At 59.6% G+C, this 119,071-nt stretch overlaps 1 protein-coding gene and 1 long non-coding RNA gene across 6 annotated transcripts; one reads left to right on the top strand and one right to left on the bottom strand.

Annotated features, from left to right (window-relative positions):
- Nucleotides 1-18,590: 18,590 nt before the first annotated feature.
- On the top strand, nt 18,591-116,777 carry CTBP2 (C-terminal binding protein 2). 5 transcript variants are annotated; one of them, XM_079793207.1, is made up of 12 exons: nt 18,591-18,923; nt 19,196-19,394; nt 53,865-53,968; nt 92,896-93,052; nt 110,721-110,875; nt 111,014-111,158; nt 111,884-112,090; nt 112,992-113,206; nt 113,404-113,534; nt 114,256-114,383; nt 114,730-114,847; nt 115,948-116,777. In XM_079793207.1, exons 4-12 carry the CDS (start codon nt 92,995-92,997, stop codon nt 116,126-116,128), a joined length of 1,338 nt encoding a protein of 445 aa, XP_079649333.1. In that variant the 5' UTR covers nt 18,591-18,923; nt 19,196-19,394; nt 53,865-53,968; nt 92,896-92,994; the 3' UTR covers nt 116,129-116,777. The 5 variants fall into 5 exon arrangements, with proteins under 5 accessions (XP_079649333.1, XP_079649334.1, XP_079649336.1 ...); XM_079793208.1 differs by lacking the exon at nt 18,591-18,923 and having other exon boundaries at nt 19,146-19,394; XM_079793210.1 differs by lacking the exons at nt 18,591-18,923; nt 19,196-19,394 and adding an exon at nt 19,819-19,843.
- On the bottom strand, nt 104,856-108,310 carry LOC307112466. Its single transcript, XR_013814719.1, has 4 exons — nt 108,176-108,310; nt 105,451-108,121; nt 105,065-105,395; nt 104,856-104,900 (listed from the first exon to the last, which is right to left on the bottom strand). It is a non-coding gene; the product is annotated as an uncharacterized lncRNA (long non-coding RNA).
- Nucleotides 116,778-119,071: the final 2,294 nt, after the last annotated feature.

Here is a 119,071-nt window from a genome sequence, read left to right on the forward strand (position 1 = left end):
ATGCCAGCCGCCATAGCAGCGCTTTAAATGAAGTTTCGAGCTCGCCAAGATTAATTGCGGAATGAAAGATATCGGAACTTTATTATTCATATAATTCATTTGCGGGGAAGGTCCCAGGAAAATGTGGTGTGTGTCTGAAGTTCATCATTTGACAGTAATCGCAGGGAAGGGAGGTGGAGGGAGGCGCGGGGCGGTCTGTCTCAGCCTGACCTCCTGGGGTGCCGGGTCCCCGGGAGCCAGAGGAACTGGGTCCCGGTGCTCAAGAAGCTGCTTGTCCAGCCCGGCGAGTCCTCTGCTGGCCCGTCGGCTGCCCTGGTTACGTTAGTATCTCTTCTTTCATTTATGTCTGAGGACGTGCAAACAATTTGGGATTTTTTTGCCAACCGGGCATCTATTTCCCCTTATTTGGGTAAGACTGCCAATTTCCCTTTGGAAGCTGTGGCTCTGACCTTCAGGTAGGACTCCCTGGGGAGAGCATGTGACCAGGTGTTAGCCAATGAGACTCCTGCATTCCCCTGGCCACGGCAACTAGTTCAGAATGGACACGTGACTTCACCAGGGCCAATGCCACGCGGTCAGTGTTTCCTGGGGAGGCGGGGCGGACGTTGGCGCGTGGCACTCGCTGTGAAAGCTGCGAGTGTGGAAGGCTGGGGCTGAAGCAGTCCCCGGGCCGTACAAACCAAGGGGACAGCAAGCAAAAGCAGTGGGGATGCCCGAGGGGGAGATGGGGGAGAGCAAGGCCCGTAATGTCATCTGGGCCCTGAGCAAGCCAGACCTGAATCTGGCTCTAGTTTTGGACATTGAACATTTTAGTTACGTGAGCCAGGTAGTCTGTCTTTGCTTATGCCAGTTTGAGTGAAGTTTTCTCCCAGGGACTTTGCAGCTTAAGTAAAATAGCAAAAGAAGACGCAATGTCAGTCAGAGACACGCATTCCAGTGGCTCATGGCAGGCTACGAGTGGAGTCCTGCCCCCCAGATCCCAGAACTGCCCCACTACTGCCTGTTCCTGTCTCTTACCCCTGGTTCTCTCCCCTCCCTTCAGTAATGCGTGCTACCTGATAGCCTGTCCATACGTTCATTTCGCGCTTATATGAGCCAGTGCCGGCCTCTGTTGCTCAGAACTACAGCCGCCTGATCTAACACGGACGTGGTCAGTGGGGACGGGTTTCTGCCGTCTCAGGCTGCAGGGCCTGGGGCCTGAGTCGCCTGGCCCGTCTCAGACCGATCCTCCGCCTCACTGTGGACAGAGCGCAAAGACAGACAGCTGGGTGAGAGCGTCCTGTTGCAGCCGATTTCATTGATGTACATTTAAAAACACACAGCGCCCCATGTTTACAGATGCCGGTGTAGGAAAATCACTAACATGGGCCAGGACGGCGCTCAGCAAATGCGTGTCAGTGGCTACCTGTGGGGAGGGCAGGAGGGTGAGGGGCAGCCAAAGGTAAATGAACCCCCACCCCAGCTCTCAGGCCCCGGGTGCTTGGCTGAGATCCCGGCTGGGCCCCTAGTGGGGGCCTGGGGGGATGCGGACGGGAACCCCGGGATCCGGCAGGTCACAGAATCGCAGCCGACTGCCGGTCAGGCCACCACAAACCAGAGGCAGAGTCTCATCCCGGAGGACGGAGCCTGGGGCGGCCGGGGAGGAGATGACCGCGGGAGGGTGGGCCTGGCGAGGGGCAGGAGCTGGAACAGGGCTCTGGCGCATGACCGTGGTCTGAAGGTCACCACAGTCTGCAGATGGGTTTGCGGAAGCGTACACGCACGGGCGTGGAGCTTACGGGTTATTCTCTGTCTTGGTTTTAACATTTCAAAAACAAAAACCAAGGAAAATAAAACAATGTGAAACAGACCTAAAAAGACAAAGGAGAAAATGACCCCCCAGAATCTCATCACGCAGCCGTAAAGGACCGCTCCAGCGTCCTAGGCAGCTCCTGCCTGGGCTACAGAGAGGGGTGTCCTCCTCTCGGAGGGAGCAGCGGGGACGGAGGTCGCGTGAGCAGCGCTGGTGGGTCACCATTTGTGCAGTGGGCTCTTTCTTTGGAAACAGGTCTGTGTGACCTTGGAGGGAACAAAAATAAAGACAGCGAACACGAAGGCATGTTCACTGTGTTCTGAATGCTCCCCGTCCGCCAGCTCATTCAGTCCTCACAGCTCCAGGAAGTCGGGGGCTGTTACGAATTCCCATTTTACAGATGAGACAACTGAGGCCCAGGGAGATGAACGGCTTGCCCAGGGTTACATGGCAGAGGTTTCTATTCAGGTTTCCAAACTGGAGAGTCCGGCTCCAGAGGATTTCCTGAGGTCACCGCACAGGACTGCCTCTGGGACAGCTCACCGCTGCTGTAGCCGCCACGTGTGGCCCCGGCTCCTCCGTCCGCACAGCGCACAGCGGGGGAGGTGGTCAGCAGTGACCCTGTGGGGCAGGTGACGCAGAGAGGAGCTGTGTCGCCCAGGTCACGCTGCCGAAGGGACAGGCGTGGACGACTCAGACCCCCCTTCCTCTGCCTGACCAGGAGGGCCCGGGGCCAGGGCTCTCGGGGCTGGCCCTCGCTGTCCGCGCCATTCAGCCAGCCTGTTCCTGTCGCTTGAGGAATTTCCCACGCTGAGCGCTGAGCCAGGCAGCCAGGAAGCCCTTTATTCCCTTCCACAGGCTCCTCGCTCAGAGGGTGGCACAGCCCACTCCTGCCAGCCACCCCCGTGCCAGCCAGTTCATCTGAGTCCAACTTGGGGCGTCCAACCAATGAATCGCAAATTTAATAATTAAAGAATAATTAATTACACCTGAAACTTCTCACTGGGGGGCACAATTAGCCTCTGGCACCTTTAGAACGAGTTGCCAGTGACTAATTGTGCCCTCAAGGAAGCATTTGTAAGTACAATTAATTGTGTGCAAAATTGAACCCATGAATACTTGGGAACATAAAATTTATTCCCACAAAAAGAGTTTGTTCAAAATCCAGGCCCTTATTTTAAAAAAGCCCTGGGGTGGGCTCTCCCGCGCTCTCCAGATGTGCCAGGCCTCGGCGGGAGGCCACCGTCCCCCTGCGTGGGAGTCACCCCAGCCTAGAGGGAGCCCCAGGCAGCCACACACCAGCCACTGGGCCAGTTGCCTCCTAACACAGACGTGGGAATGCGAGAGCTCGAAGGACTGACCAAGAGCCCACGGGCCACTTCTCAGTCAGAGTCAGAGTCGCCCGAACTGGAGGACAGGCCGGGTCTTCTTGGTCTCGCCCTCACCTTCTGAAAGCACCTGCCATGGGCCGGGCTGGTTGGCTCTGCAGGGCAGCCCGTGGGGGAGGGTGCGGAGGGTGGGGGCGGACTGGACTGCTCTGGCCACACGACTCCCTTACTCAGAGCTTCGGTGACCCCCCCCCGCCCCCCCAGGGCCCAGAGAGGCAGTCTGGCTCCTCGGGGATTCTCCAAGGAACACAGGAACTGCTTGACTTCGTCCTTTTTAAAAAAATATTTTTTATTGATTTCAGAGAGGAAGGGAGAAGGAGGGAAACATCAGTGATGAGAGAGAATCATCAATTGGCTGCCTCCTGCACGCCCCACACTAAGGATCATGCCTGCAACCTGGGCATGTGCCCTGACCAGGAATTGAACTGTGACCTCCTGGTTCATAGGTCGACGCTCAACCACTGAGCCACGCTGGCTGGGCCATCCTTTTTTTATTATAAAAGTAATGTGTACATTTTTCATGTAAAAATTACATAAACTCAACAATGAGAGTCACTTGGTAACTCCCCCCATGTCACCTCCCAGTGTGTGCCATAATCCCTTGGGGAATTCCTCCTCCTCCTCCTCCTCCTCCTCCTCCTCCTCCTCCTCCTCCTCCTCCTCCTCCTTCTCCTCCTCCTCCTCCTCCTCCTTCTTCCTCTTCTTCCTCTTCTTCTTCCTCCTTCTTCTTCCTCCTTCTTCTTCTCCTTCTCCTCCTTCTCGTTCTCCTTCTCCTTTTCTCCTCCTCCTCCTTCTTCTTCTTCCTTACCTCTCGTCACCTGGTGTGTGCATCTCAGGGAATGGAGACAAACACACAGAAATGCACAAGTCGGCCCGATGCAGTGCCCAGCGATGACCTGTTCACATCTTGGTACAGAGCTTCCCTTCTCTGTTCTACGCACACATGCCTGATTTATTGCAAAATTGGGATCACGCTATAGTAATTCTAAATTCTAATTTGCCTTTTTAACTTAATACGTCATGATCATTGTCAGTGCCACTAGACATTCCTACCTGAGGAGATTCTTACTGGCTGCACAGGGCTCACTGGGCAGTGAGGGTCATCCACTTGCCCTGCGGCTGCGCTGGGCACGGGCGGCGGCTGGCTGGCTGCTGACGGCGCTGTGACAGCCACGTGTGCCGCGTCCCCGAGAGCGGCTGGGGAAACCTCTCCAGAAGCGGATTCCTCGCCAAAGGACACAAACATGTTTCAGACTTTTAAAAGCGTTTATTTTGCCTTTACTTGTGCTTACGAACATACAACATTTCGTTTAAATGGTTTAAATTTACCATCGCAGCCATTTGACGTGCAGAGTTCGGCGGTGGGAGTAGGTGCACGTTGTGAAACAGATCGCTAGGTTTTCATCTGGCAAAACTGGAAACGCCACGCCCATTAAACACTAGTTCTCCCCCTCCAGCCCTTGGCAACCCCTTTGTGCTTGGTGTTTGGGTGATTTGGCTGTTGGGGGCCTGGTGTGAGGGGAGGCCTACAGTGTTTGCGCTTGTGTGACTGACTGCACTCAGCAGAACGACCGCGAGGCCCGTGTGCGGTCTCACGCCCCGGGAGGCAGCTACCTCCCAGCCCGGCCCAGGCCCGCTCTCCCTGTGGGCACCCCAGAGATGGCGGGTGGAGGGCGCCAGGCCCCCCGAGTTCTTCAGGTCACTCAGGGACGCGGTACCAGGCAGGGCCCTGAGGAAGAGCCACCGCCGAGTTTGCTGTGGCCACAAACCCGCTGTGTGTTTATTTCGGTGCCAGCCCATCGCGGGGAAGCGTGGCGCTGCGGGGAAACGCATGCAGAGTGTAACCTGCGCACGCAGGGCCTGGGTCTCAGCTGGTCCCAGGGGGAGACAGCGCATTCCGAGGAGGGTCAGTCGAGGAGGGTTTAGTGATAGAAATGGGAGCGCATGGAAACCCAGGGGTAGTGTGGACCCTGGACTGGCCGGCAGCAGGAAGGACAGAAGTTACTAGAAGCCAGGAAGAGACCTGGCGTGTCCGAAGGAAGGCTGAGAGCGGTGGCACTGGCGTGCGCTCCCGCACGGACAGACCTTGAGGACGTCACACCGGGGGAAAGGGCCAGACGGAGCCGCCTGCTGTGGAGTCCGTGTCTCGGGAACGTCCAGGGCAGGCAAATCCTAGACTCGGGGAGCAGATCAGTGGCCGCCCACGCAGGGGGAACGAGGAAGGGGCAGTGACTGCTAATGGGGTCCAGGTGTCTTTTTGGGGTGATTAAAAACGTTCTGGAATTAGTGTTGATCATTGTACAACTCTAATTCATATAGTCAATACTATAAACTGCGGAAATGGTGAACTTGAGAGTGGTGACATTTACGGTACGTGAACCATATTCTGACAGATTTACAAAGGGGGTGGGGGGTGGCCTTTGGTGAAAGGCAGCCCAAGGCGCCCCGTGGTGACGGTGGGAGGCAGTGGAGGAAGGTGGGGAAACCAGGGGGAGGTACCCTGACCTCGTCCTCGCCTCCCTCCCTGTAGCTGACTATGGCTCCCCATTGACCCAACCCACTGGCAGCGAACAGGCAGTGCATGCCGGTGCAGTCTACACGGCCTGCCTCCCGGAGCGGGTGGGGAGGGTGCGGAGTGGGCCCGAGGGGGAGGAAGGCGTCTGAACACCGAAGGAGAGGGAAATGAGCGTATGTGTGCAAGATGGCCCCGGAGTAGAGTTTATCAGGTACGTCCCGTAAGGAACTCAGGCCGCCCCCGTTAGCTCAGCTTTGGGTGTGAGCTTCCCAGGCTCACGCACAGAGAGGAAGCTCCACCAGAAAGGTGTGTGGTTCCCACGGGGTGAAAACAGCTCAAGAGGAAGGCGGTCAGCAAAGGACGGACAGTGGGACGCGCTGTTCACTCTGTTGCTGTTGTGCTGGGAAGGATGCAAGGGGCAAAGAATTTGCTGCTCTCCTCTGCCGTCAGGAGACTCACAAAGACGGCCCTCCCGCCTCCCCTGGTGGCTGCTCTGTCCCCAGAAGTCCTCTCCATACCACAAAGCGCAGATCGCCACACGGGCAGGAAGGCGGCCTAACACACTTGTCCATGGCTCCATCCTGGGCTCAGACCGCTTGCATTTGAACCCCTATGGTATGGACTTAGTCACTCTGTGCCTCAGTTTCTCAGTCTGTGGAATGGGAACAATTAAAGTCCACCCCTCATCAGGTGGTTGGGAAGCTGAAATGAAATGATGCCCGGCCACGACTCCGTGCTGTTCCTGCCCCTGAGAAAGGCTTTGTGAATGTCTAGGTTGACCACGATGATGACACAGGAGTTGCACAACCTGCTCAGTTTTACGGGGGAGGGGGAGGGGGAGGGGGAGGAGGCCCAGAGAAGTGTGAGATTTCTCCAAAACCACGTGGTCGGAAGAGAGAACCCACCTCCAGTCCAAGGCGTTACGTGATGCTCTGTGGTGTCTCCTGGTGGCCCATGTGCTCTGTGGACAATGAGACAGCAAGGCCTCATCCAGACCCCAGTCTGTGCTGTGCCTGCGGCGGGCACTCAGTAAGCTCGTGGCGTGAACGCGCGGGGTTTTGTTACCACGGAGGGAACACCAGGAGCTTTGTGAGGACAGGGCCTGTGCCCAATTCTTCTTTGTTTATGGCTGGCACAGGAGCCTGGCATAAATTAAGTGCTTAATAAATACTTTATGTGCATTAATTATTAACATCTGAGGCTGTGTGTAAACAAGGACGTGGGAAAAGCCCAGCTGGGATTAGGACCTGTATCAGAAGTTCAAGTCTCGGCCCACTTACCGAAGGGCCGCGTGAAAACATGGCCGCAACCCACCCCTGTAATGACAAAGACGTGAAAATGCCATGTAAGGTGACACGTGAACCGGTCCCAGAGGTGCCAGTGGCCTTCGGCCTGAGCTTGCTTCTGCCAGTTTATCCAAGGACAGTCAAGCCCTGAGCCCAACAGTTAGGCATGAGTTTTGAATAAATTCCCCTTTCTGTCCGCAGGGGGTAGGATCGTGTCCCCTCCCACCCACACCTCATTGATGTCAAGGCTCAACTCCTGGCACCTGTAACTGCGCCTCACTTGAGAATAGGGTCTCAGCGGATGTCATCGAGATGAGGTCGTACTGGATTGGGGTGGCCCTGACCCAATGTCTGGGTGCTTATGAGAACGAAAAACAGAGACCCAGTCACAGACACAGGGAGACGAGGCAGAGATGGAGTGGCGCGCCTACGAGCCGGGTGCTGCCAGCGAGGGCCGATGCCACCAGGAGAGGCGAGGAGGGACCCTCCCTGGGCCTTCGGGGGGAGCTGGCCTGCCACGCGGGCTGTCAGAACCCTGTGGTTGTGAAGAATGGAGAGTGGACGTAGTGCATCCTTCCACACATCCCTCCCAGCGCCTGCCGCTTTCTGCCCAGGGGCGTGTCTGCAGGGGTGAGGCAGCCAGGCTCAGCGAGCTCCCCGGGGCCAGGCGCTGGCCCAGGTGCGTGGGTCATTTAGCTCAGCGACTCCTGCCACTCATCCTTTGGGCTCAGAGCTCACCTAGGCATTCAGTGCGTTTATGGAGCACCCACCCTGAGACCGTCCTAGCTCAGCTTCCCTGTGAGGCAGCCTCGGACGAGGTCTTGGGTGCCGAGGGCTTATTTGGGGGGTGACCGGGAAGCAGCGGGGAGGGTGTGAGGAGGGGGATGGGGACTCTGAGGAGGGTACAGAACACATTCAGGACTGCATGTCCAGGAGCCGGAGCCCAGACATTCCCCAGCACTCCTGTCCCCAGTGAGGACCATGGCTATGGGAATGCCCCTCCCCCCCCAAATGTTGGGCTGCACCTGAGTGCAGGTGAATGGGATGCCGTAGTGGGGGGGAAGCTGGGGACGAATCCAGGAAGTCGTGCATCAGTGCGTGAGGTGTGCTGCACCCCATCATCCACCTCCTCTGCTACTGAAGTCAGAGGGGGGCCAAATAGATTTGGGGAGATGGGACCAGCTACATAATGTTCGGGGCCCAGTGCAAAATGAAAATGGAGGCGCCTGATTTAAAAATTACTAGGAAATTCAAGATGACAACCATAGAGCATTAAACCAAGCAGAGGACCCTTCTTTATTTTTAAAAAAAAGTTTTACTGATTGATTGGGGGGAGGAGAAAGAGCGAGAGGGAGTAAGGGAGGGAGGGGGGGGGGAGAGAGAGAGAGAGAGAGAGAGATTTGTTGTTCCACTTATTTATGCATTCATTGGTTGACTTTTGTATGTGCCCTGACCGGAGATCGAACGCACAACCTTGGTGTGTGGGAATAATGCTCTAACCAGCCAGCCCCTGGCCAGGGCCCAGAGAGCCCCCTGAGCACAGGCCTGCGCAGCTGCTCAGACTGCAGCCTGAGGCCAGCGTGGTGGGGAGCCCCGTGGCATCTGCTCACAGGCTACTGTGTGCCAGGGACGGTGTGAGTGCTTTCCTCGGCACTGATGGGTAGTGGTTTGTGCCATGCCTTACATCAGGCACATGAAATCCTGCTCCTCCGTGGGAAGGAGCTTAGACAAATGCACCTGACGTCCTAGCCCAGGAGCCCCTAAAGCCACCCTGGTCTGACACCTGCGAGCTGAAGGCCATCTTGAGCGCGAACCTTACAACCTGCAGTTGTGTGCAGAGGCCTCCAGGCCACCCCCAGCGCTGCAGAAGCGGCGTCGTGGCTTTTCCGACGGCCCTCTGCAACACCAGGACGCCATGCCCCTCTCCTTTGGCCGAGACTGAACCGAAGCAACACGGGTTTCTCCGCCTTGCCGATCTCACTCTGCCACACTGCCACCAGCCGTTATCATCATCTCCTGTCATTGAGAAACGGTTCACATGCAACCGAATAGTCTCTGCAGGCCCCCGAGAGCCACAGGCCCTGGTCCAGGCCCCGGACACTGAAGTCCTGGCTCTCAGCTGGACACACCCTCGAGTTCAAAGGGAAGCAGGAAGATGGCCCAGTGCCGACTCGGAGAGGCCAGCAGACCAAGTGGAGCGTGTGAACCCCAACTGGGACCTGGGTCAAAGGCAATCTACAAAAGATGTTTTGAGACAATTGGGAAAATTTGAAAATGGTCTGGGAATTGGACCGCGCTTCTCGAACCATCTGTGGTGAGGGCCCAGTGTTGGCTCTTGTTTTTCAGTGTTCCTAAGACTGAGGCTTGTGTAAACTGTAGTCAAATAGAATTGCTTGCGAAGTATATAAAATGCAAGCCCAGAATCTTTATTATTTTGAATTTATCTTTATTGTTGAAAGTATTACAGATGTCCCCCCTTTTCCCCCATTAACCCCCTTCACCACATTCCTGTCCCCCCTCCCCCCACCCAGGCCTTCACCACACTATTGTCTGAGTCCATGGGTTATGCATATATGCATAAAAGTTCTCTGCCCCCGCACACCCCCCGCGGAAATACGCCAGTGTTGCGTGCTTCAGTGTCTCTGATTCTCTTCTGTTCATCTGTTTGTTTTGCTCATTGGATTCCACACAGGAGTGAGATCATGTGATACTTGTCTTTCTCTGACTGGCTTATTTCGCTTAGCATGATGCTCTCCTGGTCCCTCCATGCTGTCTCACAGGGTAAGAGATCCTGCTTTCTTACTGCTGCCTAGTACTCCCTGGTGTCAATGCCCCACAGTTTGTTTGTTTTAATCCACTCATCTATTGCTGGGCACTTGGGCTGTTTCCAGATCTCGGCTATTGTAAATCATGCTGCTATGAACATAGGGGTGCATCCATCCTTTCTGATGGGTGTTTCAGGCTTCTTAGGATGTATTCCTCGAAGTGGGATCACTGGGTCAGATGACAGATCCATTTTTAATTTTTTGAGGAAACTCCACACTGTTTTCCACAGCGGTTGTACCGGTCTGCATTCCCACCAGCGGTGTGCTAGGGTTCCCTTTTCCCCACATCCTCGCCGGCACTTGTTCATAACACTTACTGTTAAACGTCAGGGTCGGAAATGAGTCTGCGGGTCGCAATGGAGGCGCCTCAGAGCTGGCTCCCGCTCTCAGCGCTCGCTGGGTCGGCCGCACGTGGGCTAGCACTGCGCCGGCGGCCCCTGCTTGGCGAGGTCCTGTGGGTTTTCACAGTGAGGCGAGCTGTTAGGTTTTCGTGGTGGGAGACCTTTCTTCCCAGGGCGTGCTTACGTCTTTCGGGGTCAAACATCAGGATGTCTGCAACCTGCTCTTAAATGGTTCAAAAAAAGCGTCTGAGTAGAAAGAAAAAAAGAGCTAAAGCAAGGTGATAAAATGTGAATAAAGGGTCCCAGGAGGGAGCAGGCCTGTGAGGGCTCATTGTGCATTAAAGCAGCGTTCCTACAGAGCTGAGCAATCTTGAAGTGAAGCGTTGGGACAGGGGGAAAACTAGCGGCCACCACCTCATTTCTTCCCGGCACAAATGCAACGGGAGGCCACGTCTCCGGAGAGGCAGGGCCGGGGCAGGCGCACTCACCGGCCACCCCCAGGGAGCAGGCAGGACGCGGAGCCGGGAGGGCCCAGCAGGCCCTGCACCTGTGTCCACCTGGGCTCCGTGCCTCCGGCAGGTGACCCAGCCTTGCAGCCTCAGCATCTTCATGGGAAACGCGAGGGCATCCCGCTGACGTGACATGGTGATGCTCTCCTGGATGGGAAGTGCGTCATGGGGGGGCCGGGGGGGGGGGAGAGGCAGGCCTGGGCTCCCTGGCCAGCCGCCCTGAGGAACACGGGCCTTATTTGTGTATTTTCAGGGACAAGATGGAGGAGAGGTTGTTTTCAAGTAGAGAGTCCCCTGCGGGGCCAGGCTTACTGCAGTCAGCTCTGTGCGCCGGTGACTGAGCACCCGAAGCCGGTTCTAGCTGGAGCTGAGTCATGTCCTGTGATGGTGAAACTCTGTCCAGTGCAGCGGTCCCGGTGTCCGGTGTCCGTTTCCAGCGGTGTCTCCTGTGGCCATCCCCACCGGGGCCCTGCAGTGGCCCTGCCGTGGCCGGCGGTGGGCTGTCACTCCAGGGCCCTCTGTGACTCGGTGATAGTCACAATTGCTAACGCATCTGAAGGCCTGCGTGTCACAGGCCTGCCCGGCTGTAGGAAAAGGAACATTCCAGGGGCAGGCCCAACGCTGGGCCTGTGAGGAGATGGCCTCCCAGGAGGCCAGGGGACATTTCCGGTCCATGTTGGCTCCGGACTGACCCGATGAGCCGCTCCTGGAGAATTCTGGGCTTTCCCTTCTGTGTTCTGTGCGCAGACCAAGCATGTTCTATCTAATATTTAAGTTTGTCTCCCAGGGCGTGAAGCACCGTGAGCTGGGAGGTTTGAAGAGCCATCCTGCACACTGGGCCTGCCCCTGGCTGGCTGAGGCCTGAGGCGGGATGTGTGATCAGGACTGGCTGCCTCCTTGCGGGCCAGTGCGAGATGGAGACGCAAGGCCCGCTCAGAACGGTCAGGGTTTGAGACAGCGGAGCACACGCCCAGCGAGGGCCTTCTGAGAGCAGGGCTCAGGGGCTGCGGCATCCTTTGCTGGCCCTGCCCCTCACCTGCAGAGCGTCCCCTCTCACAGCTGGGCCCTCCCCCGATGGTGGCGAGGACTGAGTGAGGCAGTACCTGGGCCGGTGCCGTTTCCCTGCGGTCCTCGTTCCCGGAGGAGAACGCAGCCGAGGCCCTGTCTGTCCCAGGCCCCGCCTGGCCGGGAGCGGAGCAGGCCTCCCGGTGCTGGTGGCGTGGTTGCAGATCAGCATGTTTGTTTATTTCCCCCATATGTTACGCTGCAGACCAGCATGCTTGTTTTGGTTTTCTTAGGCCTCGAGTCACTGTTTTTCAAAGGATTTAGGCAGAGTGTGAGTGAGTGTGTGTGTGTGTGTGTGTGTGTGTGTGTGTGTGAGTGTGTGTGTGTGAGTGTGTGTGTGTGTGTGTGTGTGTGTGTGTGTGTGTGTGTTTAACTGAAAACTGAAACGGATGGGCTTAAACCCAGTGCCAATTAAATCCCGAGGCGGCATCAACCACTCGCATCTGCACCCTCCCGGCTCGGGCGTGAGCGAGCCCAGGGCGTTTGAGCGCAGAGTTGGAAAGGGCCACAGCCTCTGTGAAGGCCACACGGAGCCACTGATGAGAAGTCATCCTGAATCACGTTGTGGTGACATCATGGCCCCGCGAGCACAGCTGTTCCACGAGGAGTGCGGCAGGTTCCCTCTCCGCCCCACGCAGCCAGCCGCAGGCAGGGCCGGTTCTGAGGTGAGCTGAGCTGAAGGACAGAGAAAGGTGGGCGACAAGGCAGTCAAGTCCCACTCCCGCAACCCTCAAGTGCACACAACTAGTCCACTTTACTGCTCAGAACACGCTCCCCTGTTACCTAGGGCCACTATCATTTTTGCCAGCCGTTGGTTCCTGGAAAGGAAACAGGAGAGAGAGGGAACAGGGGACCGGGGCCTCAGTCAGAGGCCTGATTACGGCCCGGGAGGCTAGCTGTGGGTCCCCGGGTGGTCACAGCCCCAGGTCTGAGAGGCACAGAGCGGGGAGAACCATGCCCTCCTGCTACACCGGAGCAAAGCAGGGCCTTACAAACGCAGCACTTCACTGGGGCTCTGGGTGTTTTTAAAACCATGTTTGTTTTTAAATAATTTTTAAATTTATAGCTAAGTTGTTAGAACTCGCATATAGCCATCTCCCCAGTTCACCAGTTTTTAATGTTTTGCCACATTTGCTTTTTGTACATGTTATTTTTTTTCTAAACTCTTTGTTGCATACATCATTTCCTGTGCCCCTTTATTTTTATAAATTATACAAATAATATAACAAAGTATAGGTTTAAAAAATCTTTTAAAGATAACCCCAAATCCTACCTCCCTAATACTAATATGTTCAATTAAAATGACATTACTCTTTGTAAACAGTTTGCATATACAGCTTTTATGCAGCTTGAACCTCTCGAAATACAGTAACTGGGTGATCCATCCATCCATCCATCCTTCCATCCACCTAGCCTTCATCGTCCATCCACCCATGCATCCAAGAAATACTTAACCAAGCACCTCCTACAATCCAAGGTCCTACAAAACAGCTCAAACGGTCACACGTTTTCATGGTTACAAAATGTGATAACTGCCATCGAGGGCAACTCTTGTCCCATCAAAAAAGTCCCTTGCCCTAAGTCAGAGATGTTGATATGACTGGGATTTTTATGATTTATTAATAAGTTTTCACTCCCCAAAAAAGTATTTTAGGTGGTTATAGTAAAAACATATGTACAAGCCTACAGTTAACCAAAAAAGTCGAAATGGGAACCAAACACGCCTTCCAGTGGTTTCTCAGGCCAGTTTCCTCCAGTCCAGGAAGTGACCTTCTGTCACCTGAGTATCCTCACCAAGCCAGAAGAGTTCACGGAGCTTATTTTCAGTAATTTGTATTATCAGGACAATTGGTATTTCGTTTTCCAGGTGTAAACTACATGAAAACATTTAATATGCCTTTTCCAATAACACAAACCACTCCTCTCCCACAGTCCCTTTGCATGGAGGAAGTACATGTTGCTTCCTGGACTGTGACGATAGGCTGTCCACATACATGTGACTTTGAGCTTCCTAGCAGCCAAGGCAACAAGGAATCATGGTTTACCCAGTTTAAATGATCTGTTCAAAGCAAGCCATTAGCTCTTCAAGAGATGCACCTTATTGTCTTGTGAAGGAGTGTAGAGCAGAGGGCTGAGGGAGCATCTAGACCAACTCTTATGCCGTGTGTGTGTGTGTGTGTGTGTGTGTGTGTGTGTGTTGGGGGGGGGGGGGGCTGGCCGAGATAAGTGACTGGACCGGTGTCCTGTGGTAGGAGTGCTCCCCTATGTTGTGGCCTGGATGGAACCCATGGCTTCTTGGGGGACGTAGACAGCACCTGAAAGGAGAAGTACTGTGCATCCATGAGGGAGGTGGCCCTGGGGAGGAACTTGGGGGGGGCGGGGTTCTTTGCAGGATAAGGCAGCATCTTAGAGAGGCAGCTGTGCCAGGTCCGCAGAGAAATGGCTGGGCCCCCCGGAACAAGCCCTGGCCCTCTCTGTGCTGAGTGTTACACCTGTGCCAGTTACCCTGCCCTCCACGGCAGTACTGGGGCTCCCTGGGCCAGACCCCACAACTGGAGAGCTAGGGCCTCACCCCCAGAGCCTTGGGGTAGGAAAACATCCCGTCTGAATCCCAAATTCTAGAACCCAGAAGGAGACAAACTCCTTGAAAAGGGGAAGCTATCACTTTGATAAGGAGTTTGAACTGGATGCGCCGGGACCCGTGAACAGAGGCTGGTGACGCCAGGCCGTCCTCACTGGCAGCATCGCGTGGAAATGGAGACTCCCGGGCAGAGAGCTGAGCTCCCCAGAAGAAAGAGGAACCTCTGTCCCAGTGCGGCCCCTTCAGACGCCCCCACTGAGGAAGCCCGGGTCACCAGCGGCCCCCAGCAGGTGGGAATGCGGTGGCCAGACTGGTCTGCGTAACTCAGACCATCGGGAGAAAGTGATGGGCATCTTCTACAGGAAGTCAAGGGCAGCCTTTCTGAACTCTGAATTATTTCTTCTTCCTCAGGATGAAAGTAACATGCGGAAGGATGTTACTTCTCAGGAACCAGTCATTTGTTTTCTGCTTTCTCATTATCACAGCTTTTTGTTGGTGTTCTGAATCCATCCTCAGGAGCTTAAAATCCACCATGTCATACCCATCTGTGTCTTTAAAAATTCGTTTAATGTTTAATTCTCTCCTTTAAAGATTAGATTGAAGGCTTGTTATTAAAGAACAAACTTTCAATAAGAAGATGCTAAAAATTTATTCCAGAAGTAACTAACTTTACCTTTTCTGAACTAATAATGCAGATATGTAAATGCAAACAGAAGCCCTTCTTGAAATGGGGGAGGGGGCATGTCGGAATCAGACAGGAAGGAGTCCAGCCCCAGCTACTCACTGGCCAGCAGGGTGACCCTGGGGAAGTCGCATTAAGTGGCCTCACGTTCCCTCATCTGTAACATGGGGATAATGCCAGCATCTCTCTTCAGGGACTGCTGGGAGGATAAAGATGGTGTCAGGGGCTTAGCCCAGCACCAGGACCTCGTGAGCTGGGGACAGTCATTGGTTGCTACTGTTACTTTTATGACTCTTTTTTGTGTCTGTCACAGTTGGGACAGGCCAGATGGGAGGTCACGGAGAAGACTGAAAACGGGCATTTCAGCACAGAGGTAAGAATCAGTGAAAGGCATTTATTCTGTAAACCAACTGACAGGTATTTTAAAACAAAGTATGTTGTCTTTATCTTAATTTCCCTCATTACAAGTTACCTTTATTTTTTTAATGTTTGTTATCTATTACTTGTATTTTAAAAAATACATTTTTATTGATTTCAGAGAGGAAGGGAAAGGGTGAGAGCGAGAAACATCAATGATGAGAATCATTGATCGGCTGCCTCCTGCACGACCCACACTGGGGATCGAACCCACAACCCAGGCCTATGCCCTGACCGGGAATCGAACCCTGATCTTCTGGTTCTTAGGTCGATGCTCAACCACTGAGCCACGCCGGCTGGGCCAAATTACCTTTATATATAGTAATAAATGTGAACTGAAAAGTGTGTAAGACAAAACCTACTTTGCAGCACGTGGTAGTGCTGTGGTAAAACATACGTACCACTGACCGTTTCCTCCGGTTTTAAGTGTGCAGTCCTGTGGCATCGAGCACATTCACAGCAGGTGCAGCCTCCACCACGCCCCGTTTCCAGAGCTGCTTCGCCACCCGAACGGAATCTCTGCGCCCATTGAACAGCCTCCTCCCTCTCCCTCCCTCCCCCAGCGCCCCGTCACCTCTGTTCCACTGTGCCTGTCTGCATGTCCCATTTGTCCTTCTGTGTCTGGTTATTTCACCTCCTGCAATGTCCTCAAGGTGCATCCGCGTTCTCACAGGTGTCGGCATTCCCTTCCTTTTCAAGGCTGGATCGTGCTCCACTGTCTACACCACCTGTGTTTCCACCTCTTGGCCACTGTGAACAATGCCATGAACACTGTATGTACGTGCACATATTGGAGAGCCTGGGCTCCATTCTTTTACGTATACACCTGGATTGGAATTCCTGGGTCACATAGTACTTCTGTGTGCCTTTCTGAGGAACCTCCATACGGCTTTCCACAGCAGCTGCACCAATTTACATTCTCACCAGCAAGCCACAAGTTTTCAGATTTCTCCACATCCCTCCCAACGCTTGTTATTTTGGGTTTTTTTTTCTTGATTTCTTAAATTTAATAACAGCCATCCCAATGGACATGAAGTAGGTATCTACCATGGTTTTGATTTGCATTTGCCTAAGGATTGGTGATGCTGATTGTTGGTCATTTTTGTGCATCTTTCTTTGAGAAATGTCTATTCCACTCTTTGCCCACTTTGGAATTGGGCTGTTGTTTTGGAGCATCTTTTTTAAAACACACAATTGTAGTTTAAAGTAATTCACATATTGGGGCCAAATGGGCTTAATATTTTAAAATACAGGGTGCCGCCCTGGCTGCGTGACTCCGTTGGTGAGAGCGTCGTCCGGTACACCGAAAGGTTTGGGTCCCATTCCTGGTCAGGGCACATACCTAGGTCTCGGGTTCTATCCCGTCGGGCGTGTATGGGAGGCAACCAATGGATGCTTCTCTCTCATTGATGCTTCTCTCTCTCTCTAAAAATCAATAAAACATATCCTCAGGTGAGGATTAAAAAAAATACAGGGTGTCAAGTTGAAAAAATAAATAATTTTTGGCTCTGAGGACGCTTCCTTTATAATATTCTCAACACAGAGAACATAGTATTTTCTAAGTTAGGTCGAGTTCATAGTAGACATTCAAGTTGAATAAGTTATAGAAGAAAATCAGCTGACTTTTTGTGGTTTCTGGGTGAGAATAAAGGGCCACTCAGAACCAAAGGTTATCTGTGAAGTAAGGAAGCAGAAAATCTTTATTTATAGTTATTATGGTTATAGTTTATGCCAAGATCTATCTTAGGCGCCACGACCTTGCGGCAAAACTGCTGGAGATGATGTTTTGGGGATACAAGTCGCCAGAAGATGCGGGAAACAGGCACGTAGCTGGCCTGGCCCGGGCCTGTTAGGGTCACGCAGAAAACGTGCTGGTCAACATCTCAGTAGCTTCATTACGTGCGCTCGGGGGGTGTAAGTTGCCGAGTCCAGCGCTGACGTCACATCTGGGAGGTCTTCGATAGTTTTGAAACCTCACTGTTTTATGGGGACACAACCGTCAGGAGCCACAGCCCCACGAGGCCGGTGGCGCAGGCCACTCCGAGAGCACTCCGGGCCGGGGGCACCTACGCCCCGCTGGGCCGGATCCCGAGGTCTCACACTGTGAACAGACGCCGGAGGGGTCCAGCGGCTAGGCGGCCTTGCCCTGGGCCCAGGCCCCAGCGGAGTTTCCTCCGCCCCGCAGGGTGTGGCGCGCGCCCAGGCCGCCAGGCTCCGGGCACCGCTGCGGGCCCGCAGGCCGGACCTCCCGCCCGCCCCCCGCCTTTCCTGCGGAACGTCTCCATCCACTTCCCAGCGTCTCAATATGGTTTCCGAATAGTTCGAGACCAAAGGCCCAGTTCAGCCCATGCAGGGCGCTTGGAGGACGCGCGGCCGACCGCAGGGAAGTGAGATGAGCTGGGGGGCTCCGGGCGCACACAGAAAAGCCCCCCGACCCCAGCCGCCGACTCCCTCCCGCAAACGCAGGCGTGGAACCCGGCCCAGCCTGCATCCCCAGCTTTGGGGTCCACTCGAACCTCGAGGCGCGCGGAGGCACGGCTCCCGGCGCGGAAGGGCGCCGCGCGAGCCCCGGACCCCGACGCTCGGCCCCCCGGCCTCAGCGCCGAGCTCTCCCTCCCGAGGCTCTAAGAACAGCCGGCGACCCGGGCGGCGGGAGGAGCGCGGTGTCCGTGTGTAAATGTGTGCCGCTCGCCGGGAGCACGGCCGCTTCGAGTTCCAGCACACGGGCCCCCTCCCCGAGCGCCCACAGCCATCCCGCCTCTCGGGCAAGGCGCGGGCCCCTTCTCCGGGTCCGGATTTGGGGAGCCCAAGTGCCCCCCGGGGCCGGCCCGCGCCTGACCCCGCGGCCTGGGCAGGCGGAGGCGGCGGCCGCGGGGCCCGGGAGGAAGTTGGAGCCGCGGGGCCGGGAAGGGGGCGGTCGGGCCGCGGGCCTGGCGGAGCCTCCCCAGGCGCTGCGCCCAGGCTCGCCCGGGCTCGCGTCCCCCCATGTGGCCGCCGCCTGGGGCCCCACGTGGAAGGGGGCGGAGGGGGGAGGGCGAGGGGAGGGCCGGAGTCCGGGCGCGGCGGCGGGACCCCCGCCTCTGCCGTCAGGCCCCCCGCGCTTCTCCGGGGCCTCCCGGGCGGGGCCTGGCCGGGGAGCCCCGCCGCGCCCGGCCCCCGGGCCCGCCCGCCGCGCCAGCGGGCACTTCGGCGAAGCCACTAATCCCCCGAGAGCGCCGATTTGTAGTGAGGAGCCGCTCCGGGGGGCGAGGCCGGCCCATGTGGGGCTGTGTCATTGGTTTGCAGAGACCCCGCCTTTCAAAAAAAGCGAGTGAGCGAGCCGCGACCCTCACCTCGCCTCCACCCTCGCTCCCGAGCCGCCGGCTGCACGGAGACGCGGCCGGCGAGCGCCTTTCCCTCTCCTCTCCCCGCCGTCCTCCTTCCCGGAGGAGAAAACAAATAAAGAAGAGCAAATAGCCGGAGGCGCTCGCCGGCAGGACGCTCCCTCCCCCGGTCCAAGTTGGGATTAGCATCCTCTTGGCGGTGAGCACGGCGCGGGGCGTGCGCGGGCCAGGGACCCCCAGCGCAGCCCCCTCCGGGCGGCCGGGCGCGGGGCCCGGACCTGGGTGGGGAGGACTGGGAGCCGGGTGGGCGGAGGAAGGGGGTGGGGTGGGTGGGGAAGTAGGAAGAGGCTCGGCGGCGAAGGGAGGAGGAGGAAGGGGAGGGAGGGCGGGGAGGGCGGGAGGGGGAGGGGCGGGGAGCTGGAGAGATTAAGTTTTTGTGTGTGTGTCCCTGTGTGCGTGTGTCATTTTAAGGCGGCCCGGGAGCGGCCCAGGAGAGCCGGCAGTGGCCCGAGGAGCTGAGGACCGAGCCGAGAGCCATGCCGCGCTGAGCGGGGCCCGCACAGCCGCCGCCGCCGCCGCCGCCGCCGGGTGGGGTGGGAGGGGCGGGAGCCGCCGCCTCCGCCTCCCGGGTGGGCGCCCTTCACCGTGGACGCCGGCGGCCCGGGACGAGGTAAGAGGGCCCCGGGGGGGTGGGGAGCCAGGGCCGCCCGCACCCCGCCTCACCTGCGTCGGTGGGCTGGGGCGCCGCGCCCGCGCCTCACTGCGCCACTCGGGGCGGGGAAGGAGGGCGAAGGACACGGAGCCGGCATCCGAGGACATCTTGGGTCTGCGCCCCCGGCCCCGTGCCCCTGCTTGGTCCCGGGGGTGGGCGCCGGCCTGGGGGGTCCCTACTTGCCGCCCCCCGCTGCTGGTGGCGCCTGCGGGCCGCCGTCTGCGCCCGGATTTTGTTGTTGTGATGAGAGTTGATGAATGCGAAGTAGGCGGTCACCTTCCTTCCCAGCAGGATTGGCAAAGAAAACACACTCGGGCCCCCGAACGCGGCGACGTCCGGAGGCCGTGGCAGCGGCGGCGTCTCGGCGACCGTTCCCCGGGGCCCCCGGCGCTGGCTCCCCGCGGCCGGTGGGTGCGCGCACGGGGGCTGCCCGCGACCCAGGCCGAGCGCGCCGCGCGCCGCAGGGACAATATGGCCGGATCCCCCGGGACCGGGAGTCCGAGCGCGCGGGGCCTGGCGCTGGCGGAGCGGGGGCGGGGAGAGCGGGGTTCCGCGGGGAAATGGGGGCGCGCGCGGCCGGGGGCCCCCAGGGGAGCGGCCCCCGCCAGCCGCGGATCCCGCGCGGCGCCCCGGAGCGCCGGCGAAAGCCGGGAAGGCGGAAAAGTGGGACCTTTTGTTGTGCCGGCCCCGCATTGTTGGCTCCGCCGGGCAGCCGGGCCGCATCTGCCGCCGCCGCCGACGCCGCCGCGCCGGGCTCGGCCCGCCAAAGTGGCCGCGGGGCGGGGGCCGGGCGGGCCGGGCGGGCGGGCATTTCCTCTGCCCAGCCGCGCTCCCGCGGGCACCACTTCCTCCTCGCCAGCCGCCGCCGGAGCCCGCCCGCCCGCCGCCCCGCCGCCCCGCCGCCCCGCCGCCCCGCCGCCCCGCCGCCCCGCCGCCCCGCCCGGGCGCACTCCTCGGGTGGGGCGAAGCCACGGAAAAGTTTGCAGGAGGCGGCGGGGGCGCGCCCTGGGCTGCGGGACCCGGCGCGGCGCGGCTACAGCCGGGCCGCCGCGGCCGCTTCCCCTGGAGCTCGGCGGCCGGGCCGGAGCCGCGGGCCGAGGGCAGCGCCTTGCCCTCTCCCTCTGCTCCCCAGGCCCCGGGGCAAGTGGGGCAGCGGGAGCCGGGGCGCCGGGCCTTTCTTCCGCGGGCGGCCCGGTGGCGTGGCGGGTCGCCCGCAGCCCAGGCAGCGCCGTGGTGCCGGGAGGCCTCGTGGGCCCGGAGCCCCGTGCGGTCACAGCCGGTCGCGGCGAGACACAGCAGCGTACACGCTCCCCGCCGCCGCGGACGGGCACGGGCGCCGAGTGCGTGTGCGTGAGCGGTGACCTCACCCCCGGCTCCGGGGCCCCGCGGGTAGTAATTCACATGGAAAAGGAGGCGTTTTTCGGAGAAATCCCGCTTGCTCCGCGTCCTCGCGGGGGAGGCTGCTGGCAGCGGCCTGCGTCGTCATGCCGGCTCCCTCGCCCTGTCCGGGCTGAGCAGATCGTTCTGGATCCCTCCCCACCCCCCGTCCTTCCTTTAAAGAGAGGAGGTCGGGTTAAGTTCTTGGAGAGTCAGATGTGAGTGGCTTGAAGGGTAGACAAGAGAATTCTATTCTATAAATATGCATTGGGAATTTAAAATGCTAAGTGCCTTATTTGCAATTCTGTTGGATATTCTAGAGACTCGTATATTTTTATCTGACATGGATAATTCGGAGGGGACACGTATTTTGGTGAGTTTACACAGCGACTCTGCCTCCTGGCTTTGGTGAAATAGATCAAACTCTCCTACTGGTCTTTCAAAGAATATCTTCCCTCTAGGTCCCTGGGTTCAAAGGCATTTCAAGAATTACCTCGTGTTCAGCACCTAAGACTGCTGTGCCGCCTCTCGGGTTCTCAAAGTACACTTAGTTTCCCAGTACTTGGGAGAATTGCACTGTTTTGGGAATTTTTGGTACAAATCTTTTACGTTTTGAGGTAATAGGACTTTAAAAGATCTTGTTTTTGTAGTCATTTGATTTCAAAGAGTACTTCTTACAGCAATTATAAAGTGATATTCAAAATGCTAATTAAACACTTTCAGTCAGAGCAGCTTTAAGATTGAAACAGGGTTTTTTTCCCTTTATTGTAGGTAACACGGGGGGGGGGGGGGGGGGCGTGCATCCGAGAGGGGAAACACTCAGTATCCTTTTGTCTGGCCTCAGCTCTCTGAGCTGAGCTGACACTCTCCTGTAAAAACCCCGGGGGCCCTTTTTATTGCCCCCCAAAGAAAAGTTAATGAGATGGTAGGTTTCAAGCAAAAAAGCAGGCCCTCCTTGCAAAATATGCTTACAGTTGCCATTGAAGTTGGATGTTAGCTGTGAATGCACCAGCCCTTAATGAAACCAGTTTAATCGTTCACACTTGATCAAGTATAACAGGACCAAACAAAGGAATAAGCCAGCATATTTCTGTCGAGCATTGAGGGGTTTAGTGTAAGTGTTGATGTCGGGTCACCCCCTCCCCCCGCTCTGCCCCAGTACGAGGGAGTGAGGGTTGAAGGCAAAGGGAATTTATGGCTCTGATTGGTTTTCTGTGCCCCAGGGGTAAGGGTCCCCAGTTTGCCCTGTAGAAAGTAGTTATTAGAGGGAATTTAAAATCTGGAGTTTGGAGCTTGCTTTGAACCTGACAAGGTGCTTTTTGGTTTGAATCTTTTTCCTGTTTGCAACGATAAGGCTAAGGGGTCTGTGGTCGCCCTCTTTCTAATTGTGCCTTAATGAGGCGGAGGGGAGGGGGAGGTGGCTCTGCAGATTGCACTCAGGGCCCTGTGTTATTTACGACTTCATTTGGGATCTTTGGAACTGGCCCTTGAATGGGTGTTCTCCTGGGGGAGGGGCGGGTGAATTAACCTTTTCTAACTGTGATTTAAAAAAACGCTTTGTCTCCAACATGTATTTTTTCCGCTCAACACTGTAGGACTTAGTCTTTGACTTAGCGAAGAAACATGTGCAAAGTGTGTCTTTACAAAGTTAAAGTAAAAAAGTTGGGTCACTTAAATCCAAACATTACTAGCATGGCAAAAATACACCAGTGACATAGTTTGGCCTTTTAAGACGGCTGGGGCACACCTGTTCCTGTCCGGCATTGTTCGTCAGGTCGTGTACACAAGATGAAGCAGGAAAACTTGCTCTCTGGGTAATTATTAACTGCCCCTCCATTCCCCTTTCAGGGATAATCAATAGCTTTCCTCTTGACTCTTAAAACTCCAAACAAAAATCCTATTCATAAGCCTGAAAAGTGTTTTAAAGAGAGATGAGGTGAAGAAAAAAGACACAGCCACAACAACAACAAACAAAACTACCAAACCAGTGTGTCCCTGTGTCAGCGAATGAGTAGCTGGCCACGAGGTACCGGGGGCGGGGGGGGGGGGGGTGCCTAGGAAAGACGCGCTGGATTTGAAGAGGCTCTTTTGCTGGGAACTAAACTCCGAAGCCAAGGGAGCTTCTCCCATTAAAAACCGAAAGGACGGCCACCTTGCCGGAGGCCCTGCCAGGCCGGCCCCGGGCGCCGGGCATCATTTCTGAAGGCACAGCTCTCCCCTCCGCACTTAACGCTCCCCCTAAATGGAGAGATGCGAGAGTTTACGGCCACGGTAGAGTGGCCACCCCAGTTGTCATTTTTTACCTCTTGTCACTTCCATGCAGAAGGCTGTCACCATAATGTATGTGAGTGCAGGCTGGGTCCTTCTGTTAATAATCTTTCTATCAGTGAAGAGCAGCAGCCAAGTGTCCCCTGTCCCCGATAACAGCCGCGAGTATACGTCCCCGCAGCACACGATGGGAGAGGACCTTTATCTGGTGGGGAGGGCACACCAGTACTCCTCCCCCCACGCGCTGGCTGATGGCGGAGGGGACCACATTTTTGTAGCAATTAAACAACTGGCGTGCGGGTAGCCTGGCCCTTTGAAGAGAAGTGCTTGTCCTTAAAGAAGCGATCGTAAAGTGAAATATTGGGGGGCTGGGCTCATTTCCCCCCAAACCTCTCGTGAGGCACTAGCTGAGGAGTGCTAGCGTGGACTGACGGAAACGTGCGGTGCACAGGGCGATGCTGGGAGGGCTGTGCCCTTGGCCGGCGGCCGCTGGGCAGGGGGCGTCCCACGGCTGCCTGCGTCCCCCACGAAGGTCACAGCACTTGGGGGAGGAGGGGAAGGCAAGGCTTCTCCCCCAACCTGATCTTTTGAAGTTGGTTTTTATGCAAGTCTGTTTGATGGAATATGTATCAAAGGCTTATGAAAGGGTTTGTGTGTGTGTTTTTAAACCCTATCTCTGGGTTTGGGAAATTATATTTAATAATCGCTAAGAACTTCAGAACCGTTTTTAAGGTGTTCAGTGTTTCTTTTGATCCTGACTTAATGGATGGTACCCAAAAGCCATCCATGTGGCTCTAATGGCACTCGCCAATTAATGTTTGGGCAAGATCTGGAGTTTGCTTTCAGGTTTCATTACAAATGTTTCAAGCCCACATGACGCTGCACTTGGCGTTCAGGACTGAACCCAGTGAAAAGAAGGGCTTTGCACATCGTGCAAGAAGAGGGATTCGCAGATGAATGCCGGGCACAATGGGGAGAGCCGGCCATTGTTTGTGGGGAATGTGGACAATGGGAGCCCAGGGCAGTTTCGCCTTCACTCTGACCGCTGGGGACAGGCACTTCGGGAGCTCAGCCCGCGGCCCGGCCGCAGCTGCTGCCGCCTGGGCCTGAGCCCGGCCGGGCCGCTGCCTCGGAGCCTCTTGGAAGGCGGGCTCTCTGGGCGGCCAGGAACTTGGTGCTGCTTTTCGGAGGAGGGTTCTCAAAGCAGAGGAGGTCCTTCAAAGAAAGTGTAAAAAAGCAAACTTTTCCCCCTTGAAATGCAACTTTAAGGAATCGTACTCAACACTCCCCAGAACGGCGCCCCTGAAGCCACAGGGAGCGGCGTGTTTGTTGTTGTTGCCCCTCGTGTTCCAGTTCCTCAGTCCGTTTACAGTGTTGTGGCGAGTGCAACTAGAGAGGGTTTGCTGGAGTTTTGTGTTTTTGTGACGCTGCTGCCTTTTCTGAAAAATGCTCCTGTGTATGGCAGCTGCCTCCGTGCACAGAGCCCTGAGTCCACGCGGGAGCTGAGGCTGCAGAGTGGAGCTCTGGCCAAAGGGACAGGCCCTCCTGCTCCCTCTCTTCCCAGCCCCCCCCTAACTGGAGTCGGTGTGGACACTAACCACTGTGGGGCCCGTGCCATGGCGCTCTGGCTTCAGGCAGGTCCACGTGGTCAGAACTTGGGGGGCCAGCGACCTCTCCCTCTGCAGCCAGCCCAGCCCCTTCCCGGCGGAGGCCTTGCAGATAGCCTGCTGTAGCTGTTTCAGACTTAGCAGATGGTTGCCTGTTGGTTTAATATTCACAACATGTTGATAAAACAGGTGTGTTCTTGTTCATGGGACAGGTGATGCTTTGGGGTTTGTGGAGAGCTGTGATGTACTTCTTTTCTAGACAATAACAGCCTTCGTTTCCCCACGGCTCAGGTGGGGCTCAGAGCGTGTGACTCCCACGTGGCTCTTGTTGCCTGAACCTGGCTGCCAGCCTCGCCTCGCTTTTGGTTGTTTCCTAGGAATCTAAACTAGTCAGGGACACGGTGGGCCGGGGGAGTGCTTTTCATCTGTGGCTCTTACAAGCTCCCCCGCTTGCAAATGTAGGAAAACTCCCCTTTGGTTACCACGTTGCTTTTACTGCCTTCAGAAGTGCTCTTCGGAGCAGAAGTGTGCTTGTTGCATTAAAGTAAACCTCTGACTCGAAAGACACTGTTGACTGGCTTGAAGGTTGATCGGAAATAATGGCCTAGGTCAGTGGTCGGCCAACTGCGGCTCGCGAACCACATGCGGCTCTTTGGCCCCTTGAGTGTGGCTCTTCCACAAAATACCACGTGCGGGCGCGCACGTACAGTGCGATTGAAACTTCGTGGCCCATGCGCAGAAGTCGGTTTCCGGCTCTCAAATTTCAGTCATTGTACTGTTGATATTTGGCTCTGTTGACTAAGGAGTTTGCCGACCACTGGCCTAGGTTGTGGCAGGACCTGGGAGGGGCCTTCTGAAGGGTGTGGAATGGAGCCGGTGTGCCGGGCTAGCCCAGGGATGTAAGCGCCCTGCTGCACAGCCAGGCCTGAGGTCTGGCCGCCGGCCGCCCAGGGAGAGGTGCTGGCTCACACAGGCCTCATGGCGTCATGAATCCCAGGAAGTTTCTTTGGAAGCAACTGTAGACCGAGATCATAGAGGTCAACTCCTCTGGCCCAATGGGACCTGCCCCCAGTGTGGCATTTAAGTCTCCCTAGTGTGGAGGCCAGCAGAGTGGCCTGAATCAAGCCTGGACGGTTAGTATTGAGCCTGCCCTGTGGGGTGGGGGTGGGAGGGTGGGGTGGGGGTGGGAGGTTGGGGCGGGGGTGGGGTGGAGGTGGGATGGTGGGGCGGGGGTGGGAGGGTGGGGCGGGGGTGGGAGGGTGGGGCGGGGGTGGGAGGGTCGGGTGGGGGTGGGAGGTTGGGGCGGGGGTGGGGTGGAGGTGGGAGGTTGGGGCGGGGGTGGGGTGGAGGTGGGATGGTGGGGCGGGGGTGGGAAGGTGGGGTGGGGGTGGGAGGGTGGGGTGGGGGTGGGAGGTTGGGGCGGGGGGTGGGAGGGTGTGGAGAGGAGGGAGGGCAGCAGGGGGCGTTCCTTGGCTGTGAGGGTTGAGAGGCCAGGAAAGGGTTGTGCCCCTCCCGCCGAGTGAACTCTGGCTGCTGCTTGATTCTGTGCGGGTGGGTGTGTTCAGTGCTGTTGGTCTCGAAGTGCAAACAGTCCAGTTGGTCCTCTGCTTGTTCAGGCCCAGGTGGGTCTGGGGAAGGGCTGGGAGTCCCCTGAGCCCTTTTAGGTGGTGCAGAGCCGGGATGTTGCAGCTCCCGGGCCGCCCACCTGGAATGCAGCCAGTGCCAGCGACGGGGGAGGGCCCTCTGAGCTCTGAGAACCCCCCGGGACTGGCTGAGGGCACTGAACGCTCAGGCGGGGTGGGGCGGCCTCGCCTGGCCACCGGGCTTGTTTTGCTGGAGGGACAGCTAGCATGGAGCTGCCAGGCCAGATGGGCGGCGTGGGCTCCTCGCACTGACTGGGCCTGGCTGACCACGGGGTCAGGGCCGGGGCAGAGCTCTCCAAACACTGGAGACCCCGAGGGTTCCCCGCACTTGGGGGCACCTACCTAATGAACTGGGGTGGTGGTGAGGGGGAATGCTGTGTTTTCTTTCCAGCAGGGGTGACATTTTAAAGTTCTTCCTGTCCCTTCTCCAGAAGTCTACCTCTGGCCCTGGATGCTCACCTGCTCTTCAGGGACCAGATGGAGCAGGAGGCCCAGCGTGGAAGCCAAGCAGGAATGACACTTTCCACCCCGTTCTCAGTGTCCTGGGAGCACAGATGCGCCCCTTCTCGGCGCTCTGGGTTTGGGCTGGAGGTCGCTTCCGGGGGCAAGCTTAGTTAGGAGCCCTTTTCTGTGGGATCTCAGTATGCGCAGCTAAGGGCCTGCAGGTAACATCTCCGAATGGTTCTGATCTTAGAAGCATTTCACAGTTGTTAATCTTCATGACGCTCCTGCGGGCCATGGGGACCTGGGGACGCTCTGTGCATCCAGGCCAAAGCCTGAGCAGTGGCCAGTCCCCTGTGCTGCGGGGAGGACAGGACTGCCCGGAGCACCCACCCCGCTCTGCCTGCTCCCACATCTCGTCCTGACTCCCTCAGGAAGCGCCCCTCCCCTGGTGCGCCCCTTTCATTTGTAATGGGGAGCTGCTTCCCGCCTCTGGAAGTCGCCCAGGTGGTTGAAAAGGCCTCTCGTCGCCCTGTGTCCACTTCCTCCTCCTTCCCTCCCTCAGGACAGTTCCCGCTGCACGCCCTCGGGCTCGCCTGCGCCCCTCCCCCCTCCGGTCCCTGGAGCCCTGATGGGGAAGGGCCCGAACCCATGGCCGAGGATGGGACCAGGACCAGGTACCGGGCTGCACCGAGCCGGAGCCAGCCCAGTGGTCCCAAAGCTGGGAGCCTCGTCCCGCCGTGTCCCACACCGCCCTTTCCTGGTGGACATAGAGCTTCATGGGTTAGCCGCGGGATGGTGGTCAAGAGGCACCAAACAGGAAAGGGCGATGGCTCTGACTTGGGCGACCGGTCCCTTTCGGGTGCCGAGGCCGCAGTGTGTTCGGAATCGTCCTGTAAATGGCGGGCGTCGTTGCGGGCACTGTGAGGGCTGCATCCAGGGCCGGACCCCACCGCATCGCCTCTGCAGCGCGGGGAGCAGGACAGACCGGGATGGAGATCGCTCCCCAGTGCGCGCAGAGCCCGGACCACCGGGGCATCCCCCCGCTCCACCCTCTGCCCGGAGGAGCGCCTGTGTGCGCCAGGCCACGCCGCTCGCTCCCTCCGTTAGGATCACACTTGCTGGGCATTCGCACTTGGGATCCTGGGCACGCGCACTGGACGCTGGGTGCCGGTTGGATTGTCACAAGGGGGTGAAGGAGGCGCTGACTGACTTGTCCATGGACCGTGTCCCCCACGGCGGCAGAGCCGGGGTTCGGCCAGGCGGTGGGCAGTGAGGTGCTGGCAGGGTTTGCTGGTGGAGGAGCTCTGTCCTGGGAACCTCCCTCCTGTCACCCGGAGAGCGGGGGGGTTTTCCGGGGCCCCAGAACCTGCATGTTCTCCCTGGGCTCGCAGTTCTCCAGCCCCGAGCCGCTTCCCATGCGCGTGGGCTGTGCGAAGCCTGGCTTGTTTCACTGCCTCTGATTAACGCTCTTGGTTAGGGTCTCACCTTCTACTGCTGAGGAGGGATTTCCAGATGGTTCCCGGGGCCAGGCCTGCCTTAGATTCGCTACACTTGGCTGGTTCGTGAACCCTGAGTGGGTGGCTCAGTAGACAGGGGCCTGGCTGGCTGCACGGGGTGGGGGCGGCTTTCTGTCCACTGGATCGCAGACTCTCCGGGCGGAGGCCGACACCGGGAAGGACCGGGAGGGCCAGTCACAGGCTGCTGCTCCGGCCACACTCTCCTCTTTACCCTCCGTCCTCCCCGAGGTGGACGGAGCTGCCGTTTTACCGATGGAGAAACGGGGGTCAGGGAGGTTGCCTAGTTCCAACTCCTTGGCCCTGGTTTCTCGGTAATTAACTGAGAAGCCCTGTGGCTTTGGACTGGCACGTGGGTACGTTTGGGAGTGGCTTTGCCGCACTAGGCAAGGTGAGACCCCTCTGTCCCCCCAGTCTTTCTCCCCTGCCCTCTGCTGCCTCTGATGCCCCCTCTCCCCCAGCACCCCGCGTTCTGTGGATAGCTGTCACAGAGCTCAGGGGTTTATGTTAACATCGATTCAGTGGCCGGTGTCTTGTTATGGCAGAGAGACTGCAACTCCCAGGTGTGTGGTCTGGGTTCACAAACTCATCACCGCTGCGGGGTCTTCTCCACGCGGCCCGCCTCCCTGCGGGAGCCCCTCTCCGGGGCGGGGCTGGGTGGAGGGGACGCTCCCCTCCCTCCCTCTCAGGCTGCTTCTCACTTCCCACCTGAGCTGGTGCCTCTGTTCAACATGGCGGGTTTGGGGGAGGAGACGGGAAGGCGGTGAGGGTTCCACCCGGTGGGGGGGGCTGTGAGCACCACCCACGCACAAACCGGCCAGGAACCTGCTTCCGCCGGCACCTCTCCCTGCCGTGCCCTGTGGGCCTTGGCCTCCGGAGGAATTTGAGTGAGCGCCCCTGAACAAAAGGAGCAGCCTTCTGTTCAAAGGGGCCGTGGGGAGCCAAAGGGAAGGGCACCGAGTCGGGTGTGTCCTGGAACCTGGAGCCAGGCCCTGCCGGGCCATCAGCTCCCCAGGGGCGCCCAGAGCAGGTGATGCCGGAGCCCTCCCGCTGACCTTGGCTCCCTTCAAGGTACCGTCCCCACAAGGTGGAGATTTCCTGAAAAACAGGCTCGCCTGTAACCACGGGATTACCTTCCCGCCGACCGGGCACCTCTTCCTCTCGCACACGTGTGTGCTTGCAGGCACAGGGGCGCTTGGGAACCCTTAGCCTTGGCTGGTATCCAAGGCTGGGGGGGGGGGGCAGAGTGCCTGCCGCCTGGGCCTGTGGGTGCCGCCTGCTCTGCTGGGGGGGGAGGGGGGATGGGGTCTCTTGGCCAGTGAGTCAGGTTCGCCCACGGGCTGGCCCAGCTCCGGCCTGGCGGTGTTCTGTTCTGTGTGAAGCCCCTGCAGCTGCCGCGGCCTCCATTGGGCGGGAAGGTTCTGTGGTGGCGGCTCAGCACCAGCCCTGGGCCAGCTCCTCCGGGGCCTCCCACGGGGCCTGCCGGGCTGGGAGGGAGGGGCGGCCCTCCGGGGCCCACGTGTCTGAAAGTGGAGGTGCCGGGGCTGAGGCACTCAGCCCGGGTGGCTCTGATGTCCCTGGCGGGGGTGTCGCCGCCGCGCGCAGGTTCTTTGTGGGAGCCGGGATGCGGTGGTCTCCCATCGGCCTGGCCTGCGGTGTGGGAGGTGGGGACCCCGGCTCTGCAGGAGAAACCCCTGAGCGTGGCGTACAGGCCTCCGCAGGACCCACGCTGGTGCCAGGGGGCCGCTCCCGAGCCCCTGCTCTCCGGGCCCCTGTGTGGCTCCGGCGTCCTCCCTGCTCCTGAGGGTTGTTTTCCACACGCACCACCTTCTCGTTTCTCAGCTAAGCCCGGGATTAAGAATGTGGCTTCGGCTGACAAAAACCAGGAGACTCGGGCATTGAAGTTGGCGTCCCGTCTGTGTTGCTGGCTTCCTGGGGATTTGAGGCGGACTTTGAACCGCGGGTAGGTTTTCCTCCCTAATCTGGCCAGATGTGCTCGCCGCAGAACGGCCCGCGGAAGCGGCTCAGAGCCCGTTCTCCGGGGCCTGGTGAGCCGCCTGACCGAGTCCCCGTGCCCCGGCGGGAGGGCGGGGCTGTGACTGCAGTTGGGATTGTGCCGCCGCCTGCCTCGGCCAGGCCTGCGCGCTCAGCCCCTCGGAGCTCAGCAAAACCACGTGAAACACACTGCAACCCTGAGTCTGCAAACTGTTTCTCTGCAGAGGAGGTTAAAAGGGGGTCCCCCCCCCCTCAATTCCTTTCATCTTCTAAATAGCGGCGGGCAAGCGGGGTCTTAGAGAGAGACTGGGGAGTGGGGTTCTTTGTCATTTGTGGGAAGAGGGCCGGTCAGGCAGGGACACTTGGGGGCCATGCCCGTCACTTCTGTAGCCGGCAGCTTCCCAGCCTGGTGACTGCGTGGCGTGTCTGGGTGCTCGCTCAGACCCCAAAGCTTGGCTCTGGGCCGCCGGCAGCCCTCTGACCGGGGAGAGGCCGGGACATCTCGGCGGCCCAGGGAGACGGCCTGCCCTCAGTGTGCGCCCGGTAACGGCCACGCGGCGGCCAGCAGGGAGTGGCGTCGCTGGGACAGGCTGCGGCCCGTGGGGAAAGGGGACGGGCAGAGACGCTTGGCTGCATTCGGGGTTTCCTGAGCCCTCGCACAGGACTTCATCTCTGAGTATAAGGTGAGGGGGGGAATAGGTGGCTGTGGGATCCAACGAGGTAATAGTGTTTGGAAAGCACTTAGAATAGGCCTGACACGTCAGAGATATTTGTCAAATTTTTAAAATACGCGGGGGGGGGGGGGGGGAGGGTAGAAGGGTAAGGGGGGAAGGACACGTAACACCGTAATCAATAAAGAAATTTAAGAAAATAATAAATAAAATACAAACTAAATAAACAAGTAACTCAGCCACTCTCGCCTGGAGGCGCTGTGTGACCAGTGGGGCGGGTCACCTGCACGTGTGCAGCGGAGGGTCCTGGCACCTGCGGGGCGGGTAGGGGGGGGGTGGGCATGGGCCCGCGAGCAGGGTTGGATAGAGAGTTAGAAACACGGATGAGAGAGAAACATCGATCAGCTGCCTCCTGCACACCTCCCACTAGGGATGTGCCCGCAACCAAGGTACATGCCCCTGACCGGAATCGAACCCGGGACCCTTGAGTTCGCAGGCTGACACTCTATCCTCTGAGCCAAACCGGCTAGGGCAAGGAGGTGGTTTTTAGACTGGAATGTTCCTCCATATTCGGTCACTCGAGAAATGCCTAGTGAAATATTTACTTTCTATTTCGGACCCGCTTTCCCTTCCCAGGGAAAGTGAGCAGCTCGGTGCCCCCGCCTCTGTCCTAGGACGGGCCCGCCCGCCTGCCTCTCCAGGCCGCCCTGGCACTGGGCTCTGCTGGGGGTGGGGGGGGTCAGCACCCTGTTTACAGAGCAGATGAAGGGAGTGCAGGTGGCCTTGAGGCGCCACCTTGCCGGTCCACGGGCAGCAACAGTCTGGGCGTCTGGGTGCTCTGGGCGCTGGCCTGGCCTGGTGGGTCTGTGCTCCCGGCATGTGGTGGGCACTTGGGCCGCAGCAGTCCAGTGAGTGGCCCGGGTCCCGCGGGCCGATTGGCTGTGGGTGTTCGCGAGTGTTCCTGACCCGGCCCTGGAGGTGGGTGGCACTTGGTCTCCTCTGGGCATTCATTCAGTCGCGGGGACCCACCCCAGGGCCAGCCGGCGCCCACAAGGGTCAGCGCAGTCTGGGTGAGGGTGCGGACCCCTGTCGCTGTTCCTGCTGCGCTGCCTGTTGGCTCCGGGTGTGGGGGTGGGCTCCTGCGAGTGTGCATTGGGGAGGTGGGCTGGGGGGCGAGTTTGGGAAGGTGCCCTGCCAAGGTCCATGGAAGAGGCCGGTTGTCCCCTTCAGGGCGGGCTGGTCATTTCATGGACCAGCGGTTTCTTTGGGCTGAATTCCTGCCTTTAAAGGATCGCACTTGGAAAGCCAGATGATCCTTGAAAATGCCCTTGGGCGGCAGCCAGTGCTGGAATAGAGGCGCACCGGGGTCAGGGGTTAGGTTGTCCGAGCTCCACCATTGCAGATGCGGGGGTGGGAGATGCCAGGGAAGTAAGCAGTGGATGCTGGGAAATGGTCAGCCGGTCCTGTTGGTTACCAGGATCCCTAGTGTCACTGCAGAGTGGCAGGCGCTGTGGGTGTTGGGTAATTGACACCAAGTCCCCCCTCCCCTCTGCCCGTTGGAGCCGCCAGTCCCCCCAGCCCGGCCCGTGAGTCCACACGAGTTTAGTGGTTCAGTGAGAGGCTGGCTGCGGGCACCCTGCTTTTCACATGAGTGGCCCCTGCAGGCCCCGGGGGGAGCCCCGGTGGTTGGAGAGGGTGGCTTCTGGAGCAGGGGGGTCTCCAGGGCACCCCTGGCCGGGAGAGTCTCCTCGGGCCCCACCCAGTGCCCCTTCAGAGAAGCTGCAGGCAGGGCCAGAACATCTGTGTTTAGCAAACTCCCGTGGTTCTGGGTGCAGCCGGCCCCGAACCTGCCAGCAGCACGCACACCGTCTTCCCTCCAAACACACCGCTCCCGGCACACCACACACTTGGGCCTGTGGTTTGAACATTTGGCACAGGAACGATTGAAAGGTTTTATGTAACCTTGACCACCCCCCCCCCCCCCCCCCAAATCGGAATGACTGGATTCAAGTGGAGATGGGGATTTCTGCCCAGCCTGCTCTCTCGCCGTCTTTCCGGTTAAGAGGGATGCTCCACCCAGTCGAACGGCACATTCCTCAGGACTTGGGGCCCCTTTCATGCGTGTCCGTTAAAATGGGAGTGGGCCATATTCTGACGCACTTGGCGTTGCACTCCTGACCAGTGGGCAGTGGCCGCCGCGAGGAGGCGGGGCGGGGTGTCCCCGTGTCCCGCCCAGGAGAGAGAGCATCTTTACAAATCGGTGCCAGTGAAAGCGCGCCGCCCCGGGAAGCGCACTTGGAAAACCTGTGGACACCAGCCCGGCGGAAGCAGTGGGGCAGATCCCTCTGAGCCTGACGGGATCAGCACCGGGCGCGCCCACCGGGCCGTGCCGCCAAAGGGCCCACCTCCAGGGGCTCGGGTGCGGACAGCAGCATCCATCGCCGGGCCAGACTCAGGTTTGGGGAGACACCTTGGACTCAGAAACGAAAGGAAACTCGTTTTGCAGCAAATCCTCTTTCTCTTGGCTGGTGGGTTTAATGAGGGGACTTGGGCGAGGCCGTCGGCCTCCATTTCCATGTAGGTGGCAGCTCACCTGAGTTCTGTCGGCAGAAACCCCTGGGGCACAGGTGCTGGTTTGGTTTCTGTAGCCACCGGACGTGGTCACTGCCACTTTGGAATGGACAGACCAGCGCAGCAGCCACGGGCCGCGCCCACAGGTGGCAGATGATGGAGCAGGGTCGGAACTGGGTCCTCCAAACCGCGCTCACACACCCAGTTCTGGGGGGGAGGGTGCATAGGTTTGACGGCAGGGAAGTCCATCCAGTTGAGTCACTCCTGCTCCTTGAAGGTGAACTTGAAAAGACAAAGCGTGATGTCCTCAGAGGAGAATGACTTAAGGGACCTCCTCCTGCCCTTGATGCGAGACCTCAGTCTTGGGCCCCAGGGTTTGCCCTCTCTGGTCGGGCTAACTGCTTCGGGGGTGCTCCTTGAATTGCATGCAGAGCCATTTACTGTGAGAGAAATGGCAGCCTTTCCCGTAACGGTCCGGGCAGAGCAGCACAGGGCTGGGTGTGCAGGACCACGAGTCAGGAGGCCCCCACCTCTGCTCGAGTGTGAGGAGCGGGAGGCTTTGGGGCCCTGGCAGTTTCTTTGGGGGCTGCTTCTGGAATTGGGTTAGAAGTAAGTGACTTTGTGATTTATGGTGTTTGTGAAGACTTGAATACCTTTCTATTTCCAGATAGACATCATAGTAGAGATGAAATACAAAGTAAAACAGGACACCTGCCGGAGAGATTCCCATAAGCAGTATGGCGGTGTTGGTGCACTTATGTGTGCACTTCCCAATTGAGCAGTTGCGCGTTACTGGAAAACCACCTTTGAGAGATTTGGGGAAGCTATGATTTAGTAGATCAAATAAAAATGGTGTATAATATTTTATGCATGGGGTTTTAAATTTTTACATTATGGTAAGGTAATTCAATTTGGATTGATTTGTACAGTGACATTGAGATGGATTTGCTTCTTCTGAGAATTGCCTGTTTAAGGAGAATGTGCTTCTCCAGCAAATAGAGCTACTCCTGCGTGCCAGATGCCAGGGCTCTGAGCAAGAGCCAGGAGGGTTTCTGCTGAAGTTCAGCAAAGCACTGAGTGTACACCAGCTGGGTGGGTGCCAGGGCTCGGGTGCACGGCGGAGGGTGAGTTCCCAGGCTGAGGGGTGGGGAGGGTGACCCACTGAAGAATTGAAGGTTATTGCTCTCCGGAGATTGGAGAAGGACTGGCTGGTGTGTGAGACGTAACGTCCATCCCCATCCTGACTAGCGGAAGGCCTGAGCAAGGAACCCCCACCTCCTTGTACCCTGTGTCCTCACGGCAGGTGCTGGGTGTTGTTTGCATCCACCTCGGGGTATCTGTGTGGGCATTGACTTACGCATGGCGACCCCATCACTCGCCTCGAGTGAATTCTCAAATACGGGCATTACTGTTTCATTGGCGCAAAGAGAATGAGGTGTGGGGCAGTGGGAGGGCTGGGTCTACAGATGCCCAGAGAGGGCCTGAGTTCAGATTTACCGCCAGCAGGCGCGGCATTTTAGGGCTGTGGCCATGGTTCCTGCGGGTGAGGGTGGAGTATGGCGGGGTCTCTCTTTTCCGCGTCCAGCACAGAAAGAGAGATGATCCGGTTCTTCAAGTAGAGGGGCTGGGGATTGAGAAATACAAGAAAGAGACCAGACACAGAGATAGAAGGAAAGAGCTGGGACCGGGTGGACCACTGCCCTCTTCTGAGGTAGAGACAGTGGCCCAGAGCCCATGCAGCGTGTTTATTCTATACCCCAAATACCAGGAAGTTTCACCAAAAGTCAAGACAAAGGAGATTATTTGCATTCTTGAGTAGGCCCTACTCATTCCTGGTGCTTGAGTGGATTTACATATCAAAACCCACTTCCCTACACCTGGGCAAAGATAAGAGTCCATGCGGAGAACACATCTGCCTTTTTGGTAAGATGTGTATCCAAGACGCTGCTTTGCCTGTCGCCTTGGGTTCAGCTGACAATTAAGGAAGAACGCCCGTGTGCCTTCCCAGGCGCTCTACAGTGGAGCACCTGCAGAGGAGTGCTGGGGCCCAGTGACCGTCAGGTGCCCAGCTGGCTGCGGGGCCGAGAGGGAGAAGTCGGGGGGCTGCTCGGGCTTGGGTGCATGGGGGTCCGTCACCATTTCCCCCAGTGTACCTTACGCCGCAGCTTGAGTTCTGTCCCGTGCGCCTGGGCGCGGTCCTGCCATGTCCTTCCGACCCAGCTGATAGGGCGCAGGCTATGTTGTCAGTGTCGCTTTCCTCTGCCTTTCTGTCGGCCGTCTACGGGGGCACAGGGTGGTGGTCCTCTCTAGCAGAAGGGGCGGGGGTGGGGGAGGCTCTGCCCTTAGACCCCCGGTGAACGACACCGAGGCGCCTTCCCCTTCAGCCCTGGTACCTGGATTCTGCATGGAGGCACCCCTGGGGTCTCAGCGCCACCCGCCGGGGACCTATTGGGCTGGGTGTGGCCTCTAGGGGGAGTTCAGAGTAGCTGCTGGCGCAGCCCATGCACCCAAGTCCCAGACTAGCCCAGGATGGCGATGGCAGCCACCAGCAAGATAGACCCAGCCGCATGGCGAAGGGCCGGCAGGAACCTGTCCTGTCCTCGCCTGTAACACGTGGGTTTGGCGTTAGGCTGAAGGGAGTGGGGGGCAGCTGAATGTGATGGATGGACCCCAAGGTAAGAGCAATTAAGGAACATACTTGCGGGGAGTCTCATTTTTCATTTCCTGGCCACAGCTGCTGGAGGTCTGGTCTTTCCCGGCACCGTTTGGGGCACAGCGGATCTCAGGAAGACGGAGCCTGTGTGTACGGCGGTGACTGGGCCGTGCTGAGTGCACTGGGCCATCCCTCGGGACAGCTGGTGGGCAGGGTGTCTGCAGGTGTCCCCGCCTCCGATGGCAAGGTCGCCCGGCTGCAGAGCAATCGGTTCACTGCGCCGGGAGATGCGCTTGTTCTAATTCTAAAACTTGGTTCTGTCGATAGAATTTACACTCGGCGCAGTTTCCCTTCCAGGCGCAGCTCTGCACGCCTTGACGGCGGTGTGCGAACACCACGTGGTCACAGAACAGCCCGCCATCCCGGAGAGCCCCGTCCCCACCATTCACCTAATCCGTCTTCTGAGGAGGAAGGCTGGCCTCGGGTGTTGGGGCAGGTGGGCAGAGGTTGGGGAGGCCGGGAGGTGGTTAGTGCGAAGCCTGGGGGACTAGGGAGCTTCCCTGTGGGGGCACCCCCGGCCGGTGTCCCTCCCTGAGCTCCAGTCCTGGGTGTCGGGTAGGATCGTGGCGTCCCTCGGGAGGCGCTGTTTAAGGAGAAGGCGCCGGCCACGCGTGGTCGGCCCGTGTCCCCGGCTGCACTGTGAACAAAGCCACAACCAACTCGCATCCTCACAGGTTTCTTATTTGTATTCAGTTGGGGGAAATGAGTCTCGGAAGTTTTTAAAATTTTACCTGGGATCGCGGTGTTGATTAATTGTCTGGTTGTTGCTGGAGATGCCTGCCCGGTGCTGGTTATGTGCGACCCCCGCCCCCGTAGCCCTGGCACTGAGGGCAGGTGGCCGCCTTCATTGCGCTCAGTGGCTCTGGGTACGTCTCATGTGCGCAATCGATGTGTTAGGACACCTTCACGCCCGCGCTCAGACTCAACGTGCCCTTGGTCTCTGCTCTGAACCCCGTGTCTCAGCATCCTTAGCCCCGGGTGGCCCTCTGAGCTGCCAGCGGCCGGGGCAGTGAAGACATGGCCACATGCTTACCGGAGTCGGGGTCTTCCAGGTGCGGGAGACGAGTCTGGGGCCAGGAGCTGAAAGGTTGGCACCTGAGCACGTCATAAGGCCGCAGGAGCCGGTGGGCAGGGTGTTGGCACCAGCGTCCTGGACCCTGAACAGAGAGCTTGGCGCCCGCTCCCCAGCAGTTCTTACTGGTGGGAAGACCCAGGTCCTCCGTGCCTAACAGCAGCTCCCTCTGGTCCTCCCCAGGGACAAGTTGCCCAAAGGCTGGGATTCGTTTAAACATACGGGAGACGCGTGTGTTATGTCCAAAAGGGGCAACAAGCATGTTCAGTAGTGCCATCCTCAGCTGTGCCGGGTGGCCCCGAGTTCGCTGGGGTCCTGCCCTCGCCTTGGGCCCCATGACTGGCTCCACAGGGTCACTTCAAGGTGAGAAGCTGCCTCCCTTGAGTGGATCTTAAATTCTCGTGGACTTGAAGGGGGGTGGGTGAGCAGCTTGCTACCCTGTGCCCAGGCCCCGCTGGCCGAGGCTCGGAGAAGGTCCTTGCGCTGTGCACCTGTCGGGCGGCATCTCAGAGGGTGCCTGTTGGAAAGATTTGCTGGGCGAGGCCTGGGTTTGGGCTGGGCGTTTCTTGAATGAGCTTGCATTCAAGAATATTAGAAATGCGTAAGTGTGGTGGGCAAATAGTAATAATAATAATACAGCTCCTTTTATTGAGCACCAGGAATGCGCCAGCAGGATTTGGTGTGGCCACGAGGTAGCAGTGACTGCGCCTCGCGGCCAGCTCGGGCGCTCTAACTTGCAGGGACACAGCTCTTGGGTGACAGGTGCTGGCGCCAGCCTCAGTGGGACGTGCGTCAGAAGCCCACGTCTGCACCGCCAACCAAGCGGCCCGGCCGTGGACGCGCGTGGGCTGCCGGGGCCAAGTGAGCGTGCCTCGCGCTCAGAACCGAGGCCTTGGGGTGAAGCTCCAAGGCTCCGGAGCCCATGGGCCTCTCCAGGGGCTGGGCCTCTGAAAACGTGCCGAGTGCAGGTGTGGGTGGCGGTCGGCGTGGCTGGCTTTTTAGCCTCCGGCCAGAGGAGGGTCCCCTCTGGTGCCCTGGTTATCCTTCCCTGATCGCAAATGGATTGCAGCAGCTCGTGCAAGTCCCCGTGTTTGATTGTCCTCCGGCCTCCGCCTGCCTCTTGTTTGAACTTATTTTTAGCTCAGTCCTTGAAACCTCCGGTGAGCCTGTCCGTCTCCCGGTGTTTCTGAGCTGCCCAAGGTCGTTTCCTCAGCCCCGTCCAGGGTGCGTGGTGAGACGCGTCAGTGTGGCGGGGCAGGGCCTGGTCGGGGCGGCCTGGACGTTCCAGTGAATGAGCTTCACCAGCAGCCACCTGGATGTGGAGGCTCCCTCCACACGGTGGTGAGGTGGCCCAGCCCCCCCAGGTGGGAGGAAGTGGGGGAGCCTGTTCCAGAAGGGGTCTGCCCGGCTTTGCTGGTGGTTCCTGCAGACGAGCTGGTGCTGTGTCCCCAGGCTCTGTTTGTGACTCCCCAGTCTGGTTTTGTAAGTCCGTGAGAGTGGTGTGGCTGGTTGGGGGGGTGGGGGGGGTGCAAGGGTGTCCTGGTCTGGTCCCCTTGGCCTCAACTTTGCATCTGATGTCAGCCCCCTGAAGTCAGCAGCCCTAGCGGACTCCCGGATGTTTTCCGAGTCTTACCTCGAGAAGAATAAAAGCCTTTTGGTGCTTGATTTGATTTGTTTGCTGGGAGATTAGTACAAAGGCAGGAAGGAAAAAGAGTGTTGAGGTGATTGCTAGGCTGGCAGAAGGTTATTTACGGAGCTTTCTGACAGTCCTTGTTTAAAGGAATTCCCTGTGAGATTTATGAAGCCTTTCCAGTTTATTGTCTTCCCAAGTGTAAGGTAAGCAAATAAATAGGTGATTCTCTTTTATTAGGACCCGGCCGGTGTGAGGTGGAAAATGGGAGGAAGCAGGGCCCGCTTTGCAGCCCGGCGAGTGTCTGGAATTTGGAAAGCATCTTGGAAAGGCTGTTTTGTTCTGGCTGGAGCGCATTGTGCGTCCAAAAGATAAAGCCTGACCCTTGCGAGAGTGTGCTGTTCCCGCCCCGCTGGAGGAGAACCGGCTGCTGCGGGGCGGCTGGACCCTGAGGGCCGCCCACCGTGGTCCACAGGGGCCCACCGGCCTCGGCACACCAGGACGCCGGGTTCCCGAGGCCCTGCTCCGGGTTTGGTCACGGCTGCTTTGCCCAGAAGCCACACCAGCTGTGGGCCCATGGCGTAACCCTTGATAAAAACAGCCGTGTCCAGTAGGGGGTGCGGGCATGTGCTGGGGGGCGGGAGCGTGCGGGGAGAGGTCAAGGGGGGGGGAAGGAGACATGTAACACTTTTGACAATAAAGAATTTAAATTTTTTAAAAAACCACATCAATAACAAATAAGAAAACAAAACAGCCCTTTCTGATCAGGTGGTGACCTTGTCCTCCCAGCCCCTCTTCCTGTCCCCTTGATGTCCAGTCCCTTCTCCGAAATTGTCGGTGCCTCCCGTGTCCTGGTGGGTTGTGATTGGGGCGATTTGGGTAAATAAAATAAGCGCAGGAACACTAGCTTGTAATAAGTAAGCAGCTCGGGTCCTGGTAGAGGCAGCGGTGCTGAGATTTGGGGGGAGAGCTGGGTGGTCTGCCCCCTGCTAGCTGCAGGTCCCCCACCCCCCCATTTGGAGTGGCTCCTGGCTCTCTCAGTCACACTGGGGGAGGCGGTGTAGGTCTCTCCCGAGGTGTCAGTGGCCTGGGAAAGAGGCTCTGGGGGACTGATGGTCAGTGTTGAGGACCGTGTTCTGTAACAGACTGTGGGTCCGAGGTCATGGGCCCCTGGCATGTGCCAGGTGCACGCGGAGGTTCCGTGAATGAGTTCCTCCGTGAATGATTCTCTGCTGCGGTGGTCTCCGGAGTGAGTGGATCTGGGCAGGGAAGGCCCTCAGGTGCCCAGGGCAGCATTCCTGCAGCAGTGGGCTGTGGCCTTGCCGCTTTCTCCCAGTGCCTGCAGGGGAGTGGGCGTTTGTCACCTCCAGCCACGGTGGGGCAGGCGGGGACAGGGGAGCAGAGCCGAGCAGCCCATGCTATGCGGCCCTGGGATGGTGGCCTGACCAGGTCCTGCCTGCAAGGAGGGACCACACAGGCAGGCAGCGTGGTGGCCAGGGAAGCCAGGCAGGGAGGGGCGTGGTGGTCCCAGACTGGGAACTGGGGTCCCATCTGTACACACTGACGCCAGGGAAGGCCTCTTCAAGGAGTTGGGGTGTGGGCTGCAGCGGGGCGGAGCCACCTGGGCCCCTCTAGCTCGTCCGTTGGAGGCTGCCCGCCCTCTGCCAGGTCCTCAGCCCCTGCTCGTCCCTCCTGCCTGGGCCTGAGCACCTGGGCACTGAAGACCTGAAAGCCCAGCCCCGCCCTCGGCGCGCTGAGTCCGTGGTCTTGGGTGGGACCTGCCTCGGCTTCTAGTTTTAAAAGCTCCCCGGTGATTCCAATGAGCAGCGAGCCACTGCCCAGCCCCGCAGCCCGCAGCTGTTCCTTCCTGCCCCTGGCCCGCAGGCACAGGCCGGAGAACCGGGCAGGTCCGGTCCTGACTTCCTGCCCCACAGGCTGGGTGGGGGCAAGGCTAGGGAGAGGCTTCCTGGGAGGCCCGGCTCCTCCTTGTGTGCCTGGGGCAGGCACGCCTCGCCTGCAGGGCCGGCTGCCTGCTCCCCAAGAGCGCTGCTCCCCGAGGAGTGCTGCGGGCAGGACTCCAGGGGGACCAGGCTTCCCCGGCAGGTGAGGGTCTTTGGGGCTTGTCAGTAGCTCTGCTCTGCGAGGCTCGCCTGGAGCAAAGGTGGAATCAGTCTTGCGGGACAGGTGCCGGTGGGTGCCTGAGGGTGCCTGAGGGCGGGGCAGCTTGGAGGCGGGAGAGCGGGCCGCCGGTCCACCACCCCAGGGCCCAGCCCAAACCCGGAGAGGGGCTTCCTTACGAAGGAACTCCGGAGCCTCCGGCCTTGGTCAGTGCGCAGCTGGCGGGGGAGAGCGCTGTCGCCTAGGAAACCAAGCAGAGCTGGCTGGGGCCTGCCAGCCTGTCGGGGCTCCGTGCCTGGGTGGGGGTGTGCGCCCCCCAAACTGGCATGAGTTGGGGGTGGGGTGGGGAGGGTCCTGGGTGCGTTTTACAGGGAGAGAAGCCAGCTCTGTGAGTGCCCCCAGGTGTGTGTGTGTGGGGGGGAGGCGGGCTGTGTTCTGTGAATGGACCGGAGAGCGGGAGGCGGGTGCTGGGGGCGCGGGGTGCTGAGGGCGTGGAGGAAACCCTGGGGCTTTCCAGGAATCTTGCTTGTGGGTCAATGGGCTTTTGTGGAGGCTCTGGGGGAGGGGCGGCCAGGGGTGTGGGTGCCCCTGGTAAGAGGAAGTGAGCACGTGGGAACCGTGTGGCCCCTGGACCAGGGAAGACGCCTCCAGCTGGCCCCGCGGGGTGCCCCGCGGCCTCAGTTGCTGTGTAGTTACTAATGGGGAGGAGTTTGAGACTCTAAAACCACAAATGAGATCCTGGGGGACCGGGTGTTGGGATGACCCCACGGAGAGTCAGTGTGTGTGGGGTGCGGGGGGGGGGGGGGGGGCAGGGTCTAACCAGCAGGCTGGCTGAGCGGCCTCAGCTGCTGCTGCTGCGGGAAGGGGGGGGGTGCCAGCTCAGAGGCCGGGTTGGGAGGGAGCGAGGGGGAGAGCACGAGGTTCAGAGTGGAGGTCCGGTTGGCGAATTCCTCCCTTGAACACCTGGAGGGGGGCACCTGGGGGTGCTGGGTGCTTTGCCTTCATTCATCTAAGGTTCTCCTTGCTCTACGGCGGCGGGTGGATCTTGCTTCTCCCCTGGGGGCTCGGCGGGCCCTCCCTCACTGAGGAGCCTCGGCAGTGATGGGACCAGTGGGATCCTGAGCCCAGCAGGTCCCCCAGCCCTGCCTGGAGTTACCTGGTCGGCCCTGAGCTCAGAGCTAGAACCTGCCTGCGCCCCCCCCCCGCCACACACACACACACACACACACACACACCCGGGGTGAAGGGGGTTGGGTGGCCGGAAGCAGAGGGTCCGTCCTGTGAAGCCCCGTCTCCTTCCGCCGAGTCCCCCTGCCCACGGCCCTGCTGAGGGGCTCCCACTGGTGCACTGGCTTGGACTCCGTTGGGGTTTCTGCTTCTGCTGCTGTGGACTCCGGCGTGGGGCTGAGCTCCGTCTCCCCACCCGTGACGTGGGAGGGATAGCGAGTCCCTGCCGAGTGGCTGTTGGGACGGAAACAGGAAATGGTGGGAGAGTTCGGTCACTGGGGCCGCCGTGGTCTTGGCGTGCCCGGCACGGGGAACAGGACGGGCTCCAGGATGGGGCTTCTGAAAGCGTGTCTCTGTCCCTCTGACCTGGGGTCCTTGTTTCTTGCTTAACATGCAGGTGAAGTCAGAAGTGCCTGTGTGGGTCTCGTATCTGGAACCACCGTATTGCCCACGCCACAAAGCTCCGGTCTCGGGGCCACGGCCAGGAGGGGGGGGGGGTGTCTGCAGACGCTCGGGGCAGTCGGTTCCCACGCTGCTCCGCTCAGGCCGCTCCTGCCCGCGGAGCTCGCGGGCTGACGGGTGGGCGCGCTGCGTGTAGGAAGTCCTGAGGCTTTGGGGTCCGAGTAACGGAATCGGTTCATCTGATTCGCACGCCCAGCCCAGCCTTCTGTAATGACTTCCACTTTCCAGCTGTGCTCATAGGCCAGCTGCCGAACAACCACCTGTGTGCAGAGGGCACGAGGGCGCAGACCGCGTGGAAGAGACGTCTGCCTGCGTTTCTCGGCTGTGCCTGGCTTTCTCTGCCTCCTGGGCCTCGCACAGTTGAGCTTAACAAAGTGGGAGTAAGTCTCGGCTGAGGTGTAACTGGGGTGTCACTTTCAGAGAGATGACGGGGTGGGACCCAGTGGAGGGGGGTGGGCAGGTGGGCAGGTCCGGAGGAGTCGGGGCCACCGGGGCTTGAATCCCACCCCGGCCCCAGATGCCTCCAGCAGGCTGCACTTGACGCTTTGTCCGTTCGGAGATGATCAGAGGCAGGAGGCTGCCCTGGGCAAGCATTGGACCAGGGGTTTGTGTGCCATATTCTGTGGGTGCGGACCCACATACTGTGCCCTGTTTGCACACACCAGGCACCTGGGATCGGAGTGTGGGGGGCAGTTTGAGCAAGATCCAGGGCTCCCCTCCTTGCTGTTCATCACGGTCCAGGGAGCTTTATATGGGAGAAGGCTCGGGGCCAAGCTCAGATCCAGGGACCACTGAACCCTTAGAACCCGGTCATCCATTCTGATTTCTCTCTGTGGTGTCTGTCCCTCGCTGAAAAAGCCGGTTTTCTGGGGCTGTCACTCAAAATCCGTTCTGCACCACACCATTAAAATTGTCAGTGTTTGCGGATTTGTGTTTATTGAGACTAAATCCATTAGGGTGATGTGAAAATAGTGCTCCACTGTTTACCAAACCCGATTCTTGTTTTTGATATTTTAGTGCATCATCTGTTCTCACTTGCATGTTGTGGAATTTGTTGGTAAAGTGTTATGCAGATGAAAATCCATATTTCAGTGACGTGGTTTTTTTATTCAAATGAGCGTATAAGAATATGACAGTCATGGTGCTTGACTTGCCATCTGAGGCAGATCCTGTATGAACGGCATTGGAGCGGGGCTCGGTCTTGGAGAGATTTTGGATGGGCCGGGACCTTGACCCAGATCCGGGTGCTGAGTCAGCTTCCCGGAACCCCCTTCCCCCCCCACCCCAATACTGCCCCTCACCAGCTGGGGGGCCCCGGGCTGCAGTTCCCTATCTGTGACATGGCGGCTTCTGTTGCTGTTGGAAAACTTCAACAAAAGCACCATTATTTCACTGGTTTTCATCATTCTAGCATCTCGGGTTGAGTTGTGTCATAACCTTGGTAGCACGCCCCCTGACAGTATTTCTTTTTCTCTGTTTCTTCGTGGCTTACACGGTCATTCTGGACCCGAGCTTTCATGGTGTCTTAGGCTTGATGGACACGGAAGCGTTTTTGCAAACGTGAAAGTTTTCGAGTTGGACGTTCCCCAGGACGAGGGCAGTGGCTCAGCGTTCTCAGTTGACCCGGGAAAGTCCGGGGTGACCAGACTTCCACCTCGGCGCCACGGCTGTGAGGCAGCAAGAGTGGAATCGATGCGTTTCTAGGTGTGGGCATCGGAGTTCAGGTCTGGTTAGTGGTCAGATGACCTTGGATTCTTACGTTCAGAGACCCGGGCGCCTCTACAGCTTCCAAACATAATGAGCCGCTGCGGTCGCTTCAGGCGGAGAGGTCTGGCTTTATGGGACGGCAGCGTTTAACCAGCCCCGGCGTTGGGGGGGGGGGGGGGGTGCCGAGTGCCTGGGGCCCTCTCTGTGCTCTTCGGGGCCTGTTGTGGCCAGACGGCTCCGCTGCCCTGAAGAGCTTGGAGAGGGCGGGGCGGGAACAGGCCGGCAGGGACTGCGGGTTTTGTTCCCACAGTGACCCTCCCACCTCCCCCCCCCCCCCCCCCCCATGCAGGGACCCCGTGCTCTCGGCCTGCGTTCACGCAGACCTGGCCAAGGCCCGGGCCTTCTCGAGTTCCCGGGTCTGTTCACGGAAAGAGGGAGCCCACCTCGGGAGTCAGGGGCGCCTCAGCTCGTGGTGGGGAGGTGACAGCTGCTGGCGGGTGTTGCTCTGGTCCTCGTTCCAGAGACGGGATTCTGGATTGACCTGCGCAGCAGGGTCCCCGAAGGGGCGTGGCTCTACAGTGAGCACACAACACGCAGCCCCAGGTCCTGACACCGGACGCTCTTCTCTGTCCATCTCTGTCCATCCGTCTGTCTCCTTGGCAGGGTTCTCTGCTGCGTGGTAGGCCTCACTCCGCTCCCCTCCAGCCCTTCGGCAAGTATCTCGTTACCCGAAGGTGACCTGTCTCTGGTGCCTTCCTTTTGTTTTTGATCGAGGGTTCGGGGCAGGTGTTCCAGGGGGTGGGAGGGGAACATGAGGTAACGTAATGCAGAGATCCTAAGCATACTGATCGGCCTGTGTTGGCAGATGCGCACACCTGGGTACCCCAAATCCCTATCAAGACGCAGAACAGCCCTGGCACGGATGGGTATCATCTGGGCACCGAAAAGGTCACCAGCTCCATTCCTGGTCAAGGCACATGCCCGGGTTCCAGGCCCGATCCCGGTTGGAGGCGTGCCGAAGGCAGCCGATCGGTGGTCCGCCCTCACATCGATGTTTCTCTCCCTCTGCCTCCCTCCCTCTAACATCAGTTACAATATTTTTAAAAATTACTTTTGGAAGATTTGGAACATACTCCAACTCCAGAAAGTCCCCCCCATGGCCCCTTTACGGCAGCACCCACTCCCACCGCACGATCACGTTGACCAGTGGTCGGCAAACTCCTTAGTCAACAGAGCCAAATACCAACAGTACAACGATTGAAATTTCTTTGGAGAGCCGAAAACCGACTTCTGCGCAGGGGCCACGAAGTTTCAATCGCACTGTACGTGTGCGCCTGCACGTGGTATTTTGTGGAAGAGCCACACTCAAGGGGCCAAAGAGCCGCCTGTGGCTCACGAGCCGCAGTTTGCCGACCACTGCGTTAGACAACCACGTTTTTACCCCAGCATGATGGCTTGTGCCTGTTGCAGAATGTAACATATAAAGTACATATATGCACACATACACTACACATACAGGCCTATGTGTATATGCAGTATTACATTGACATATATTACACCATCCATACCTTTCTGCAAAAGCGCTTTTTTAAAAAATTAATTCAACATGTTTTTGTGGGATTTGAATGTTGTAGCCTGGATCGATTGCTTGTTCCTTTTCGCTCGGTGCGCCGTATTCCGCGGGGATTCTGGTTGCCCGTGTTCACTCACTGTGCGGCCACGGCTGTGCCCTGGACTTTTCTGGATAAACCTGCTGTGGCCCGTTCTGTACATGACTTTTATGGACATGTGTTTTCAGTTCTCTTGGATAAATTCCTCGACGTGGAATTGCTGAGTTGTAGAATTAGGTGTATGTTTAGTTTTATAAAGCAGCTATAAAATTTTACACCACTACCCATCGTGAAAACCGAGCTGTTATTTTAAACCGTTCGGCAGAAGGTTGGCTTTCTGCTGGAGAGGTGGAGGGCGAGGGAGCGGGTCCGGCACCCACAGGGAGACCCCGAGTCTGCGTGTGCCCTGCGGGGGGCGGCACCGGCCCGGAGACAGCAGCCGCGGCCTCCGGGTGTGGACAGGCCTGCTTCTCCGCCTTCCCGGGCAGCCAGCGGGAGAGGTCTCGGGCCATTGAGGGCTGGTGACACATGTCAGGCTGGTTCCTGCAGCTGCTGCTGTGCCACGTCCCCCAGGAAAAGCCAGGACAGACCCCGCGAGGTCGCTGCCTTTTTCTGCCAGCGCTGCGTCTCCAAGGTGATGGGGTGTCCGTCCCGGCTCAGGGTGAGGGAGCGTTAGCAGCCCCCGTGGGCACTTGGTGTGGGCGTGTTTGTTACCCCCTAACTGACCGCAGTCACTGGCCTGGTTTTCTGTTGAGCGCTTGCTGTGGGCCTGGGGCTGGGAGGCAGGACTCCTGTTCCGTGGGGATGCTGCTCATGTTGGCTTTTTACACAAATGATGCTCGTGTCTAGTTACTGAAATCATGGAGACACGGAGCACACTGCTCTCTCCGGGGCTCCCAGGCCGTTGGTGTTGACAAGGCCTGCGTTCCTCGTGCCGAAAGGAAGAGGAGGGCCGGGATATGAGGCTTATCTGTATTTAAGTGTTTCAGAAGGAAGATAGATCTGCTCCGTGTTTAAATATAGCACGTGTTTGCTACCGAGTTGGAGGATAAGCAATCGAGTATGTAGGTCATCGACTGGGGAGGATGAGTTCCGAGTTCTTCCAGCATCTGAGGAGCACAGTCCTGCCGCCGGGCCGCGATGCCGCGCAGAATTGGGTTACACCGAGTTCAGCGGGAGGTCTGGGAGGGGCACAGGCGTCACGGGGGATACCTTCGCCCCTTAAGGCATGAGGGGTGTGACTTGGTGCGGGGCCTGCTGGTCGCAGCCAGCCGCCGCAGTGGACTGGCCAGTCTCGGCCGCATGGAGAGAGGGGCTGGGCCCGCGCCCCCAGGCAGGGCCCCTGGAGAAGGGGCGCGCTGTGCTTAATCAGGATGAATGCCAGCGGCGTATGTTAACGCGCTGGATGCAGGCGCACGGTGTGGAGTCGCATGTTTAAAAGGGAGCTGCCACCGCCTTTGAAGGTAGGTGACATTTACGAGATCTGCAGCCGGAGATAGCTTGACAGCTTCGAATTATGTTTGAGAGAGTTTTTCTTTTAAGAAAGAAAATGATTACTTCTATTTTAAATGTCATTGCGGAGACATAAACATGTTTAATCAAGTTATATATTTAATTCACGTAGAATGTAATTTCCATTCCCAGGGGAGAGCCCCTGGTTATTTCTCGGGCAGCCTGGAAGCTGGGCAGCGTTGGTGATTGGAATGCGGTTCGGCTTTTTGACTCAGCGGCTACTTAAGGGTTTATAGAATCTGGGGGGGGAGTATTATTATTGAAATATGTTTTCGCCTGTACACGCGCTTAACGGCACATTTTGGGAGGGGGCGGCCCATTCGTGATTGTCACTGGGAGACATTCAGGATCAGCTCCTGTCGAGTGAGTTGAAGAGCGTGACCCTGAGGACAAGAAAGGCAGAAACGGCACAGATGCTTCTGTGATTCCCTTCTTTGGGCGCCTTGGACGCAGCGGGGCGTTATGGAGAGGGCTGGGGTGACGGCCAGCAGCTCTCCCTCCGGGAAAGGGAGGCCGCAGGGGCGCTGGGAGGACAGGCGCAGAGCCAGGGGCGAGCTTTGGGTTGATACAGTGTGACCGAGTTTTGCCACAAATGCTGACGTGCGGTTCGAGGGCGCCGGCAAGGTCCCCAGGCAGCTGGACAAGCAGCACTGTCGCTGTGGGTCGCCTGACTCTGGTGGTCTGCCAAGACACTCCAGAATCTTCTCGGAGGGCGCTGGGCGTTGGGAGGTGGCCAGCCCAGCGAGAGCCGTGTGCGTCAGCCCGGGCCAGTCTTGGCCTGCTCCGCCTGCCGCCTGCGGTTTCGGTTTAGCCAGGCAGGGTCAGGGAGCCCCGGAGCCCGCTGCCAGGGTGCCCACCCGCCCAGCGAGGGCCAGCCCGGGCCTGGTGTTCGGTGCCCCAGGGCCGCTGGGAGGGAAGGGGCCCTGTGGGATGTGACCTGGCAGCTGGGAGGAGAAACCAGCCAGTTGTGCCCGCTCCCAGGAAAGAACTTACGCAGCCGGCGTCCTTGCCAAGTGCGGCGAAGGTCAGGGTTCAGGAGCTGGGAACTCCGCCTGTGGCCGCTCTGAGTCAGCAGCGCCCTGAGCTCTAGTCCGGAGAAGGAATCATCCTGTTTATTGGGCATCGCCAGCCAAACAAACCAACCCCCAAAGGCTCCAGCCCACCTGTTACTTTGTAACTAAAGTTGTTACTTTGGAGCGATTGAAGAATCGCATGTGGTTGTAAGGGAAGTGATACCCTTTACCTGGACTCCCCAGGGTAACAATTTGCAAAATGATAGCAACACGACCAGGAAATTGACTGACTCAGTCCACACATACTCAGATTCCAGTGTGACGTGTATTCACGTCCGCGCTGTTTACTTCCGTGCGATTGTAGGGGCGCGGGGGGATCCCGCGAGCACCACTGTGGTCAAGAAGCAGAGGAGCCCCAGCACCCCAGGGCCCCCGTTGTCTGTTTGCAGCCGCACCCACGTCAGGTGGCCGCAACACGTGGTTGTTTACAGAGCTGGCCTCCTTCCAAGACCCAGCTTGTTCAGAGAAAGTTCCAGGGTTAGCGTCCCCGTCCCGAACCCTGACAACCACGGGTCTGTTTCCCGTCTTTGTTAAGACAGTTACGTAAACGGAATGCAGAGGTGTGGGCCTTTGGGGGGGCCTGTTCCACTCCGGACAGTTCCCGGGGAGACGCACTCCATTGCTTCCGTGTCACTCCTTCGTTCCTTCTTACTCTGAGGCCTGAGGGGTGCAGGACAGCCCTTCCTGACCGGGGCCAGGGGTCAGGGGTGGGCATCTCTGGCCGCCACGTCTCCGCGAGCGCCCGTGGGGTGGTTGGCTCAGCTGGTGAGGAGGCCGGCCGAGAGCCTCCTTCTCCCCAGCTGTGTGGGTCTGGGTTGTGTGGGGCCCCTGGACTGAAATATGTGGAGAAGCAGAACTTGGGAGAAAGGGTCCCTCGGTATCCCCACTTTATTAGCAGGAGAGAGAGTTATTCAACCATTTTCTTTTTTTAATACATTTTATTGAATTTTTACAGAGAGGAAGGGAGAGGGACAGAGAGCTAGAAACATCGATGAGAGAGAAACATCGAACAGCTGCCTCCTGCACACCCCCTACTGGGGATGTGCCCTCAACCAAGGTACATGCCCTTGACCGGAATCGAACCTGGGACCCTTCAGTCCACAGGCCGACGCTGTATCCACTGAGCCACACCGGTTACGGCTCAACCATTTCCTTTTTATTTGGCTTCTTAGCTGTTTCTTCTTTTTATGTAAATATGACCACACCTCTCCTTTCTCCCTAGGGGCAGGGTGGGGGCAGGGACAGACTGCTCTGTCAGATTGTCAGCACAGAGGTTTTGTGTCACTGCCGAGCTAACCCTGTGCCCTGTTCAAATGGGGTGTCGATGGGGTACCTGGCAGCCAGGCACTTAGAGAACACCTGGGCAGGGCACTCTTCCCAGACACCCTGTTGGTTGGTGGGGCTGTGTTCCCAGCAGCCTCCTCTCCTTCCACCCCTTCTGGAAGGTTCTGGACCATTTCACAGAGGCACGCATGCCTCGGCTGGTGGTTTTCCTGTTTAATTACCATTTGGAACCCGGAAAGACAGTTGCTGAGACACGGACAGTGTGGCTTGTGATGGGAGCCGACACCCGTCTCTCCACTGCGGGGCCCAGCGGGCAGGCTGTCCTCCGAGCCGGATGGATGTTAGGGGCCCGGTCCCCGGGCGAGGACTCTTCTCACTCCTCGGGTCCCTCAGCGTTAACAAGGCGGCTCCCTGGCCCGGCTGACTTTCCTGCGGACGCGTGGGGACAGCGGGCTTCTGGGAGCCGGGGAGCCTGCTCAGACCAGCTGCCCGCCGCCGCCCGCTGGGCCGCGGGTGTGGGAACAGCTGGAGTTCACGGGGTGACGCTGTTGTGGGGGCTGCTGCTCACCGAGCCTCTTCTTCCTTCTTCCAAAACTTGGCTCGTGTTGGCCCGATCGGCGGCACCACTTATCGATTCCCTCTGTTTACTTTTCCGGTCGTTTCCAAGGCTCCCTCCCCCCAGCCTGGCATCCTCCCGGCTTGTTTATTTCCCCAGCAGCCTGAGGCCCGGTGGATGGCTCACCCTGCCCGTCCCATCCGCTGGCCGCGCGGGGCGCAGAGGTGGATCGGGGGAGGCTGAGAGGCGGAGCCGGACCGGCAGCTGGACGGGCTGCATCTGGGACAGCACGGGAAAGTCTTGTTTGTTGTTTACAAAGTGGCTGCGTACCAAGACGTCCCTTAAGTTTTCCACGCGCTGTCCTTATATTTTAAGACTAGAGTTCTAAAATCTTGGCTGTTGGGTCTCTTCGCATTTTTAAAACGTAAAGCCAGCTGAACATAATTAATATTACAGAATTTCCATCAACATGCTCTCTACAAAGACCGAGCATGCGCAGTGTCTTCCTGGAGGGCACGCTTACTGAAGTCAAAACTGGAGGTGGGGGAGGGGGCAAATAGTGACGTGTGGATTTGACCTCCAGCTCTCGGTGCCAGGGGCTGTTGGGCTGTGGGGAGAATTAGCTTTCGGGGTGGCTGTTTTTCCCCCTGAACGAAGGCTGATTGTTTCAAAGCTAAAGAATATGGTTTGGTTCTTGTTGCGCTGTAGTGAGTGGAGGGGCGTCCCGGGAGGGATGACGTGGCTACAGTGGGTGTAAGAACCTCAGGTCTCACCGTGCTGTCACCGTGCAGGGATGGGTCACTCCTCAGACGCTGTTCCCTCAGTTTGTCACATGACATCCAAACCAGATGTCCATGTGCTTCGTGCCCGCGGGGCTAGGCCTTGCTGGGAGTGAGTCCCTAACCCCAGCTGGGCAGGTGCCTGAATTACCTGAGGGAGTGGAGGCGCCTTCCCTGGCGACGTGGGCTTGTTCGGCCACAGGGCCAGCCGAGGCCCTGGCTGCGGCATGGTGCCGATCCTGGTCAGCTGAGTCACCTCCGTGTCTTGCGCACCTGGGAGTCCTCAGAGAGATCCTGCCGAGAAAATCTCCCCTGGCGAACCCCCGGGGACCACTCCGCTCTGCGCTGCTCGGGCATCTGCACACTCCTGCCTTTCCGTACCTCCTGTCTTTTTAAGGACTCTTTCGACCTTCGGGTAGCAGTGGGCACCCCTTTAACTGGTCTGACCATCTCCCAAGCCCTTTAGTGCTCCCATCCACTCAGTCAGCTGTCTGCGCTCGGCCGTCTGTCTGCAGCTTTCGGATTTCTGTCTTGAAATTCCATGGAATGCCACCTCCTCCGTGAAGCCCTCTACACAGGCAGAGTTCCCTGTTCCTGGTTAATTTTACTGGGAAGCCTCTCAGAGCAAGACTGTTCCCACCGCTAAGATCAGGTGGATGTAACATGTTCATTTGTCTTCAGACCTTTGTCTAAAAATAACAAGTAATGTTACAGACACTACTAAGTTTTACTTCATATATGTATGTATATATGTATATCAGGAAATTCATGTTTACATAATACCCTTACATATTTGAAAATTCATTGATTACTTACTGTATGTATCCATGCACATTTTCCTGTCTACTGTGGAAAGCATGCGAAACAGAGGGAAAAGGAAGCCTATGGCACACTATAAGCCACACCAGCCAGGGAACATAAGTTCCATTATGCAGTTAGTTAAATATTCGGTTTCCTACTATGTTCCAGGTATGGAGAAGCCCAGATATAAATAAAACGGGATCAGGGCGTTTATTTAGCCTGTAGACAGCAGCCTGGCATTCAACAAGGAAGGTATTACAGAAGATACAGGATGGGTTTTGAAGGGTGCATAGGAGTTTTCTGGACAAGCTCTCACCACCTCAAAAATGTGGATCCTTGGCCATAGTAGGTGCTTATTTAACATAAAACTGTTACATCAGAGGCTTGGGACTCCTGAGAGCCTATACTAGTCCCCCACTCCCTGGCACTAAGAGGCTGGGATGTCTCTGCCCCCCTTTCCTTGACTAGAAAATTGAATGTTTAAGGTGGTGGTGGGGGGGAGAGCAGATTCCTTCTTGAACTTGAGCAGGTCTTTAGAAACGCTCCTGCCACCGCTCTCCTACCCTCATGAGGAGGACCTGGCTGCGTCCGCCCGGAGTGTCTGCCTCCTCACGTTAACATGACACGGGACTCTGGCTTTCGTAGATGGGGAGTCGGGGGCCTGGGAAATCCAGGCGTTCCTCTCTGATTTGCTACATAATCCGGCAGGATACGTCACAGGATGGCTCCCAAGACTGTTTAAAAGAGGAGAAACGCTAATAAACTCTAGTTTCCTGAGATTTGAATGGTTTGAAAGGTAGAATGTGGTTGAGAAGGTGGTTACAGTAATGTCAGACATTTTTAATATTAATCAGTCATAGGGATCCTGACCAATTATAAGGTGGGGTTGGCAGTGGCCAGCGCTGGCCACAGCCATTCATTTCCACCATCCACACCAGCCCTCCCTCCCTCACGGGACTTGGGAAAGGCTTCCTCACAACACAGACACTCCAGTTGCGTGGCAACTCAAACGTTGAAATTCAGTGTTCTGTGGGAAAGCCACAGGAAAGATGCGTGGCCGCACCCGCTGCCCAGGTGTTTGCCTTTCCTCTGCCGCAGGACGAGCCCCTTCCCCTCTGGCCCCTGCCGCTCCGTGTGGACAGGAAGTGGTTCAGAGTATGCGGGAGGGCCCCTGTATTTGCTCTTCATTCCATGTATCGGAAAATAAATGTGAGTTCTCTTTAATGCATCACCTCTTTTCATATTGCATTTGCCAAGAAAGTGCAATTTTATTGAACATTAGGATTGAATTCTTAACTGAGTAATCAATTTTAGTAGTAAGTTAAAACGCCTTCTATTAATGGACAACTGCAACCGTTAATCAGAGTTGCAGTGGATTAACAGTTGTCAGCATTTATGCTAATGGCACTGGGCCTGCGAATTGCCGTGTGTAGCTCTACATTACTCCCACAGTGGGTGATACTTCTTGCTCGGCGGTATTGATTGTGTGCAGCCTTTGCTGGCTACTGGGAGACGGAGTGTATTTTCACGGCGATGACACGTCAGCTGCTGGTTTTGCACACGGGGCTTCGTGTCGGGAGAGATGGAAAGGTCCATTTGTTCTGCTGCTCCACTGTTTAATGTGATCTGCGCTGTGACTAAAGCAAGACAAATAGTATTTTTAATGAATCCATTTAATAACCTCTGGAAGCCGGAGTCGAGGGCCCTGGGAAAAGTCAATTAAAGGATGGCTGGATGTAAACAGCACAGACACCGCGGCTTCAGTCCCACTGACCCAGTTCCTTCTGCTTTCAGGGATTCATCGCCGTAAACGGTTGTGAACCAATGAAGCTGGATTCCCTTAAAGAGACGGACAGCCCATCGTGGGAACCGTAGAGTTCGTGGACAGATTTATTTTGGTGAGTTACTGTAAAGTGCCTGCAGGTAAAAGTTCAGGCTTTCTAGAACCCCTTCGGAATGTGTTTTCAATTAGTGGATGACTATGGATCGCCGGCAGAGTTTCATTGGGATGTCCAATGCAGGGCCATATTGATTGCCGTTCAATTAATTGCATTTGGTATTTTCATTTATCAGAAGCAAAATACATGTAATTAACTGAAGCAATATAGTTCCGGGTGAAATGATTGCTGCTGCTGCTGCTGCTATAAAGATAAGTCACCGGGAACGCTGCTGCTAGGAACTCGGGTCAGAATGGGAGTCGTGTTAGGACTTCCTGACACATTAATTACAAAGAATAAAGATGAGTTAGGGAGACGGCCTCGTCCCCCTCGAGTCGCACAGTGGTAGGTGCCTTCCTTAGGGCGCAAGCAGCTTGCTGGCCACGCGTCTTCGGTGAGCTTACACTTCCATGGCCAGCCTCCAGGTGGCTTAAGCAGGCGCTGGCTGAGTCCTGGGGGGCAGTGGGGGTGTGAGTGAGCGGGTGGGGGGGTGATGTGAGTGAGCGGGGGTGTGAGTGAGGGGGGGTGTGAGTGAGCGGGGATGTGAGTGAGCGGGTGGGGGGGTGATGTGAGTGGGGGGGGGGGGTGTGAGTGAGCGGGGAAGGCGATCAGCTCTGTCTGCACTCACGGGGCTGTGGTTGAGAAAGTAGCGATGGAGTTCCGTCCTCCCCCGGGGCGGGCCGGGGCCGGGGCCTGGCTTTAGTTTCAGCACGCCTTTAGCCGTTTTTCACAAAACCTGGATCGGCCCGCAAGTGGCAGCGCTCGGAAGTGGTTGAGTCTATCCTGCTTTACAAAACGTCCCTCCGTGAGCCGACGTCACTGCAAAGCAAGAAGAAAGAGCGTGTGAGCACATTTCCTCAGTGTCTCCTCCGCCAAACCCTTACACTGTTCCCCAAAGTGTACATAGGATGGAGTCTCCATTTTAAGGAAAGGTCAAGGTCACCGCTGTGGCCTTAGTGTCCCTCGGAGCTGGGAGCGCCAGGGGGCAGCCGAGCTGAACCTCAGGCTGAACCAACCAGCGGGGGCTCACTGTGCCCGCGTCGCCCTCCATGCCTCACTGCATGGAGGGGTGTCAGCTGGGAATGCCCATGCACCCGCCTGGTCACCAGCTGTCGCCTCTTCTGCCCTCTGGGGCCCAGCCTGTGGGTTGATAGTTGGACTGGGGCGGTCTCAGGGATCCCCCTGTTCAGGTGGATGGAGACGCCAGGACACCTTTCCTGGGGGTGGCCCAAGAGGACTTGCCCCGCCAGAGGCCACAGCGGAGCATGACACCCCCCGAGGACCCCTTACCGGAGCAGACCAACCTGAGCCACCCCAAGCACCTCCGCGTTAGCGGCGGCGAGAGACTAGACATGCCGGAGCATTTGTTAGTGAGTCACGGCGGTCCCTCTCAACCAGAAAGCGCCCGTTTCCTTCACGTGGGCCCTGCGCGCACGCTGGAATTGGCCCAGGACTCGCAGAAACATTGCTGTGCCAGGTCTTTGTGGGTCTGGGTTTGGGGGGTCTCAGTCCCAGTTTGGGGGTGCTGGGTTTGAAGGTGTTTTCAGGGGGGACGGAAATAAATTCATCGGACTCCTGTGGGCCCACGGAGTCCGAGCACTGGCTGTGCCCCGGGCCCGAGGCTCACCTGCTGCAGGGGGCGGGGGGGTCCTCTTGTCTGGATAGCCCAGCCTTGAGAGCAGTGCTCAGTACATTTCATAGACACCGTGGGTTGGAAAACTACTTCCTCTCAAGATGTGACTGTGGAAGTTGATAGTGCAGGGATGAAATGGGCTTTTAAAATACCAACAGCGGTTGAGTAATAGCGTTTTCATTTGACTCAACCTAATAATTGAGCCGCTGTGGGATCTTGTGTAGTGGGGGTCCCGATCTCAGAATGCTAACTTTGCATAAACGCGTCCGATGTCAGAATGAAGTTGCAACACGCCTCCGGGTCAGGTTCTTGAGCCCCGAGCGCCTGCCAGTGGGCTAACCTGCACCCCTGACCACCCTGGCATGTACTCACGGGGGCGTTCTCTCAGGTCCCCAGAAAGTACGTGTCAACTCTTGGCCCTCTCTATGACGCGTCACTCTGGCCAGGAAGGTGTACCCCACTTTTGGGACGGCCGCACACAAAGCCCTGCCTGTAGTCAGTGCGAAGCCACGCCAGAGGGGCATCTGGGGTCGCAGCCAGGGAGGGCCGTGTTGGCCTGGGGGCTCACTGCTGCGCCCGGGAACGGACAGGCCTTTTCAACGTGGCGAGGGGAAGGGCGGGCGAAGACCACCGCGCTCCTGAAAAGTCGCAGCCTCAAAGGCCGGCCGGGAGTGCTGGAACCTTCTGCTCCACTGTTGTCGTCTCAGTAATGTTGAGTGTGTCCTCATTTAATAGCTTTGTGTAAACCTATTATTCTAGACTCGGTATTTTGGAATGTGGCTTTTTTTTTAATAACTCCAAACCAAACACTTCAGCTTTCTCCCCCAGAGAGGCCCGCTCTGCGCGTACCGATGAGCGGGGACAGACTGCGTTCAGCTCTGCTCCTGCCATCCACTCTCCCCTGGTTACTGTTACGACGCGCCCTGGTTGGCCCACTCCTCCTGGGGCTGAGCTAGGTCTCCGTGGGTTCACACGGGTCGTCGTTTGTCTTGTGCTGTTTTGTTATTGAGCATTAATATTTATAGCGGCTCCCAGTCACCTTGTAATTTTAACAAAAGCGCCAGGGAAAAATAAGTGCTTTTTGTTAAATGCCTACAAACGAGTGGGAATGGAAGTCAGCCTGGCTTTGTTCGGTGAGATGATGGTGGGTAGTGGCGGCTGTGGTTCGGCAGAGACACCGCCGAGCATCCGGCCGCCGGCACCGGAGGAGCTCACGCGCCGTTATTGCCAGATCTCCATCAGGCGCCAGGGAAAGGCCATCTGAAGCCCCCAGGGCGCTGCTGAGGCGCTTGGTGGCGGGAGGGCCTTGCCTAGGTCTGTCATGGGGACCAGGCTGCGGGCCCTCTGAAACGGGGCTCCATCGGGCCAGCAGGCTCGGTGACGTCTCCCCCCCCAGTCATTAGGGCCTCGGCCCTGTGTCTGCCCAGACAGATTTCTTTCTTGAAAAACAGTATTGCCTTCCTTCAGAACGAACCCCACACCTGGGGGCTCCGGCTGTTGGGGGGCAGTGGCCACGCTGGTCCTGCCTGTGGCCTCTCAGCCTGCACTGGGCCCTGCGGCCCTGCTCTGTTCTCAGCCGCAGGCGCATGCCCACACGGAAACCACAGCCAGAGGCCGAGGCCAGGCCCCTCATCTGCGGGGGAAGGTGCGGGAGCCGCAGCCAGCTCAGCTGCAGATCCAAGTTCACTGGGAGCCATTCCCTGGGAGGAGCTGACGCAGCCCTCCTTTCCTCCTGGCGAGGACCAGAGAGTCCCCCATCCTGTCCCCCGGTTCTGTTCGCAGTGTCCTCATCCCGCCACACAGGGCCGCGCCCCACCCGACTCCTCCTGGTGGCTGCTTTCTGCTCTGGTGGCTGTTCGCCTCCTCCGCCCCTCACAACTGCTGGTTCTCATCAGCGGATTTACCAGCCAGGGAGGCTCAGAATCAAACAGCGGGTCTTCGTTTCCACTCTGTCATCCGGGGTCTGAAGTCAGCAAGCCTGCCTGGACTTCCCGGCTTCCTGGCCAGGGCGGGCCCCGCTTGGGGGGAACAGTGGTCTTCTCTCCCCTGGTGGGTGGGAGGGGGGTCGTGACTGAGCCCCCCATCGAGGAGTGATGCAGGGTAGGCGGGAAGTCCACCTCTTTCTGAGATGGTTATGGTGCTGGCTGGGATCCCATTTTTACTGCGATGCTCAGGTCACTGCGCCCAGTTAGGGAACAGCCAGAGGCGGATGCCCGAGGACTGATGGCCATTGTTTCTGAGGCCCGGAGCCCGCGTGTGTTAAAGGGAAGGAGAATGGGTGGGGGGGGGGGGGGGACTGCCAGGTCAGGGCCGCCCTTGTTGCAGGAAATGGTTATTTTCTGTTCACTGTAAGTTTCAGGTTGATGATGTGGAAGTGTGAATGGGTAGGAAATTAGCTTTCTCGTAAAAAAGGTTGGGTCGCCAATCAGGTATGATTAACGAGAGAGGAAAAGGGTGTGTGTGTGTGTGTGTGTGTGAATCTCTTTGTTTAGTATTTATGTGTTACCACCACTGCAGTCAGTGCTCCTAGCGTGCATTAGACCAGTGGCATTTTCGTTAGCATGGTCTTAGTTCTAGGCGGTTTCCGTTTATACTCCCATCTAGGTTCTTACGGAGGGACACACACCACTCCCGGTTCGAGGAGCAGCTTCCCAGCAACAGTTGCTAAAGACCCACTTTGCAGCCCAAGAAACGGTCCGTGTGGCGCTGATGGAATCGGGCTGCTTGGATGTTTTTCATCTCAACTCGGCTGTCCCTGGGGGGAGTGTGTCCCCACGCCTGGTGCCCGTGGCTCCCTCCTCACCTGCCTTCTAACGCCCCCGGAACACATTTGCTTTATTTATTGAGTGACGCATTTATTTTTGGCAAATGGCAACTCCCACCTGGCCTCATGCTGTTAAAAACGCAGCCTTCGTGGTTAGCTGAATGCGTTCTTGCCACGTAGCAATTAAGATAATTCCCCTAGACTTGGACCCGTTCAGGATAAGTAGGAGGTTTTAAAAGAAAGTGCTGCGTAATTCAGCGGGTTTTGTGTGAGCACATGGGTGACACGTGTGAACATGTGCCCCGAGCGGGCTCCTGCGTAAGCAGGTAATAAAAGGGCACGTTTTCCTGTGCTTATCCTGAGAGGCAGCCGAGCGGTGACATTTATCCATATTTCATGATGCGGTTTCCTTAGGCCCGGCAGCAAACAAATCAATTTCTCAGCGGTGTACTATTTAAAAGAACAGCAGCAACCTGCGGGGGGCGCTGCAGACGCTGTTCAAGTTCATTAGTGTGGCAGAAAGCTAGAACAATAGGAAATAATGTGTGTGGGGGGAAAAACAAACCAAGGATGAGCAGCAGTTCTGGGCGTCGGGTTACGGTGTTTAATTTCCACGTCTTCATACATGTGTCCTGAGAACAGCGGCTCCCACTCGGCGCCCCCAGTGCGCTCTCTCTCAGGCCGACGGATCAGCCCCCGTGAGCTTCCATCCCGGGGTCTGTTGGGAGCGGGCCTTGGGGCATTGGACGGGATCGCACTGCCGTTTAATGTCGGAGATCTGCAGGAAACGTGGCAAAGGTATCAGGCTCCCGGGCCCAGGACCTCAGCACCTCCTCTGCGGCGCCTCCTCTCCCGCCCAGCTATACGCTGTTTAACCGACGGGAGCCCTTTGTCGGTCTGGCCCGGTGCAGCCTGCAGCTCCTTGGAAAATTCAGCTGAAGCGGCCAGGGCGGTGGGCTTCCCTGGTCTTAGGAGGAGGCCTGCCCCGCTCAGGAGGGAGCCGGGGCCTGGGCAGGGCAGCTTTACGGATCGCCCCGCGGTCACGGTGACCGTCGTCCCGCCCCTTCTGCGGACCAGATGGATTGCTTCCACACTGCATGGCCGCGGGGGCGAAAATGTGGGGACAGCACTGTGTGAGGGCAGGTGCTGTGTCCGTGGTCGGCAAACCGCGGCTCGCGAGCCACATGCGGCTCTCTGGCCCCTTGAGTGTTCTAACGCCACTTCTTCAAAACAGACTCGCCCAGGCCGAAAACCGACTTCTGCGCATGGGCCACGAAGTTTCAATCGCACTGAACGTGCGCGCCCACACGTGGTATTTTGTGGAAGAGCCACACTCAAGGGGCCAAAGAGCCGCATGTGGCTCGCGAGCCCTGGTTTGCCGACCACTGGTCTAGATCAAGTGCTCTCGGCCTCATCAGCATCTTAATACCGGTAATCCACTGGGATTGGAACCCTGTCCATTGCCCTCGTGGTCTCCATACGTTTATGTCCATGGCCTGCACGTTATGGAAGCCGCGGCTCTGTTTTGAATGAGTGGGACCGGGGTGGTTTGGCACGGCCGGCCCGTCCCAGCATCTGTCTGGAGGGCAGGGCTGGCGGCGTTAGCTGGGAGGGTTTTCTGCAGACAGAAGGCAGCCCAGCGTGCCGCGCTACCTGTTGGGGAGGCGCGTGTCCTGAAAGAACAAAGCATGAATCCTGAGCCTTCCCGGCCCAAGCAAAGGCGTGCCCCTGCCTCCCCGGCCTGCGGGCAGGGCTGGGAGTTGGAATTCCGTGGGCCTTGGGGACCCCTGTACCCTCCTGTCTCCCGGGGCGTGGTGCTGTGCAGCCTCCTGGGCGAGGGTGGCATCAGAGCTGGGATTACGAGCACTGCGAGGAGGCCCAGCTGGCTCCCGCGTCCATCACCCCCGGTCCCTCGGGATGAGGGACAGATGGCCTGTGTATCAGGTTCCTTCGTGGACCCAGCGTGGTGGCCACCTCCCTGCCTGCCCTGCGCTTTGGAAGCTGGTATTTCCTGCGTGTAACTGATGGCCCCAGGCCCACGGCGGTTAAAGACCTTAACTTGGAGAGGACTGTGCTGGCTCTTCGTAATTCAATGGAAACTCGCTGCTGCTCCCTAATTACAGCTGGAATGACCTCTAACCGCGGCAGAGGGCTGCAACTTCCTCCTGGAAGGGGATTCACAGTGATTTGTTCTCTGATCTCCCACGGGCTTAAATGGCAGCACCGCGGAGGCCTGTGGAAGCCGGAAAGCCTTCTGCCTGCGCGTTTCAACAGCAGATTGACACGGCGCGCGCCTTGGCCGGGAAGCAGCCCGGCGCTGTAGTTGGGAACCGCGTCAGCGGCCGCTCCCTCCCTCCAGCAGCCCCACGGCTTTGGCACATCCTCCTCGTGTTTGCGTGGGGAAGGCAAAGACTTGGCCGTCGCCTTGGTGATGGGGGGCGGGGGGGCGCTGACATAGGGCCAGGAATGCTTGCAGCATGACCTTGGCCCCCTCTGATGGCATTGACCTTGGGCGGACGAAACCCCTCTGCGCTTACTGACTTGGGTTCCCCCTGTGAAATGGGGGTGAGCAGTAACGGTCCATCGCCGAGTTGTGGGGTCAGTGAGACGCCTGGCGTCCAGGTTACAGGAACACTCAGGCGAAAGGTGACGAGGACTCCAGACTTCCTTGCTCATAACAGACAGTTCTGTCCTGTTTTCTGCTGGGACTTTGGACGTGGGAAGCAAAAACCCCCTTTTCCATCAACCTGCTAGTGATGTTTCTTCATCAGGGAGGGAGGGTTTGGGGTTCCCTGGAGCCTTTTCCCTCCCAGTTCCACTCATTTTGTGCGAGGGAGGGGATCCGAGCCTCGGCAGGGTGACGGGAAGGACTGCTCCCACATGTGACTGGCTGCCTGCGCACCTGTTTACAGGTGCTTCCTTCTGTGGGAGCAGGTCCCCCCTCTTCTGCCGATGGCTCCCAGTCTCTGCAGTTTGCGCGGACATTCCATGTGACCGGGAGGTGGGGGCGGTGCAGTCCCGTCCCTGGGGCGGTGACCAGGTCAGCATGGAGAGGCCCAGCGCAGGCGGCTTGATCTGAGAGCAGCGCTGGAGTGCCTGCCAGCTCGGCCGCTTCCCATGAAAGCCTGTTAGATCCAGGTCACCGCCCTGGACTCCTGCATTTTATGGCAAATTCTAAAAATGCAGATTTGTAACAAGCAATGGTAATGAATTCAGACTGTTTGAATTTCACACTGAATAATGGCTGGAATTATCAGAGCCTGGGGCTTATGAGATCCTTGGATCGCCGTAATCTTTTCTCAAGATTCAATTGATGGCATGATGTAATATCACATTACTTTTATTAACAGTCCTGGCCATAAAAGAGACACCTATTAGGAAAGGAGAACTTAGTCAAAATAGTAGTAATAACAAGACAACGTGGAATCTGTAGTACGTTCAGTGAAATTCAGAAAAACACATCGCATTTAAAATGTAGTGCTGTGCCCACAGAGATTGAATGCATACCTCTGTGCCCTCGGCTTCCTCTCTTCTGCATTAAACACGTTCTCTTGCAATGCAGGTTCCGATTCGCAGTCTCGGGAGGGGGTTCGGGAAGCATGGGGAGGGGGCCGCTCCTCATCTCTTAAACCCGTCTGGGTTCCGCGTTGCTCTCGCTCTTCTGCCTGGCCGCCCCGCCCCAAAGGGGGATTCTGAACCTACACGGGAGGCCGGGGCACACACTTGCGGGGGAGCAGTGTTGTGTGCCTTGGTCTGTCTGGGCGTCTCTTCCATGTGTCTCCCCCAAACAGCCAGGTGAAACACACAAGCCCCCAGACAGGCGGAGATTTTCTCCTTTTAAGCTGAGCTGCTTGTCACAGGAGGAGTGAGCACATGTCCTAGACTCCGTTAACGTTTGCACACGTTTGTGGTATTTAAACTTCTTTCATTTTAGAATTTATTGCCACCGTTTCGGGTTGTGTGTGTGGGGGGGGGGGGTGCAGGCGACACATGGCCCCCGAGCTCCAGCCTCTGGCTTTCCCACGCACGCCGAGTGCAAAAGCGGGAGAGCAGCCACCTCGTGGGGCTCAAATGTGGGGAGACGCCAGGGCCTCCTTCTCCGCGCAGAAGCGCCTTGTTTGATGTCGAGCTTCAGTTACCAAAGGAATGGATTTATAGCTTTTGACATTTTGCTCTTAGAATTAAGTAGGTGGCTAATCATTATAAATACCGTCTTCTTTGCTGTTGTCTCCGTTTAATAAGGCCTCTCCTCCGCACGCACTTGTCAGTTTCAGACTGCGCCTTGTGTTTGGCTTTTATGATCTGTCAAGGGAAAGTGGAAGTAAATCCGTTATAATATGCTAATTGATCTGTTTGGGAATTTTTAGATATAGACAACATCTGTGCTTGCCAGTAACACAGCTAATGGCTTCGGGTCTCGGGCAGATGAGGTTTTCTGGGTCTACGTGACCTTGCGGACACAGCCCGTGTCCTCCCCACCAGGGTTCGGCAGCGTGGAATTTGGGGGCCTTTTTCTGGGGCCTAGGGGCCCGGCCTGAGGCCACGCAGGATTCCGGTGTGAGGGTGCCTCTGGCCAGCGTGGGCCGGGATTGAGTGGTTCTGGGAGGGACCCAGGATGGCCGGCCCTAGTCTTGTCCTCTCCTCCGCGCCCCCCCACCCCAGCCTAGACCAGACTGGCTGGAGTGATGGGCTCAGAGCCTGTGGCCTTGGTCCTGGGCAGCCCCGGAACCTGCCATTCTTGTGGGTGCTGCGCTTCCTGGGAGCGGGGCGCCTTTGCTTTCCCTCGGGCGGTGGTTTGGGCCCCGCGAGAGCTTATTTTTTCCTGCCAACCTGTGCAGCCCCAACTACCGTCCTCTCCTGTGAAGTGTGAGGGGCTGGGGGGGCTGCGCCCGGCGAGCCTCCTCCTGAGAAGGAGCTTTTCCAGCCGCTGGTGACAGGTGCTTCCGATCGCGTCAGGGACCGAGGGCCCTTCAGTGAGCCTGAGCGCTGGCCTCAGACACCGGCTCTCCCTGGCCACGGAGGGCAAAGGTGAAAGCGGCTTTTTTGGGGTGGATGGGGGGATCCAGACTGGTCCAGCACTTGCCCGGAAGTGGAAGCCCCACGAGCTGAGTGTTGTGAGCGTGCTGGTCAATCAGGCACAGCCCATCCCATTCCCTGTGTGTGGTGGGTCCTGCAGGTGTGGGGAGGACCCTTATTTATCCCAAGTTTAATGGATAATGGCGGCTGATCCACTTCTCCTGGCCCTTGGCAGGAGCAGAATAGGATTGGTACCTGGGCTGGGTGAGACCCGCACACCCAGAATGCTCTGCTCCATTACCAGCTCCCCACACAGTCCGGGTGTTGGTGGGAAAAGGTTTGATGTTGAAGGCACCTGATTGGCTGCTGACTTGCGGGATGCTCTGTCCTCTCTCACGGTAGAGCCCAGGCTGGTTTACAAACAGCCTCTAGGAAGAGGCTTCCTGACGAGCTGAATGCTCTCAGTTGAGATGCATGTGTGGGGCTTGGAGCGCCAGTCCCCACAGACCAAGCCCGGGTGGGCCACACTAGGACATGCATCTTGGACTTCGCAGGAACCAGGCCCCCAGGCTGGACCCGGGGGCGGGGGGGGCAGGCCCACACCTGTTCCCAGGACTGGACACACCCGGCTCACGCCCTGGCAGTGACTGATGGGTGGCCAAGGTGGTCTCCGCCGGTTTCCGGGTGCACTGTCGGAACGCGGTCATTGGCTGCGGCTGCTGCGCTGTCATTACTGTGGCCTCAGATCCCCTCTGCAGACACCTGTAGGCCGGCAGACACCTTGGCAAAGGTCAGCATTGCAGACAGCCTGTCTTCGAGTTACCAGCACCCGGACTACTCATCTCTGACGGAACTTGCACATCAAGCACACTTAGATGCACACACACACACACACACACGTGCAGACACTCACACACACATGGGGGTACACACCTGCTTGTGGCATGTGTGACTGGGGCACCTGCAGCTGGACCAGGTGAGGGGTTTCTCGGACCCCCATCCTCACCTGGCTCCCCAGGGAGAGAATGGAGGTCTTAGACAAACAGTTGCCCGTCGTCACTGTTGGCTGAAATGTGGTAGACGCGGAGTTGGGGTGACGGGGCTGTGCAGCCTTTTCCCCCTTCCTCCCCAGGCTGGTGCGGAGGGGCAGGTGAGCGGGAGACCGGTCAGTTTTGTCACCGGATTTCTAAGGGCCACGAGCGGACCTGGCTTACCCATTCCCTCAACCAGGTCCTCAGCAAGCATGGCTCAGATCGCGCTGTTACGCCAACATTGATGCTAGGGCACACGCAGTCCCTAGTCAGCAGGTTCACACACTACTGTCATTGAAAGTTCCGGCAAAGGCTGCAAAAATTAACTGGAGGCGTGTAATAGTTTAGGATGTGAGTTGGCTTGTGGTAATATGAATTACGGGAAGAGGGGACAGTTTTATATACTGAGCGGCAAAGCTGGTGTGCTTTAATGAGCAGCGATACAAGTGAGGGCTGCTCTCCCATCACGGATGCACTCGGAAGGGCCTGGACCCCGCTGATGAATAGCGTTAATTCGCTCCTACAGTTCCAATAATTCATGGCGCAGTTTAATGACTTCTAGATAAAAACGGGATTGAAATGTTAATTTCTCTGAAGAAATTGGGGCACTCTTGTATATCAGGCATTACCCCCCTATTAACCTGCCAGTTAATTTCGCTAAACAAGCCTCCGGGAGATGTTTCATGCTACGGAGACTTCTGTATTTCTTACCTGAGTTAGAAGTAACTTCCTTTTTTAACCTTAATGCGTGTGAGTCATCTTAGATGAGATTTCTCAGGCAGAGTTCTGTCTAGATAACTTGACCCCGTTGGAGGTCTCCCACTTAGCTTCGCAAACAGCCATGTGACTTAATCTGCGTTCCGGTGACCAGAAACTGTTCTTCCTTTGTTTTCTTTGGCTGTGGGTTTGGGTGGGTTTTGAGCTGGGAAATAAGGACTGTGGATCCGCCGTGTTAGATTCCTGAGGCTCAGGTCTCAAATCATGCAGGAATTTTGTGATCACCCTGTTATTTTGTTTTATTTTGCATTTTTCTTTCCTGCTCTCAGAAAAGAAGATGGAGCAGGAAATACTAACTGCAGTAACAAAAAGTTAACTTACGGTGTTCTGTGTAATTAAGGAATATTCAATTTTTATGTATTCCCAGGTTTTTTATCATGGTAAACGTATTACTATCTGGTTTTGCTTTACACACACACACACACACACACACACACACACACACAAAGGGCACGAAAACCAAACCTACAAATATTTAGGGGGAAGACCCCCTCTCTGTTCTCCATTCTCCTGGTTGGCCTCTGGGTGTGCTGTTCCAAGCGCTTCCTGAGAAAGGACTCTTAGGGCTGAGGAGGGGAAGGCCCGGCCAGACTGGGCTTTAACCTGCAGCGGGAGCAAGGCCTGGTGCCTCCGGTCACACCCCACCCGCAGCCAGTGGTCACCGGGCGCAGGTGGATGCTGACGCCGGGCCTGTCGTCCTTGTGCTCGAGCCACATTGACCAGCCCTGTTGGTGCTGGGCCCAGAGTGGCACGGAGATCCGTCCTCAGGCGGGTCTGCACCTTCTGGGAAGGGGCGACCCCTACCCGTGTGGCTGGTGCTGCTCCCTGCTGTCCGGGGGGCGGGGGGTGGGGTGGGGGTGCTTGGGCCCAGCCTCACCTCCATTAGACTCACATGGGCATTCAAGACCGGGCATCGGACCGACCGATCGGTGTCCCCTGGTCACGGCCGTGTGGTAGGGCGGCTCACTGCTCCTGTGTTGTGGGCACTGGGCTGGCTGTCTGAAATCGGGCAGAGCCACCCCACATTCAGCCGAAGGAGCCTATCAGCACAGGCATAGCTCACGCCTGCTTCTCCCTGTTCCTGTAACTTTTAATTGAAACCATTTAGTTGCCACCCCTGCTGCTAGGAATCTGGGGACAATTAGGGAGGTCCCATCTGTCCTTTGAACCACAGTCTATTGCTTTCTTTGCTCACTCGAGAAGATGGCAGATCCCAGCAGCACTGTCTTCGCTCCCCGCTGGCTGGCTGGATCTCACTTGAACGAATTACGGCAACTCTTTAATTCAATTATTTCCTGCTCGGAGGCTCGGAGAGGGTTCGGGTGGACGCCGGCGCCCGGTTTTCTGGTGAAAAGCGGGGCCTCCGCCGCGGCTGTAGGTGAATTTGGAGATTCACTCCGGGTGTGGGTTGCCTCCACACCGCCCCCCGAGCTTCCTGGCACAGGCCCCGGTTTGCCATTTCAAAACATAGATTGGAAATGGCAGGTGCCGTGGGCTTCGCCAGCCTTCCCCCAAGGGGAGGAATTATCTGTCCAGTAACATTAGGTCAGTGAGTTCCTGCCCAGCTGTGGGAGCGAGGGGCGGGGCCCAGGCCCGGGGAGGCCGGCTGTGACCTCGACGTGCTCAATCTTGGCCTTGGTGTTTGACTCGGAGTTAAACAGAGTGTCAGGAGGAGAGGTGTGCTGTACAGTCATCTTCACCCGTTTGCTTTCTAATGTGGAAAATCTGCCTAAAATAGGACCTGCTGCGCTGCTGTCCCACATACAGGGGCGGGGGGGGGGGGTGCTCTCCGCGGAGTGGCCAGCGGGTCCGGGCGGGCAGGTGGAGGGGGGGCCTCCTTTCGGTGGTGGTGAGACCTGTCCTTGAGCCTGTCCTCTGCCTTCCTGTGGGCCGCAGGGTCCCGTGGCCATGCCCCAAGGCATCCTCAGATCTCGGGACTCGGGGAAGCTCATTTTCCCAAAACATCGGGGCGTCTGTAACGCAGTTAGAGGTGCGCGGGGCAGCGGGCTTTACAGCTGCAGTGAGGGAGCGGAGGAAAGGGCAGGAGGAGGGACGCCGAGGCAGGACAGAGCCCAGCATGCTCTGCCCGGGTGCCAAGTACGGCAGCACCGTCGCGCTCTGAGGGGGGTGCTTTCCGAGTGTCCTGGCTCCGAAGCCTAAGCCCTGCCCACGCCCGGTGCTCGATGTTACTGGAGGGAACTGGTTTGTTCCGGGGCAGCCCTTCCTGTGGCTAGACACCTGCCATCGGTGCTGTCACCGCCTCGGCTTTACTCCAAGGCATCCAGAGGCCCGGCTGGAGAACTAAACCCAGTAGCACAGGCTGTCGTGTGCGTGCATGTGGACATACACACACGTGTGTCCGTGTGTCCTCAAGAAAGGTTAGTGAGATACTGTCAGGGAGTGTGACGATGAAGTAATCAGTTATACTCTTTGGACTTGGAAACCAACCCGCCTTCTGAAATAGCACGCATGCCCTTTGACCTAGTAACCTCCCTCCCGCCCGGTGAGCTCGTGGAGAAGTTTCTACATGGTCTGGATGGCGCCTTTACAGGGGAACAGGCTGAGTGGCAGGCTGTCTTCGCGTGAACGGTCCGACAGCGAGCGCGCATTCCGGCAGGAAAGCATGGAGACCTCCTGGGGCGCGTGACGACTGTGTCACGGGCTGTCGTCAGCTGGGAGGCTTAGGTGGGTTTTCCGTCCTCCGGCCCGATGTCCGGTAACGAAGATGTGCTGCTTTTTCTCAAATAGGAAAAAATTGCTGATCATCTTGATGTTGCCGGGAGTATATGCTTACGGTTGGGAGGCAGCAGGCCAAGCAGCCAAACGCAAGATTTAGAGCTAAAGCTCGCCGTCCTCAGCCACCAGGCTCCTTGCTCTCCTGGGACGGCGGCATCCACGGTGCTCGGTGCTGGCGGGCCAGAGAGCATCCTGCTGTGCCCCCCGCCCCCCCCCCCGCCCCCCCCCCCCACACACACACACACAGTGATCATGCCTAGATGTGCCCGGATCGTGCCTGGACCCCGCGCTTCCTCTCGATTGTCTCCGGGACCTGTGGCGCCGGCGTCTGTGTGCTAGTATCGCTGTGTCCGAGTTTCCGGAGTTGGAGGGTTTTGTTTGTGTTGTTTTGGGGGGTCTTTTTTTGGCAGATGAGTTTGTGTGTCCAGCTGCCATTTGGTAGCTGAGTGACCCTGGGAAAATGGCTGACCCTCTGGGTCCCTCTTGTCTCCTTAACAACAGGGACTGCCGTGGGGACTTGGTGGGTCAGTGCTTATAAATGGGGTGAGCACCCCAGAGAAGTCAAAAACATCTGTGCTGGTAGCACCGTCCTAGATGTGGGATCCCACTCGTGAGTCAGACAGAAAGAATCAAGGGAAAAGGACATACGGAGGGTGGGCTGCAAGGTGTGGGTGGTGGGACTCACCCACCTGTAAGGCTTGAGGTCAGTAGAAGCAAGGAGGCCTCTAGGTGCCCCATGTGGTCGCTCATAGCCGGGCAGTGGCGGGTGTGGGCCGGCGGGAGAGTGCCCTCCGCGTCCTGCTGGAGCTGGTGTGTCCCTGACCCTCCGCAGGTCCTTTGCCCTGGCGTCCGGGGTCTGCGGTGGGAACTGCCTGTGGCTAGCGGGATCTTGCAAACGGCTACATCCTCCACCGAACACCTGTGCCTGCTGTGCGTGTGGCTCTTGCCTCATCATTAGAGAGTCAGGAGCTGACGGGACGGACCCTGCGTCACGGCTTGGTCCTCACCTCTGTCTGCTCTCAGCGGCTGGGGCCGCCCCAACGGGAAGCTGGGAGCGGAGGCGCCTCTGCGCGGCGCGCTGCTGGTGAGACGCTGGCGCTGCCTCTGCTCCCGTCCACCTTCGCCACTAAAACAGCGCCCGGAGCTCGGCAGCTGTTTGCAGGCTGCCTGTCCCCCCCGGCCCGGCGGGGGAAGCTCGGGCGGTGGGTGGGGAAGCTCAGGGGGTTGAGGTGCGTTTTCTGCCCTGGTCTTGGTGGTCATGGTCAAGACCGGGACGCTGGCGCATGTCCATGTTAATATTTTCAGGCTGCCGTTGGCCATGTTCCCTCTGACCTCGGATTGGGGGGCCGGGCGCGGGGCTACTGTACAGGGTGCCAGCCTGCCTTGCCCAGTCACCTCAGTTTGGTCACAGGAGAGGGAGACAAAATTAGCTGCAAATGCTACCTGAGGCAAGAGGTGTATTAAACCATTATAGGACCCATCGAATAATGGAACGCTGAGGTTAGTTACAAAGATTTTGTGAAGCTGCTGTCGTCTCCAGAGGGTGGCCAGTTGGGCTGCATTTAAATGGGGGTGGGGGTGTCAGTTGGCTGTAGGAATTGGGGGCGGGGTTCAAATTGTAAGAGAAAGTTTAGAAAGTGCAGAAGTGAGCCAGCCGGGCTGTGTGGGCTCAGGGCACAGTCACAGCTGCAGAAGAAGGGCCTTGGAGCTCAGGAGAGAGAAAGGCACAGGTGATGGCGTGGGGGGCGGGGGCAGGCGGGGCGTGTCGCTCCGAGCCTGTCCAGGCCTTGTCCTGGGCCACCAGGGCGGACTCTGGGCCTCAGACGTGCTGTTGGGCTGGGTCTTGCTTTCACTGTGGCCTGTGGAATCGGCTGAGCAGAGGGTCAGTGGACTCAGGTCCCTCAGCCTCACACCACCTCCAGCTGACGTCAGAGATGGGGCCAAATGGTGGCTGGTCCAGGGACCTCCTGGAGGCCGTGCTGGACTGGGGTTCAGGTGTTTCGCAGTGTGGGTCGAGGATGGGCACTTGGGAGCCAGTTCCTCGAAGCAGCCCCAGCTCAGGCAGAAGGCGACCAGGGAGATGTCAGAGCCCTGCCTTCCCTTCGAGGCCACTGAGCCCAAGCTGAGGTCCATCGCAGGGGGTGGGGGGGAGCTCTGTTCTCTCTGACCCCACCTGTCTTCCCACCCAGACCTCTGACACACCACGATGAGGGTCCTCCGGCAGAAAGACCCACCCACCCTCCTCCCTTCTCTGTGCGGGGGTTTCAGGCTCCCGGAAGAGTTGAGATTGAACTGGGATGGGACGGGGTTCTGGTTACCTTCACCGGGTCGCCCCCAAACGGCCATTTACCGCATTAGCTTTGCTCTTCGCACACAAGCAGAGCACTGTATTTTTCCTGAACCCCCTGAGAATTGCTTTAAATCTGTAACACAGAAGTGTTTACAGGTAGAGGATGTAGTTTTTCCTCAATGTCGGCACATCTCTGACAGCCGAGTTCAGCATGAGGGTTGGCCCTGATGCTAACACTGGAGTCCGCGGCCCGGCGGGAGGTGTTGCCGGGACCCATGGCATCTCCCTGCGCACAGGGAGCCTCGTTGCCCCTGTGTCCCCGACGGTGATGTGTTCTGAGAACAGACGGGCACGCAGCCGACTGTCCCTCCGAGTGGGTCTGTCGCGGGTGTTCTGTTGAGCCTGTTGAAAGCTTCGGGCAGGAGTATTTGGCAGGCCTGTCGGAGGTCACGTGATGGCAGTTGATCTCCGTGCGGGGAGGCTCACCTGAGCCACGTGGTCACTGAGTCTGCTTCCTCGGCCGGAAGCTGTTGCCTTTCCCACGGCGGCTCCTGAGCGAGGCGAGGCGGGGTCTGAGACGATGGAAAGGAGCTGGGGGCTTCGGGCTTCGCCCTGGTCTGCCCGTGGGCCCTTCCCCGCGTCCCTCACTGAGGGCGGCCGAGTGAGGGCCTTCCCGCCCATCACCCGTGTGCGTTCTGCTTCCATCTGCTTCCCACTGTTCACCAGAAGCGCCCTGTTTCTCCAGCATCCAGTGAGGACCCAGGAGAGTGTGTGTGAGAACCTGGGCTCTTACTTCATTTCACGGCTCACGTCCTGTTACTGTCATTGCTCATTTTGGTGGCGTGTTGGTTCCGTTGGGCCAGCGGCGCCTCTTCAGGCTACTTAACCTCGTCTCTTTATCCAGTCTCCCATCTTGTGTTGAGCATTTCTTTACTTTCTGGTTTAATCCCCCTCCCACCCTCCATCCCCCCAAGTCACCCTCCTGTCCACGACTGTGCGTGCTTTCTGATGGGCCCTGTGTCAGGAAGGGGGGAGGGGGGAGTGGTGGCCGTTTCTAGTTTGGGTGGGATGCACCGATGGGCGCCCTGGGCCCCGGACTCCGGGCCGTGCCTCGTGCATCTCGGGCAGCAGCGCCTCCCCAGTGTTGACCTTTGGGGCGAGCTGGAGGCCCAGGTCTGGCCCTCCCATATGGCCCGCGGTAAAGTTCCCTCAGTTCCATAAATAATTTATGGCTTCAGCTGCTGGGGCCTGGGTTCCTCCTTCCCCCACCTTTTTGTGGTGTGTTTGGAGACCTCTGTGGCATTGGAGCCCGGAGTCCACTTTAGAAAAGGTCCATCGGAGATCGTGTTTCCGGTGATGCCGATCAGGACGGCAGATGACAGCCCTGGTGCCGGGGCGGCTTGGGGGTGGCCCCAGTCCCCAGCGGTCCTCTCCTCGGGTGGGCAGGGAGCAGTGGCCAGAGGCATGGGGAAGGGCGCACACCGAGAACCCAGCGCCACTGACGGACCGTCGCCTGCCCTGGCCCAGGTGCCTGCTGGCTTCTGCCTCCTCGGTCAGGAGCAGGGGCTGGTGGCGGGGCACTTCTGCTGACGGTTGATGGTAAGACCCCTAAGCCCGGGAGCCGGGGCGGGTGTATCTCTCTTTGGAAGTTGGACTGCTGTTCCCTTAAGTAAAGTTACACGGACGCTAGGTTTATCTGCTGTCCCTTCGAGAAGGTTAGCAGAGCAGAAAGCGCCTCGTGGCTGTCACGCTTACGCTCTTACGGTGACCTGTGCACCTGAGCGAGCCGGGCGGCGAGTGCGTGAAGGGACGGCAGAACGGACTCGGCAGCGTCCTACTTGGCAAGAGCGGTCAGACGTGCAGGCGCGGCCCCGGGACCAGGGAGCGGTTCCCGGGGTTTCAGTTCTGCCCACCACGCCCAGCTTCCCGGGAAAGAAGCCCGCGCTTCCCCCGAGCGCCTCGGCTGCCTGGTCTTCGTCCCGGGGCGAGGCCCGCGGTCGGTCGCTTCGTTGGGGTTCCTAGGCCTGGCTCCCAGCCTCACCTGAGAAAGTGCCCCGGAAATAAACGCACCATTGACACAGGCCTAATGGTGGAACCGATTCTATTCAAATTAGCAGCCATGATAGGTATTTTGGTCGTCTTTTGTCACCGAGAGGAAGTGTCCCGGGGAGTGAGTGGCGGGCGGCTCTCCGGAGAATCAGTAAGAGCGCAGGGCAGCGCGGCCCGCCCGCTGTCGGAGCCAGAGCGCGACTTAGCTTCCTGTGTTTCATGGGCTGCTGGAAAACGGTCTTCCGTCATTGCTTTTTCTTTCTTACTGAAACCAGCCACTGTTGGTTCGTCTCAGTCTGAGGGAGGGGGACCCGAGGGTATGGCGTCCATGTGACGCCCGGGTCCTCAAGTGTCCTCGGCACCGTCCCCGGATACTTAGAATCCACCCTGGTTGGCCTGTCGGGACCTGGCCGGGGTGCTTGGGGTTAAAGCAGCCGTGGAAATAGAAAATTCTCAGGGCGGCTATAGAACGTCCCGATACAGAACATCTCTCTGGGTGATGGAGTCTCTGTGCACACATGTTCAGCTGCACACATAACATGTGTAATAATTGATAGTAAGAACCTGCTTCTGACAGGCTCAAGGCAGAAATGATCTTCTCTGGGCCTGGCCTTGCATAGGAAATAGGTCCTCTGTCTCCCTGGGCTGATCTAGCACCATCGGGGCGTCCCCGCCCGAAAGGTTTTGCTTCATTCTTGGGGGACCCTGATGATGCCGTCAGAGGGATCCCCCTGTGTCTGGATTCAGACCCCTTTCTTTAGGCCGAAACCCAAGCTCCTGTTTACCGAGTGTGGAATGACAGAGGAGACTCCAGTGGTGGCCCGTGCGCACTGAAGGCTGTCGAGGCGACCAGAGCGGACTCGGGGCTCAGCGATGGGAAGACTGGCAGACGGTGGGGTTGGGCACTGGCCATGCCCCCCAGGGCTCTTTCCTGGGTGATTTCTGCCACTCACCGGGGTGCTCACCGTTCTGGGGGGGCTCCATTTGTCCCGAAGAGTCCTTTGTGGGAAATCCCACTGCGCAGCGTGGTGCAGTGTGCCACGGGGCAGCCACATGCCTGGGTCCCTGTCAGCGCCGGCGCCAGGCCTGGGCAGGGAGCTTGGAAGATTGTTCTCGGGCCCGGGGAGCTTGGAGCCCAGGGCAGGGTGGTTCTTTCCTTCCTGTCTCCACTCTGTCCCGTCACTCTGAGAGCACAGGCACGGAGCGTGCCCTTGGCCACGTGTGCCCGTGGCACTCACAGGTGCCCGCTTCCCTGCAGAGTCCCTCCGAGCCTTCTGGAGGGCCCCTCAGAACCTGGCCCACTGACCCGCGCCATCCCCATCGGCCTTGTTTCATTTCATTTGAATCTTGCAAGGTTTTACTGCCATCTTTCTGGTCTTACTTCACTTGGGGGCAGGCTCCCCCGCCTCGTTCCAATAATGCAGTCTTCGGCATGTTGGATTAATTTCCTGTTCCGCATTGACTCGAGCTTCCTGCACAAATGACTGATGTTAGCGGGCTTTACCACTTCCTCCAGCCGTGGGGCTCTGCGTGGATGTCCCGGTTTTTCCATTCATTCCCTGAGTCCTGGTTGGTCCTCACCCAGTGCCAAGGACTGCCAGCCTTCAGCAAGCTCCCAGGTTTATGGAACCCCCGTCACCTGGGCTCTGCCAACATGGCTGCCCCCGTCCCAGCACAGCCCACTGAGGCACCTGGATGCCAACGGACCCTGCTTTACACACAGACCGGCTGCTCAAAAGGGCTGGCACAGGTACCGGCTGCGCACGGGGCTTGTTTACAGGAATGCAGTGTTGGGAGGCTGGTAACTTTTTCTCTGGTTTAACATTTATAGTATACTAGAGGCCCGGTGCACGAAATTCATGCATGGGTAGGGACCCTAGGCCTGGCCTGCGATCAGGGCCGATCAGGTTCCCCGCCTCCTCCTTCCCTCGCTCCCTCAGCGCCCCACTGATGCCGCTGGTCACCCGCCATGTTCCACACCACCCCGTAGTGGTCAGCACACCTCATAGTGAGCATTGTCCCCCGAGGGGACAATTTGCATATTAGCCTTTTATTACGTAGGATTTTAGAACAATTTTAGATTCCTAGAACAAGTGAGAAGGTAATACAAAGGTTCCCATGTGCCCATTTTCCCTTTGATGGGTATTTGCATGGGTCTGAGGCATTTGCCATAACTGAAGTCCATAGCTAATTTAGAGAGGTAAGTAACGTGAACCTTCTTTATCATTTAATTTCTGAAGGGTTGTTTCTGTGCATATGCGAGGCAGTAAGGAAATAGTTCCACATCGTTGGTTTCTGTTCAGCTTTCAGGGAGGGGGTGTCAATTTTGTAAACGAAATTCTCTCGGAACCTCTGCTGAAAGGGAGACCCCTCCGCCAGCAGCCGTCTCTTCCTGACTCCACAGCTGAGCAGGTGACGTGTCCTAGGTGGAACTGACTCTGGAAACCAGAATTGTGCGGATGGAAACTTGGAGCAAGCCCGTGCTGCTCGAGGCTCATTGTTGTGGGCGTTTCATAGATGGGACTCACCGGATTCTGGTTTTGGAATTGAAAACCCTGCAAGGCTGGGTGTGGCTGCTCTGCGGTGCTGGGGAGGGCGGGTCCGCAGAGGAGCCCTGGGGGCCGGGGGCTGGTGGAGGGCCGTGGCGGGGGCTGGAGGCATCACGGGGGACAAAGCGGGCCCGGGGAGCCTTGGTCACGGGCATCGGCAGGAAAGGACCAGCTCAGGCTGTCTGCGGGGAGGAGGCGGCACCTGCTGTGCCCAGGCCTTCCTGGGCGGCACTGGTTCATTCTGCGGCTTCTCCTCCCCATCGGGAGCTGGCGCATCAGAGATGACCTGGGTCCGAGGGCCAGCAGTGTGTGCAGAGGACCCAGGCCTTGTGCAGAGGGGGGTGGGCCTGCTGTTTGCCGGCGGGAAACGGGGTGACAGGGACGGTAGATACACAGGGCCTGGTCCTCCCTGGCCGGGCTCCGAGTCCCGGAGGAGTTGGCGATGAGGGGTCACCTCCCAAAGCTGGTGGTCCTAACATCCTCTCCAGGCCTGGCCCGCGGGCCCCAGAGCAGTGGCTCCCAGAGCCCTCTGTGTGGGGGCTGGTGGGAAACCAGCACGGCCCCTTCCCACGAGCCCCCAGTCTGAGGGCACGGACACCCGCGGAGCTGCCCTTCTCGGCCCAGGACCTGGGCGTTTGCAGCACCTTCTGGGGGGGTGGGGGGACCTGACCCTCTAGCGCTCGCTTCTTGCTGTGTATTGGTTCCAGGACCCCCACAGACACCAGAATCCCCTGTGTGTGAAATGGGGTGATATTTAGTAGAACCTGCTCTCTCACACCCCCCCACCCCCCAACACACACACTTTAAATCATCTTCAGGTTACTTATGACAATGTAAATACTATGTAAATAGTTATACTATATTGCTTAGGAATAATGACCCCAAAAGTCTGCACACGTTCACTAAGATGCAACCACCACAGATGTAACTGCATAGTGTACACCAGCAACAGTGTAGCATTTTTTAAAAACGTTTTATTTTTGATCCACTGTTGGTGGGGTCCGTGGATGCGGAGGGTCCGGCTGTGGCCCTAACTGGTCAGCACGTCCACAGTGTTGCTGGGTTTGGGGTGCGAGCAGGACCTCCGTCGGGTTCTGATGGTGGCTGGGCCTTGCTGGAAGGACCGCACCCCGGAGCCACGGGGCATTTCGGGTCAGAGCCCTTGGCAGGGAGAGCGGCTCTCCGCGTGAATTGTTTGTTTTGCCACGAGACGTGCGTTCCTCCCGGCAGGTGCGTTGGTGAGATCTCTGGGTGTTCTCTGAAGTGGTCCCCGATGGAGCCGCAGTTCCTGTAGAGACCGGGTGCCCGGGCCGGGCTGGGGGCAGTTCTGTGTATTTCCAGGGCGAACCTTTCTTTTTCCCCAACGCAGAGCTGCCGCACGTGTCCAGCGCATTTCACGTTCTAAGCGACAGCGTGGTCCCTGTGGGGCATTTAAGATAACCATTAAAGAATATTCTTGTGAAACTAAAACCCTAAATATGCAAAGCTCGGCCGAGACGGAAGAAGGGAACAAAACCAGCTTTGAGCTAAGTAACCAAACCAGAAAGGTTTCATTCTTCTCTGCCTTCCTGTGACCTTGACCACAAACCTCGGGCCGTGTCCCCACTTCCTCACTCCCTGGGCTGGGAGGGGCCGGAGTGGGCAGAGGCAGGCTGGCACCAGCTACTCCGAGTGTTGGAAACCAGCCTGACTGTGGCCTTTGCAATGTTCTGCCCAAGACGCCCGCCCCCCACGCGTGACCCCAAAGTGGCTTTTTCAGCGAGCTGACCTGTTCATGCCCGGCCCAGTTCTATCGAGGGAAGTCCCACCAGGCGTGGGATCAGGGTGAGGAATAGGAACAGCCCAGGGATCAGTGGGTCCCCGGATCCCAGGCCAGCGCCTCCAGCGAGGACCAAGATGTCTTCCGCCCTGAAAGCACGGCGCTGCCTTCCTGCCCGTCATGTGGCCTCAGTTGCCCTCCCTCCCGTTGTCTGCTGCACCATATACGCTATTTGTAAGTTCATGGCCCTGGGTGAAATACGCGCAGCGATTTATCTTTTGGTGCATTTTAAATCACCGTTCCTACAGGAAGGTGGCTCCGGGTAATTAAATTACAGTGGGCTCGAGCTTGGGTGCGAGGTGTCAGGTGCCTGGCAGAGACCACCCAGTCCCCTCCGCACGCCTGTCCTCGCAGACACCTCCGGCTTCGGAGCCGAGACCCAGCTGGCTGCGGGCGCTTTCCGCCTCGAGCCTTTGTTCACTCTGGGGGTGGTCCGAGCGTGAATTCGGGCACAGCCGTCCCTGGTGCAAAAGGCAGCAGCGAGGAGGGATGTCGTCCAGCCACTGTCGGCGCGGCGCCGTCCGTGAGTCGATAGGTCGTGGAGATTGATTTGGTGAGAATCGGCATCTGCATGGCAGTGGATCTTACAGTGGCGGGGAGCCGGGCCTAGAGCGGCGCCCCGGTTCCGTGTATGAGAGGAGCGGCTCTGCCGCCCAGAGAGGCTTCTGTGCTCGCCGTCTCGGGCTCCTCACGTGGCCCACGCCAGGCTGTGAGCAAGCAGTTGTGCCTCGTTGGGGCATGGTGGACCTTGGGACATGTGTGTGACACGCATGCACATGGCTTACAGGTGGAGTGATTGTAAGAGCACGTGATTAGCTTCCCAGGTCTCTGTGAGAGGGGTGCAGACTCCGGGCCCCAGCCGCCCCTGGCCACCCATTTCCCTGCACGGCCACTCGGTTCTGCCCCCTGGCCCAGCCTTTGGAGCGTCTCCCTGAATGCTGAGGCCTGAGCTTCGGCCTCCAGGGGCCAGCGGGTGACAGACAGGAGCGGAGGCACCGCCTGGGTCCGGCTCAGGCTCTGCCACCCGGCACCTCCCTCCCCCACGTCCTGTCTGCTCTGGGCCTCCGCTTTGTCGTCGTAAATGATGCCGACACCGTCCCTGGTTCCGAAGGCCGTTGGGAGGGTGCGTTTGTCCATGCAGCACCCTCAGCACGGTGCCCAGGACTCTAACTTGGGAGCTGTCCCTGCGACAGCGCCGCTCCCCGCCGTGCTACTGAGGGTGTAGTGGCCGGGGGGGGGGGGGGGGGGGCCGGGACTCCCCAGGGGGCACAGGACCAGGTGTGCCGGCCTTGCCATCGCCCCGGCTGTGCTTTTAGAGACCCTGTTCTGGTGGCTGGTCCCAGGCCACCCTAACCAGGATGGGGGTCCGCTAGCTGAGCGGGAGAGAGTTGGTGTTTGTTTTGGAGCTGGGGGCAAGGAGGAGAGGGAGCCCCTGTTCCTTCCCCAGGCTGCTGCTCCAGTAGAAACCACCCCAAGGAATGTGTGGGTGCCAGCCCCTCCACCAGGGGGCAGTTCCTACCAGGAAGTGTTTTAGAGCTTGGCCGGCCCAGCGGACGGAAATGCCATGTTTGCTCTAGCAGTTTGCTTCGCCCGGGGAACATCCCTGGTCAGTGCCGAGGCCGCAGCGGGGAGCAGCGTGCTCAGCTTGCTGGGACACCCCGGACGGGTGTTCTGAGTGAAACAATGTGCATACCAGGGCGGTTTGCCTCTGCAGGGCCCGTGGGAGCCTGGGATCGAAAGGGCCACGGAGAGCTGGAGCTGAGAGGGGCTGCGCGTGCCCTTGGGCACACCGGGGGCAGGCTGGAAGGTTCTAGAACCAGGGAAACATTTACAGATGTGAGGCTGCGTTATCGGTCTGAAATCTCTGACTCCCTGGCCCTCCTTGGTCTGTCCTCCCAGAGGGCACTCAGCCCTGCCCGGCACCTGGTGACAGCCACAGGCCGGGCTCCGCAGCAGCTGCAGGCTGGCCGCTGCCGGTGAGCTGTGAGGCAGGCAGGCAGGCAGACACGGGAGAGGGCGTGGGGTCTCAGCCAGTCCTGGTGAGTCACAAAAACTGCATTTCCATTTAAAAGTTACTTGAAACCTTTCTTTATTTTTAAAAAATATATATATATTTATTTTTTATTTCAGAGCAAGAGGGAGAGAGAGAGAGAGAAACATCAATGATGAGAGAGAATCACTGATCAGCTGCCTCCTGTATACCACCCACTGGGGATTGTGCCCACAACCCGGCATGTGCCCTGACTGGGAATCGAACCGGCAAGGCAAAAAAAAAGTGTTGAACTCAAACAGTTTCAAATGACTTATTTATGGCGCCTCCCTGAGGCGGGGTACAGGTAGTCCGTGCGACGGTCTGAGGGGAGGCGGGAGCCGGGAGCCCGAGCAGCGGCAGCCGCTTGTTTTCTGCCGTGGATTCCCTGGGAGGGTTGGTGGAGGGTAAAAATAGCACGCAGTGCCTGAATAAACGGCCGTGTGGAGTGCGTGTGCGTGTGGAGTGCGTGTGTGTGTGGAGTGCGTGTGTGTGTGGAGTGAGTGTGGAGCACGCAGTGCCTGAATAAACGGCCGTGTGGAGTGCATGTGCGTGTGGAGTGCGTGTGCGCCTGGCTGCAGGCCGTCCCATGTGCCCCAACTCTCTGTGTCCTCCGCTCTTCAAAAGCGTGACGGGCTCGAGATTCTCGGCAGCCATGTGCTTTGCAGGTCCTGGGTGGGGCTGTGGAGCGTGTTCACAGGGGCGATGGCCTCCTGGTCGATCCTGAACCCCACCTCACCCTAAGTGTCTCCCCAGAAGGGAAGCAAAGCCAGGCCGCATACAGACTCCCCGGCACACCCTTTTCCTGGCTCGGGCTCCCCGTGAGCCCTACGGGGCGCGGCTCTTCCAGCCACCCCCGGGTTGCTGCAGCACCGCTGCCCTCGCTGGACGCTCTGAGGCTGACGCAGGCCCGGGGCGGGCGGCCAGCGGGGCAGGGTGCTGGCTGCAGGCCGTGGCCTCTTCCGGGACAGCTGGGAGCCAGGGCGGGTCCCTGAAGGCAGGGCTTGGAGTCAAGCTAAATCTCATCTAAATCATGGTATTTTTTGAAATCACACATTCTGTGTTTCCTCCATTTCTCACTACGGTTGTCCACAGTTTTACTTTTTAAATGAAAGCGCATGCCTCCTACGGGCAGCCGCTGACTCCTCCGCGGCCGACAGCTCACCAGAACCTGAGGCGGCAGCGCGCTCTGCTCCAGCCGGGATTCTCTCTGCAATGCCCCTTTGGGTCAGCAGCTGCCGGACAGGTGAGGACCGGCGGCAGAGAGCGTTCTGCGGGCCATAGACGACCCCGGGCCCGGGGACCTGGGCGTTGGTGGTGACGTCTCCCAGAACTTGGCTGGCTCGAACCTCTGATCGCCTATACGCGCTGCGCGGTGTTCACGCCGCCCTCCTGCGGCTGCTGGTCAGTGAGGAGAGCAGGGGTGGTGGGAAGGGAGTGGCGTTAGCACACGGCCGGCGCCCAGAGGAGCCCTAGACCAGCGCTGAGTGGACGGCGCTCACCGCATCCGTCGGAGACCTGTCTGTGACCTTCCTGGGGGTTTGCTCGTACCCAAGCTCTTTAAAGTGCCCACCTTTGGGAAGGATGGAAACCATTCCTGGCTGCATTCCCACCTGGTCTTGACAAAGAAAGGGGCTCATTCTTCCAGGCGTGGGTGCAGCCGGCGCCCTGCTTTGCCTGCTGCGTGGGGTTAAGTTTGGGGACAGCTCGGAGTTGCAGTCGGGGCTTCTGCAAAGCTCTGTGGCTGTCCGTGAAGAACAAACAACAGTTTCCAGAAGGCCTCCGAGTTTTCTGCGGCTCCAACGAGAAGCCTGGAGCGGCCCCCAGTGTGTGGTCCTGCGCCCTGTGGTGGGGGCCGGGGGCTTGTGGACAGGAGACGGGCCAGCCCGCCCCCCGGCCCAGCGCTGTGACCTGTCAGAGCCATAACAAAGACCAGGCCGGCCTGTTGCCGCGGGAACAGGATGCGCTTTGGAAGGAGGATTAAAAGGTAAGTTGGATCTGGGACAAATCAGGTCCAAAAGCCGGGCTTTTGTCAACAAACGAACTTGGCCCTATTTTAAGCCGCGCATGTTATGTACCAGGACTTCCTGTTTTTCCAAAGAAACCACGTCTTCTGGGTTTTGTGATGATGGATTTATTGAAACATTTGCTGTTCAAGTGAACCAAGTAGTTTTCCAACCAAATAGTAAAACTGGAGACTTTGTGACCCGGAGAGGCAACGCGTGTGCACACGCAGCGAGAACGTGTTCCCGGCGTCCCCGGGCCTGGCCGCTCCGCTCGGTGAAGGAACAAAGAGCTGGTTGCCAGTCGGGTCCTAGACGCCCCGTAGCCCGGGGCCTGGCTTGTGCGGGGCGGGGCTGCAGCTGAGCCATGTGCTCTTTCTAGGAGCGCTGGTCCGGCCAGTCAGAGCGGCGTGAGTCCCACCCACTTCCTGCCGACCTCTTGACACCGACAGATGGTTTTTCTTAGCGGTGTCATTAGGCCTCTGTTCACGCTGACCTCATCAAATTGTATTGGGGCCATTTTCATAACTTTTGTTTCTAAAAATCCATTTAACCCTTCCTGAGCTCCCCTCTGAGAATAAGGTCACCCTGCTTCCTGCTGCTGCCCAGTTTTCTTTTGGCCCCTGGACCTGGTGGCGGGCGGACTGAGCCCACCGGGTCCGGTCTCCACAGAGCTGGGTGAACCCACAGCTGGAAGCTGCCCTGTGCCCCGGGAACAGGCTCACAGACATGGATGCAGGGCAGTTCCCAGCACCTCCTGTGAGAGAACCGCCCAGAACGGGCAGGCATTGCGCGGATCTGTGCGAGAACTGCTACTCATCAAACGATGGGGGTCCCGGGGCTGACTGAGAGGCGGTCCCCAGTGGGCATACCTCAGGGCACCCGTGCGACCTGGACTGCCATTGCCCGAGATGGGCTGGGAGTGATGGCATGGGCGGTCCTAGGCCTGTGGAAGTTTCTGGAGCCGACGCCCCTCATCTGAGTACAGACCCCATCCGGCCGGGGCTGTGCGTGGCGGAGGCGGGAGGGTAGAGGCCGTGCTCCAGCCTCCCTTGAAGCTCACCCAGCACAGCAGTGACGCGAGGGCATGCGCGCTGGCCCTGGCCCTGGAGCTCCGGGCTGGGGTGTTGTCAGAGGAGGGCGCCTTCCTCTGGGCTCCCCCTTCTGAAAATGGGGGGTTGGCTGCGCTCTGCCCTAGGGGCACCTGGAAGGCTGGGAGCAGCTGCCCTGCAGCCTCACCCGGAACAGGCTGAGGCCCGAGAAGGGCGAGGGTGCGGGTGTCCCTGAGGTGGGGCGCCTTGCTCTGGATTCGGTGCGGAAGTGCTTGCGGAGCGTGGGTAAGAATATCCCAGCCGGGGAGCGCGCAGTCAGAGCTGCCGGCCCCCGGTCCTTCCCTCAGGGAGCCCCTGCCAGGGCCCCGAGCAAGTCTTCTTAATGAGATTCCAACCCAGTTCCCCTTTCTTTGTTCTGCTGGCCCGTCATGCCCCCTCGGGTCTGACGAGCTCCACCTGTGGGGGTGTTAGTTGGGGTTCAGGGGCCGTGGGTGGGGCTCAATGAGATGGAACTGCACGTTTTCAACCTGGATGGCATGGCTGAAGCTGGCTCTGGGCTTTCAGATTTCTGCATCAGCAACAGCTGGCGGCACTGCTGGGCATGACATGGGGTCCTGGGCATGACGGGGGCCCTAGGGGATGAGGGGGGCCCTAGGGGGTGACGGGAGTCCTAGGGGATGAGGGGGGCCCTAGGGGGTGACGGGGGCCCTAGGGGATGAGGGGGGCCCTAGGGGGTGACGGGGGCCCTAGGGGGTGACGGGGGTCTGTGGGGATGAGCAGAAACGTGGGCCGGAAGTGACCTGGAGTTGTTGAGTCTCAGGTTATCAGTAGTGCGGGCAGCAGTTTGGATTTGTTAATTTCTCACGTCTCAGAATGTTCCAGAAATGCCATGATTCCAAGAAGCCGTCCAGGGCCACAAAAGCGTGTGTGTGTCTGTGCGCACACATGTGCGGTTTTGGTGCACCCGCCCACCGCTGCACTCCCGGCCCCTCTGCCCTGGGGTTGCCGGCATCTCCCGGCCATCTGTCAGCTCGCGCCGCGGAAGGGCTGCGCGGTGCTCTGAAACGGAGCAGACGGCCCTTCGTGCTACCTGCTCCTCTTCCCTCCGACGCGGAGAGCGCCGGGCAATAGCTGCACAAGGACCACTTCTCAGAACAGGAGCGAGAGGCTGTTACCGAGCGTCACCAGGCGGCTAGAGGGCCGCGTCTGAACGCGGGCCTGGGCCCCGCTCGTCTCTAACGTCCCGGGTTTATGGGGGCGCCCGGGTCTGAGTGAGGGGCCTGCGTGCGGGGCACAGCCCTGGAATGTGCCTTAAGTGTCTGGGTGAGTGAGCAGCCCTCGGGTGACCCCTCTCCGTGCCGGTGGGTGATGTTCGGAGAAGTTCCTGGGAGATGGCGGAGCGGGAGGTGTGACAGGCCCGGTGTCACCGCAGGCGGCTGGGGGTTAGGGCGTTGGTGGCCCGTGTCGGCGTCCTCTGTCCTGTGGGGAAGGGGAACTTGGTGGGTTGCAGTCCGCGGTGTTCTCGCTTACCCCTCTGCTGTTCACTGGACCCTCTTGGTGCCGCAGCGAAGCTGGTGGGGTGGGGGAGGGCTGCACCGCGGCCAGCTTTCCAGAAGTCCCTGTTACACCACGTCTTTTGCTTTTACAAGAGACCTGCATGAATACCTGCTTTTGCTGATGAAAGAAATCCGCCAACTTTTGCTTTTACCAAAAAAGGTAAAAAGCGAAAATAATGTTTGTTTTGCAAACAGTTACTGCGTCAGCGCAGCCCGATGCGGGCCACCCTGCTTTACTGTCTGTGTTGGTTAGGGTTATGATTTGGTGGGTTACTTTGGGGTGTGGGAGTGCTCAAAAAATTACCCATATCCTATATAATAAAGAGCTGATTAGACTGGACGGTGGAATGACCTTCCGGAACGACCAGCGGGCAAGGGGTGAGGCAGCCGGGGCTGCGAGGGCCGAGCCCCTTGCACACATTTCGTGCACCGGGCCTCTAGTAAATTAATGGTGGCTCCTTAGCTTTACGCATGTCTGCGTACGGAGGTGTTCCTGAGAAAGCTGTACTTTGGACCGCGGGGCCCTGTGTTGTGCAAGCAGCACCTCATTTGAGATCAAGGCTGGGCCGCCCCAGGCAGACAGAGCACTCCCGTTTCGGGCCCTAAATGCTGGCCCCTCAGACTGTGGGAGGGGCGGGCGGCTCTCCCGGTGCATCGGGCTGGCCTGCAGGTTGCGAGCAGGTTACTCAGGCGCCTGTTTGGTTTGGGCCCCGCCTAGCTGCTCTGATCCCCTCCCCGCTGAACTTGGGGCCACGGCCGGTCCCTGCTGCTTCTGGAGGCGGTGGGTTTGGAGGGAGCTCTCCTCTGTCTGTGTCTGAGATCACCTTTCCAGACACCTGCCTTCTGAAAACGGACCAAGCACCCAGCCAGCCATCATTTCCTCTGGTGACTCATCTCCACCACACGCCCGAAGGCCCTCCCCGGCTGAAGGCGCTCCTGCAGGCGGCCTCCGGCCCCGGGCCTGCCTGGGGCCTCTCAGCCTCGCCCTGGCCTGCCAGGTGGCCACACGCCTCCCTGGGTTGTCCACGCCGAGTGGGCTGTGAACAGGGCAGAGTGAGCCCCACCGATGTGGTTTGGACAAGGAGGAGAGAGGCTTGTGACGCCCGCCTGTGGCCGGCGAAGGCGGAGTCAGCTCAGGCGGGGCACTCAGCTCTCCGTGTGGGTCCTTTCAGAACCTCACCTGCCAAGTCAGGCCAAGAATAAGCCATTTCCTTGGGGCATCTGTTGCTATGGCAACCTTAGCTTCGCAGGGTGCTGAGAGGATGCTGGTCCTGTGGAGGGTGGGACATGTGTGTCCCCTACTTCCGCACCGATGGACTGGACCAGCCCCTCCTTTCCTTCTCCAGCCGGAGCCTTGTGGGTGCCTGCAGGGGTGGGGGGCAGGGGTGGTGCACTGCATCTGTGTTTGACTTCTTCGAGCCTGGCGGTCAGGAAAGACCAGCGAGGTCGGCTCCGCTCTGGGCTGGCCGGCCTGGCAGGCGGAGGGGCCAGAGAGAGAGCCCTCCCTCCGCTGTCGCTGCCGCCGGCATCCGCTCCTGGAAAACCCACTCCCCTCCTCCCTCCGAATGAGCGTCTCTGGGGAGGTGGTGTATTCTGAGGCGTCCAAGGTTCCCAGCAAACACCCGGGGGTGAGGGAGCTGAGGTCACCAGCCGGCCAGGTGTGCCTGTGCCGGGAACGGTGGTTTGCCGTGGGAACCCCGGCAGGCCTTTGCCAGTCCCCCAGCCCGTTCCTTGTAAACTGTGTCTGTGCCAAGTTGCTTTCCATTCCCGTCACTGTGGCTCACTCCTCGCTGACGGATCTTTGAACCAGGCACCCAGGCACAATGGAAGCTCCTCCTTCGGGGCGGCTGTGGCCTTCCTGCGTCAGGGGCCGAGCAGGGGAGTGAGCCCCTCTGCTCCATGACCGGCCTCCGAAGCAGGCCTCCAGCTCGGGGACCCACTGCCAGCCCCAGGCCCCTGCCCCTGCCGGGTGTTCCTGAGGCCTGAGCAGGTTTTCCCTAAGGGCGGTGGGAGGTGCCCGTCCCTTCTGCATCTTGAGACTGAGGGAAAGTGCAGTGTGTCATCCTGAAACCACCCCGACTTTTCTCCCGGGTTCCTGGACTCTTGCTCCGGGCTCTCCAAGAGGCCAAGTTGGGGTGGACAGGAGCTGGGGGGGCGGGGAGGGGTGGTGGTCCTGGCCAAGCAGCTCAAGCCCACAGCCTCGGAGGCCGAGCAGGGCGTGCAGTGCCCTCTGCTGGCCGCAGGGCCCCGTCGCTGGGCACCAGGCCTCTGGGTGGGCCTGCTCTGGGAAGGGCTGGGACAGAAGCCAGCTCCACACACACGCACACGCACACACACACACACACACACGCACACGCATACACGCACGCGCACACACGCACGCACACACACATACACACACACACACACACGCACGCTGTGAGCCAGCCCGGGGTGCAGAGAGCATGTCCTCCTGTGGATTCCACTCCGCGGGGGGCTGCGTCTCACGGGCAGCTGTGTCCCGAGGGAGGGGGCTGCTCCGAGAAGACAGCAAGCTTTTGAGGCATTCCAGCGGCAGCCGCCCAGAGGCAGGCGTCTTCCGGGTCTAACAATATGATCTCTAAAAATTTAAGATCCCATCATCACTATTTGTTTAAAAAAGTTTCTTAACTATATTTTTGTTGATTTCAAAGAGGAAGGGAGAGAGAGAAACACCAGTGATGAGAGCGAATCACTGATTGGCTGCCTCCTGCACGTCAGACCGAGCCCCCAACGTGGGCATGTGCCCTTGACCGGAATCAAACCCGGGACCTTTCAGTCCACAGGCTGACGCTCTATCCACTGAGCCAAACCGGCTAGGGCTGATAACCAACTTATTCCTGTAATTGTCTTTATTAGACATTTAAATACAAGTATAATTCGTATGTTAGAATAAGCCAAATAACCCAGAGTTGCCTTAAAAAAGTTAAACTTTTACTACTCCCCACGCCCCACACCCCGCTCCTTAGACTCTGTATTTCAAGTTCAGCACAAGCTTAGCGGTGGCGTCCACACAGCTGGCTCCTGTGGCTCCTGCTGGTGTGGCCCCCGGGCCCGCCCTCCGTGGCTATCAGCTGCTTCATCTGTGTTTCACCCGCATCGCACCATACAGCAGATGCGTGTGGCTACACGATTGTATCACAGGCGGAGATACCACCCTCGGGTGACCTCTGGGCCCTGGAGCGACCTCCCCGGGCCGGAGGCCTGTCTGCGGGCATTTTCTGAGAACTTTCTAACCTTCTGGATGCGTCCTCCGAGCGGTGTTCACTTTCCTTGCGCTCGGTGTAAGCATTCTGCAGAGATTTCTTGCTCTATGTATGCACAAAGGATGAGTTGTCGGGTCAGGGTCAAGGTCAGGGTGGGCCCCGTTCAGCTGGTCTTCTTGGCCACTCTCCTGCCCAAGGGGAGGAAGGATCGGAAAACGGGGCCAGAAGAACAAGCCTGTGTTCGTGGTTCCTCAGTCCCAACGCCAGGCACATGGGAGGCCCGTCTACCCCTCCCTCTCCATGCGATGAAAGCTTATTTGCCTTTATCCTTTTTGTTTTGTTTCACTTGTACTTTTAAAGGATGGTTTATTACAACTATTTATTTCTAAAGCATATTTTTAAGTCAAGTGCTTTTAAAGGGTGTGGAAATCCTTCACACGGGAGGGTCTCGCTTTCTTCAGCAGGGAAGACAACTCTGAATTCTCATCATGACACACACAACACAGCCCGTTAGGATCGCTCCTGCTCTGGTCCCTGTTGTCTCGGTGGTTCGTCCGGCGTGGTTTCTACATTTGCTCCCTCTGACCCCTGTGATGGCCTCTGACCTCGCAGGCCACCCCGCCAGCGCCAGCCTCCACGTGCTCAGACTCGCTTTCTCTGTTCTCTGACAGGACGAGCTCGGGGGCAACTGTGGGTCTGCACAGCTCCTTCCTGTGTCTCCTTCAAAGCCCCAAAGAATATTTGGGGGGGGAGGGGGCAGGTGCAAAGAGTGAGGGCACAGGCCCAAGATCCTTATCTGACACCCACTGGGTGGCAGGTTTTGACCTGCCCTGAATTGTTGGGATGGTTTTTATACTCGTACTAGTGGCCTGGTGCACGAAATTCGTGCACATTAAAAGGGAATTAATTAGAAGAAATATTTTAATATTGCTATTTGCCCTTTCTCTGTAATAGAATTGTCAGAGATGAAAGAAAATTAGTAAAATGTATATAAAATCTCCCTCCTATCATAGTCTGGGGCGCGCTGTGGGACCTAGAGTCAAGTCCCCGCCCACCACCCGCACGCACTTCAAAAACACAGGAGACCCAGACCCGGCCGGCCCGACCCCCATCAAACCCCTCCAGGCAGGGGGCGCAGCCTGAGTTCCCCATCAAGCCCAGCACCCCCCCCCCTCCCCGCAGCGTCACGTCAGTGCTGACCAGGGACGCACGCAGGCAGCGTCACGTCCCAGCTGGGGATGCAGGCAGGCAGCTTCACCTCAGCGCTGGGCGGGGACGCACGCAGACAGCGTGACATTAGCGCTGGGGGCGGAAGTCCACCTCCATCCCCACCCACAGACTGGTCGTGACTGGGACACCGTAAACTACAAATCACATGTTACCTCTTTACATGGCCAGATACTAACCCAGTCCGGTGAGCGTGTTTCTATGTTCCGGTGCAGAGTGTTAGCAATTGGTCTGGGGTCCCCACCATACGGTGTGTTGGGGTTTTAAACCCGCAGCGCCTGGCACAGGCGTGGGAAAGGGTGGTGGACTGTGTAACTGTGTCTGTCTGAAACCATTGTTGCATCAGCCCCGGGAGCAGAGGGTGGGGCCCACAGAGCCTATTGACCGGGGTGTGACCTTGCCGCCCGAGGGCTGGGCTGCTCCTGGGCCTTCCCTGGGGACAGATAAACAGCCAGGACTTGAGTGGCGGGCAGGCCGGGCTCCAGGAGCCAGCGTGGAGCCTGAGTGTGGTTAAGGGTCCTCTGCTGACCTCCTAGCAGGGGTGGGGCTGTGGGGGGAGGCTGCCCTACACACCTTTTGTGCCACTTGGTGTCTAAAGCCTGTTTTTAACTTGGGGGGGGGGAGCGGGGGCAAAATAATAAAAGAAATACGCTGCAAGCTACTGAGCCAGTAGCCAAGGAGCAGGAGGGGCTCATGGGCGCCCACCAGTCGCATCCCACAGGGTCCGTTTCATCCCTTAAAGAGCACTTCCAATGACTGTTAGCTGTGGAGCTAAGTCTGCTGTTGAACCCCGGGCCAGGTTTCCTCGCTGGTCCCCGAGCCCCTGGACACTGGTTTTGTTGGATCTGGTTTCTAATTGGTCCTTCGGATCCAGTTTACTGAACGAGACCGTAGAGCCTTCGGAGGATCCCACCGCCGTCCTCCCAGCCCCGGGCTGCTGCTCCTGCTTGGCCTGAGCTGTTCTTAAAGGAGCCTGAGGCCCCAGGACTGAGCTGGGACTAGATGAGTCAGAGGGCGGCCCGCATGCTCCAGGCACTGTTAGAGTGGGGGGGGGGGGGCGCCAGGGGGGGGAGCTCCCCTGTGTTGAGCGCTGTTGCTGCTCCGCTGGGTCCCTCACAGGTTGGGGAATGAGCCTGACACATCAGCGAGCCTTGTCGCCTGTGGTGCGGAGACCCTGGAGCGGTGGTGTCCCTCCGGGATCCCAGGTTCTGCAGGGGGTCCCTGTGCCCTGGGACCTGCTGGGAGCCTTTGTACTTCTGTTGGATCGTCTCAGCCTCCGAACTTTAGCCCTGCCCCCAGGTGTGACAAGGAGTGTATCCTGGGAGGTCAGTTGCCCGCCTGCCTGTGCTGACGTGGACCCGCTGCGTGCGTAAAGCCTGGCGCCGGTTAGCGCAGAGCTCAGGCTTTCTGAGGGGCATCGAAGGCTGGCCGCGCGTCCCCTGGCTGAGCAGAATTCTCATTTCGAAAGATGTCCGTTACTTTGGGAACTTCACTCTCATCTTTGTGAAGACGAGGAGCTAGAGTAAAGAACCGGGAGGTCTTAGGGATGGCTCGGCGTGCGCGCAGCAGCGGGGCTGGGTCTCTGCGCCCGGTGGTGGGTGCGCCCGGCAGGCTGGGCAGCCGGCTGGTCCTCATCGAGTGAGCGGCCAGGCCTTGGACCTGGTCGGGGAGGGAGCCTCCGTTCTCCCGCCCTCCCTTTGGGTGCTTCCATTTTGCATTGCTGTCCCAGCAGCGGCTGTACAACCAAGCGTTTTCCTTCCTGTTTGCCCCCCTCTTCTCTTCTGACACCTCAGGTTCCCTCTGAGCCCACATGGGACGGTCCTCTTTCCAGCAGTAAACGGGCATCTGGCTGTCGGTCCCGGCGTCTTCCCCGCTCAGCACGCTGATTGCCGACGCAGACCTTTCAGCCCAGATCACACTCTCCTCCGGCTAAGGGACCCGCTGGACCCCTCGGGGCGAAGGCTGGGTTTGGGTGGTTGTAAGGTTCGGCCTTGGGGCATGTCCCTGCCGAGGAGAAGACCTGACTTGCCTTTTGACCTTTCGTGGGTTCCGCTGAGGCGCACCTGCCAGCAGGAGCGAGCGAGCAGTCCGCGCCGGGCCCGTGTCCAGGGGTGTCTTCCCAGGAAGGCGCAGGCGGGCCCTGGCGGGCTGTTGCTCCCCCAGAGGGCTCTGCGCTGGGGAGGAACTTTCCTTCCTTCCTCTGGTTCTCTGGCTGGTCTTGGCCAGGTGGACAGAGACACTGACGGGGCAAGCACAGGTGCTGGTGTTTGTCCAGGAGCCCCATAAAGATACGGGGCCGAGGGCCAGCCCGGCAGGTGAGGCTTCTGTGCCATCCTGAGCTCGGGAGTGGGACGGGGCGTGGGCAGCCGGGGTGGAGGGAACTCGGGCCGATGGGAAGAGCAGAGGTTTGGTCACTAGACTCTCGGCAGCGCAGGGAGACGCCTTGTGTTCAGGTCTGCTGGGTCTCGGCTGCCTCCAGCTCAGAGTGACCCACGTGCCCATGGGCACCTCCCCTGCACGTCTGACCCTCACAGCCCCTCTGGCGGGCGATCCCTCTTCTCCAGAAACGGGCCTGCTTGTCCACAGGGAGGTTCCAGAACCTTCTGCCACCTGCAAAGCCACCACTGCTGTGAGAGTGGGGGAGCACAGCACGCCCCCCTTCTTCCCTGCGTGGCCTTTGTTTACCGGTTCCACAGCGACTGCGTCACATCAGGTGATGGTCGGGTGATCAATCCAGTGGCAGGAAGTTCCGGACTTAGGCGTGTGGACCAGCAGAAAGTAAAAGTGGGGGTCAGCTCTCAGCAGGCACAGCCGAGGGAGCCCAGGGCCGGCGCGGGGGACGGGGAGCTGGCCTCGGCGTGGACACCACTATTCCCAGCTCAGCTCCGCGGAGGGCTGCGCCTGCCGTCCGTCGGAAGAGGGCTGTGTTAGTTAAGCCCTTGCAGTAGCTTGCTCCTTCCGGAGACAGATGTCACATTTCATAAATTCTTGCTTCAAAAGAAATACTGCGGGAGGGGATCGAAGCGACACGAATCAGAGGTTACTACCACTGAGTCCAGACCACACACCCCCAGACTCCCTGTCTGCGCGGCCACCTGGGACAGGGTGGGCCCCCCAGCCGGAGGGGCCGCAGGAGAGCCGGCCACAGGACTCGCCCCTCCTCACCCTCCAGAAAGCCAGGCACACACGTCAGTGGCTTTTTAAAAACTCTTTTTTATAAATAATAGGACACAGTTGATTTGTACAAACTGATGCCTGGTCTTCCCTTTGATTGCGTAATCGAGAGATCCTGCTATCAGTTTTTCAGGAAGCCTCTAATTATACAGGTTAACATTCAAAGGGAGCGAAAAGATGATTGTGCCTCACCCAGGGAACTGGAGGAGGAGGGTGTGAGCTCCCTCTTGTCAGACGTGACGCTGTCGCTCCTCACCTGAGGCGCTTCACAGATATGAACTAATTAGCCCTCTCACCCATCTGCTGGGCCGCCCGCCTGGGCTCTGGCTTCACCACAGCGTCCGGGAGGGGCCGCGGCACCTTGGTCAGAGCTCGGACCCACGCCCTGGGCAGGCCGCGTGCCCCCGGGGCACACCGGGTCCTATCCTCTGATGCCCATCCCCCTCCCCACTGCGCATGATGGGCTTTCCATAAAGCGCAGCAAAGCAGAACCAGAACGTAAAAGACACGTCCACTACATCGGCATCACCCAGGTCTCCCGGCTGGTGAGCAGCTGAGGGCTGCCTTCACCTCACTGGCCCAGCTCGGCCACGCGGTGTGAGGGCTCCGGGTTTGGGAAGAGTTCGGGCATCTCTTGGATTCATGTTGCATTGATTATTTATGGGATCAGACATTGTGCTTTTGTCTCACTCTTTAAAAAAAACACCACACAGCCCTAACCCGTTTGGCTCAGTGGATAGAGCATCGGCCTGCGGACTCAAGGGTCCCAGGTTCGATTCCGGTCAAGGGCATGTACCTTGGTTACGGGCACATCCCCAGTAGGGAGTGTGTAGGAGGCAGCTGATCGATGTTTCTAGCTCTCTATTCCTCTCCCCTCCTCTCTGTAAAAAATCAATAAAATATATATTTTTTAAAAACACACCACATAATTATTGCCATAAATCTTTGGGGTGCTTTTTCAGTCTCATTGCTGGGAAATTAGCCGTTAACCACCATGGGCCATAAGCCACCTACCTTACCACAGTCACACCTGCTTGCCGGCCTGGGATAGAGGCACTGGGGCCTCACCTGTGTCGCCTGTCCCTCCTTGGCTGGGTGACTGGGACACCTTTTCCTCTGTGGTTACTGTCCAGCTACGGCTGCAGCAGCGAGCTCAGAGCTGGGACACAGAGGCAGGTAACAGTATGGTCTCGGCTGGTCCATGGATGAGCTGGAAGTGAGGGTTCGAGCCTCCCAGAGCGAGAGGCCACGGGCTCCCACCTCATCCTCGGGTGGCACGTGGCTTTCCTTCGGAGGCTCCCACATCCCCAGCCCTTCCGCCCGGACGCTGCCCTCGTGGATGGCTCGCTGCTCCCTCCACATGCAAGGAGGGCTTGGGAGATGGCACTGAGCCCGGTGAGGAGGCGTGGGCCTTTCTGTCCCCTTCTCCTGCCGTGGCGGCCAAGGGCTGTGTTGTCCTCCGCCGCAGCTGACCCCTGACCCCTGATGGGCAGTGCAGGCAGTTCCTGTGAAGCACCTGGCAGAAGGCCTTGAGCCTCATGTAGCTGCAGGTGGTGCCGGCATCCCGGTGCCAGTGGACCTGGGCCTGCTCCCCAGGTGCTCCCGGGGCCTGCGCCCCCCTGCGGCTCTGCCTTGGGGTCAGACGCACAGGACAGGTCCAGAGGGCTGTTCTCGGTCTCTGGCTTTGAGGACAAGTTCTCCCGCTGCAGGTCAGTTGCTCATTGCTGTTTCCAGCCTGAAGTTAACGGCAAGAGGCCCGGATGCCGGCGGCCAGCGCCGTGGGGACAAGGACTCGCCCTGAGCCTGCTGGGCGCTTCCTGCCACGGGCACCTGTCTGCAGTGAGGGCGGAGGGCGAGCGCCAGGTGGCAGGTCCCCGTAGGGAAGAGCAGCGTCCTGCCTGACCTGTCGCCCTGTGCCCCGGGTGTCCGGAGAGTAAGGCTCTTTTCTCCTTGTTTCAGGGTTCATAGTGGCGTCATGCCCGCAGCCTCCTGCCCGTCCCCCTAAGTTCTTGGAGGACCGCTTGGCCTTTGAATCAGAGTTGCAAAGTCCGACAAAGAATGGCCCTTGTGGATAAGCACAAAGTCAAGCGCCAGCGATTGGACAGAATCTGTGAAGGTAAGAGCCAGCGTGCTGGGTGGTTTTCATCCAAAGCGCGCAGCCCTGCCCTCCGTCGGGACCAGGTCACCGGTCTCCCCTCTCCCCTGTCGGAACTGGTTCCATGGCCAGACTGCGCCACCGCCCAGCCGAGGGCCCTCAGGCACCTCCGGCCGTGGCCTTGTGGTCAGCAGGCCTGACCTTTGCATAGAGAGGGCGAGGCCTGGCTTCCGGGGCGGTGGGCCAGGAGGAAGCTGGGGGGGAAGTAGGCCTCAAGGTCCGTTTTTTCCACTTGCCTGGTCATTTGCATATGAAAGGCCTGTGTATTAGAGCCGTCTTTTTTACTTCCTGAAGCTTCCGGACTTGCTCTGTTTCGAATTAAGATGTTTGCGAGGATGAATTACACATTGGTCCCGAGGAGCCCGGCGCTGCCCTCGTGGTGTGCGCACCCCTGGCATCTCAGGGTGCCGGGAGTGCTTCCGCCGTGAGAGGAGAACAGACGTGATTAAAATCTAACGGGAGCCTGGCCACAGCACTGACAATGTGGAGGGAGCGGGCCATCCCGGCGTGGCCCCGCCGCCCCCGGGTACCAGGCCCGCTCCGTGGGGCTCAGCGTGCTCACTGGTGACTTCGCCGCAGGCTTGTCACAGGCGATGTGGGAGGCCGCTCCAGCGAGGGCTCCCACGCCGGTCGGCCCGCCAACTCGGACAGGAGTGCGTACCCCACCAGTTGTCCATATAGAAGTGTTCTCTGAGTAGACGTGGCCCCAGCCACTGGCGGGGGGGTGGGGGTGGTTGGAGGCATCCAGAGCCGCGTTCTGCCGAGTGGCGGCACGCCCGAGAGACCCCAGAATGTAAGAGCACGGCTGTCCCCACTTCCCTGGGGTTCTGCGGGGTGCAGAGGTTGGGGTTTACGCATTTTTAAAAAAACATTTAAAACTGTCCAAGCACACAGATTGATAGGCTGGTACAGGGGCGGTGGTCCCTTCAGCTGTAGCTCCCACGGGCTAACTGCTGTCTTTGCTTCCTTTCTGTGGAGACGCAGCTGGAAGCACCATGCGTAAGGGGGGGCTTTTCCAGAACCCTCGGAGCGGAGCTGTGAGAGCGCAGTCCGCTCTGAAGGCCCAGGGCCTGCATCTCCTTAGCATCCTTTCCTGCGCGGACACTGCACCACACTCTTCCCCCGACACACACACACACACACCGGGAACTGGGCCTCGTGCCAGCATCCTCGCATAGAGACTCCTGCCCACCTGTCAGCCGCGCTGTGCCTGTGTGAATCCCCGCAGGGAGCAGCGCGTAGCCCTCTGTGCTCTCGGTCTCCATAATCTCCGGGCATTCCAGGGCCTTCTGACCTTTCAAAGCATTGACATCATGTGACATCATGCCACACCTCGGGCCAGTGGTTTGTACAACATCCCATAACCTAGGTTCACCTGATTGGGGAGGGGTTTTTAAATGTTCTTTTGACCTTCGGTGGAAAGGAGCTGCCATTAGGTCCTGTTCCAGTTCCAGAAAGCTCCAGGGATCAGTCCCAAGGTGGTGTCAGGGATGTCTGTGGGCCGGTCCCACACCCGCAAGCCCGGAGTTGTCTAGGGGTGCGATCAGAGCAGAGAACGGGATTGGAGGGCGCCAAGCAGGGGTCGCCAGCCTCCTGCCCATTTCTTATAACGGAGGTTTCGGGCTCACCTGCATCGTGAACATGGTCCTGAGACAGTAGCAGTAACACATCCTGAAATTCCACCACAGCACACCCTCCGGCAGACACCCCAGAATTATCTCTCTCACGGTAACTTCTAAATTGTGGTCCCAAACATTTGCTGAATGAGTACCAGCCGCTGCAGAACGCCTGCGTGGGCTCCCTGTATGGATGAGCCGGTGGAGCACCTGCCCAGGGGAAGGCGCCTTCACCCAGATGTCGGGCTCGAGGTCACGCACAGGGCGGAGGCCCACGTGCTCCGGCTGCTCTGTGGCCTCCATCCCGGCCAGCTGGGACAATGGTCTTGTGAGGTGACCTACAGGCCCGGTGGTGACTTGTGTAAGCAGCCCTCCTGTTTGCGTGTGTCCTTGTTCTCGGCTTTATTGTGATGCCTGATACCCAGCCACCTCAATGCCCGGGAGCAGGGCCTGCAGGCAGACTGCTCCGGACCAGAGGCCTTGGTTTCCCTCTGTGGGTGTTTGCGGGCATGACGGACGGGCTGCGCCAGTCAGCGTTGTGATCTGTCACTGCGCTGTGGTGGCAGGTGCCCGGGCACCAAAGGGTCTTGGGTTCGATTCCCAGTCAAGGGCAGGTACCTGAGCTACAGGTTCGGTCCCCATTCTGGGCACATGTGGGAAGCAGCCAATTGATGAATTTCTCTCTCTCTCTCTCTCTCTCTCTCTCTCTCTCTCTCTCTCCCCCTCCCTCCCTCCCCCCTCTTTCCTCTTTCTCTCATTCTCTCGCTCCCTTCTACTCTCTCTAAAAACCAATGGGAAACATATCCTTGGGTGAGGATTAAAAAAAAAAAGAAACAGTGTTGAAGCTGGCTGTCTATAGGTAGTCCACAATCATTTGTAATAAATATCTCCAAATAGTGCCAAAATGTGGATATTTAAAATGGGATTCATAATGTTGCTATACATTATAATTATATGTTTGAATCAGGCAATTATCCACATTTCCAGTAATTACGTGATTAGTGATAATTACCTTAGCTATGTAAATATACAACAGTCAGCTAGACAATGTCGATAATGCTAGAACCGAGCCCTATGTCAGCGATGGAGGTCGGCAAAGGAAGGGCAGTCAAGGCGAAGCTCGTGGGAGTCCCTGCGAGGAAGGAAATGCGTGCCTTCCTCACCGGGCCACCGTTCCTGGTTTTAAGGTCAGTTTGGAGGCGCAGGCCCTCGCTTTCTGCAGGAGAGAATCAGGTTGAATGTTTTATTACCGTATTTTCCGGCGTATAAGACAACTGGGCATATAAGATTTTCCTGGGTTAAAAAGTGGTCTTATACGCCGGAAAATATGGTAGTCCAATATATCTAATCCATTATATCTAATCCCATCAGTATAGTCCAATATACCGTATTTTCCGGCGTATAAGACGACTGGGCATGTAAGATTTTCCTGGGTTAAAAAGTGGTTTTATACGCCGGAAAATATGGTAGTCCAATATATCTAATCCATTATATCTAATCCCATCAGTATAGTCCAATATACCGTATTTTCCGGCATATAAGACGACTGGGCATGTAAGATTTTCCTGGGTTAAAAAGTCGTCTTAAACGCCGGAAAATATGGTAGTCCAATATATCTAATCCATTATATCTAATCCCATCAGTATAGTCCAATATACCGTATTTTCCGGCGTATAAAACGGCTTTCTAACCCAGGAAAATCTTATACGCCCGGTCGTCTTAGACGCCGGGAAGTGCAGTAGTTCCGTTGCTCAGCGGCTGTGAAATGCAGGCTTCAGCTTCTCTCCGCTCCTGTCCATGCGCTGTTGGGCTCTGCACACGGCAGGGTTATTTAAACTCGCCAATTCTAAGAGCGGCGTGTCCACACCGCCCGCGTCCACTCCGAGGGCCGGGGGGGGGGGGGGTGCCGTGGTCTTGGTTTTGTGCCGCTGCTCTCGCCCACCACCCGCGGGGCTCCCCTGTGCCCGGGTTGGCAGCGCCCGTCCCTGCCAGTGTCGGGGAGCAAACCTCCCGCTGCCTGGCTGGCCCCGGCCTCTGCTCTCGGTGCGTCCGGCTTGTCACTGCCCCTCGGAGGGACAGTGCCCGCCGTCTGGCCTCAGGCATCCCTCCCAGAGCCAGGTGCCCGTCGCCGGAGGCCCAAGGGCAGGGCAGCCTCTAGTCCTGCAGACAGCACCCCCACAATAGCGAGGTCCCTGGGCAGGGACACGTCCCACAGCTCAACCTGATGACCAGGGTTTGGGGTGACTGTAGCTAGAACCCCAAGACTGCTCTCCCTCTCGCTTCTAGAACCTGGGAGTGGGGCGCAGAGAAATGAGACTCCTGCTTCTGGTCGATTTCCGCTCTTTGCTGCGGGTCCCAAATGTGGGTGACTGTTGCCCACACAGCCCGGCTCCCGGGTCTCCTAGGGGACTCGGTGGCTCTGGGACCCGAGCTCCCCTGCCAGGCCCAGGCAGGAACTGGCTCCGCACAGCGGGGCTGGGAAGCCGCGGGAGGGGCGGAGGGGGCGCCTTCTGCGCATCCGTGGCTCCGGCTGGTGGTCTCTGCACTTCCGGTCCCCCTTGCTGGGTGGCTCGCTCGCGGGAAGGGGTGGGACATCGAGTCCTGGTCGGAGAGAGATGTGTGCCAAGGGGGCCTTCTCTCCCCTTCGCGCCTGGCTGGGTGAGGCCGATGCTTCCAAGGGGTGGGCAGTCGGTCCTCCCTCGGGGAGCAGAGGTCTGAGCAGCCCGTCTGCGTGCTGTGCGCTCGGACCCTGGCGCTGTCGCCGTGACGGTGGCAGACTTCCGTGGACCAGGGGTCAAGTGACGGAGGGAGGATGGAGGAGGTGGGCTGTCTGAGCTGCGCCCTGGTGGGTAGGAATGATTGGGGGCCCCAGACGAGGTGACGGAGGAACGCTTGGCGCCTCCTCCCTTCTGGCTTTCCTGTTGCCGCCCGCCCCCCCTGCCACCTGCCCCCCGGCGCCTGCTGCTTCCAGGGACCTGGGAGAGTGTCCACCTCTCGAGCAGGTTTTCACGGGAGTGGCTCTGCTGGGGACACTGCAGGGACAGAGGAAGAACGACTTACAGGCAGAAGCTGTTTTTAAACCTAAGTTCTGAGACACTGGCAGGAACAAACCAGCCGTCTGGACTCAGCGAAAAGTGGGAAGTGGGCCCTCTCACCTCACATCGTCCCCTGGAGCCGAGGGGTGGGGCTGCCCGGCCCAGGCCCGGGCGCAGGGAGGCGCCCCGGGTTCCTCCCGCCTTCGCTCTCCGCTGCTGTGTGTCGTGGCCCCGGGGCCCGGGCCTGGAGGAGGACCAGGAAGTGGAGGGCTGGCCACACGCCCCCAAAGGTGGTCTGGCTGTCCCCCGAGGAGACACCACTGGGCGGCGGGGGACGGACAGCGAGGCCGTTAGCCACGCGAGCCCGCCTTCAGGTTCCCAGTTCCACCACGTGCCTCTCTTTTTATTTTTTATTTGTTTTTATGAAAAGGAGTGAGGCTCTGACCCCAGACCTGCCCTTCTGCCTTCCATCCTCTCCGAGGGGTTTCCCTAGGACTGAGCCCGGAGGGCGGGCTCAGGGCCGCCCCTCCCTGCGTTCCTGGCTCTCCTGGGACCGGCAGGACCCACCGCAGGGAACTGAAGGAGGTTGCCGGAGGTCTTGCCGCTAACCCGAGGTCGCCATTCGGACGGGGGGTGGGCAGCTGTGTCGGGGGCTCGTCTGCAGGCCGGTGGGGCTGTGCACCCTCAGTTCCAGAGGACGGCTCTGCTGGGCACCGCGTTCTGCAGCGGGCGCCCTCGCCGAACCAGAAGCGCAGTCTGGGGGACTCGCTCCTCTTCCGGAAACGGGCCCGTCTTGCTGGGTGTCGTCCCCACGAGGTTCTCAGAAAGGCGTCCTTTCCAGAACCCTCCAGTGCCCACAGGCCTGCGGGTGGTGAGCAGCGCGGGTCCGGTCCGGGGGTTTTCACCCAACACGGGGAGACCCGTCACATCTCGGAAGGGACCTGTCTGCCGCCGTGGGGGCATGATCGCCACCTGCTGTGGGTTTTTATTACAAGAAGAATGGAGAAGGAAGCAGCGTGAGCGCTAATGCCGAGGCTTAGGCAGCTGCCATCTGTTGGCTAAAGGCTGGGCCTGGCGGACAGGAGCCCGGCACCCCGTTTTGATTGAGGGGTTGGGGCAGTTGTCTCTCAGCAGTTGCTCTCTGATGCTCAGACAGCTGCTTTTATCAGGGACGTGGTCGGGGACTTTTTGGGGTTTTTGAAATTTCTGAAACGTGGCAGAGGTTCTCCTTCCCCAGCGGAGTAACCCAGTCGCTCAGAACTCCGGACCCTGAGTGCTGGCTTTGGAGCTCGGCCTGGGTGCCTCGCCCTGAGCTCTGGGCAGGCCCAGCTCTTCCAGCCCCAGCATCTCGGGTGTGACCTCATCGCAGCCGCCTGCCTCGTCCTTTGGGAACAGCAGGGCCTGGTGCCTGGACAGCCAGCAGGTGTTGAAGCCTTAACATTTCGTCCCCGGGACAAAGGCTTGGTGTCAAAGACGCCCCGCCCCGTCTGGGGTCACTCCGCAGGGCCGGACTGCTCCTGTGCGTCCTGCCCGCAGCCGGGCTCTCTGGCAGAGGAGGGTGGAGGCGGACTCCCCCCCGGGGGCCCAAATACAGTCTGAGACGGGGGGGGGGGGGGGGGGGGATGTAGGCAGTGTTTCTCGGGCAAAGGCATGTCCTGACCGATGCTTGTCTCCACGTGGACCCGCCTTGTGCGTGCTCCTTCCTGTGTCTGCAGCCTTGGCCGGGGAGGGAGGGAGGAGGCCTGTGAACCAGGCCCAGGAGGCGGGGCCCGCCCACCGCCAGCGCCCCAGGCGCCCAGCGGTGCCAGGGAGATCCGCTGTAACCGATAGTGCTGTCCCCGTTCGGTTGGCGTTCTGTTACATTGGCCTGCCTTTTGCACTGTATCTTCTAAGGCCGTGGTTGGCAAACTGCGGCTCGCGAGCCACATGCGGCTCTTTGGCCCCTTGAGTGTGGCTCTTCCACAAAATACCACGGCCTGGGCGAGTCTGTTTTGAAGAAGTGACGTTGGAAGAAGTTGAAGTTTAAAAAATGTGGCTCTCAAAAGAAATGTCAATCGTTGTCCTGTTGATATTTGGCTCTGTTGACTAACGAGTTTGCCGACCACGGTTCTAAGGGAACACGTCCTGGGCTGTTGGTGAGCCGAGCAAATACTGTCTCGAGGAGGGCCGGGCCTTGCAGCCGGGATGCGGGCCGCACAGCAGCGGGTTAGGGGCTGGGGCCGTGGGCTGCCGTGCCCGGAACCCAGCGTGTCGGCCCCATGCCTCTCTCTGCCCGCGGCCTCGGCGGCGGAGGGTGTGGGGGAGGGTTGGGCCGTCTGCGCCGCCTGGGAGGGCATTTCCTCAGCTGCCTCCTGGCCTTGTTGGCATTCGGGTGTCAGAAATAGGGGCCACAGCGTTCAAATAGCAGCCTGGGGTCCCCGGGCTGCACCCCCAAACAGACTTGGGCCCATTCCTCACAGCCGGTCAGTGGTCCCAGAGCCCTGCTTTGGGGGAAGTGCTGATCAACAGAATTTGTCCCCAAGTTGCACGCACATTGACCGACGAGCAGGGAGGCGGGCGGGCGGGCGCTGCCCTTCAGCACTGTCCCCGTTACCTGCACCTCCAGTTCCTGGGAACGGGTCTGCACCCCTTTCTTCCCTCACAGTAAATCTGCACTATTTCTCACATCAAGAAAGGTTTTTTGTGTGGCTTGGCCAGTGGGGCTCAGTGGTTGAACGTCGACCTATGAACCAGGAGGTCATGGTTCGGTTCTGGTCAGGGCACAGGCCCGGGTTGCAGGCTCCCCTCCTCTCTGATGTCAATAAAAATGCATTTTGTAAAGAGCAGCCTTCTGGCTTTGCTACACAGCGGCCGAAGATAGTCCTTGACCTCTGCCGCAATCTCAGTGAGAAGCCCGGGGGCTGTGCTGCGGTGGTTTTCCGTCCGGGGTGCGAGGGCTCTGGAATTCACTGGCTTCGTCACCAAGGAGGCACCTCGGGGCCATCGGCCGCAGACGGGCCATGCTCGGGGCGCCTCGTGTTCTGGAACTGCAGGACACCTGGGCCTTTTTATCCGCCAGCCTGCCTGTTCCCGTGTAATCTGCTCTTAGCCGTGCGCCACGGATTAACATTTCATCGGGTGGATTAAGATTGGACCGACATTAAAGCGTCTTTTCCTACTTTCCTTCTGTCCCTTTTAGGGGCTCGGAGGCAGGGGTGGGGGCAGGCCCCTTTGGGAGGGGGAGGTGCTCATCCAGAAAGCACCCTGGTGAGGCCGAGGGAGGTGAGCCAGAGCCTCGGCGTGGAAGTAATTCCCGCTGCGGGGCGGAGGCCTGCGAGCCCGGGGCTTCCGCGGTGTGGATGTCGCCTGGAACGGAAGCTCAGGGTTTTATTTAGCTCCTAATCCGCTCCGAGCAGCAGGGCCCTGTGAGCGCGCGGGCGGGGCTGCGGGCGGGAGACTGTCCCCCACCCTCGGGGAGGCAGGCTGCCTGCCCTCTCAGGTTCCGAGGATTAATAATTGAGGCCGTCCTGGCAATAGGACACCCGCCGTGGGTGCTCCTGCCAGCTCGAGGGGCTCGGACGCAGCCAGTCGGGTTTGACGTGTGTCTGAAGATTTGTGCAGAGGGACCCCTGCCGGGCCGCCGTCCGCCCATGCCGGTGCCCAGCAGGCCTGTCGGGGTTGGGCGGTCGCAGAGCTGGGATGCCGCCGGCTGGTGCGAGAGCCCCTGGGAGGTGGCCGAGGCCCCGGGCCGGAGCGGCTCGCTGACGGACGGGGGCAGAGAGGGGTCCTGGTATGAGGCCGCGCCCGACCTCTGCCGCGAGGCCTTCTACAGCGCGGTGGCCGGCAGGAAGGGCTCCGTGCCCGAATTCAGCTTCTACGACAGCCGGCAGGCGGTGATGGCCGCGCGCGGCGCCCTGCTGCCCCGGGACTACTACGGCGACGCGCCCGGAGCCGCGCAGGGGCCTCGGGGGCTGGGCCGCTCGCTGCCCGGCTACGGTGTGCTCGGCAGCAGGGTGACGTGGGAGCACGTGCACGGCCGGGGCCCGGCCCCCCAGGACGCAGCTCCCCTGTACCGGGACCCCGCAGGTAAAATGATGGCGCTGGGGCAGCGGGCGCAGAGCAGGGCCCCCTCGCCCACGCGCTACGCCGGGGAGCTGGCCCCCCACGGCAGGTACGGGGCAGAGGCGCCCTCCTACTCCGCCGGCCAGGGCTACGAGGACATCGGCGAGAGGCCTGGGGATCCGGCCCCCGCCAGGCAGGCAGCCCCCACGTGCCTGGTCGTGGGCCCCACTGGGGCCGCTGCCTCTGAAGGGGGGCCGGGGGCGGCCCCAGGCGCCCTCAGTCGAGGCTACGGACAGGAGAGCGTCTCCGCCAAGCTGGCTTACGAGAGCGGTGAGGCCGACCTGACCTTCCAGGGGCCCGCGGGCAGGAGGAGCGCGCCGCCCGAGTTCCTGGCGCTGCTGCGGGCTGAGGGGGTGGCCGAGGCCACGCTGGGGGCGCTGCTTCAGCAGGGCTTCGACTGCCCGGCCGTGCTGGCCACGCTGGAGGAGGCCGACATCAAGTGCGTCGCCCCCAACCTGGGCCAGGCCCGCGTCCTGAGCCGCCTGGCCAGCAACTGCCGGACCGAGATGCAGCTGCGGAGGCAGGGTCCGGGGGGGCCCGCGCCCCGCACACGCTCCAGCAGCTTCAGCCACCGCAGCGAGCTCCACGGGGACCCGTCTTCCCTGGGCGCTGCGGGCCTGCAGTCCCAGCCGGTGGGTCCCCTGCAGGCGGCAACCCCCCGCGGAGACCCAGCTCGCCGCCCCTCCAGCGCGCCCTCCCAGCACCTCCTGGAGACGGCTACCTATTCTGCTGGGGTGGGTGCCCACACCCCCCACTTCCCCTCCAACTCTGGGTACAGCTCCCCCACCCCCTGCGCCCTGACAGCGCGCCTGGGCCCCACGTACCCCCCACAGGCAGGGGTGGCCTTGACGAACCCAGGCCCCAGGACAGCCTACTCCACGGCGTACACGGTGCCCATGGAACTGCTGAAGCGGGAACGGAGCCTGCCCAGCCCCCACAGCGGCGCCCAGCTCCTGCGGAAGCCCTTGGTCCCCGGGGAGCCATCCGCCCTGTCGCCCGCCAGTCCGAGCCTCCACATGCCTCACTCGCCCTACCAGAAGGTGGCCCGGCGGACAGGGGCCCCCATCATCGTGTCCACCATGCTTGCTCCAGAACCAAGTAATGCACCCCTCCTTCCTCCCCGCCCTCCCTCCTAGGGACCCGCAGGGGACAGGCGGGCAGGGGTCGACAGTGGGTCTTGGCATTCTTTGCTCTCAGGCTAAGCTTGAGAGACCACACACACACACCACACACACACCACATGCTCTCACGCACACACACACCGCACACACACACCACATGCTCTCACGCACACACACACCGCACACACACACCACATGCTCTCACGCGCACACACACCGCACACACACACACCACATGCTCTCACGCGCACACACACCGCACACACACACCACATGCTCTCACGCGCGCGCGCGCACACACACACACACACACACACACACACACACACACGGCACACACCCATAAGGCACCGCGGCCAGCGCCCAGCCTGGCAGATGGCCCCGGGGGCCCACGGGCCCGCATTGCCTTCCCACTCTAGTCGAGCTCACGTTGATCTGTGGGTTGTCCTTTCTGGTGCTGAACGTGGCCGTGTGGGGGAAACTCAGAGATCATTCGGAACAGACCGCAGCTGCCGGTTCTTAGGGGGCTCCGGAGAAGGCGAGGTGCTGTCCGGCACCCCATAGACGGGTCGCTCACTGGCCAGGACTTGCGCCGCCGTGGGAAACACGCCTCAGGGCCTGCCCCGGCCGGGCAGGAAACCAGGCAGGGGTGCCGCCCGCGGCTCCGTTGGAGAAGCGCTGGAGGTGCCGGGGCTTCTGCTCCCCAGTCGGGAACAGGACCCCCAGAGGTTCTCTTCTCATCCAGACGTGAGCCCACAGTCGCTGCGGTGTTTCCGGGGCATTGTGGGTAAGCTTCCAGGGGGGTGCCAGAGTTTTTATTTTAACTCTTGGATCGTTACCCACAGTTTCAGCTGTAAATCTGATTTCCTCTCTTGCCTCCCCAACATAATTTTAAAAAGTGGAATCCAGTTTAAGTGAGTGTATTTCTTCAGAATAACTGTTACGAGGTGAAGACAGTGGCGTGAAAACGTGCCTTGGACAGCGGTGGTCCCGGGAGCCTCTCGCCGGCATGTTGGCCGCTGACCGGCTGAAAGGCCTGCTGCGCCAGGCGGAGTCCTGTCTGCAGGTTCTGGTGTTTGTCTCACGTGTGGGTTTCTTTTTTAAGTCTGAACACAGTTTACTTGCCTTTTGTTAAAAAAAAATCCACGTGTGGCGGGAGGAAGGTCAGATAATTTTCCAGGCCCGCTTCCCCCCTCCGGTCACACATTCTTTCTCTGCAGCCCGCTGATTTGCATGGCGATGACATTTGTTGCTCCAGTAATTTCATCTGATAATGGCTGGGCTTGCAAAGCGGATCTGAAAACATATTCCTTAATTATGTGTTGCTAAGCAACGGGAGGGTTTGGTCATAATCACAGAAAGATTATCTCCTCCTTGAAGTCCTGGAAAGGGTTTGCTGCAGGAGGACCTGCCCGCTGCCTGCTATTCTCCTTTTCCTGTTAATTCCTCTGCCTCTGGCGCCGCTCCCTGGTTTGGGGGCTCTCGGTCTGAGTTGTGTGTGATGGTTAGCGCTCTGTTTGCGGACCAAGGGGGATTGATTGTTTCTGCTGCCTGGCAGCAGGCCAGGGGCGTCGGAAGTCGGCCAGGAAATACGTTTCTCTGTCAGATGGCCTGTCCCCGAGCCCTGGCCGCCAGCCTTCCCTGCCGCATGTCAGCATGACCCTCCCCAAAATCTGCGCGGGGTGGGGGCGGAGCTCGGCCTCCCCAGGAGCTGACCTGCGCACGAGGCATTTTGCAGGTGTAGGATCAGCAGCCTGGTTGGGGTTTGTTGGAATCTGTCGCGATCCTGAAGGGCAGCACCCAGGCCTCAGGGCCAGACACAACCTCACAGGGGAGGCCCTGAGCGGACGGGGGACCTGAGCATATGGGGGGGCCCTGAGCGGACGGGGGGGGGGCCCTGAGCATATGGGGGGGCCCTGAGCGGACGGGGGGGGGGCTGAGCGGACAGGGGACCTGAGCATATGGGGGGGCCCTGAGCGGGATGGGGGACCTGAGCGGACGGGGGGACCTGAGCGGACGGGGGGACCTGAGCGGGACGGGGGGGGGGGGCCTGAGCGGACGGGGGGGGCCCTGAGCGGGACGGGGGGGCCCTGAGCGGACGGGGAGGCCCTGACGGGAGACGGTGATCTTTAAATCCAGACGTGGCTGCCTCGGCCATTGGGGTCACCGCTGGCACGAGGAACGCTTCCTCTGGTCTCTGTCTGGCTCCCCTTTCCCTTCTCATCTGGACGGGCCGGGCGGGGGGTCTGGGGTACCGCCTGGTTGTAGTCCTTCACGGTTTGGATGTTTTCACATGTTTGTTTGCCCTGAACTCGCTGCATCCCGGTTGGCTTTCTCGGGAGAAATAACAGGCTCCTGGTTGCTGGTCCGGGACCCGGCGGCGAGGGGCCGGAGGAGGGGCCATGTGAGTGACGGCTGGGCGGCTGCTGTCCTCACCCGCTGACCTGTGACCGGCACAGCACAGAACCTTCCGCCGCGGCTGTCACCAGCGATGCCCCGCCCCTGAGTCACGGGGTGTGGGCCGGGCTGAGGGTTGGCAGGCGCCGCGGGTACACACAGAGCACAGGCTGCCAGGGGCGCACTCTCTCAGCCTCCCCTTCCCTCCCCGCCGCTTCTCTGGGGGCCACTGGCTTCGTGGGGTGCAGCTTGGACCCCCATCCAGTCACAGGGGAGGCGCCTGAGGAGGGCGTCGGTCTCCTTTACCTCGGGGGGTGGGCGCAGAGCATGGCTCGGACCAGCCCCCTGGGGGGTGGGCACCGCTGCTCGGCCCCTGCAGGGTGACATTGACCTCCAGGTCAGGCCAGTCCCGCCCCTGGAACCGCAGGGACTCTCCTCGCTCTGCCAAAGCGTCCCGTCCACATTGCACCCGGGGGGCGGGGGCTGTGTCTCTGGGGCGCCCGCAGCGCAGCCTTTCCAAGTAAAACACGAAACACATCGGTCCCGCATCCGGGAGATCACAGGCTCCGCTTGCTTCTGTGGCCCCAGCCTGTGGCCTCAGACGTGGCTCTGGCTCTTTGTCCTCAGGGGCCTCCCTCGGCTCCTCCTGCGCCCACTCCGAGCTGAGGCCTGGGTGTGCCGCCCCGCCCCGCCCGGCCCCCAGGATCCTGCCCACCGGGGGTGGGGGGGGGGGAAGCTCGCACCGATCAGCTTCCCGGCGGCCACGGCGGCCTCCGGTTTCCCGGGCAGCAGGATGGTCCCCACCGTCGGGCCTGGCAGAATTTGCCCGGCTTCTTCCATCCAGACTGACCTCGCAGCCGGTCTTGGCTCTGCCCTTGCTCTTGGCTGGCTTCAGGGGCTGGCTTTGGGATGGGGGGACCGCCCAGTGGCGGCCCACACCCAGAGGTGTTGCCTTTGACAGCTAGCCTAATGCAGGCAGGCAGTTTTTTAAGGGAAAAGCTGCCCGTGCTGACAGGAGACTCAGGTCCCCACGACCACGAGGCAAGAATTCCAAAGCCAGAGGGGCTCCCAGTGGAGGGACCCTGCCTGAGGGGTGAGCGCTCTCCCCCAGCCACGAGCTCACTGCGGGCTGCGCTGCCCGGGGCCCTGGAGGAGCGAGGGCGTGATGGTCTGCTCTCCTGGAGCCGGCGTGGGCCGCGCGCCGAGGGACGCGGGTTCTAAGACGTTAGAGCGGAGAGGACGGAGGGGACGCTGGCAGTGTGTGCCTGGGGCGGTCCGCTCCTAGCCAGCCTGTCCCGGCCCGAGAGCCCCTCTCCTTCCTGGTTTCAGGGTCACACGGCAAAGTCCGCAAAAAGCCTTGAACTTCGCCGTCCCCGGCGGCCTCCTGTGCACTCCTCGGGGCGCCCGGCCTTGGTCCCCCTGGTTCCGGGGAGCGCCTGTGACTGAGGGCTCCCCGCAGGTGGGCAGGCCTGGGCTCGGGGTGGCGGCCGCCCCTGCTGGCTGCCGCTGCTTCCTGTGCTTTGGAAGGAAAGGGGGTGTCCTCCTTGGAAGAGTGGGGGTGCCCTCAGTCTGTTAGGGGCTCTCCCTGGCCCTGCTGAACCCAAAAAGTTCACCCCTAATTCTAGATGGAGCCAGAGCCCCCGCTGGATGTGGGGACCCTCCAGGCGCTCACTTTGGGGGTCGGGGTGGGCGGGGCTGTGGTGTGGTGTGGTGTGGTGTGGCGGTGGGTTGACCGTGGGTCCTGGGGTTCCTGTGAAGTCCCATCAGCCCCCAGGAGCCAGGCACATTGGCTGGCAGTGGGCAGGCGGTGGCTGCCCCATTCCCACTCCGGCATCATTCCTTTTTCGTCTCCTCATCTCCCTCAGACATCCCGTGTTGTTGCCGTGGCACGTTTTTAGAATTTGAGAAAAACACAAAAACCCCAGCAGCCAGTACTGGGGTCCCCACGAGGGGGCAGGGCTGGAGCAGAGCGCATGTACACGGCGTCGGGGTCCGACCCGAGTGCCCGGCGCTGGAGAGGCCCAGATTTGGGGGACGCTGCTCCGTCCTGTGGCCCTGCCGTGGCTCCGGGTCCCGGCAAAGCGCAGCTCGGAGGGAAAGCGGCAAGCCCCAGCTCCTCTCCCCACAGCTGGGAGGAGCTGCCTGGAGGAGGGGGCCCTGGGGTGCTCTCTGCAGTGTTCCTTCTGCGCCCTGAGCCCTGTGGTAAAGGGAGGCGCACAGCGGGGGTGGCCCAGCCGTGCTGACTAGTAACGTGCCGATCGCCCATCGCTCAGGGCCTGTCCCTGGCCTCGCCTGGACAGGAAGCCAGTGGGACCCCACCCCTGGGACCAGCTGCTCCCCGGCCAGGCCCCGCCCTCCCAGCCCCCGCGGGGGCCCGGCCTTTGGGGAAGAGCGTTTTACCAAAACCAGACGCGGAGCCTCCGTCCTGGCTGCGCTGTGGACGGTGCTCGGTCCCGCCGTCCTCCTCGCTGGGCCTGAGCGGGTGCTGCTCAGCCGGCCCTGCTGGGAGCAGAGGGCCTCGGAGGCTCCCTGGGGACCGGGTGGTGAGCAGCAGACCCTCCAACCAGGAGCCCCGGGAGGCTCGCCCGGCCCGAGGGCCCCGGACGCTGGCCGGCAGCGGGGCCGGTGCGAGTGCAGGGACCCTCGAGCAGCGATGACGGCTCCCGGCTCTGCTGGAAAAGGAGACGTCTCTGTCCCTTTCCCGGTCCCAGGTCCCCGCGTGGGCCTGGACTGAGGTCCGGGGGCGGGGAGTTTCCGGGCCTGCTCTGGGGGGCCCGCTCCGGGGGGGGCCCACTCCGGGCCGGTTAAAGGGACGCAGGTGTTTGTGTTCCTGGCGGCGCAGAAGTCCTGGGTGAGTGGTTCCCACGGGTCTAGGCTTCGGCTCCGTCCGCCTGTCACCGGGACCCTTGTTTCGTTTAAGGCGCGATCTGCCTACCAGGGCCGTCCTCGCGGTGGCCAGCTCCCGCCCCAGCCCCCAGCGGACGGCAGCGAACGCAAAACCCGCAGAGGGGGCTTCACCCACCCGGTGGGTCTCCCCAGCAGCTGTCCCCTGGGCGGCCCGGCGAGGCCAGCTCCCCGAAGGCTCGATGGGCATGGACGGTGCAGGGGTACGTTCCCGGCCCGGGGAGACCTGACCTGGGCGCCAGGCTGCATGCGAGGCGCTGGGGAGCGCATGGGACGAGGGCGGTGCAGGTGTGACTCCGTGGCGGGTTGGACCAGCGTCCTCGGAGGAGGTGTGGGCAGTGCCTGGTGCGAGGCCTTGGCAAGACGGGCACCTGGCTCCTGTCCACCCCCCACCGGTCCCAGCCGGTCGTCCTGCTGGCCTTCCTGTGCTGTGGGAGGGAGCAGTCAGCTTGAGGGAGGGCCACCGGGACCCTCTGACGCACGTCAGCAGGAGTCGCTGGCCCTGGGGGGGTCGCTACTCCTCCAGTGCCCCCGGTGCAGCGCGCGGCCACCCGGAGCTCCGCCTCCCTGGCCGGGAAACGGGGTGAGGGCACTGGGGGTCTCGCTGGGCCTGGCGCTGAGGGGGGAGCAGTCTGGGAATCGGTAGCCTCGCCTTTTACTACAAACCTCACTTTGGTGACTCATTGAGCGTGTGCCGTGGCATTTCCCCCCAAATCCCCGACGCAGAGACAGCGGGCACCCCACCCTGCGGTCCAGCCGAGCTGCTGCTGTTCCCCGCAGTCTCGCTTGCTGTTGTCGTGTTTACAGACCCGGATGCACGAGGCGGCGGTTACCCCGTGCACTCACGGTCGTCCGGCGGTCAGAGCGCTGAGCCCGATGCAGCCTCGCCTCCCGGTGCTCGGGGCCCTCTGCCTCCGCTGCTGCGCCCTGCGGAGCCGTGCTCGGCCCCGGGCAGGTGCAGGGACCCTCGGGCCTGGGGAGCAACCCCTTTCCTCCGGGCAGCGGCCCAGCCACGCCTCCTCTTAGCCCCCTCGGTGCGGGGCCTCAGCCGCCCTCCGCGGGGCTCCCCAGACCTCACACAGGACACGCGGTTCCCACCCACCCAGCTGCCCCCCGCCCAGCCCTCAGAGCAGCACCCTCAGCCGTGCGGCTCCGCTGCGGCTCCGTCCGGGCTCGGGCTGGGGCCGAGGTCGGGACGCCGGCCTCAGGGCCCAGCCCCGCTGCCTTCTGCTTGCCCGGCCTGGGTGAGGGCACTGGCCGAGTCTCACCGGAGAGAGGGGCGCCAAGGCGGGAGGGAGGTGATTGCTAGGCAACCTGGCGTTTGTTTCCCGGGTAACGCGATGCGAGCACTGATGCTGTGGTGACAGCCCCCAGCCTCTCGGACGCCTGCCTGGTGCCCGCCACCTTTCCGGGTGGTAGCGCTTTAACTAGCAACTTGGGTTTCTCATTGTGACCATGAACTCTGCAAACCTCGTCCCATCGACCCTCCTTCCTGTGGGGCTCAGTCCGGGTGCTCTCACCCTGTGGGAGGGGCTGCCTGTCGCGGGGGGGCGGCCGTCTCACCATTTCCTCGCAGACGTGGGAGCTAGTGGCCGGGCAGGCTTCTCCCCTCAGGGCTGCAGGGCGTGGTGTTGAGGGAGATGAGAAGGTGGTTCCACGGGAACTGGCGGCTCCCCTCTTCCCTCCTGGCAGCGCTGGGGTCTAAGGGCCTGTCCCAAGACAGCACCCGGGTCTTCGGGGGACCCCGCCCGTTTACATGCACACCTGGGCCTCGCCTGGGACGGGCCAGCTGAGGGGGTCGAGGCGGTGGGCGTGCCCGTCCTGCCCAGTGCAGGGATGGGGGGCCACTTCACTGGGGCGTCGGCTCTGGGCGTCCGGGTCCTGGGGAGGCAGTTGGTGTTCACCTGCTGCCCCCGGGCTGGGAGGGACCCTGACTGCTTGAGAGCCGGCCCCTCCCCCGCCCCGTCCTCGGAGGCCAGGACAAAGGCCTGTCTGCTCGGTCAGCGCTGTTCACCGGCCGCCGCGGTGCCGGGGCTCTGTGCAGGGCAGGGGCCACGGGGCCTGACCGTGCGGCACCTCAGGCGCGGCTTCTTAGTGTGCGGTGATGAGCCGGGTGGGTGCTGTGCGTGGCCTTGACCAGATTCCTTGGCCCGAGTCCCACGAGGCGATGGCGTTAGCTCCACGTGGCTCCTGCCGGCTCTGTGTGAGGTCGTCACAGGCACAGGTCCCAGCCTGAACCCACCCGAGGGCCCAGCAGGCAGCATCCTACCTTCTCCGCCCAGGCCCCTCGGCAGTCCCAGCACCGCCCCGGTGGCTGTGCAGCGGCCTGCCGACCCCACAGGCTGAGGACGGGGTGGGCGCGGGCCCGCACAGGGCGCCGGACACTCATCACGCTGCCCACGGGGTGTGGGCCGGGCCCCTCCGCCGGCCCACCCAGCCCTGCCGCTCCTCGCAGGTATCCGCCCCCAGATCATGAACGGCCCCCTGCACCCCCGGCCCCTGGTGGCGCTGCTGGACGGCCGCGACTGCACCGTGGAGATGCCCATCCTCAAGGACCTGGCCACCGTGGCCTTCTGTGACGCGCAGTCCACGCAGGAGATCCACGAGAAGGTGGGTCCCCGGCCCACCCCAGGGCTCCCTGGCTGGTCCCTCTCCCCGCCCCCTCCCCTCCCCCCTCCCCTCCCACCCCTGGGTGGTCAGCGTCTGCTGGGCGCCGGGGACGTGGGCCTGCAGCTCTGTCCCCCGCAGGTGCTGAACGAGGCCGTGGGCGCCATGATGTACCACACCATCACCCTCACCCGGGAGGACCTGGAGAAGTTCAAGGCCCTGAGGGTGATCGTGCGGATAGGGAGCGGCTACGACAATGTCGACATCAAGGCGGCTGGCGAGCTGGGTGAGTGCGCGGCCGAGGGCTGGGTCAGCGCTGAGCCCGGGGCGGCTGCTCCGAGGAAAGTGCCTGCAGGTGCAGGGGTGCAGACTGTGGGCACCCCACCTCCCGGCAGCTGCCGTGTGGGGTCTGGGCCTTCCCGGCGGAGGGCGAGGTGCTGAGGGGGCTCTGGGTGCTGAGCCCAGCCCTGAGGCCCTGGAGGTGCGCCTCGCCCCCGCCTGGAAAGTCCTGGAGGAGGTGCGCGGCCATGGGGCGGTCCTGTGGTGCCAGCTGGGCCCAAGGAGCTCAGTCTCAGAGTTGGGGTGCAACCATCCCTGGGGGGACCGAGCGGCGCAGCCGCCTGCGGGTTTCCTGAGCCCCTGGCCGGGGGCCCATCGCCCAGACGGCCGCGGGCCCTGCCTTCTCGTCCAGCCACAACGCGCTCGGGCCCTCCTGAGGGAGGCCAGGATGGGGCTGTCAGCCTAGGTCCTGTGACCTCTGCCCCGGTGCGCACTGGTGCCCGCGCGCTGAGCTGCCTCCCTCCTGGGTGGTAAAGAGGGGTCCGCCGCCCTGGGGGTGCTGCCCGTGGTCCCCGATGTGGCACTGAGGGCCCTGTGAGCGAGGCCTCCATGCCGCCCGGGCGGCTGTGCCCTCAGAAGCTGCTTCGCTGGCCTCTGCGCCCCCAGCCCTGTCGCCCGCCTCTGACCTGGGCAGCAGGGGGCGCTCACCCCAGGCCGCCGCCTCCTCCCCAGGGATCGCCGTGTGCAACATCCCGTCGGCGGCCGTGGAGGAGACGGCCGACTCCACCCTCTGCCACGTCCTCAACCTGTACCGGAGGAACACGTGGCTGTACCAGGCGCTGCGGGAGGGCACGCGGGTGCAGAGCGTGGAGCAGATCCGGGAGGTCGCCTCGGGGGCAGCCCGCATCCGCGGGGAGACGCTGGGCCTCATCGGCTTTGGTACGTGCGGCTGCCCTTTCCTGGGGGTGAGGGTCGCTGCGGTCCTGTGACTGGAGTTGGCTGTCTGCGGGGTGGGGGGGGGGGGGGGCTGGGCAGCAGGAAGGTGCTGTGCCTGACGGTTGCCCGTGGGCAGAGGTGCTCTGGGGCTCCAACAGGGTCTGCTGCGAGCGGAGCCCGGGGCCGCCTGCGGTGACAGCGGGCGTCCCTGCAGATGAGTCAGCAGGTGGCCAGGTCACCGGCTTGGAGCGCTCTTGCCGGAGTCGCGGTTGTCCGTGGTGACACGGCTGCTGGGCACACAGCTCAAGCGGGGCCCCGCGTAGCATTTGGGAGGGGCTCCGTGACCCTGAGGGTTCCTGGCCTCTGCCTGGCCCCGGTCTGTCAGCGGGGGAGGGATGCTGCCAGCTGCTGCCTCTCGGGACTGGGAGAGGGCGTGACGCACGCGGGCGGGTGCGTGCTGGCCCGGCTGTCGGTAGGCTCCAGCACGCAGCCCTGCACTCGGGCTGTTTCTGGGGACTGAGGGTCAGGCCTGGGGTGGCCGAGGGGACAGCTGCGTGGGGTAGGAGCTGCACACCTTGCCGGCTCTGGGTCTGCTGTGATCACTCAGTGGACGGGCCGCCTGGCCTGGGAGGCAGGACGGAAGGCAGGTGTGCTGAGCCACAGCGCCCTCTGCTGGCGCGCCAGGCCCGGTGCTCTGCAAGTGGCTCTGAGGAGAGCTGGCTGCTTCTCAGCCTCCACGGGGCCTCAGTGGGCCCTGGCCGGCACGCAAGTCCGTGCTGGCGCTCACTGCTCTGGCTGCGCCCTTTGCCGTCGTTTTTTGAAAACTCTTTCCGTACATGGAGGCCAGTCCCGTGCTTTCAGGAGGGGCCAGACTCGCTCACCTGGACGCTCTCTCTCTGCGCAGGTCGCACGGGGCAGGCGGTCGCCGTTCGAGCCAAGGCCTTTGGCTTCAGCGTCATCTTCTACGACCCCTACTTGCAGGACGGGATCGAGCGGTCCCTGGGCGTGCAGAGGGTCTACACCCTGCAGGACCTGCTGTACCAGAGCGACTGCGTGTCCCTGCACTGCAACCTCAACGAGCACAACCACCACCTGGTCAACGACTTCACCATCAAGCAGGTGGGGCGCCCTCGGCCGGCTCCGCAGCCACGGGCCCAGGGAGCTGGGAAGCCCCCGAGACAGCAGTGAGGGGCCCCTCCAGCGCGGCACCGAGCCAGGCTTCCCGCTGAGGCCCTCGCAGGATCGGCAGAAGCCGACACGAGACGCCCCTCGGGCTCCTGCTGCCTCCGCCTCCGCTAACGCTCTCCTTCCTCCAGATGCGGCAAGGGGCCTTCCTGGTGAACGCGGCCCGCGGCGGGCTGGTGGACGAGAAGGCCTTGGCCCAGGCCCTCAAGGAGGGGCGGATACGAGGGGCGGCCCTCGACGTGCACGAGTCGGAGCCTTTCAGGTGGGTCTGGCCGCCCGCCTCTGCGTCCACCCGGCCCCACACTTTGTCTGGGGCCCTTTCCCAGACAGACAGGCCCTCTCCCACACGGACAGGCCCTCTCCCACACGGACGGACAGGCCCTCTCCCACACGGACGGACAGGCCCTCTCCCACACGGACAGACAGGCCCTCTCCCACACGGACAGACAGGCCCTCTCCCGGACAGACAGACAGGCCCTCTCCCACACGGACAGACAGGCCCTCTCCCACACGGACAGACAGGCCCTCTCCCACACGGACAGACAGGCCCTCTCCCACACGGACAGACAGGCCCTCTCCCACACGGACAGACAGGCCCTCTCCCACACGGACAGACAGGCCCTCTCCCACACGGACAGACAGGCCCTCTCCCACACGGACAGACAGGCCCTCTCCCACACGGACAGACAGGCCCTCTCCCTGGGTGGGAAAGCAGACACCCTGGACAGTCTCGCTAACAGTAAAGGGGCCAGAAGGTCCCCACAGGGATCAGCCAAGAACGAGGCAGGAACGGGTGGTTTGCTTGGTCTGCAGACGCGGCTCACAGGCCGATCTCCGGGCCTCCCTGGTCCTTCTCTCTGTGCGTCCCTGGCTGCTCCTGGCCCCGGGGTCACAGCGCAGCCGCGCCAGCCCCCCTGCCCGCCAGGGGTGAGCCGCCCCGGGGGGCGGCCAGCTCCTCAGGGCCGTGCTCTGCCTTCCTCCAGCTTTGCTCAGGGGCCCTTGAAAGATGCCCCGAACCTCATCTGCACGCCCCACACGGCCTGGTACAGTGAACAGGCCTCACTGGAGATGCGGGAGGCCGCCGCCACCGAGATCCGCCGCGCCATCACGGGTGAGCCCCCAGCCCGGCCCGGGGTCGGGGTGTGCTGTGGGCAGACGTGAGCTCTCGGGCTGGCTGAGTTTGAGTGGGTTGGGCCGTTTGTGCACGTCCCCAGCGAAGTCTCGGAGGAAGCCGGTCCCTCTCGGGCCACGGCAGCCAGCGCACCGGGCGGGCCCTGCCCCTCTGTCCTGGCTGACGGCCGGGCTGGAGCTCAGGGCTCCGGACGGTCCCTCCCCTGGAGGAAGATGAGCTGTCAGATCTGTCAGCACAAACCATGTGGGTTGTTCCCCAGAAGCTGCTACTGAGTCTGACATTTCATCCCCTCGCCCTCAGGAACCATGTAACCATCTCGTTCCAGGTCGCATCCCCGAAAGCTTACGGAACTGTGTCAACAAGGAATTCTTTGTTACAACGGCTCCTTGGTCAGTCATAGACCAGCAAGCAATCCATCCAGAGCTCAACGGTGCCACTTACAGGTGAGGCCGCGGGAGGGACGCGACACGGGCAGCTCACCCAACCTGGGCGGAGGGATCTCCTCCTGCCCCCATCCTTCCCAGGCCTCAGGGTCCGCCTGGGACCGAGTTCCTTTCCTAAAGGGGCCTGAGCACTGGGCGAGGAGCCCCCCTCATTCTGAAGCCCCTCCACAGCCAGGTCTCCAGGGAAAGACAGTCAGTGATTGTTTTTCTGGCCAGAGACCGGGGGAGGGTGGGGCCACAGTGACTGACGTCGATGCAGGGGACACAGCAGGGGTTTCCGACTCCTCTTCCTCCAGCACGCTGATTCCAGGGAGCAGGTCCTCCCCATAAGGAGGCGCTGCAGCCTCGGCCCAGGACATGGAACACGCCTGCCCCGTGCTTGGGGGGTGGCGGCGGAGGAAGCAGCCCTGGGCCCCTGGGAGCACAGCGGAGCTTCAGCGCTCGCTCACAGCCCCCGTGCCAGTCCTCCTGCGCCCTCCGAGTTCTCCCGTGTCCGCACTGAGAAGCCCTGGCCAGAGGGGGCGGCTCCTGCAGGGAGAGAGCCAGTGTCGGGGAGTTGGCAACAAGAATTCTAAATCGGCGTCGCCAACCTTTCGGACCTCACAGGCCACTGGTTGGCGGCCGCTGTTGTAAGTGGCTGCCTCCAAGCCTGACACTGGGTTCCCTGCGTGTGCACCCTCCGCCGTGCTGGAGGCTGAATGCCTCGCGTCCTCACACGGCGCGTGCTGCCTGCACATGCCCGCGGCTCTGCCTGTCACACGCCAGCAGCCCAGGCGGCCACACGTAGTTGGAGAGAGAGGGCTCCATGCTGCCCGCTGGGGGTCACGTCTGCCGGATTCCCGCCCGGCGGGCAGAGCCCCACACAGCAGGAGGGGGGACACCGGCGTCTGAGAGCAGCAAAAGCAGCGCCGTGTTCTGATTAGACAAACAGGCCTTGCTGCTCATGACTTACGTCCATGTTTGAGTTTTTACACGGGCTCCTCCCTGCTTGGGGGTAGGTAGGCTGACAGATCAGCCCATAAGAGAGACCGGAAGTGGGCGGAGCCCAGCGCGTGGCATTTCCTGCCCTGGACTTACCTGCCCTTCTCTGTGCGCCTTAGATACCCGCCGGGCATCGTGGGCGTGGCCCCGGGGGGGCTTCCTGCTGCCATGGAAGGGATCATCCCCGGAGGCATCCCCGTGACGCACAGCCTGCCCACAGTGGCGCACCCTTCCCAAGCACCCTCTCCCAACCAGCCCAGCAAACACGGGGACAATCGAGAGCACCCCAACGAGCAATAGCAGAGGATGACCAAGGTCAGGAACCTGGGACCAAGAGACAGTGGACAACAGATGAGCTGAGAGGAGAGGAACGTGGCCATCTTCGTGGCTGATTCTGGGCACACACACCATGGACATCAGTGTTACGAGAGCTAGAAGCCGAGACGTGGGAAACGGAAGATGCCTTCTGCTCACGAAGGGAGGCCCGGAAAGACTAGGACGTGATTAATTAACGACCAACTTCTGTTATTGTGTGTTAAGTTCTTCATCTGTGCATCCAATCACAAAGAATAGATCTTTTTCCTTTATCAGCCCCTGGGGCACAGCAGGTCCTGGACACCTGGCTGTATAGAACGTTGCGTCAAGAGTTCCAAACATCAATAAAAAACATTAAGAGGCAATCCCTGTCCTGTGACTCTCGTCCCTGCGGTCCTCGGGACTGGTCACCTCTTTGCTAATAGGAAGATTGCATTACTGCGAAACCGGGAGAAACTGTTCGCCTGGGTCAGACAGCTCGCTGCACGCACGGACGGAAGACGGTCGCTCCTGGACAGAAGTCTCCCGCCCGAACTGCATACTGAGCGGGCGAGTGGTTGTGAGTTACCTAATACCCTCTAATGATGCAAAAAAAAAAAAAAAAAAAAGTATTAAGTTTCACAAGCTGTTTGTACTCAAATATATTTTCTCAGTTCAGATCCTCAGCTATTTTATTGAGTGGAAAGTCTTGAGCTGAAAGGTTCAAGGAGAATAATGTTGCATTTCCTTATGTCTCAGGAAACACTTTTTATGGTAACTTGTCAGATTGTCTATGAACAAACCCACTTTTTTAGACATTGATAAAACCTTCTTTTCTTCACGTGATATTTTATACAAGAACACTTCAGGTGTGTTATTAGATGTGACTGATTTTAACAAATCCTATTAGATTTGTATCAACTAGTTACATGTTATATTCATAGTCTTTTGTGAATCATTGCCTTTTTTGTTTAAAAGATGGCCTATTTTGAGCCTTTGTATAGGTACATTCCTGTTTTTGTGACAAAAACCTTTAAAACTGTCCCAAACAGAAAAATAATGGCTATCAGAAATGTTTTGTTTTAGTGTGAGTTACGTTACTGTATTGTTTCTTGTAAAGGTGGACATTTAGCGTTCGGTGCAGTTTTCAATAAAAAGTGATAAAATTCTGTTCTGAAATTCACGGGCATCGCACCACGGCACACCTCTGCTTGAGATGTTCCAGGGCCTTCGACCTGCCTCCTGCACCACCAGACTCCAGAGGGCTGGCAGCAACCGCGTGTGAGCGCGTGTGAGCGCAAAGCACAGCCCCACAGAAGCCCCTCGGTGTCAGTCACTCCATTCTTAAGATGAAACAGTGGGTTAGAACTACGTCAATTCAAGAAACAAAATTGGTCAAGTTTGAGAGTTTTGATTTTAATTTTCCCAAAAGCAAAATCACCTGGCTCAAGCATTGACGCAGGAAGGAAGGAGAATCTCAAAGTTCTGGTCTTACGGTATTTACAAAGAAACGGTGCAAAACAGTTAACACCAGCCATTCCTTATTTAAGGACGTAACCACTACCCGCCTTGTGCTGGTGGCATCTGCAGGCACCCACACTTCCAGGCCCCACTCCTGCAGCCCCTTCCTCACCCTCCTGGCTGGGTTTCAGGTGCAGCCCCAGCGCCGCCCTCCATGGTCAGTCACATGGAAACCACCTCACAAGGCGGAGGTCCAGGACCCCCGGCAGAGGCAGGCGATGGGAGGACAGGGCAGAGCCGGCCCGGCCGCCGGGACTGGGGCCGACAGAACTCCTGCACAGAGCGGGCCTGGGCACAAGGAGCCCAAGTCAGGCAGAAAGGCAGGTCCGTTCCCCATGCGCCTGTTTTCATTTGAGCGAAACCACTCCCCGTGTCCTCCCGGGAAAGGGCCACAGTCAACCAACAGACACGCACGCACAGCAGTCCCGGCCACACACGCTTCGGGGAAGGACGACATACTCTCTTGGGAAAACAAATATGGCTGCTGAGTATTTCAAGAGCTTAACATGGCATTGACGCCCCCAAATGCTGGCCTTTCCAGCCAACCTGCTGGGAGGCCACTGGAGCCCAGGGCCTGGGGCCTGCAGTCCGTCCCCACAGACGGGGGCGCTGTGCTGATCGCAGAGGTGGACAGACACCTCGGGAAGCGGCACCCGCTGACCCCGACACGCTGCTGCTCCCAGGGGATCCTGTGGGCAGCGCGGCTGCGGGGTCAACCGTGATGACCAGATGCTTTCACCCTGGCATCGCTTTGCTCCTTCGATTAGGAAGGCAGTTTGCGTACAGCGACCGCACCAGGGTCTCTGCCCACTGAAGCCTTGCTCATATGGGGGGAGTTTAGAGAGATGCTAGTGCTAAGCAGTCAGAGTGTTGGCTGCTAAAAAACTTATTACTGACCAAAATGAAAACAAACCACAAAAAGTCAGTTTGTGAAAAAGGTTGACCACTTGGAACAGTACATTCACCTTTATTGTAACACTAGAGGCCCGGTGCATGAAAATTCGTGCATGGGGGTGAGGGGTGTCCCTCAGCTCAGCCTGCACTCTCTCTAATCTGAGACCCCTCTCACAATCCAGGACTGGGGCTCCCAACCACTTGTCTGCCTGCCTGATTGCCCCTAACCACTTCTGCCTGCCAACCTGATCACCCCCTAACCACTCCCCTGCCAGCCTGATCAATGCCTAACTGCTCCCCTGCCAGCTGGCCCGATCGCCCCCAACTGCCCTCCTCTGCAGGCCTGGTCCCTCCCAACTGCCCTCCCATGCCGGCCATCTTGTGTCCACATGGGGGCGGCCATCTTGTGTTGGAGTCATGGTCAATTAGCATATTACCTCTTTCTGTGAAGTCCCATTGCATGCAGCAAGGGGTCCTTTTGTCCTGGGCACAGAGGGGGAAAGAGCTGAAGCACCAATCATGCCAGCCCCAGAC

The sequence above is a fragment of the Cnephaeus nilssonii genome (assembly GCF_951640355.1).
Source record: "Cnephaeus nilssonii genome assembly, chromosome: 16".
In the NCBI taxonomy this organism is placed as follows: Eukaryota; Metazoa; Chordata; class Mammalia; order Chiroptera; family Vespertilionidae; genus Cnephaeus; species Cnephaeus nilssonii.

Coding starts and splice junctions, on each gene's coding strand:
- CTBP2 (XM_079793211.1), top strand. CDS start 101,372: ATGCCGGTGCCCAGCAGGCCTGTCGGGGTTGGGCGGTCGCAGAGCTGG. Junction 102,942..110,720: donor CATGCTTGCTCCAGAACCAA/GTAATGCACCCC, acceptor CGCTCCTCGCAG/GTATCCGCCCCCAGATCATG. Junction 113,535..114,255: donor CACGAGTCGGAGCCTTTCAG/GTGGGTCTGGCC, acceptor GCCTTCCTCCAG/CTTTGCTCAGGGGCCCTTGA.